At 45.9% G+C, this 133801-nt stretch overlaps 1 protein-coding gene across 4 annotated transcripts; it reads left to right on the top strand.

Annotated features, from left to right (window-relative positions):
• The first annotated feature begins 2109 nt into the window (after positions 1 to 2109).
• RNF19A (ring finger protein 19A, RBR E3 ubiquitin protein ligase) lies at positions 2110 to 112661 on the top strand. 4 transcript variants are annotated; one of them, XM_074986864.1, is made up of 12 exons: positions 2333 to 2868; positions 7724 to 7881; positions 42502 to 42608; positions 61057 to 61815; positions 70717 to 70925; positions 77378 to 77522; positions 78482 to 78644; positions 103652 to 103766; positions 105336 to 105497; positions 106672 to 106885; positions 109796 to 109939; positions 110417 to 112661. In XM_074986864.1, the coding sequence occupies exons 4-12, from the start codon at positions 61220 to 61222 to the stop codon at positions 111105 to 111107; spliced, it is 2439 nt and encodes an 812-aa protein (XP_074842965.1). In that variant the 5' UTR covers positions 2333 to 2868; positions 7724 to 7881; positions 42502 to 42608; positions 61057 to 61219; the 3' UTR covers positions 111108 to 112661. The 4 variants fall into 4 exon arrangements, with proteins under 4 accessions (XP_074842964.1, XP_074842965.1, XP_074842963.1 ...); XM_074986863.1 differs by lacking the exons at positions 2333 to 2868; positions 42502 to 42608 and adding an exon at positions 2110 to 2215; XM_074986862.1 differs by lacking the exon at positions 42502 to 42608 and having other exon boundaries at positions 2333 to 2958.
• Positions 112662 to 133801: the final 21140 nt, after the last annotated feature.

Below are 133801 nucleotides of genomic sequence, written 5' to 3' on the forward strand. Positions count from 1 at the left end.
CGAGTTCAGGGTCTTGCTCCTTACCTTGAAGCTGTTCAACAGCATGGGCCAGTGTATCTAAAAGCCCTCCTAAAGCTCAGCAATGACTCTGCTTGACAGCTATGCTCCTTGGATACAAAATGGCACTTTCAACAATAAGCATACAGCTCATCTGTGCAGGAAACAGAGCTTTCTCTGGGGCCAGTTCCAGACTAATGAATTCCCCCAGGATCTAAGAGCTATCGTAAACGTCATTACTTTCTTTTCCAAAAGCAAGGTGCATTTCTTTGACCTTGCCGTCTCTAATGTGTTTATTTAAAACCAACCAACCAACCCAAGAGCTACTGATTCTCCTATCCCCAAACAAACAAATGCTAAAACCAATACCCTACAAAAACAAGACAGTCCACCGCACGTGCTTCTCTCCTTGGCAAGAGAAGAGAACAAACAACATGTGACAGTTGTATAGTTGCATTGCTTAATGCACTTGGATACTACTGTGATGAGGACAGCACATAAATCTATGCAGAACAGAGTATGTCCAACTGCACTGTTTAAGGGCAGTCATGGAGGAAAGGTCGAATCAAAGAACAATTCTGGAAAAGAGGAATACACAGAGTAAAGATGGGGTAGAGAAAAGCAGGAGGAGTGTCAAAGCAAAGATAATGTGAATTATATAGGAAGAGATTTTTATCCTTCTCTCTATATAAAAATTTCCCCCACCAGGGGTAACAGAATGATGTCATTATGCAAATGTGCCTGTCTGCCGCCTGGGGTGATTCTGTAGGTGGTTCCAGTCGGGTGGTCAGGGAGCTGGGGTGGAACTGGGCTGCCTCTGGCTGTGGGTGAGAGTAGGAGCTGGGAGTAGTCATCTCTACCAAGCTGTGGAGGGGAGGGAAGGTGCCACTCAGAGCCAAGCTCCAGCTGCCCCCAGACCAGGCAACAGGAAGTGGCTCCCTTTCCAATGGTGGCAGCCGGAGCGTGGTTCTGAATGACACTGTCCCTCTCCACAGGGCTGGCCACAAAGGTCCCTGACTCCCCCCACCACCACACAGAAAGACAGGGGCTCCTCATGGGCCCTTGATCCCCCAGGAAGGCCGGTGCTGGCTGTGCAGTTCCCTAATCCCCTTGGGGAAGAGAGCATACTGGAGCTGTGTTGCTCCGCTTCTCCTGCTGGTGCTGGTGAGTGTGTGTGTTGAGGGGAGAGTGTAGCGAGCAGGGGGCACAACCCCTGAGTATTGCTGAATAAGTAGAGGGATATGATAGCACAGGAGTGGAGATCCAGGGTGGCAAACAAAGGAAAATAAGTGAGTTTTGAGGCCAGGTTTTCAAGAAAGCGAGCCTACACGACGGAGGTTGTAATTCCAGACACTGGGAGCATCATGAATGAAGGCATGATGGTCAGTATGAGAAGAGATGAATGGAGCAATAAGACAAGGGCAATGGGCAACCTGCATAATGTAATGGGTGGATAGGAGATGAAACACAGGTAGATGAAGTGCCAGAGCCTTGAAAGTGAAGGCTAAGGGTTTGAACATTGTCTGAAAAAAGTCTGGGTATTAGTTAAGATACTTGAGTGATGTGATGTGGTAGAAGAGGCAGACGACTACTTGGGTGTCCAAAATGTTGGAATCTGAGGGGCCAGAGATTACGATAAACCAAGTGATCTCAATCAGGGTTTTGAAAATGAGTGGGAAGGGGCAGCTTTTAAATGTTGCAAGAATATGAAATAATTGCTGCGAGTGTGCCACTGATTGCAGAACTGTGCAAGAAGGAACAAGACTTTTTTGAATTCTTTTGAAAGGTTATTTTTGAAGCAACAATAGAAGGGACAGAAATGAAGAAAAAGACTACATTTTGTAGCATGTAGTTGCTGCTAATCAGCACCCAACAATGTTGCCCTACAGAAATGCTCCAATAGTTCAGTCTTCTCACTGCATTTTTACATTTTAATGGGTATGAAGTCCACAGAATAGTAAATAATTACTTTGTGGTGGTGCTGCTGCCGGCAAAACTGTGAAATCCCTGCACACTAGTGCAGTAAGTCAGTTTCATGCTTGGATAAATTAACATTAACTTTGCCCTAAATGCCCGCAAATAAATTAAACTGCTCCATTTCCGCCTTTGTTTTCAGTTACAGGCTGGGTGGCCAAAATATGGAGATCTACAAAGCAGCTCTGGGCTGCTTGGCTGGAAATGGGGCATCACCCGCTGGCAGCTGGAATCTCCGAAATGGGTGAGCACTTTCTTGGCGGGAGTTTGTCTAGTGTGACCAACTGCTATTGCCAAGTGCTGCTGGGTCACCAGGTCGCCTCCACGCAGCAGCGATCTCTTCCAAGGGACAAGTCGGGCTTCTTGCTCCCAAAGCCGCGTGGGGCGCCCAGCGCAGCGACCTGGACGAAGGCAAGCGCAGGTCTGAGGCTCCCCTCAAGGCAGGGAGCCGCCACTCTTGGGGCTCTGCCCAGTGCTTGGTGTTTCCTCTCAGGCCCTGCTGTGGTCAACAGCTGCGCGTGGCTCTAGGCCGACTGCTGGGGAGGACGGAAGCTAAAACCGGGTCCCCCAAAGCCAAACCTACGGACCCTCCCAGCCGTCTCTTGCCCGCTGGGCCGACTCGACTCCCGGCCGCCTGCGGAGCGGCAAGAGGCCTGTGCGGCGCCTGAGGGGCGGGAGGCGGCGAGACCAGCCAGGCGGCAGGACGAGCGGCCCCGCGCGCGGGGGTGGCGGCTCAGAAACCAACCGGCCGGGCCCGGCGCAGCTCGGCTCGCCTCGGCCCGCCCAGGGCCCGGCAGCGCCGCCTCCTGCTCCCGCGCCCGCCCCGCCCGCCTCGCACAGACGCTGGCAGCACGGGGCCGGGCCCGGCCGGGCGCAGCGGCTGCGGCGGAGTGCAAGGTACCGGGGTGGGCCTGGCGCGGCGGCGGGGGCCCTGCTGCGCGGACAGGGCCCGGCCCGGCCCGGCGGGGAGGCGCTGGCAGCGGGCAGGTGCGGGCGGAGCCGCGGTGCGGAGCGCCTGGGGCCGGCCGCGGGGAGCGGGAGGCCGGGCAGGTAGCGCACCCCGGGCCCGGCGGGGATCCCCGCTGGTTCGGGCGCCGGCCGCGGAGTTGCCGCTTGGCAGCCGGAGTCGGCGGCGGCGCCTCGCATTGCTGGCGGGTGAAGTCATCGGGTCCATTGTCTTCCGTCAGCTCCCGGCCGGGCCGCCGGCGGGGAGCCCGGCCCCTCCCGCACCGCACGCAGCCGGGAGCCGGGCCAGGGCCGAGCGAGGGGCGCCGCCGCCCTCGACCCGCACCGCTGGGGCTGGGGCTGGGGCGGGGCTGGGGCTGGGGCTGGGGCGGGGCCGGGCTCCCCACCGGGCTCGGGGCCTGGGAGTGGCCGTTACCACCTCAGCCCCACTGAGCCCCGGCGGAGTGAGGCTGTACCCCCCTTCCCCCCGCTGCCAGGGGTGTGGAGCAGAGCCCGAGCCTCGACGTAGCTCCGCGGCGGCGCGCGGGGGAGAGACACTAGTGCCCCCTCTCCTAGCGGCGGGTGGACGGGGGGGAGCCCAGCTCCGGGGGCTGCTGCCAACACGAGTAACGGGGGACCTACTCAGGGGCTTGGTGGCTGCAGGCGGGGGGCTGCACGGGCGGGAGCGGCTGGGGTAAGTGCAGGCTGCGAAGAGGCAGGCAGGGAGGGTGTGGCTGGGCTGGGACGGGAGAGCCACAAACACCATTAACTAATGAGGGAGCCTCCCCCCCATGTCTGTGGGGTGTGGGGGGGGATCCCTGGGTCTCCAAGGGCATAAGGGCAGCTCGGCTTCGGAGCGTCTCCTGTGGCTGTAAGTCGGCCCTCAGAGGAGAAGTAGACGGTTAGTTAGTGTCTGCAGGGGAAGGAGACGCGTTTGTATTTTGGAGGCTTCTTAATGCAGTGGGATTCTTTGCACATGGGGGGCACAACAGCTCTCCTGGCTGTCACTGTTTTAGCTGGCGTTGGTTTTGGCTAGTGCTTCACCTCAGCTTTTCCTCAAAACGGCACCTTCATCGCCAAGGTCAAAATTGTGAAAAGGGCAAAGCGTATTTTAGGAGTGGGGAATTGCAGGTCTGAATGCTCCAGATGGGTCTAATCAGAACCTTAGACCAAAACAAAAAGCAGTCAAGTAGCACTTTAAAGACTCACAAAATAGTTTTAGGTGAGCTGTCATAGGACAGACCCACTTCCCACGAAAGCTCACCTAATAAACTATTTTGCTGGTCTTTAAAGTGCTACTTGACTGCTTTTTGTTTTGATAGTGTATAGACTAGCACAGCTTCCTTTCTGTTCCTACAGAACCTTAGATGTTTTTCCATTTTATTTCCATGGATATTTTTCCTGCCCCATCCACCTCTAAATAAAACTTCCAAAACTTTATTGCCAGTGAAAGGCTGGACTTCAGTATCTGATTAATGTGCTTTCCCCTTCCTCCTCTGCAAAGGAAGGTTTCCAGGTCAGTGTTATGATTGAGAATGACATGTTCTAAATAACGTTTTTCAAGAGATCTCTTTGTTAACTGGACCAAATCTTAAGGCTCCAAACAGGAGCAAAATATGAAATGGACATGGCAAAACATGGCATTTTAGTTGCAGAGAGTCATAGAATCCTAGGGCTGGAAGGGATCTTAGGAGGTCATCTAGGATCAACCCCAAGTAAATCATTCCAGTCAGGACTTGGTCAAGCCCAGACTTAAAAACGTCTAGGGATGGAGATTCCACCAGCTCTCTAGGTAAAGCGTTCCAGTGCTTCACCACCCTTCTGGTGAAATAGTTTCTCCTCATATCCAATCTACATCTCTCCCTCTGTAACTTCCGACCCTTGCTCCTTGTTCTGCCAGCCATACTGAAAACAGGCTCTCTCCATCCTCTTTGGAAACCCCCTTCAGGAAGTTAAAGGCTGCTATGAAATTGCCTCTCACTCTTCTCATACGCAGACTAAATAAGACCAAGTCCCTCAGCCTCTCTTCATAGGTCATGTGTTGCAGCCCCTTAATCATTTTCATTGCCCTCTGCTGAACCCACTCCAATGCATCCACATCCTTTCTATACTGGGGGGGACCAGAACTGGATTCAGTCTTCCAAATGAGGCCTCACCAGTGCTGAGTAGATCTGCTGCAAAGGCTTCTTCTGATTCACCCCAATATGCCATTCACCTTCTTGGCTACGAGGACACACGGTTCACTTGTTTCCAGCTTCTCATCCACTGTAATCCCAAGGTCCTTTTCTGCTGTACTGCTGCTTAGCCAGTTGGCCCCCAGCCTGTAACAGTGCTTGGAATTGTTCCATGCCAAGTGCAGGACTCTGTACTTCTCCTTGTTGAACCTCATCAGATTTCTTTTCTTCCAATCCTCCAATTTTTCTCCTAAGTTGCTCTGGACCTTAACCCTATCTTCCAACATATCTGCCTGTCCCCCTAGCTCAGTGTCATCTGCAGATTTGATGAGTGTGCTATCCATCCCCTCCTCCAGGTCATTAATAAACATGTTGAAAAATACTGGCCCTAGAACTGATCCTTGGGGCACCCCACTTGAAACTGACTGCTAACAAGACATTGAACCTTTGATCACTCCCCATTGGGCCCAACCATCTAGCCAGCTTTCTGTCCCTCTTACAGTCCATGTATCCAGTCCATACTTTCTTAGCTTATGGGCAAGAATGTTGTGGGAGACTGTAAAAAGCTGTGCTAAAGTCAAGTTATGTCGCATCAATTGGCTTTCCCATGTCCACAGAGCCAGTTACCTCATCATAGAAGCTAGTCAGATTGGTCAGCCACAATTTGCCCTTGATGAATCCATGTTGACCACTCCTGAACACTTTTCCCTCTTCCAAGTACTTCAAAATGGATTCCTTGAAGATCCACTCCATGATATTTCTGGGGACTGAGGTAAGGCTGATTGGTCTCTAGTTCCCTGGGTTGTCTTACTTTCTTTTTTTTAAAGATGGGCACTGCATTTGTCTTTTTCCATTTGTAGTACCTGGAGGTACTGAGACCTCATCTGGGGTGAGTGAAGTCTCTGCTCTGCAGCTTCAGCTGAGAGCCAGTTGGCCTTTAGCTCATGTGGTAGAGTTCAGGGCATTAGACCCTCTGCTTGCAGGTTCTATTCTTGGTGCTGGCAACCCAGGTCTGTTGGTGTTACACAATCATCTGGGACCTCTCCCAGTCTCCATGAGCTTTCAGAGATAATAGCCAAAAGCTCTGCAATGGTGTCTGCCAATTTCCTCAATACCCTTGGATGCATTAAATCCAGGCTCATGGATTTGTGTGTGTCCAGTTCTTCTAAATAGCTCCTAATCTGTTCTTTTCCCCACCAAGGGCTGCCACCTGCTTCCCATACTGCATTGCCTAGTGCCATAGTCTGGAGCTGACCTTGTCTGTGAAGACAGGCAAAAAAAAAAAAGCATTGAATACTTAAGTTCAGCCTTTCCCATTTCATACAAGGTTACCTCTCTCATCAAGTAACAGCCCCACACCCTCCCTGATAACCCTCTTACTGTTAACATGCCTGTAGAAACCCTGAAGTGTTTTGCTAAGTTTTACTACTTTTGAACTGTGAAGTTGTGTTTAAAGCTGTTTAGGCAGCTCAATGAAAGTATAAATGTTAAAAATCAGGAAAACATGCAGGCTTTTTGTTTTCCATATGCCCTGAAAATTAGTACTGTTTTGCATTTTATTCAGATTCGAAAATGAAAATAAACCATTTGGTTTCACTTTCTCTTGTCCTGGCAATAATGTTACTTGGTCTTTGTGACAACAATTGTACAAAAAAAGGCTTATGTTTAAAAATACGTTTGTCTTGAAATTAAAAAAAAATGGCAAACATTTCTAATGTTTTGTCAAATTTTTATTTTTGAACAAATATTAAGATAGAAAGTAGTTGGTGCTTTAAATGACCTGATGTCTAGTGCCTGGCACTGTGCATTTCCTGCCATTTTTAGCTTTGCAGAAATGATTAGTTTGATCATTCTAAAAAATGTGAACTGAAATTTTTTAACATAACTGTGTCTTATATACACAAAATGGGAGAACTTATATGGAAGAGTTGTCAGAATTCTTAAATATCTATTTAATGGTGACAGCAGTGGATCAGGAGGTAGGAAGTTATTTGGCAGCTGTAAATATGTACCTTTATGACACGTCTGTCTTATCACCCTTATTTGTCCAGTAAGTGGGTTGCTCTTCCATACATCTTACGGTCCATCAGCTCCCTCCTCTGTCACCCCCCCCACCCTAAAAGTGTTGTGGTGCCCACCACAATGCTTTTGTTTGCTGGACATTTTCATCCTTTCTTAGGATTAATCCTTTCTTAGTATTAAAAGTCCTGTTTTGAAGCTAGTGACAAGGAGCTGTGGGCTTTCAAGTGCAACAACTCATTTTTTGCACCCATATTTTCTTATGCCCGCGCATTGTCTCTTTTACGTAATTAGTTTGTGCTAGCCCTCGGTCAAAGGTGCAGGAATCGTTCTCTAACTTTCATCCTGAATTCTAATGCAGTATGCTATTGATGACCCACCAGATTCTGGAGAAGAAATTTTCATAGTTAAAACAGGAACTTAGCTGCACAGGGACTTGCATTCTAAAGTGTTTGGTCTGGCTCCTGGTCTGTAAGAAGAGTCAAGATTCAAACCGATTCTTCTTTATGGCTAATAAAAGGTCTTCAGAGGAAGAATTCTAATGTTCATGTTTATTTCTGTTTACTCATCAACGTGCTAATTTCTATTGTTCTTTCTCTCCGCATTTATTCCAGCTGTTAAGTTTCCAGTTTCACTTCTGCATTAGCTGATGGGAGATGTGTAAATGTGGATGAGCAAATGCACATACGCAACTTCAAGATAAGAATGGTGTTGTGTGCTGTGTTGCTAAGGACACTTGACTTGCACATAGAGGTGAACTTCCATCAAGAAGGTAACAAGATGCTTTAGGCTTTATTGTTTTTTTGGTAACTTGTGATACATGTTTTTATTTTCTTACTTGGAGGCTACTGTAGAATATACATTTTTCAGTGTCTAATTAGTGTCAGAAGATGACCTTTTCTCCCCTCTTATATCAAAGTGTTTCTTTGACTAATTAGTTTTATATGCAGTTTGTCTTCTTGAATGAGGATGTTCTCAAGAAAAAGCAATTTCTCCTTTATAGTGTGTTTCATTTATAGATTTCCATTAGTCTGTGCCCTACAACAGACTAAAAATACAAACATGGAAAAAATTCACTAGCCATATAACTGTTAATCAGCAAATACAAATAAATGATCCCAGCTAGAATCCTCCAAACTGAAGACCACTGGTAAAAAGAATACAGTTGGGATCCCCCCATAGCCACTAAACTCAGCACTTTCCTTATCTGAAGGGAAGGGTTAGCAACATTATTAGCATGTAAGGAAATTCTGGTGTTCTGAAAAATTGTCAGTGAAAACAGCTAACTTTGGAACATTTTTTGAGCAGGCAGATATTTTCATTAACTTCCGGTAGCAATGTATTACATGTGCAGGTTCTGTGGGAACACATTGGTGTTTATTTTGTCATCAGATCACTTCTAAATTCCAATTTCTGTGACCAGCACCATTATGCATGGCAGCAGCCAATTTAAATGCATAGTTATTGTGGGCTGTGGGGGGGCAGGATGTCAGTCTTTCTTCAGCAGTTTTCGCCTCTCTTGTTGTTTCACTTGTATTTTTGGCAGTTCTTGTGCATTACCTGTGTCAGTTTTTACTTTCAAATTGATGCGTCTTTTAGTGAAGCACCACTCTTTCTGGCTCACAAAATGAAAAGAAAGAAGACTTCCAAAGAGAGCCACGAGTACATTGTGTATAAGTAGTATGTTGCAGGCTGTACAGGCTCTTTAGTGTCATTTACACTCAGGCTGCTGTTCAGAGGAACCCCATTAGTCTCCTCCTGAGCCCACTGCCTGCATAAACCACATGTTCCTCAGCTGAGGTATTGGATGGATAGAAATTCCACCTAGATCCTTTGCAGCATCAGGTGGATAAGAGGTAGAAGAGGCATGGTGTGATTTCATGGCTGAGTGAAGCTTTGTGAGCAACTGAGGTGGAACATTCCCTCTAATCCCTTTACTTGGCTTTCACAGAAGTTGCGGTAAGTTTCTAAGGAAGTCACAAACTCCACCTTTAGCTGAAGGGTTTGTTCTGGGACTTAAAAAGGGTAAAATGCGGTCTAGTCCCTTTCAAAGAAGCAAAAAGTTTACAGTGACCCTCCTTCTAACATACAAGCTATAAGGATTCCTCTGAAAGGATTGCCCGCTGCATGGCTATTATTCTTGTTAGACAAGTAGCTGCACACAGCCCTCTACAAATTTTAAAATAGCTGCAAAAGGGTTTATTCTGAAGAATGAATATCCATACTAATTCTCCTGATGTAAACATTCTAGCCAAAAACCTGCTTAAGACTTGCATGTAGTATGGCTGACAGGAATTCTAGTAATCAAATGTAAGCAGGTACTTCTTAGTGTTTTACAGCACACTGTCTCTGGAGGTCAGTGCATCCTGAAAGTGTTACCCGTGCACTCTAGAACACCTTTACTCTTCTGTGGGCTCAAGGTGTAACTTGGTTAATTTAGGCACATACACCCCCACTCCACCATCCTTTCTCATTTCCTAGGGCTCCGGGTAAAAGGCATCTACCCTTACCCTATTTCTAAGGCTCAGGGCATAATCTTCTGTGGGCTTGCAGGGCCTTTTAGCAGAGATAGAGGCTTTATTTGCTAATATTTTTAACTTCTATTTATTAACAGTTAGCAAAACAGAATGCACACATTAAGCATACAATGCTCATCACTCCCAAGAAGGTGGATGAAGTTTTCCTGGTGATCAGTCACAATCAGTGTATTGAGCTTTGGCAGTTCTGATCTTGGGCGTTGGTTCCAAAAAGCTTCCTTTTGGACCCGTTTATTTACTTGAATTTGAGTCCTGCTAAGCTATACCTTAACTAATCATCTTAAATTGAAGTACAAAAAAACAGTATTTTTTCACTAACCTGAGCCCATTACAAAACAATTCTGCATTCAGTCATACCTACCACCTTCATTGATTTAAATCTTGCAAAATTAGTTATGCAAGAGACGGGGGGGAAAAATCAGACAGAAACCACATACATGAATAATAGAGAAGTAGGGACTGTAAAGGAAAAACAATAAAGTGCAGATTTCACATTCAAAACATTGATATGTGATTCCATGCCAGAAACAATGCAATGAAACATAGTTTTCTTTGAACATCTTAAAACTTTTTTCCTTAATCTGGCGATGACAGGTACTACTGGGACAGGAGGGCCTTTTTAACAGCCCGATATTTCATTGTTTTGATGTAACTTAGATGGATTATGAGTGATTTTTTTTTGGCTCCTTGGCTCATGGCGACTGTTGTCCTAATGTGGGTGGTGGAAAAAGGCTTCAGACTTAAGAAAACATGCACTCAGAAAGAAAATTGAAGGGTGCCCATCAGAATTATGAGCTGGTTGCAGCTGTACTTATCATAGCTAACTGTTCTTTTATTTTTCTGGGTAGTTCTTTCATGGTCATACACTTAATTTTATCCAAACAATCTAGAAAATACTCTCTAAAACTCCTACTGTTTTTTAATATATTAAATATCATAGCCCTGGACTCTCTAAAGTTGCCAACCAGTGTTATGGCCATGTCACATGTATTCCAGATTTTTTTTAGCACATAGCGTGTGGGAAAGATGTTGCTTTTCTTTTAAACTAAAGCTCACTGTTCTTCCCTTTAGTAGTCCTGTGTATTTTGTAGAGGAACTAGACTATGCCCACAAGGCTGTTGTGAGGGGAAAAGCTTTTCGTCCCTACCGCATCATTGCAGAATAAAAACTGTTTCAACCAGAGAACTTTGAAGAATTTGATCCTGAAATGGAATCCAGGCTAACATTCAGTGGAATTCTCTCATTTTTTCCCTTTTCACTAATCATCAATATCACTCATATTTAAAAGAAAAAAAATCCTAAAACGTGAGGTGTCAGTTTTATTAGTGGATTAGTTGATTGGATAAGAGCAGATCGTCTATTTTGATGGAGCATGGGCAAAAAGTATTTCAGATCAGTGATGCCTTCTAGTTTTGAAGAAAGTGTACTTTACAGAATTTGACTCTTTCTTAAACAGGAAAAACTTCCTTAAAAAGTGCCAAGGTTCCAAGACATCTGCACAGGCATGTTCCTCTTTCCATACAAGCAGTTCCTGCCTCTATTAAAATGCTCCATTTGAGGTTCACAGCCATTATAATTCATCTTACAAGTTGTTTCTCTGAAAATTAAAGACTAATGTTTTGGAGTATCATTACAGCACCAGCATTACCATGGTAGCATGGTATAAGTATACCAGCATGGTATACCAATAGTATTTTTGTTTATTCTTACCCCCCTCCTTACAGACTCATCAGTCTTCTGAACCTTAACCACAATCATAATGACAGTAGTAACACTTCAAAAAGGGCAGATGTTGGTGTGGTCCTATCTAGCCGCTTTACTCATCTAGTTCCCTTTCTGTGAAGGAAAAGATGAAGAAGACAGAACTTTCCGTGTACTTCAGTTAATTAACTTAATGGTGAGCAGGAAAAGGAATGAGAGAGAAGGCTCACTAATGCTAATGAAATAAATCCTTTTCTGGAGACTGATAAGCCATCAAAGTAGAAAAATGTTTTCCCTCGATGAAGAAGGTGGACTAAACTGATCCATTCAAATCAGATAATCTTGGTCCTCAACTATACCAGACCCCTAGAGCTTCAAGTTACCTGTTCAGACCTGAGGATTTGGTACTATTTTCTGTCCAGACTTCAAATGTGGAACTCTTCCTGTCAGTAAGATCGCTTCCTAGAGTCCCTCTCATTCAGTGATAAATTTATCAGAGAACAGACAGATGTGTTGAGTCTTCTCAGTTATTTGATCAAAGATACGTTGCAACAGAAACCAGAAGGCTGTTTGGAAATCCATGTAGGCACCGGGATGACCTAGGCTCTTCACTTCATCAGCATCCTCTAGGTACATACAGTAATATGGGTTGTGCCGTCTTCCAAACACATAACACCACAGGGGTATCTGACTTTATGAACAGACAGTAACCCCCCCCGCCCCCCGTTTAACTGTCCTGTGCATCCTAGGTTAGGAGAATAGAGAGAGGAACAGTGCAAAGCTAACAACTGGTGTTTCTTCCTCCATTCTCTATCATTCTGAATTAAATGTCGACATCTGAACTGATACTACATGTGCTCACTGGAGGCCAAGAATCTCTTTTACAGACTTCCTACCTCACTGGGTTTTCATCTTGCCATCTTTGTCTTTTTCTCCATTTCATAACCCAGGCTTACATTTTTTTGTGTGGTGGACTTCTAGTCACAACTCTCATCTGCATTGGTAGTAGGGAGTCACAGAAGAAGGAAGCTTTCTGCCTGTTCTGTGATCTGACACCACTGCAGACAGCCAACCAGAGTAAGAGTACCAGAAAGCCTCCCCTGCTCAAAGGAGGAATACAGAATGTTTCCACTATTAACAATTAAGTGACTGACCATTCCAGGATAAAGTAGACCATGAATTAACTAAATCGTTTTCAGCTATGGAGCACTCAACAGGGACAAAGAAAAGGATGCATGCTGCCTTGCAAGAATGCAAAATATCTTCACTGGGACAGTTTGTGGTTTGCCTGGAAGAAAGAACAAAAACTCTCTTGTTTTCAACACTTGTTTAGGCAGATCATAGAAAAAAGCTGTACCATTGCAGATAAGTTTCTCCTATATTGCCAGTTCAAGGTATTGGGTACTATTTGGTTTTAAAAAAATAGGATAAGAACATTCAAATTATGGTTTCCACAGTACTTGTTTTGTTTTCACTACCTGCAGTATGACTACTGTACTTTTTAAGCTTATGTTTTTTGTTTTCTGAAGACTCGCAAGGAAGGCCATGCAATAATACTGCCATACATTTTTAAAACCCTGATGAAGTTATTTTTAATATGTGTGACTACTGTTGCGGGGGGCTTACTGTGCCTTAAAGTAGTGCCAAGATACAGGGATAATTAAGCAGTAAACTGCAGCAATCTCTATTCTATAGGCCATAGTCTCTTTTGGCAAAACTTCTTTGACTTCGTTGAAGTTATGCTTTATGAGCCGTATTCAGCTATTGATTTATGCCTTTGGTTTGTGCTGCCAACCACCAGAGCTGTGCATCAGTAGTAAAGAAATGCATGCTTTGACATGTCTTAGCATTACTGAAGTATGTCAAAAATATAGTAGAAAGTTTTGTTCATTAAATGGTGGTGTGTTTGGGGATTGGAAGGAAAATAACTTCATTATGCTTTTAAAAAAAAACAAATTCAGAGAGAAAAAGCTGGAACTCTAAAGGGAGCAGGACTGAGGGGCTCCTGTTTTCAATCCAGTAGACAATATGGCAGTGGAAGTTAAAGGAAGTCTAAGTAGACTGAGATATTCAGTCTTAAGAAGACTGAGATATACACTGCACTGCACTCATGCAGATAGTCTGTTTCACGTCAATGAGGTGACCAAGATATGTGATGTTAAACTTGTTCCTAGGTGTACACTTCTCTTGATCAAAATTTGTCTTAGACAAGGAAGCTCGGAGAGACAGTGATTGGAAGATAGTGTTTTGAGTGACTTCTGGTTATGTACATTTAATTTGCCGGTGATGTTAGGTCTCAGTGTTGCATTCATTAGTTGTTGGTACATCCTTTTCAAATCATCAGCTCGGCCAAATTCACTAATCAGTATGGCTTCGAACAATAATTCTTCGTTGAGCAATTGCACATGTCCATGCCACGGTAGGTGTGTGCATGCCTTTGGCACAATTGTCAGATACCCTTTTCCCTCAGAAGTACTTGTCAGGGTGGCTTCATTCTCCCCCAGCACCGTGCATCAGTGCCTGCCGGTATTAGAGGGCAGGGCTGCCATAGTCCACTCAGTTCCTTCTGACTGCCAGTGATGGTTGTTGAAGTGCTTCCAGACTTGCTGTCACAAGTTCATTTCCTTCACTCTTTGTCTATGGTATTTTTCTTACTTAGTAGCTAAACAGGGGTTTTACCTAATTTTATTTTAGGTTTGGGAGCCATGCATCTCTCTCCGACGTCCAAATCCTGCTAGTTATATGCTAGACTGATGCCAGCCTTTTACCCATACCTGAGCTGTCTAAATTTTCTGTCTGGAAGTATCCCACATCAGTGACAAGTATCACATTTGCAAACGGTTTAAGACTCACTCAAAGACAGAGCAACAACACTTTGTGTCTCCTTATTAATGTGGCACTTCCCCTTCCATCAGAGCTGTCAGGTTCAGATGATCCTAAGAGTGTGGCAATGTTGGAATAGGTGCACCTACCAAGCTGTCTGCAGCCTGATATTCTGTGTTTCCAGTACCAAAGCAAGATATCTGGGCAGGACTTCGAGGGGAAGCTTTCCATAGAGATTTGCTCTGTTCCAGAGACAGGTTTGTTCACTCCAGAACCTAGGTCAGGTCTGTTGAGGCCAAACCCAGATGTCTCTATTTGTCAGATCCAAGGCAATTGTACTGATGCCAGCACAAGCATATGCTTCTGTCAAAGAATTACTTAACCTTTTAGTAGCGTTGTCAGCATCTGAACACTAGAGGGGTTTCAGACGGTAGAATATGGACTGCAGTTGCTGATAACTCCACAAGAGCATGTGATGCCAATGCAACTTCCAGTACCTGGGAGGTCAGTTTATTCCAAGGGCACACTGCAGTGAACATTCACATTACTGCCACCTCTGGTGTTGGCTTACTGAGAACTGCGTACAGAGGCCTCAGTTGTAAATATTCAAGCAGAAGAGGTCCACAAGAAATCCCCCCAGCAAGGGGACATTTTAGCTTCTGTGGGACCCTCCTAGAATAGATCTCCTGATTAAGCAATTCTGGAACCTGTTAAAATGCCTTGAGAGTTTCATCCTACTGCCTACAGTGAAAAGTGCAGAGGCAATACTGTGTCCTTGCAGGCGCTTCAAAGGCCTTTGCTTTCCTGTTTCTTGGGTGGTTTCATCAGCTAATTAGCAGATAAGGCTGTGTCTCCAAGCATTGGCTCCAAAAAGTAAATAATCAGAGACTTGACCTGTTTGGTCATAAACTTTTGACAGAAGGGTTGCGGCTGTGAATTGCTAATTTCCTAAATTGTAGTGAGCACAGCCTATGGAAATGCATCATGATGTTTAAAGACAGGCTACTGGAAAACTCAAAGCAAGAGCTCACTCCCTGATAGAGAAGAATAAGCTGGTGGCCAGCTCAGTTTATCAGAACAGTTTGAATGCAGTTCACTCGGCAGCTTGCAGCATGGTACTTGTTATTCTATGAGGTAGTGCTCATGGCTGTAATCTTCTAGTCTCTGTACTGTAGTACAGTAGATAATCCAGGATTTGCCATTTGAGGGGCTGTCCCTCTTTTTGGATAAGATGTATGATAAGCTGTATAACCTAAAAGAGTCAAGGGTAACACTGAAATCCCTTAGAATTTACGCATCAGCAATGAAGAGAAAGCGATTCTGCTCTTAGTAGACTCATAGTTATCTGACCTTTACATCTTGGCATGCTGAGGAAAGAGGTACAAGATATTGGAGGTGACTGCTGCCACATAGTGCAACATTAAGTTGCTCTTGATCAAGAGCACAGTCAAAACATGCATTTTGACAGAACTGTCGAAGACAGTATACCAGTAATTGTAGACCTGTTCTTTGGCCAGTTGGCTATCCCATTTCCTCCATACTTGGATTTACATCCAGGTTGTTGCAACCTAAGCACAGTGCATCTGGGATACTCCATTGAATTTGTTGTTAGTCCCCAGTCCCTCTTGAGGGATACATATCATGAGACCAATCTCTCCTTTTAGCAGGAGAAATAACTAGTTCCTCTGTTTCTTGGGGGAAAGGTTTATATTGCTACTCTCCTATTCCTGAAGTAGTTGAAGAAAATAAAATTCTGCACGGTTAAACTAGCTCCCATCATTCCTTCCCTGCAACAGGGCAACTGTCACGTTCCCCTTGACTTTAAGGACACTTACTTCCACACAGTGATTAATCCAGACCGCTGCGAGTTCCTCTGGTAGATAACCCAAATGGAATTGCTATAGATTGGTAACGGTTTCATTAGCTATCAGCAGCCCCTCTTATTTTCATAATGTGTGTGTTCCCTTACATGGGTGACTGGTTGAAGAGTTTGTTTCACTTTCAAATGGTGTTCAGCATGTCCGCCATTCTGTCCGCATTCAAGGTGTTGGTTCTTACTCAGGTTATATCTACACAGCAAAGTTATTTCTAAATAATTTTGCTAGCGTCTACACAAAGCAACCAGTATTTTGAAAGAATTTCAAAATAGTGTTTGGCTTATTTCAAATTAGGTAAACCTCATTCCATGAGGAATAGTGCTGATTTTGAAATAGCTACTTCAAAATAGGGGCTGCGCAGCCAGGGAATAGAGCCTATTTCGAATTAAGCCATGGTGTGTCCAATGTCTCTATTTTGAAATAGGATCTATTGTGTGTAGATGCTCTATTTCAAGATAGCTGAGTGCTGTTTTGAACTGCATTTTGTGTAGAGCAGCATTATTTCAAAATAAGCTATTCTGGGATCATGCTGCTGTGTAGACATACCCTCAGTTAAGCCCCATCAATTCTAAAGCCTGGACAAAGGATAGAGTTTGTCAGAGCGCTTCTAGATGCCATACAAATCAGTGTTTCTGCCACATTCAAAGTTCCAAGTGCCTGCAAGCATTATTAAACCTAAAAGCACTCCCATTACTCCGGCACACATTTTACTTCAGACTTCTGGGTGCAGCTGGCAGCATGTAGCTATCTGTTGCAACATGTCTCAGGAGGCTTCTGGGTTGGTTAGCTTTAGTGCTGTGGTGTCCAATACATTCGCTATCTGTGGTGAAGCGGATACCAGGGTGTGGCGATTCCGAGGCTTTGGAGCTGCATGCAGCTCGTGGAGGTTGTGGCCTGCCCTCTGGCCACTCTGTGTATGCACCCCACCGCTGTGCGAGACAGCAGTGGAGGCTCTCACACCAGTGGTGATGGCACTGACGGCTGTGGCCCTGGTGCAGCTCTGGCAGCCACAGCCACGGCACGGCTCTAAGGACCATGGTTCCAGCGACCCTGGCGTGGCCCCGGTAGCCACAGCTCCAGCGGCAGCGTGTGTGGTGAGTCACTGGCATTGACTCATAGGGAGGGCTGGGGGTACCTGCTCTGGGGAAGGGGGAGGGCATTCAGTTAGGGCAGGGAGTTGTGGGGGCTGGGCGTGCCTGGCTCTAGGGGAGGGCATTTATTTAGAGTCGGGGGGGGCTGAGGGAGATGGGCATTTATTTAGAGTTGGGGGAGGGCCTGTGGCGAGTATGCAAGGACAAGAACCACAAGTGTGGTGATCCTATTGGACTCCACTCCTTTAGTGTATGCCCCCTCTCTCATTGTCATCATCTAGCAGACCCCCATGTTACACCTTCCTAGCAACCCCCATGTAAGTCAAATTTTGCACAAGTCAAGGGAGACGGAACCAGGTGGTAGCCTGTTTCCTGGATCCCCTGGGTTTGCAGGGGCTGGGAAACTGACCAGCCACCTGGTTCCTGTCTCCCTGCCGCTAACAGGACCCAGGAAACCATGTACTGGTCAGTTTCCCGGAAGCCGGGAGTAACTGGGAACTAAGCAGCAACCTGGCTCGCTGCCACAGAGCCAGGTGTGGCTTCTCCCCGGCTTCCCCAGCTGGAGAAGCTGAGCAGGCAGACATACAGTGACCTGATTTCTCCCAGCAGCTCTCTGCCCGCCAGGTTCCCCAGCTGTGAGGAAGCAGGGCAGAATCCCTGCCACAGCAGCTAACAAAATAATGGGGCCTTCTTTTAAACCTCTTGTTGCTTGCTCCCTGCTTCATTCTCTTTTAAACTGGAGTTTCTAGTAGTGATAATCTCATCACTTAAATATTGAGCCTGTTCTGGTCTGGCTATGGTCTGAAGAAGTGGGTCTGTCCCACGAAAGCCCACCTAATAAATTATTTTGCTAGTCTTTAAAGTGCTACTTGACTGCTTTTTGTTTTGATAGTATATAGACTAGTACGGCTCCCTTTCTGTTACTACTCATCAAGGAGAGTGGGTGAACTGGAAGCTTTGGTTTCAGAATCTCCATATACAGTTTCCCATAAGGATAAAGTTTGTATTTGCCTTCTCTAGCTCTAAAGAGGAGGGTGAGAAATTGTCCTCAGTGGTGTCAGATGTCAGAACAAGGAGTAATGGTCTGAAGTTAAAGAGGGAGAGGAGTAGGCTGGATATTAAGAAAAACTACTTCATCAGGAGGGTGGGGAAGCACTAGAATGTGTTGCTTAGAGAGGTGGTGGATTCTCCATCCCTTTAGGTTTTTAAGTCCTGGCTTGACAAGGTCCTGGCTGGGATGACTTAGTGAGGGTTGATCCTGCTTGAAGCAGGGGACTGGACTAGATGACCTACTGAGGTCCCTTCCAGCCATATGATTCTATGATTCCCCCTGAATTCTTGACAAAGATGACTTCCAATCTCTACGTTAATCAGGCAGTGCATTTGCCCATGTCTTTCCTGATGATCAGATATTTAATTTGTTGGCTGCGAGGAGAGCAACGGGTTTCTACTTGGGCCACGTTAGACCCTTTTATGTGTTCAGTGCAGTTATTTGTCGGGATTGCAGGCAGAATGAGAGGCAAACAAGTTTCAGCTTGGGACTTCCTCCTGGATTTTCTTTTGTATTTGTTGTGCTGCCGGATGTCATGCTGCCCCTTAGAGCATCGGTTCAGTCAACTAGATGGCAAGCGGATTCAGCACTATTGCTAGCACAAATGCCTGTAACCTGAGACATTTGCAAAGCAGCAACCTGGTCATCAACACACACTTTAGCTACTCCATGATGTCTTCTGTCGGTCCAGGAATTATGTCGGTTTTAGATGATTTGTTCCCAGTTAATCCGCTTGTGATTCACCTTCTGTGGAATGGGGTGTCTAAGCAAATAATCATACACTAAGATGGAAAAAAAAATTAATCTTGTGCTGTTCAATTTAGAAGCCAATGTAAGAAGTAATCAAGTGTGTTATGACTCACCCAACTTGTACATCTTAACAACAGTCTGTTTCTTAGTCTAGGGAGTTTTGAGGAGCAAAGGGACTTTGCAGTAGCACAGGCACTTTGCAGTCCCGCAGCTCCACACATGCCAGCATGTCAACATTTCACATTCGAAGTTGATGTGGAGGAGATTTAGCATCACAGCACTTCATTAGTAATCTCCCAACACCCACTTCACCAGGCCCCCTTTGAAATTGGAGGCTAGTCTAGATACAGCCATAGTGGTTTTTTCCCCTCAGGTCCCTTGAATCTAAGTGGACGTTTAAAGACCAATATTTTGTTTTCTTCTCGTTCAATGTATGGCTCTGTGCCTTACTCCCTGCATACTGTTTGAAACTACTCTGCCCAGAATATTTAATTTTCTTGGGCTTTATCTGGCTCTTACCAATCAATATGTATCTAAGGCTATGTTTACACTAGCCCAAAACTTCGAAATGGCCATGCAAATGGCCATTTCAAAGTTTACTAATGAAGTGCTGAAATACATATTCACTGCCTCATTAGAATGCTGGCCGCCGCGGCACTTCGAAATTGACGTGGCTCGCTGCTGTGCGGCTCATCCAGACAGGGCTTCCTTTCGAAAGGACCCCAGCAACTTCAAAATCCCCTTATTCTTATCTGCTGTTAGGAATAAGGGGATTTCAGAGTTGCCAGAAAGGAGCCCCGTCTGGATGAGCCACATCAATTTTGAAGTGCTGCAGCTGCTGGCATTCTAATGACGCGCTGAATATGTATTTCAGCACTTCATTAGTAGACTTTGAAATGGCCATTTTGAAGTTGTGTGCTAGTGTAGACACGGCCTAAGTGTTTTTTGTATGTGTTAATTGATCTTCAGAAAGTTTCCAGGATGGAAGTGTTAACTGCACTGCACAGATGAGGAACTGAGGACAGAGAATAAAGTCAGAATTAACCACTAGCTTTGCATACCGTTTGAGACACCAAGGACCTGCCTTTTGTTTCCCAGAGTACTTAGGTTACATAGCCCTTCCTGTTCAAAGCACAGCTTCCACTGACTTCAGCTGCAGCTGTGAGCACTCAGCATTTCTGCAAATCAGACCCTGCAAGATCAAGTTGGGCACCAAAAGTGAGGAGCATGCAATTAGTGAGCACGTTTGTAACGCACTGTGGGTCAGGTCACATGTTCAAGCACCTCTTTTCCCCTCCCCAATTCTCAAGTTTGATTTATTCTACCTACTTCCCTCTCAGACCTGCCTCTTTCATCATCCCAGCTCCATTTTCTTTCCTAGATCAATCCAGTATGCGCCACATGTTTCTCATTGCAGGCCCACTGTCGTGGCCCAGTAGTCCCATTTCTAGCGCTACGTTCCTAGTATAACCCACCTCTTTCCTTTCTCACTGGCCCACAGTTGTACCCTGCCTCTTCCCCAGTCCCACTGGTTTCCAGGGTCCTTTTTAAAACTGTGTCCCCACCACCTTGTCAGCCCTTTGTTCCAGTCTTTGTGCCAAGATAGTCTCCATCCCCTTGGGTCCTTGAAAATTTGTCTCCCCTTCATCTCAGCCTCCCTTTTCCTTTGGCTACTTGTTCCCTGTCTCTGTTTCTTTGTTCCTTATCTGATCTCAGCCTTCCCACTCCCTTTCACTCAAAATTCCAATCCCTGTCACCCCACCCCCAAGTTTCAGTTTTAGTTTGCCCCAACCCCGGGCTCCTTGTCCCAGTTTACTTCCCTAAGCCCTGGAGCTTCATCTTGGCATGTCCCTTCTGCATTTGAATTTGGGCAGATGAAATGCTTCCTGGGCCCACTAGGTGGTCTTTGAGAGCACAGAAGGAATAATCTCCCTGATATCATTTCTAGGACCCAGACTGGCTCCTAAATAAAATGCAGCAGCTGAAAGAACTGGAGCATGCTCAGTGCAGATGGGATCTTTTGGAGATTTTGGTTAAGTCTCTACTGAGGATTTGTGAACTGTGATTTTTTTTTTCAGATGCTTATAACATGACCAAATTTCCCTGGATTATCACAGGGATGGCCAAAGGCACATCCCTGAAACAAAGGTTCCTTCACCAAATTTTAATTCCCTCCTCTAGAGTATGGGTATAATAGAGCTTTTCAGAGAAGAGATTGCAAACATGTTTTTAATGTAGGCAAAATGTATTTTCCTTACCCTTGTTCTTGGGACTGGCTGACCACCTTAGCAACAATTTTTTTGTTTTTGTTTTAATTATGCCTGAAGCAGATAAGTTTGGTAAAGTTATAAGCAATTTAAAATGGACTCTTAAATGTGAAGTGTAAGGTGATCTTAATAAGAGGCAGCACTTTCATTCCAGCCTAGACTAAGAAATAGACTGTTGTTAAGATGTACAAGTTGGGTGAGTCATAACACATTTGATTACTTCTTACATTGGCTTCCAACTTGAACAGTACAAGATTAATTTTTTTCCATCTTAGTGCGTGATTATTAGCTTAGACTCCCCTCGGCCATAGAGGGAGCTACTGCTTAACTACAGTATACTACATCCACCCTTCCAGTAATCTGTTGTTGCCTTTAGGAGGAAGCCAGCTTTGTAAGTGCCTTTTTACTCCATCATTGTTGCACTTTTCAGTCATTTAAATGTGCAAAATAGTATGCCGTTTTCACTTTGCAGTCCTAGATCATACACCACAAAATGACAGTGAAGCATGCCATCTTGGGAGCCCAGCAGCTCACTCTTACATGAACTATGAACTACAAAGTGAAACTTGCCAAATACTTCACTAAGTTTTACAGTGCAGACACAACACAATAAATTGAAAGAGCAGGACAGGGAGTAATCCTTAAAATGCTTGACAAATACCTTTCCTCATCTCCACCCCCATATTTTCGAAAGGTAATATTCTGTGCATCTCTAAATACCTTTAGAAATCTGTTTAGCCACACTTCAGTTATCCATCTCTCCATATTAACCAAACCACCAGCACAGCAGGTGGTCTCTCCTGTGGCCATTAAATGGCGCTGCAGGCTTGCACTTGTGTATGCTTGGGCTTATCCAAATTTTTGGTTACCCAATCTGCCCCTGCTCCCAGTTAGATTAGATCATGGGTTCTCAAACTTAATTGCACCGTCACCACCTTTGACAACCAAAATTGCTCTGACCCCGGGAGGGAGGCTGGAAGCTGAGCCTATCCAAGCCGTGTCGCTCCAACTGGTAATGGGTGGGGAAGGCCAAAACCAAACAAAGCCCAAGGGCTTCATCCCCAGGCAGGGGGTCTGTAGCCTGAACTCTGCCACCCAGGTTGAAGGCTGTGTGCTTTGGCTCTGGGCAGTGGGGCTTGGGTTTGGTCCTAAACAAGTCTAACACCAACCCTTGGGACCTTGTGAAAATGGGATCACAACTCACTCTGGGCTTGTCTGCACTTGCCCCCAGCTTCAAAGGGGGCATGGTAATCAGGGTGATGGGAGATTACTAATGAAGTGTTGCGGTGAATATGCAGCACTTCATTAAGCTAATTCTCCATGCAGCAACTTCAAAGCGTCAAAATTTTGAGGAGTAAAGGGACTTCAAAGTTTCATGCTGTGAAGTTGCCGCAGGAGAGGATTAGCCTAATGAAGTGCTGCATAGTCACTGCAGCATTTCATTAGCAATCTCCTGTTGCCCTGATTATCATGCCCCCTTTGAAGTTGGGGGCAAGTGCAGACTCAGCCTCTGTGGTCCTGACCCACAGTTTGAGAACCTCTGGATTAGGTAAATGGAGTTTAGCTATACCTATTTTTCTTCCCCTTCATCAGCTATCTTCCTCTCTGCCCAATGTGCTTTTTTGTTACCTTCTGTTTACATTTGTTTTGAGGTTTTCAGTGACTTGCTCAAGAGTAAGGTATTAAAATATTGGTACTAATATTAGTTTTCTGTAGGCACCCTCATTGTCTATGGCAATGAGAATGAAGATACATAATGTTAATATATTTAAAAAACATTAATTGCAAATGTTCTTTTTAGTAAAATGTTAATGCCTTTTAAGTGGAATTATATAAGTGCTTTCTCCAGTGTATTTGTGTAATTATTTTCTTTGGATCTGTAAGAGGAAATAAAAGGCCTCAAGTAAACAGTGAGGTTCCTGGCTTGGAGGAGAGCTTCCTTCAAAAGTAAAGTAACTATTTTGGTTTTTGGCGAGTAAAACTGAACTGTTTTTTTTTTTTTCCCTTGATGTGTCTGTGTCTTAGATTGTAAACAGAGACATTTTCCATCTAGGTCCTTTAGAGAAGGAATTGTTACGGGAAGAGCTCCACTAGATTTATTCCCATCATTTGCATTATGAATTTTAAAAGGCCAAACTTGCCCCTGGAGGTAAGTTCCCATGCAAGTAAAAGACAATGCAGCAAAGGTGGGTTTTTTTTGGTAGCGATGTTGTGTGTTTGCATAAGGGGGGTGTGCTAGCATAGTTATGCCTGCATAGACCCATAGCATAAATATAGCGTACAGTGAAAGAAAGGCTTTTCTGTCAACTTTGGATCACTATTTCCCTTAACATTGTTAGTTATGTCAATGACCTCTCTTCTGTTGACATAGCTTTGTCCTCACTGAGTTTATATGAGTATAGTTATATCAATCAGGGTGTGGAAACAAAAGATGAGTATCTTTAGTTTCTAATGACTTCAGATGGAATTTTAGGCATTGAGTACCTTTTTGAAAATCAAGCCCCATAATGTCTTTGGGATACTCAGAGACTGGCCGTTCTCATGGCCTCACAGGTGGTGTCCACACTTGTCCACTGTGGTCCCGAGGGGACACCTCCCTTCAGTGCAGCAGACTTGGGGAAGTCCCCTTGAGTGTGACAACCTCTTGGATTCTTCAGCACACCTATTTCTGCTGTGAGCCCCCTCAGGAAGTCTTGCTTTGGGCTCCCGTGGCCTTCATTACTAGAGGGAATAATGCAACCCTGTTTTGCAGGCTGGAGCAACTCTCAGCCAGCATAAAACAGGAGGGCTAACTGAGCATTGAAAACAACATAGGAACGCTGAGGGCCTGTAGACCCACCCTCCTTAGCACACCATGACTTGAGTTTCTGCTGCATCCCTGTGGGCTCTGCCAGATCTCTGCCCTGCCCAGTCCAGAAGCCTCTCCTTCCAACTCAGTCTCCAGTGTCTCCCTCCAGCAGCTCCTCCCTCATCTGTTATCCTTCATCCCAGTAAACAGGGATCACTTGGGTCCTTCTTGTCTCTGCCTCTTCTCACAACCCTCCTTTGTGGCCCCCTGCCCTGGGCTCGAACCAGCTGGTCAGGTCACCAGACTCCTCTCTCTGCAGCCCATTGTCCTTCCACTGGCCAGAACCAGCTGTGCCATCTGAGCCGGCTCTCCCAGTCACCAGATCACCAGTCGCTGCGGTCTCCGCTTAGTGCTGGTTCCTGCAACAACAGACTTTCTGTCCTCTCACTTCACTACACTAGTAACACCCATGTACGCCAAGTGCCACCATCTCTCCATGCAAACCCTTTGAACCCCCCACATCACCAGTTCCCCACGTGGTCACATCTTTCCCCCCTTCCAGTCTGAACTGAGTAGGGCCACTTACCCAGTAAGCTGGGGAAGTTCATAGCCCCTGCTCCTTGTTTAAAGCATCAGCTGCAACGTTGGCACTCCACTTAACACGTACCAACTTCATATCATAATCCTTCAGGAGCAGACTCCACCTTAGGAGCTTGGCATTGGGCCCTTTATTGGTGCAGCCAGGTCAGGAGAGAGTGGTCAGAGTACACAATGAAGTGCCAAACAAACAGATAGGGCTGAAGCTTTGTAAGGGCCTACACCTGGGCCAGGCTTTCCTTCTTTCTGGCTGCATAGTGCTGCTCCCTGAGCAGCAGCTTGTTGTGGACTTAAGCAATGGGATGCCTCTCCCCATTAGAGTCCATTTGCATTAACACTGCACCAAGCTCAGTGTCTGAATACCAGGAAGGGTTTGTCAAAATGTGGATTGACTGACACTACGTTTTGGATGAGTGCTCCCTATAGCATGCAGAGAGTCCTCAGGCACTGCTTGGTCCAGACCATCCTGTTTTCTTGCCTTTCCCGCACAGCTCTGTCAGGGAACTAAAGTGAGGCACGAACCCCTGGTAATACCGCACCATTCCAATAAAATCCACATTCTGCAGCTTAGTATGGGGAGTGGACCACTTTTGTCATCACTCAATCTCATCGATTCAAGTTGTGCTAGCAAATCATAGGGCTTTAACACCACATTACAACTTTTGCTGATAGTTTTTAGAAATTCCGTGTTCTTTTCAGACTTTTAATTCAGGTGCCCTTCACAGCAATTTGTGGAAAAATACCTCTTTATGTATTAGACCAGGGATCTACAACCAAAATAGCAAGGAGAGCCATGTTTTCAAATTCAGTTACAAAATCAATCTTTCAAGAGCTGCACTGCATGTGAATACAAGACAGTTCTTAATAAATAATATCAATCTGTGCTTTTTATTACCCGTTTTAAGAACAGCTCACACATATTGATTTGTACCAGTTAGAAAGTTGTTACCTCCATTTCCAGGCAAACCCACCCCTGGTCTCCAGTCTTAACCCTGCCCCCAACCCCAACCTCCCTTCCCCCATCCCCAGGCTTAACCCCCCATGAACCCCAACCTTCTCCCCACGGCCTGCAGGCTTTAACTTGCCTCAGCGCACACAGTTCTGCAGCAGCCACAGCTGCTGCCTTCCCATGCTGCTCCCTGCCATCTCTTCCACGCGGTTGTGCGTCTCCAGCAGGGGCAGGCTCGGTTCTTCTTCGAGTGTCCCCGTGGGTGCTCCACCATAGGTGACGGCTTGGCCGGCGCCGCAGATCGGATCTTCCAAGCAGTTTCTGCCGGACCGCGCATGCGCCGGTACGCGCCGCTCCCTGGCGCGCTCCTGGCCATGTGCGCGATCCGGTCCCCGCCAGTTCCTCTCAACCGCCGTCGGCTGCAGACGGAATCCGACTAGGCTAAAGCCACATAGCGTATTCAACGACTTTATTTGTTTTTCTCTTTAAAGTTTTTCAGTTCTTAGGATACCATAAGTAACCGGTTGTTATTTTGCAAAAAAAAAAAAAAACAAACAACAAACAAGCTACGGAGGGACAGCTCAAGCCAGTCCCAGTAACCAGCGCCGGAGGCCGGGAGCTAGGGCCATCAGCCCTCCTGCGGAGGCAGGCCATCGGACGGGGAAACAGCACAAAGAAGTGCTAAGTACCCACAAGCAAACTCAAAGACTCACCAACAATGTCCGCCTCAGGCTTTAAAAAATGTGAGTCCTGCCGAGAGGCGATGCCAGTGTCCGATGGGCACAGTCTATGCATAAGGTGCCTGGGGGAGTCCCATGTGGCACAAAAATGCGCCTTCTGTGCAAAGTTAACGACCAGAGCACGGAGAGACAGGGAGATGAGAATTAAACTGCTGCTTCTTGACAAGGCCCTCCAGCCAGACGTGCCGGAGCGGCCGCAGCAGGAGGGACCCTCCGGGGCCCTTAGAAGGAAAGCTGCCTCCCTCACTCCATCTGCGCAAAAACGGAGGAAAGTTTCTCCAACCCGATCCCTGCCGGCAGTAACAGTGAGCGGGACGGGAGGAGCGAGCAGCCCCCAGCCGCAGCAACAGCTGATCGGCGGCGGCACGGAGAGCCACGTGGAAGCGGCTCAGCCTCCGATCATCAGCCAGCCGCCCCGCACCGCAGGCAGGGCGGCGGCTAAGCAAGCGCCGGTACCAGCGGCACCGCAGACAGCGGCACCGATCCCCGGGGAACCGGCGGTGCAGGGCGCGCAGGCACGTAGCCTGCAGGCGCACAAGGACTCCGCACGTGTGGCACCGCCCTCGAGCGTGCCTAGCACGGTGCCGACGGGGCCGGGATCCCCCGCCCATCAGGGGGCGGAGTTACCTCCTCAAGGGAGGGGGAAGGCTGCACACAAGAGGAGGCATTGCAGCCCCTCTCCAGACAGGGCTGTGGAGCTCTTCTCTCACAGCCCTCCGCTCATGTTGCAGACTCCAACCAGAAGGCAGGGGCCCCCCCTAGCCTACCCGGAGCCCCCTTCTCTTTTCCTGCAATCAGCCTCCCCATGGCTGGCACCCCCCTCGCCCTTCCTGGGATTTGAATCGCTGGACTATTATGCAAAATCGCTCTCTCCAGTGTCTCGACAATCCCCCTCTCCCAGACACACAGGGTACGTGCAAAGGGAATGGTCAAGGTCACCTTCCCAGGAACAGTGCCTATACTACCATGGTCGTCCCTTCCACGCGGGGCATGGACACCATCGGCAATCTACCAGGGGGAGATCCCCACATATTACCTCGTACCCCCGAGGGCAATCGCGGTCGGGGACGGAGACTCAAGCATCCCAGGGGGGGCTGGCCGTGGACCCACGAGATTTTCCCTCGCAAACCTCCAGCGAGAGGGCGCACCATCACCATCAAGAACCGGAAGGGTCCAAAGAAATGTACCCCAGCGGTTCCTCGTTTTCCTCCCCGGATGAGGCCACGGCTTTAGGGGACGTCCATCCCAAGGACGATCTCAAACAGTTTCAGGAGCTGTTTAAGAGGGTAGCTTTCACGCAAGGCATCCAGACAGCACAAGTGCAAGAGAAACATCATAAGCTCCTTAAAAATTTGAGCTCCCCGGCCTCCTCTAGAGTAGCAATCCCGCTTGATGAAGCGATCTTGGAGTCCGCCACTACCATATGGCAGACCCCGGCAACTATTCCGCCTGTCCAAAAGAGAGCGGATAAGAAATACTTCGTGCCGGCGAAGGGCATGGAGTTCTTGTTTAGCCACCCCCAGCCAAACTCCTTGGTGGTGGAGTCCTCGCAGCAAAGATTAAAAACATCTCAATTTAAAACAGGGGGAATGGACAGAGATGCCAAGAAGCTAGAGCTGTTCGGCAGAAAGGTCTACTCCTCCTCCACTTTAACCTTGCGAATGGCAAATTATGCAGCGCACTTGGCGAACCATAATTTCGACAACTATGCCAGATTAACTTCCCTCATGGACTCGCTTCCAGAGGACAAAAAGCCGGTCCTCAAGGCCATAGTGCAAGAGGGCTACGCGGCTGCGAGGATGGAAGTTCAGATTGCTTTGGACGTTGCGGACACGGCAGCACGTTCCACAGCAACTGCAGTGGTGATGCGACGGGAGTCCTGGCTCCAGACCTCGGGCATACCGAGAGATCTGCAGGCGAAGATAATCGACCTTCCCTTCGACTTGCAGAAGCTGTTTGCTGAATCAACTGACTCGGTCCTTCATTCCAGTAAAGACTCAAGAGCCACACTCAGGACCCTGGGGATTTACACCCCTCCATACTCAAAGAAAAGGTACTACCCACAGCAAAGGCGGTACCAATACCAGCAACAGCGCCCCCAGTATCACAGGGGTTACGAGCAAGGGCGGCATCAGCAGCACCAGCAGTACAGAACCCCCAGGCGACGCTCACAACAGGGCCGTACGTCCTCGGGGCGGGGCCAAAGGCCACAAGTTTGACATACAAATCCAGGGCTGCGCCATCACCACCATTGCACAAGATCATCCGAAACGACTTTTTCACCATCGCCTCCGACCATTCTACGACCAGTGGCAAAGGATCACCACAGACAAATGGGTGCTGGAGATCATAGCCACGGGGTACGCCATCCCCTTCCAGTCGCTCCCGCCGCCGCGACCCCCGCCCAAGCCCCACCCCCAGGAGGCCTCCCATGTAGCCAGGCTCAGGCAGGAGGTGGCCCACCTAGAGTTCATAGGGGCGGTGGAAAAGGTGCCGGAGCAACTGCAAGGGAAAGGGTTCTACTCTCGGTATTTCCTGACGGAGAAAAAAACAGGAGGCTGGAGGCCCATCTTAGACCTTCGTGGCCTCAACAGGTATCTGCGCAAGCAACGTTTTCGGATGATCACTATTGCCTCCATCCTTACAGCACTGGACGATGGAGACTGGTTCGCAGCCCTCGATCTACAAGACGCGTACTTCCACATAACCATTCATCCGGCTCACCGACGTTTCCTCCGGTTCATGGTGGGCAACGAACACTTCCAATACAAGGTCCTGCCGTTTGGCCTTTCCTCGGCCCCCAGAGTCTTCACCAAGACCTTGGCAGTGGTGTCAGCCTACCTGCACAGACAGGGGGTGTTTATTTTCCCGTATCTGGACGACTGCCTGCTCAAAGGGACCTCGAAAAGGGAGGTTCTCCGCATGATACGCGTCACAGCAAACACGTTCTCCGCACTTGGCCTGGTTATCAATATGGCAAAATCAAAGATAGACCCCTCACAGGACATAGAGTTCATAGGGGCTCGCATAAACTCAGTCTCGGCGAGAGTATACCTTCCAGAGGCTCGCTTTCGAGCCATCGGTTCCCTCGTGCAGGTCATCACCTTCAGCCCTACGGTGCCGGTCTTGACGTGCTTGCAGCTGCTGGGCCACATGGCAGCGGCTACGTTTGTGGTACAGAACGCCAGGTTGCACATGCGCGGCATGCAACATTGGCTGGCAAGTGTATACAAGCCGGCAGTACACACCGTTCACAGGGTGGTGTCGCCCCCACCTGGGGTGCGCGAATCCCTGCAATGGTGGGTAAACCCCGGGAACTTGCTAACAGGGGTACCCTTCCATCAGCCGCAAATATCGGTTTTCCTCACTACGGATGCCTCCCTCATAGGGTGGGGAGCGCACATGGGCGAAGAGGTGGCTCAAGGACTGTGGTCACCCACGGAACAGTCTCTGCATATCAATGTTTTAGAGCTCAGAGCAGTGTTCAACGCCTGCAAACACTTTCGAGACCGTATACAAGGCAAAGTCGTCGGGATCAGTACAGACAATACCTCCACCATGTTTTACATAAACAGGCAAGGAGGAGCTCGATCCCGTACCTTATGCGCGGAAGCAATCCGCCTATGGAACTGGTGCATCGCCCACGATATAATCCTGAGAGCCTCCTACTTGCCGGGCACGCACAACGTGAAGGCAGACCAGTTGAGCAGACGTTTTGCGCTCACCCACGAGTGGCAGATCCGTCCCGATCTACTACGGCCTATTTTCCACGCATGGGGGTTTCCCCAAATAGATCTGTTTGCCACTCAGCACAACAAACAGTGCCCACGATTCTCCTCCAGAGCAGGGCTGGGCCGGGGGTCCCTGGGGGACGCGTTCGCGATCCCGTGGGGAGGCCCCCTGCTTTACGCGTTTCCCCCCGCAGTGCTAATCCACAAGGTTCTGCAAAAAGCCAGGAGAGACAAGGCTCGGATGATCCTGATAGTCCCAACATGGGATCGCCAACCATGGTTCCCCCTACTCCTGCGCCTGTCGGACCGCCCACCGATGCCTCTTCCGGTGGCGCCGGACCTGCTCACGCAAGCCCAGGGGTCCATAGTGCATCCGCACCCCCAAAGCCTGCGACTGCAAGCGTGGCTAATCCATGGCTCAGCTCCCTAGAGAGCACATGCACAGTGGAAGTACAGCAAGTCCTAGAAAGTAGCAGGAGGACTTCCACTAGGAAAACCTACAAACAAAAATGGACTCGCTTCATGGCTTGGTGTTCTACCAAGCAGCTGGCCCCCCTTTCGGTGCCTATACCTACAATTCTAGAGTATTTACTGGACCTCAAGAGAGCAGGACTCTCGCTATCCTCGTTAAAGGTCCACCTGGCCGCCATCTCGGCGTTCAGACATGAGGAGGGAGGGCACACGGTGTTCGCCCACCCTATGGTTACCAGGTTCCTCAAAGGGTTGGTAAACCTATACCCCCCTCGGAAACCGATTCCACCTTCGTGGAGCTTGGACCTGGTGCTTACCACACTCATGGGACCACCGTTCGAGCCCTTGGCCACGGTTCCCCTTCGCCTCCTTACAGTAAAGACGACCTTTCTTCTTGCAATTACGTCAGCCCGTCGGGTGAGCGAGCTTGCGGCAGTCATGGCAACGCCACCCTGCACTGTCTTTTCCAAGGAGGCGGTAACCATACGGCTGCATCCAGCCTTTGTTCCCAAAGTTTCTTCCGAGTTTCACATCAATGAACCTATTGTTCTACCCTCGTTCTATCCAAAGCCTCATAACTCCAGCGAAGAGGCGCGCCTACACCTCCTGGATGTGAGGAGGGCGCTAGCCTTCTACGTAGACAGGACCAAGTCCTTCCGAAAATCGGATAGACTCCTGGTCTCCCTCGCTCCCAAATCTAAAGGAGAAGGTCTCTCATCGCAGAGAATCTCAAAGCACATTGTATCCTGCATAAAAATGTGCTACGAGCTCAGAAAGACTCCTTTGTCGGCCACTCCCAGGGCTCATTCCACCAGGGCGGTGGCAGCATCAACAGCCTTTTTCAAGGGCGTTGCATTGAAAGACATTTGCAGAGCGGCGACCTGGTCATCCTACGACACGTTCGCCAAACATTACGCCCTTCACAGGGTATTCCAAGAGGATACCCGTCTCTCTGCAGCGGTCCTCTCGGGGACCAGCTGCACATAATCCGATTACCCACCACCTATCTGGGTTACTGCTGGGTAGTCACCTATGGTGGAGCACCCACGGGGCCACTCGAAGAAGAAAGAGAAGTTACTCACCGTAGTAACGGTGGTTCTTCGAGATGTGTCCCCGTGGGTGCTCCACTTCCCGCCCATCCTCCCCGCTTCGGATCTCTGTTAGTGTTTTGCAGGGGCAACCGAGGCGGTTGGTCGAGGAACTGGCGGGGACCGGATCGCGCACATGGCCAGGAGCGCGCCAGGGAGCGGCGCGTACCGGCGCATGCGCGGTCCGGCAGAAACTGCTTGGAAGATCCGATCTGCGGCGCCGGCCAAGCCGTCACCTATGGTGGAGCACCCACGGGGACACATCTCGAAGAACCACCGTTACTACGGTGAGTAACTTCTCTTTGTCCTCCCCACAGCTCGCCTGCAGGCTTAGACTTCTGCCCACATGGCTTTCTCTTCTGGGGTCTCTGTTGCAGCTGACTGCTCAGAAGCTGCCACTGCTTAAGCAAACAAAATAAATAAATAAATTCAGTTGGTTCAGTGGCAGGCAACTGAATTTAGATTTTTGTTTAAGTGGTGGCAGCCTCTGGAGCTGCAAGAGAAGTCAGTGGTGGCAGCTCTCTGAGCCGCAAGTGGTTCCTTAAAGAGCTGCATGCATGTCTAGAGCTGCAGGTTGCCAACAACTCCTGCATCATCCCACTGTAGCTTTTTATTCTGTTGACCAAGCAGGCTTATCATGAATAAAATATGTCAGTATGAGAATCATTTTTATGTATAAAATGATCTTTTAGGTTCAGTAACTTTGCCAGATGGCATTTGATAACTTTTTGGACAGGATGTCCTGATTAATCGATTTCTATTGTGATTTCAAAATCACTGAGCTGTTCAGTATGTGTACACTAGATCAGAATATCCATTTTTATCTGTTATTTACTACTTTTAAAAAGTATTTCTCTATGGGGTTTTTGCTTTCTGACCCTTCAGCAGGTTTACATCTCCACAACGTATGTTATTTTCCATTTTATAGAATGCATATAAAAACTTAACTACCATGGAAAAATGAATATATTTTTTCTTCCCCCCCAGTAGACTGTAGTTAAGTATTGAAAAAGGCATGAGTTGATTGTTATTCTGATAAAATTGGAAGCTGCTAATTGTAGGGAATGTCACTTTATGTTTTGCAGAATGCTAGCACTGGACCCTGATCCATGATTGGATCCTTGGGTGCTACTACTGCAGTACAAACAAACAGTGATATTAATAGTAATATTGAGAGAAAGTTAAATATGAGCTTTTTTATCATTTGCAGGCATTCATGAACTAAGCAATTTACTCAAACCTTGGAACGTTGGACTAGCTTGTTCACATGTCCAAATGACATTGTTCTGACTGCGTAACAGAGAATACAGACACGCACTTTTATAGACACATTTTAAAACACTGAAGTAGAGCTTAGGTCTCCAGGAAACACTTCTCTGCTCCTTGCCACCCTTTCTTATAGAAGAAGCTATCAAAACAATAGTTAAACTAGGCATGTTAAAGATTAACTGGTTCACCGGTGTGGGCTGGACCACAGCTGGGAAGGGGTGTCTTCTGCCTGGCTGGAGTGCCTCCATGTGCCACAGATGGGGGCTCCTCCAGCATAGGAGTGCCAGGGGCAAGGATGCTCTAGCCTGAGCCACAGCAGCCCAATTCCTGGTGCACTGTGAGCGGGGATGTTCCAGCCCTGCTGGAGCAGTCTCTGTCTATGGCAAGGGTGCTGGGCTGGAGTAGCCTCTCCAACTGTTTCCCCCACCTGTTTAATCAGTTAACCAATTAAACCTAGTGTTTAATCAGTTAATCAAGTAAACAGGGTGTTACACTCCTAATTTAAACTGGGGTGCTGCCTTTTCCTGTCTGCAAACATTTAACAGTAACAATTGACCTTTGAGTTTGGCTTTTGTGAGATTATGAAATGTCTGACTAGTATTGTTCAGCCAAAATCTGAACAGATGAAGACAGGCTCTTAGTTACTCTTTGCTCTGTAAGCAAAGGAAAGAAAGAGCTCATGGGGCAATATGGTACCAAAATAGAATGGTCACATTAAGAAATGCACCTTTTTGTGTAGGCATTCATCCTTTGTAATCTCAACACTGTAGGCCTTTATTTACATAAAAGTAGATGTTTTCCCGAAGGTTTTATTCTGTTAAAATCTGTTTTTTCTATAATATTGGACTTAAATAACCTCATAGCTCTTTTAAATATAGCATTATAATTGTGTAAACAAAATCGTGTTTTCTCATATTTGCAGTGTGAGAGTCTAAACTTTTCTTCCCGTAAAAATTTATTTAATTATGATTGAGGGAGAGATTAAAATGTCAATTGCTTTATTCACTTCCTGAAATAAAACACATCTGTGAGCATTTGGAAGACACAATAGATCTATGCCAATGTTCCTTAGTAACTAAGAACACATTAATTTTCAAGTTCATGAAACATTGTCTAGTTTAAATGTTGGTCCTTAAACTTTTTTACTGAAGTGTGTCTTGTATCACACATCAGTTTTCATAGAACCTTGCTGAACTGCACTCTTGATCTGTAGAGAAACAACCAATATTGTGGTATTCCTTTCATGGGTTTAGTAGTGGATGCTTTAATGAGGTTCTGTATTAATAGGGTGTCTTTATTTTTACAAAACATTGTAAGTGCACTTAGTAATGCACTAAAGTATAATACATGTATAGTTGATGATCAAAATATGCTTTATAATGCATCACATTTAACATGAATTATTAAAAACTCAGGATTTGGGCTAGGGAAGTAAAATCGTGTTGTAATTAATCGGTTAAATGTTATTTTAAACTAGTTAACCGATTAAATGCTCCCCTGATTAAGGATATGCTCTTCCTGGAATTCAGCTGCTAACATCCAAGACTGTATTGAGCATATGCAAACTGGGATTTTTTTCAAAGGCCTATAATTTGGCCAAATTAAACAAGATTTGCACAGGGGAGTAACAGACCCATCACTGAAGGTCACCCTCAACCCCAAATTTTAAGTTCCAACTCCAAAACCCAGGAGCAGTAGCGCTTAGTAAAGAAAGGATGATCAGTAGCTTTTAATGCGTCCACAACAATCATTTTCCCCTAACCTTGTTCTCAGAACTGGCTGAACCATTTTTGTCTGAAAGTTTTCACACAGAATTCAGTGTGAAGCCTAAACAACGTCCTAAGGAACTAAAATGGGATATTACAGTGTAGAGTGTAAGGAAGTCTTACCAGGCAGTATTCCCAAACCTGCCCATGGTTGACGAGTACTGTAGGGAGAGCAAATTGATGGCTTCTGTTCTCCCTCTCTCATAAGAGTCAAATAAGGTGGCACATCTAAAACCAGTGAATGGAAGTATTTATTCACACGCTGCATAATTGGACTGTAGAACTTAATGCCACTGGAAGTCATTGAGACTGAACATTTTAGCAGGATTGAACAAGGGATTTGACACCAATACTGCTAATAGGAACATCCAGGGTTGTTACAGTTCTAGCAAATTTTTGTAGGCATGTAAAAAGCTCATGCTCCAGGGTTAAGGAATTCTCTAGAAATTACATCTGTTTGCCTAATGTGAAGTTCTTTCACCCTTCCTTTGAAGCATCTGGTGTTGGCCACTGCTAGAGACAGGATACTGGACTGTGATTTGAGGCAATATGGTGATTTCTATATTTCAATGAATTTTTGAAATTTATAGATACTCATGAGTTATGGATCATTATTTGAATGACATCCTGGTTTTCTTTTTCGGTAATTACTGATATCACAAGGTGGATTATCACTAGGGTGGTCAGGTGGCTTTTCAACTGGAATGCCCACCAAAAAAGGGATCCTGGCTGCTCTGGTCAGCGCAGCTGACTGGGCTGTTAATAGTCTGGTTGGCAGTGCAGTGGGGTTAAGGCAGGCTCCTTACCTGCCCTGGCTCTGCATGGCTTCTGGAAGCAGCTGGTATTTCCCTCTGCCTCCTGGTGGAGGTGTGGCCACGGTGGCTCTGTGTGCTGCCCCTCTTCCCTGTCCTAGGCACCAGCTTCTCAGCTCCCCCTGGTAGGGGCAGAGCCTCAGAAAGGGTGAGGTGGGGAAGGGGTTTTTGGTGTTCTGAATTTGGAAAATTGACAACTCTAATGATCAGAACTTATTTAAAGTATTTATAGAATGTGCCTGAATAAAATATAATGAGACATTTACAATTCAAGGATTTTCTAAAGGTGAAACGATGTATTACTCTTTTCAAGAAATCCAAATCCCACTTCTTTCAAGAAAATGTGAGGAGGTTGGGGAGAGCAGTGTGCGTCAGGGATTCGTAATCGTTTCACAGCTTCTTCTCTTAGTACATAATATTGCAGACTAAGAAGAAAAGACCAAAAATCACATTGTTTACAGAAAACAATCAGGCAGAGGTAGGTTAGCAGGGTAATTTTGTAATGTAATATTTAATTACACTATTTAGAATGTTAAGTTTTGTTGACTTCGGTAATTCAAACTTAGGGATGGTGGTAGTGCAGCTGACTTGTACCTTTTATTCCCTCTGAAAATAGCAGAATAAAGCTGCAAATCCTTTCTAAATTTCTGATAATTTGCGCAGAAGTGCAACAGCATTTGAAGAACGCTTCTTGTGACAAGTACTTAGCTATAATTAATTTCTGCTTATTCCATCCAAGAAATAAAACGTGCTGAATTCAAAATTAATGAAAAAAAAAGTTCACAGCTCCAAAAAGGATTGCATATTATTTTTATATATTGAGTTTTTCTTTCCTCTGAAATGTTCACCCATCTCCTTTTGAGAGTGCGAAGACTATATTGAAAGACACTAAACTTCTAACTTAGCACTGCAGCCCAAGTACCTTGCTCAGGTAGAAATCTAGCAGGGTTGTTCTCTGTGATATCAGTACAGTAAACTCTTTCATATCTGGCATTCTGTTATCCAGAACTCTCAAATAACTGGCATTTTAACCATATGTAAATTTTAATTACATTTTCCATATGTACAGTATAGTGAAAGTAAATACAAATAAATACAGTATAAGTTTACAGTGTACAATATTACTTTTCTTGGTAAATAAAGTACTTGCCATACTTTTTGTTTGTTAATACTAAAGAAAAACAAGATTAGTTATTATGCATTGCTAGGTATACCTCTCTATTATCCATAGTATTTGAATATCCGGCAACCTCCTGGTCCTGGGGCTGCCAGATATGAAAGGGTGTACTGTGGTGCACTGCCCTTTTTATAAATCAGAAAATCACTGAATATGACCTGGAGGCTTTAAAGACAAAAATATGTTGAGGCGGGATGTGTGAAAGAAAGGGTTAAGTTTCACATTCTGAACATATGGCCTGTGATTCCTGTGGTTTTGTCTTTTTAGGAGTAGCTTTGTTAAAACATTGGGCTAGGATTTGGGAAATTTGATATAATATCAGCTTCTGCTACAAACGTCCAATGTGACTTTGTATGTCTCACAATCTCTGACTCAGTTTGCCATCTCTAAAATATGAATACTTTCTTTTCCCATTTTTAGTCTGTTTAGGGGCAGGACTGTCTCATGCATGTATCTACAGTGCCTAACACTCTGGATTGTGATCTTGGTTGGGGAATGTGTTTCCTCAATCAAATAATAATAAATTAGTACAGGTGTAACCTCTCAAGGCACTCTCTGGTCTGGCAACATTTATAATCTGGCATGATTTTAGATCTGCATTTATGGGTGTGGCCAAATTTCCTGCACTCCCATAAAGTTTGTTTATAGCCACTAGTCCTGGCTCTCTGTTCTGTACCATTATTTAGCTCTAATTTACCATTAAATGTCTTTTAAGAGCTCAGTAAACAGTGCAAGTGTTGGTAATTTTTCTAGACAGCATTAACCTCCTCTGCTTCGGCACCAGTCAGATCCCGAGGGTGCTGGACTAGAGTGGTTCAATCTGTAGGTGTAAGATTTTGTGTGGTTTTATTTATACTTAGTATACAAGCCTCCTCACACATCTATTTTTATAGAAAAGAAAATATATGGGAACTGACAATGACTGCTGTAATTAAAGCTGCCTGTTACCATTTCTCATTATAAAACCTTGTTCTTAGTTGCTCAAAACTTAGCTAAACTTGACCTGGGCTGAAGTTTTCCATGAAAGGTGTCTGCCTCAAGCTTAATGTTTTAGAATAAATGTTTCAGTTGCTTCTGAGAATATGGAAAGAAAGGTGGGGTTTTTTTTTGTTTTTTTTTTTTTGTGGGTTTTTTTGCCAATGTTAGGATGAAAAAAAAATTTTCGTTGAGAAGCCTCTGGGCTTTGGTGCAGGGACTTGAAATTCGATAGGTCTGTTGCCCTAGAGTTACAAATGGTCTTTTGTCGTCACTGTGAAGATACACACAATTTAGCAGAAGGATAAACATTTGAAAATCATTTCTGACACATACTCAGAGGCTTGGTAGCTTGGTGGCCTAAATCCTTACAAGATTTTCTTCCTTAAGCATGCTCCAGCCCAGACTTTTGAAGCTGAGCAGACTTTCTGTGCAGTTGCTCATCCCATATGCCAGAGGGATGCTGAGATTCTGGGCACCAGAACTGAGTGTCAGGAGACTCTCCCAAGCTCTGTGTTCCTCTTGTGGGTAACCAGGCAGTGAGGAGAAGAGGGAGCAGCCTGATTCAGAGGGAGGAAGGTAATAAAAGGGTTGTTGAATTGATAAGAGGAGAAGGTATTGGGGACAAGCCAGGGGACAGGCCCTGAAGAGGACATGCTGGGGGACAGGATGTCAGCAGAAGGGTCTGTGATAAGTAGACTGCACTCCTTCTGGAACCTGGAATAGAATAGAACTCCTGAGCTCCAACATTTGTCGCAGTCGCAAATAGCTGGGAAGCACACTGGTAAGGTGTGTCTCATTGCCTTTTAGAGCATGGTCCACATGGAGGATAATGGCTTGCTACTGCTAACATTTACTTCATTAGTTAAATTGCCGAGGTCTGTATCAAAGCTCTTTGAATTCCCAGCCCTCCTAAGAGTCATTGTGGGAGTTAGAATGGGTGTTTTGAATGGGGAGAAGGGTTTTAAGGTTGAAAAATTACACTGTCCCATCCCCAAGTTAAATAAATGTTAAGGTGGTAAAGTCAAGCACTCAGAAATTAGGGACTGCCACAATTAAGGATCTGTGAAACCAGTGTTCTGTGCTCCTTGTGTTATATGCATTATGCTGAGTTTCTAGGTGGAGGATCACGTTCTGCCACATTCAGTGCTCAGGATGGTTTTGTAGTGAATGAGGACTTGTGCCTCGCATAGCTCAGTGCAGAAGTTAGAGAAGGGATGCTCAATTTCCATTGCACCATGACCCCCTTCTGACACAAAAATTACCATGTGACCTCAGAAGGGAGGGCCAAAGCTTTAGACTGCCCAAGCCCCATTCTTTTGGTGGCCAGCGTGGGGGTGGGAAAAAGACCATGAGCTTCAGCCCCTGGCAGGGGGCCTGTAACCTGAGCCCAGCCTTTGGATTCAGCCCAAGGAAGTGGGGCTTGGACTTCAGTTTTGGGGCCCCAGCAAATCTATGCCAACCCTGGTGACCCCATTAAAACCACTTGGGGGTTCCCAGGGTTTGAGATCCACTGAATTAGTGTGTGTAGTGATAGAGAGAGAAGATTATGGGAAGAGAACAGAGAGTTTTGTGGTTATGGGTATGGCAATGCAGCGCCACACTGGTGAATCAAATCCTTTCCTTTTCTGTAGAATTCATATGTAGTACAGGGAAAGTCTTTAAACCAAGCTTTACCCTGGTGCCCATGTTTTCATTTACTGGCTGCTCAACTTAAGACAACCAGGGGCTTAAATGCACAAAGTGCTGACTGCTCATCTGCAGCTGCAGATAAGTGGTAGGTGATTTGAACGTATGGAATGATATAAAATGCTAAGAAGGCTGAAATAAAACTTGGGCTCAAAGCAGTCTAGTTGGGCATCCAACACTGGCGGATCCCTGACAGTTTTGGCCTCAGTATCACTGTGCTTCTATTCCTTATTCACAAAATGGGGCTAATATATTTCTTTCCTTGATAGACATAATGTCAAGAATAATTCATAAATGTTTGAAAAGCACTTAGATACGCTGATGAATGCTATAGAAAATTAGTAGCAAGAGAAATACAATAATTGTCTTTTGGCTGCAGGATTTGGATGGTATGTGGTAAAGGCATAAAAGCGCACACTGCATGATGAGGAGAAAAGTTACCTATTCAGTGAGCTCCATCCTGTGGACTGAATGAGACAAGGGTCCTCTGCAAAGTATAGCTATGAGTCTGTATTTAAACACAATAATAATTCAGCTCAAGTAATAGTTCATTACAGTTTCACAGGAAACTTTAATGATGGCATTAAACTGTTTCACTGTGCAACATTAATGTTCCTTTAGCAATTTTTGTCTGAATATATCTACATATAAAATGTGTGCATAAATCCAAGATGCAGTGGGGTATTTAATTGAGTCATTCAGTAACATACATCTCATTGTACTGGTGTGTGTGTGTGTGTGTGTATATAGATATAGATATAGATAAAAGTATCTACTCCCAGTGTTTAAAAAGCCTTTAAATTAAATGCACTAGTACCCGTATGTGAACTTCTGGAGAGTGACACCCTGAAGCACCTTATCTGTTTAGCAGATGAAGGTTTTTTTCTTTGAGGAAGAGATTCAGGCTCGTTACCTCAGCGATGTGCAAATGGAGGTGAAAATCCTTTCCTTGGGAGAAAGGATCTAGGGTGAGAACTACTGAGGTAGGAATCCTAGCAGTGGACATGGCTTCAGAGAAGACTTGAGCAGAACTTTGTATTATTAATTTATTTGTTAAAGTCAAACCTAAGAAAGGGAAATCAAGGGTCAGATGTTTTTATATTTTGTTTTAGAGTAGGCTGAGGTGGCTACTTACACACCGAGATTCATGGGTTTTGGACCTGGCGTTGAAAGAGGTGCTCCTCTATCCTCTTGCTGCTGTTTGGCATCAGATCTCCTACCCGTCTTTTCCCTTGCCTGTTCAAATCATTCACATGCTGTGGTGTCGTTGGGGGAGTGAAATGAGTGAACAAATGAGGTTTCATCAAGAGGTCACCTGCCAACAATATCATTTATATATAGACTGGTTGATACTGGTAATTCTGTGACTTTGGAGGTAGCTGGCCTTTTACTGGCAGCCCCCATCTCCCCTTCATCTCTCTTCCTTCTTTCCCCTTTTCTCCGCTAATTGTCCTAGCTCTTATGCAGCATTGTGATGTCAGAGATAAGTGGAGGTGTAGCTGATGGTGGGCAGAATATATAGATCAGGGATGGGGCAATACGCAGCCTGCGGGCCAGACGCAGTCCTCCAGGGTTATCTCCTGGTGGGGCTCCAGATACTTTATTTTCCTGAGTGGCTGCAGGTATGGCTACTCACAGCTCCTTTTGGAACTGTGGCTAATGGGAGGGGTGAACCCCTGTACCTGCAGACACTCAGGAAAATAAAGTGTCTGGCTCCCTATGAGGCACTAATGCTGGTGAACTGTGTCCAGCCTGTGGGCCATTTATTGCCCACCTCAATGTAGATTATGTGGGAATTCTACCCACATAGTCCAGGGGTCAGCAACCAAAACAAGAAGAGGAGCCTCTTTTCAAATTCAAAAAAAAAAAAAAAATTCAGTAATTCAAGAGCTGCAATGCATGTGAATACGAGACGGTCCTTAATAAATAATGTCAAACCATGCTTTCTGTAACCCCTATTTTAGGAGCATGCACACAATGGAGGTTTACTGCAGGACGTCCACAAACTTTTAACATAGTCTATTTCCTCATGCTTTACATGTGTGTGTTTGTACTACTGTCTTCCTGACTTTCACACCCAAACTCACTTTAGTTATGCCAGTTTTACTTCCTGTTTAATTTCAGTTTTCTGCCTTACACTGCACGTTGCCTTCCACGGCAGGAATGCCACTACCTTCCTTTTCCTTTTCAAAATCAAGACTTCATAAGCAACATGATCCAAACACGTACAGCATCGTATCCTACAAAGCACTGCACATACTAAAGGGGGAGTTCTCCATCATTTCGAGATCATATATCGTTTGCTATTTAGATATGAGGAGTTTGTTGTTGGGCTTTTTAGACATTCACTGTTTATTGAAAATAATCAGGAGGGTTTTTTTTTTGTTTTTTGTATGTGTTTTTTACTTTACTATTATAGTGTTGGGAACCACAAAGAAATCTGTAAACAGCCACATGCTGCTCTGGAGCTGCAGGTTGCAGACCCCTGATGTAGTCAAAATTATTACATTTTGGGAACAGTCTCACTGGCCAATTCAAATTTAGCCTCTGTCTTATTTACCACTGCATTTACTTTAGGAGTAGTCGCAACCTATCTGAAATTGCTCAGGATGTTAGTGGGAAAGTGGGCTGGTCTAAAATATTGTACTTGTTTTCATTTTAATGTAATCTAAGTTACAAGCAGATGAACAGTGTTTTGTGATTTTTTTTTTTTTTTATTTAATTGCTGGATTGTCTAGTATGGAACAATGTCAGCCTGACCCACAGTTATTTAAAAAGCTTTGCTAAGCATACATTATAGCTTTGGCTGAAGCTGTTAGTATTAGCAGACAAAGAAGGTCTTAGGCTCCAAAGACTGAACAGTTCATTACTGGGGAGTAGCATTGTGACATCAGAGTTAACTTGGCAGATCATTAACCTGGCAGATCATTATTTGTATTAATACACACAGAGCATTTTAGTTGATACCAGAGCACTAAGCGTGCCTGTTTTTTGTTTTTTTGTTTTGTTTTGTTTTTTCTTATATGTAAGTGACATGCCAAGACTAATGTCACAGTTATGGAACGTAGTTCCCTGATAATCATGAGGTGAACCTCTTCATTGGTCTGGCTGAGTAATAGGGCTATTGCTGCTTCTTTCATGAAATATCTTTTTGTAATGTTGGCAGTATGTTTTGTTACGAACTACTGTTACAGTTTGATCCATTTTGAAAGAATTACTCCTTAAATGGTATTTTATGCACAGGTAATGTTCCATGATTGAATGCCATTTAATCGGTAGAAGAGTTCTGGGATAAAATACATTTTAAGCAAATGAATTGCTAATTATGAATTAACAACCTCAGAAGGGAGGTAAGTTAACTTTTTCCTGTCTCTGTATCAGCACTCAACAGTGAGCATTTTTATGCAATAGTTGAACAAAGGGCAGAAAGAAAACTTGAGAAAACAGAGGCAGAACAGCATTGATCAGGTTTGCCCTGGAACAGGCAACCAGGTGTCTTTGAAAAGGCATAGTGCACCGGTAATTGACAAGTTTATATAAACATTAAGCAGTTCTGATGTATCACATACATAATACTGAATAAGAACATGGGGTAACAAAAAATCATTTTAATTTTAAACCATGTTGCTGGTTAATTATAATGTGGCACATTTTATAATTTTGATGAAATGATATGATAGTTTTTTTACATTCACAGGTTTTATAGAGCTGGGTGAATAAATTGTAAATCAAGCCCCTTAAAAGAAAATCTCCAGTTGACCATTACACAAAGTGTACTAGTTTAATAAGAACAAACAAGAGTTTTGCAGATCATTGTCAAGCTCTAAAGCCTTAGCATTTCAACAAGAACTCCCATTACAACTGACAATTTTTAGAATCTTCTATTTTTAAAATTTTGTAATTTTTCCTTGTCATTATTTTACTCATTTAATTTCACATGACTTATTGGTTAATTTGAAAATAATAAAATAATGTAATTACCATGTTCACCGCACTTTCCATCCGTGTGCAGATGGGACACTAAATTTTATCAGAAAATTTCCATTTGCTAATGTTGGAATTGTAGGCCTGGTAGAATTCTGTTTTATTGTATGCAAGTTCTTGTACAACTCTGATCTCTCTAGTATTTGAATGCCATATAGTAGTGCATGAAGCACGGTGACTGTCAAGTGGTTCATTTCCCCCCCCCCCCCCTCATCCTCCTCAGCAGGGAAATTGTGTACAGTCTAAGTTTTGATATTTTAAAAAATAAACTAAATAGGCACCTACTACATCTGGTTTATATTTGAAAATACAAGGTTATATAAGTATATCTTGAATTTAGGATCCTGCATTTGAGGTTGGTGTGGTTCTTGTTCTCATGGATGTTTTTCCACAGTTTGGGACGAGACAGAAATTTGTCTCATGTACACTTATCATCACCCTTCTAATAAAAATTTCTGTAATGCCTGAAGGACACAGTTGTTGATCACTCTTTCTCTTGCAGCTTTAGGGAATTTTTTAAATACCTTTGGACCGGACCATTGAGAGTCTGGAAGATAGGGACTGAGACCTGAAATTAGACTCCCTGTTCTTTGGGAAGCCAGGGTAGAGAACAGAGGATAACTTTGATGTACTTTCAATAGATCATGTTGCTGAGAGGATATACTGATGTATTCTGAATTAGTTGGACTTACCTAACTGCTGAATCTTTGTGCCCAAGTGTGTTGCATTGCTATAATCCCGTTGGGAGGTGGCAAAGGCATATATAATTAAGGACAGATCACCCACAACAGGGACTGGAATCTCTTAGTCAAGTAGAAAGGATTATTTAAAGACTTTGTGTCAGAGTTTAGTGTCAGCAAGGAACACACCTAACCTAAAAACAGATTTGATTCCATGTGGATGTGGACCTTCAACCAAAGAAGACTGTCTTCAAACTTCTTTGTGCTTTCCTCTGCTCACGGATATCGCTTCTCAAGTGCTTGTGTGGAGTATCAAATGCCTGTTCGTGATCCATGAGCTGAACATGTCCAAGCAGTGGGTCAGCGTGGTGCTACTGGCACATGGTAAAGGCTAAATAGGTCTGTGTGTCCTCTGCACATTGCTGGCATGTTGAGTACTTATCTTAACAGTTTTTCTGATGGCTACATATCAGTGATGAATAGGACTAGACAATTGAGCTATATGAAGATGCCACAAATGAAGGGGTTAGGTGAGAGAGATGTAGTTTCTGTTCATTTTCCTTTAAGTGCTTCCCTCCAGGAAGGACTTGCATCATTTTAAATTGTTTCCCTGGACTGTTGCCAAATCTAGTGGGGATAGTAGTAGAGCCTTAGCTGCTGGTGTCAAATGCTGGAAAATGATGCAGGAGGTTCCCCCAGGCAGCACTGGGTAACTTCAGGCATGAGTGGTACCAATTACTCTTTACTTTTACACAAACCAGAAGAGGTCTTGGAGTCAAAGGTCTTGAGTCTGGTGGCCAGTTTAGAGGGAATGGATTCATGCAGTTTGAGGAGTTTTCAGCAAAGTAGGAAGATAGTCCTTACTGCTGGGTTCTACCAGGGGCAATGGTAGTCAGGCTTAATTAACTGGCTTATTAACCTCTGTAAGGTGGGATATGTCCTAACTGCAGAATGTCGATGGGCACGCTCCTCCCACTGACATTCCTTAATCCTTGTGGCTTGCTCGGAGTTCTGGGTTGACACTGACCCCAAAACGGCACCCTGGAAGATCGAACCTAAGCATTCGATCATATGCAGTCAGTGTAGACCTACCCCCAAAATGGTATAGAACGTTGCCTCTCTATTTCTTCTTCTAGACTGGCTCCTTATTCCCTGGATACCTTGCTTCCCTCTCCTTGCTGCCCTGAATGTTTGCACAGTGTCTCAGCTAGCTCCTCCATTTAATTATCTTTTTGCCTTATCTCTCTTAGACATACCATTTCTGTCTGTAGCAGAGGTCAGAACGCTCTGTCTCCTACGCCACAGGAGCAGTCTTTAGCTGTCAGGTGTCTTTATGTGGAATTTTCCCTCCTCTCTACTTTTGAAATGTCACTTACTGTTAAGGACTCTGATAGCAGATTTTCTTAGGTGATAATATTGCATTCTCCACTTCAAAAGTGCGTGTGTTAGTAAAATTGAAGTACTTTATTAAGGTCAGAATTAAGTTTGCATTTGAGTGTGACTCACCTCTCTGCCCCCCCACACTTCGCAGAAATCATGTGGATTTATATTGGAATTGTAAAAATGAGTGTGGCAATGCATGGCAGTAGTAATTCTTGTGGGTGCAATCGGCAATGTATTTGAATTAACAGATTTTTATGTTGTAATAGATACAAATGAGGCTAACTTCTCAGAGAATATTTACATTTTCCCCATATGCTCACCTCTTTAACAACTTTTTATTCTTGTTTTTAAAGCCAGAAATTGCAAATTGATTCTGAAGCTTTTTCCTTTTACAGAAGTTTAGAATAATGAAACTTAAAAAGGTAATGATGCACTGCTGATTTGCAAGACAAGAATTTTTGAAATCCACAAAACTAGGCTATAGTTAAAGAAAAAAATTAGTTTGTAAACCTTTTTTCAAATAGCAAAAGCTTTCAAAATAGAATTCAGAAGCTAGCAAAAGAGTTAAAGACAGTTATGCGTTTAAGAATTGCCTAGGAAAGTGAGGAGCGTTTTAATTTAAAAGGAAACAAAAATATTGACTTTTTCTGTAGCTGTAAATAAATTACCTTGGATTGGAAATCCATTGCTAATTTTGCACACAATACATATACCTTCTGGAATAGGATCTGAGTGCAGACAATACAGGGCATCTCTATTTAAGGACATGTGTGCCTCACTGTGTGTCACTGTGACAGATTTGGTCTTCGTAGGACTGATGCTGTGGAGAGGTGTATTTAAGAACAGCGGTGCAACAGATTTAACAGTAAACAGGAAGTTTTTGTAGCTGTCTGACATTGCTTACAATTCCTTTTAAAAACAAAAAATAACCTAAATGCCTTCTATCCCATACTTAAGATAAATAGGTGCACCACATGTTGAAATCAACTAGTACTTTTCAGTGGAGGCAGCATCCCCTTCTGAAATAGTTTTTACTTAAACAAATATGCACTGAACGATAATCTAGAAGTCACTCTTGTGACTCCTAAAAATAAACTTTAAGAAATTCGGTACACTTAATTGATCTGGTTCTTGACCACCTGAAAAATAGGCAGACTTGGAAGTCTGCCACTGTAATTGCTATAACAAAATATGATTTATCTCAGAATCTGACAAAAACCCTGGTTCCTGAGAAATACTTTCGAAAGGTGATATGGGTTTAAATAAGGGAGAAAGTGGTAGTAGTAACATTCTCAGCGGTTGCCTTTTGCTTTACCACTTTTTCTCTTGAACGTGCACACAGGTAAAGTAGATTCATATTTCTTTCTACAACCAAGAGGATTAGCTAGTAGTAGAAGTTGCATTAATTGTTACAGAAGGAGCTATTTTAGGAAGAATGAGAACATATTTTTACTTGATTTGACTCAGTACAAGAAATCTATGATTTACTTATGGATTACATGCTGGGGAGGAAGATGTCCTGTTGCGACACTTCATAAAAATGTGAGAATGTGGGATTGTACTGTACAAAATTATTCCCTGACTTTGGGCTCTCTATTGAGATGGTTCTGAAGCTGATTGTTACACTACCAGCAGGTCCTGCTCATCAGTCATGCAGACACATTACAGAACACTCTTTCATATCTGGTAGTCCCGGGACCTGGAGGTTGCCGGATATGAAAATGTAACGGATAACAGAGAGGGATCCCTTGCCACCAGTTCTCTGACAGTGGAGATGCAACTACAGCAGCACTTGCCTCCCTGAAGCTTCAGCAGCCCAGTCCCTGGAGCACCACCTCCGACTGTGCAGCCCGCTCCACACTCCCCACCGAGGTTCTGTAGCTCAGGCCCTGGACCGTGATGCCGTGGGGAATTGGGGGTACTGGCTCTGGCCACCCATCCTGCTGCACTCCCTGCCTGGGTTCAGCGGCCCCCAGTGGCTCAGGCCCCAGCCCATGGTGCTGCAGAGGGGAGCTGGCATGTGGTGGAGGGATGCTCTTCCCTTCACTCCCAATCACACCACCAGAGGCAGTTGCCAAGCAGCTCTGGAGCCTCCGCATCCCAGGCCCAGGGAGGGACAGGGAGCAGTGGATGCAGCAGCTTCGTCTCAGTTCATCACCTGCGTCTCAGCACCAGTCCCTGCTTGAGAAGGGGAAGCGACATCAGTGGGGCAGGAAGGGATTCCTTAACTGCCTGCAAGCAGCACAGCTGCCTGAAAGAGGAAACCTAAGTGCCAGGATAGTGCCTGCTGTCAATGCTGGTTATTTGAGAGTACCACTTGATTGAATACTGGTTAAAAGAGGTTTACTGTAATAACTGCATTTTAGTTTTTTAAGGTGCAATGCTGAGCTAAAACAGAAAAAACTAGTTCTCTCAGATTTCTGGGCAGTGTGCCCTCACTAGTTAGCTTGTTAAGGGCATTAAGTACAGACATTTTGCATGCTTTTTTAAAATATTGTGGTTTTCCCATCTGGATGATTCTCACGATATTTCCTGTCTCATAGACAGTGTCCCAGAAGTTTAATTAAAAGCCACAAAGCCTATGATAGGCTATTGTATGTAGCAAAATCAGATCACAAACAACGTTCCCGTTAATGTTTTCCATCCATATGCTGATTTTTTTTTTCCATTCATGTGCAAAATAAAATTTATGTGCAGTGAGACCTGTGCAAATGTGCACCACTTGGACAGACAAACAAGCAAAAAACCTAGCTGTGGGTGCTCTGCTAATCAGTTGGGCATCGTTTGAATCTCCCCTGAGCAGCTTCACAAGCATACAGCTTACAGGGAAAGTTTCTCGTATGTCACTGCCTCAGGATAAAAGAGTGAGCTAGAGCCGCTGAAAGGTATGTTGTTTGATGCCACATTTTGGGATGTCATAGTAAATCAGGACACAGAGCAAATGGCTGGCTGACAAAGGAAAATTTTCTTTCAAAAGTTGAATTTGATTTTTGTACTGGCTCTCGCAATCTGCGTAATAAAAAATATTCTGCATAGAAACTTCATGCCTAACTGTCACTTCTAAAATACCCCACACCTAGGCTTACCGTTTAGCCCACTACTTATACTGCCACTAAAATATCTCTTTAGATATCGTGAGACGTTCCACTCCCTCAGTTTCCCCATCTGTGCTCAGTGGAATTCTCACTCATTCTTTTCTGACCTATGAAGCAAGGACATTGGGCACAAATATGGAACTTGGGTTTCCCCATAGACTTGTAAGTAGTGAGTTCTGTGGGTTTGTGGCCGGCTCAGCTTAATCATCCTGCATCCTATCCCAGTTATCTTTTTCCAGTTTTACTTATTTTGCTATGGCTTTTTGAAGGCAGTGTTTGCTATCTAGGACTCCTACCCAAAACATCTCCTTGGATGTATTATTTTTATTTCTCTGTTTGGACTTCTTTCTCTGTCTCTTTAGGTTTTGACTTTGTATAGTTTTTCAGTCTCTATTCCTCCTGTTTTGCCATTCAAAGCTTGGACTCCTGAGCCACATGCAACTCCACAACCAATGAGCCTGTGCAAGCTCAAGATGTCATCGTCGGACACGACGGACTACCTACTAATTCCTCTTCTTTTCTGTCCCCTTTTCTGCCATCCTTCTCTTAGGTTTGCCTTGAAATAAAATTGTACTGGTTTAAATAAAGGTGAGATTTTTGTTCTGTTAGGCTGATTATATTAAATGAATTTGAAACTTACACATCTAAAAATTTAATTTTAACATTTCTTAAATTGCTTTTAGGTTTACTTGATAAGGAATGGAGTTAAGATAAACTGAGATTAGTCAAATGCCATTGAATTAAGATGTCCAGACAGGGCTTTGAACTGACTCATTTCTTGGGTTTACAGCGGCATTGTTAGTTAAATGGGAACAGATTTGAACATAATATAAAAGGAAGTCTGTTCCAGTGATGAGGGTACTAGCTTGGCATTTGGGAGACCAGGTGTATTGCCTTGCTCCACCATAGGCTTGCTGTATCATCAGTCATTTAGGATAAACATTTCATCAGTGTCTAAATTCCATTTTTAAAAATGGCTTAAGTACATAAGTCACTTATTTGGCATTTCTGAAGCTCACTTTTAGTCTTTGTATTGTTTATTTCTGTACAGAAGATTTCAGTTTTTTATTCTGGGTTGTTGGGTTTCTTTAATTTTTTAAATTGTCACATTCTACAAGGCTTTCCAGTCCTCCTCCTCAGTAAGGATAAAAACTGAGATGGGAGGATTCTGAGGAGCAGTGGAGATTGTCAATGGCAAAATAAACTTTAAATTCCCTGATGATATCCAAATGAGTTATATATAATATCCTTAACATGAGCCACGTCTAAAAATAGTGTCATTTAGGTAGAAGTCTAAATATAGATAGGAGCCTAACCTTGTACTCTTTGTAAAAGTTTTGATCCCTGTGTTTGTAAATAACTTAGAGACTTTTACAAACTAGAAACATATTGTCTGTCTTATGCAAAGATTAGACTGGAGCACTTGAGGATAAACTGGTGCCAGGAGTATTGCTGGACCAGGGAAGAGTGGAAGCACAGGCAGTCCAGCAGGAGAGGCCTCATTAAGGCTGGGGGAATGGTGGGCCAACAGCCATGAGTGGAGGGGCCAGCACAGACCTCCCCAGGTTCAGCAAATTCTCTCTCTGGTTCTGGACCAGTCAGGTCCGAAGACTGCTGGACTAGGGAGGGTCAAGTTGTACCACAATAAGAATTTCAGATCTTGCTTGTAATGGTGGTCAGTTAGGGCTAATCAATAAATTCTTTAGATTAATGAAAATAATAGAGAGAAATTGTAGACCTCAACACCTGGGACATCATAAATCAAGAGTGAACGAAACTCCTAATATAATTCCTACATTTTCAGGATGAATTGACTGGTTACTTTTTTAAAAAAGCTTTTTCAATCTGTTTTCTGTAATTGTTTTGGTTTCTTAAATAATTTCAAAGTCTGTTTCCTTCTGACGAATCTTAATATATTTGTTTTAATAGTCTCAAATTGCAACATTACTAAATTTTCTATTTTCAAATTCTCAGGCAAGGGGAGTAAAATACTTATTTTTACCACATCTGCAGTAACATGGGGAACATTAAATTTAAAAAATACATTGTGATTATGAGTTACAACTAATTCTAGACCTTATTTAAAAATTGATTTAAATTGACACCAAAAACTATCTTAAATTCAAAGCAGTGTTTAATAAACAGGTATTGTCTTTATTGCTTTTGCTGGAGCATCAACAGTGAAAGTATATACTAGTACCAGAATATTGCTGGTACCATTGGAATACATGCATGCACACTATATTACATTAATTTCAATTGCATTCAGATTTCTGGAATTAATGTCCAGTGGAAAAGGTCAAAAGTGCATAGGATAGAAAAACATGATAACTTGCACCCAAGAATTTAAAAAGAGATGGCTAAGGAGTTCCCTGGATAAACAGTGCCAATTCTCACAATCTCTCTCGCACATCCCCCATCCCAAAATAAATCAGGGAGCACTAAGAAAGATGAAAAAAATAGAAGATAGATAATGTAACAATATTATAAAAGAATAAATGGATGACCTGGGTAAGTCTGACATAAATCCCAGTCAGGACAGAGGAACAGCTAGCTGATAAGGGAATTGATTAATCAAGAATGAAATGAGGATAACATAATGTTAATCAACATGGATATATGGAAAATTTATCTTATCAAATTACCTTGATTTGTTTATTAGATTACAAGTTTGATTGTAAAGGTAATAGTGTTGATCTGATACTTAGATTTCTGTAAGGCATTTGACATGTTACAGCACAATAGTTTTGTTAAAAACTATAACAACACAGAATCAACACGGTACCTTACATTTTTAAAACTAGCCAGCTGATTGATTGTTTTGAGCAGATGTGTTTTCTAGTGAGGTGCCACAGCGATCCATTCTTGGTTTGTGCTTTGTAACACTTCTTTTCGAATGGCCTGGAAGAAAACAACAAAATCATTGCTGATAGAGTTTGGAGTTTGCAGATGATACAAATATTGAGGAGTGGTAAATAATGAAGAGGGCAGATTACTGAGACATACTGATTTTTGGATGACTTGGTAGACTGGCTGCAGGCAAATAGTGCATCTATGAATGTAGCTAAATAGGCCATGCTTATAGAATGCTGGACTCTATCCTCGGAAGCAGTGATTCTAAAAAAGATTTGGGAGCTATGGTTAGGTTAGCAGATGAACATTGGCTCCTAGTTTGATACTGTAAACAGAAGACGTACTATGATCCTTGGCTGCCTATAAAACAGACTCATAAGTAGGAGTAGTGTCTCTGTATGTGGCGCTGTTGTGACTGCTGCCAGAATGCTGTGTTCAGTTCTGGTGTCCACATTTCAAGTGTACTGGGAAAAATTGGAGAGGGTTGAGAGGAGAGTCAAGAGCATGACTAAATTACATGTACCAACACCTGCCCCTTCTGTGATAAGACCTGTGGCTCCAGAAACAAGCGGTCAACCATCAATGGGCTCACAAATATGAGGGTAACATGAAGACATCCTACTCTTTATCGAATGACCATCAAGGCTTTATATAGCAATAAAGGAGCTCAGTCTTTTTTTTTTAACAAAGAGAAAGTGACTCAACATGTGGAAAAGTGTCCTTATGGGAACAAAATTTTGACAATGAGCTCTTCAGTCTAGCAGACAATGGTATAATAAGATCCAGTGCCTGTAAACTGAAGCTAGACAAGTTCATGCTGGGAATAAGACATATGTTCAACAAGGAGGGTGATCAACTGTGTTGGTGTCGAACAACAGTTGCAAAGGCTTACAGGATGCAGGGCAGCCTACTATGTATATTGTTTTGAGCACGAAGTCTTCCATTTGAATAGTACTGAATGCACTTGCTGTTGATATAAAATGGAAAGAGAGGCCTGACTGAAAATCCTAGCTTCATTCACTCATTTTAAAAAAAATCTCAGAAGTAAGGAAGCACTACAGCAAAAGAGCAGTGTGTTTCCTTAATCCTGTATCAGGAGGGTTTAAGGAAATCTCTGTAGCTGTGAGAAGATGGTTGAGGGCTTGTCCACAGGAGGAATTAATCTTATTGTACAGAGGGCAAGTTGTAGTTTTGACACGTGTTGGTTGAGGTAAACTCTAGGAGGAGACTAGGATATCTGTATGTCTTGCCTGTTTCCTTTATACGCCCTGTGATGTTTCTTCAGTTTCCACACATCACAGTCTGCACTCCACGTTTCCTCTCCCATCCTGCTGCACATCTGGGTTTTGACAGCTCACCTTTGGTCAATTATGTCAGAACTTTTGGCTGGCAAAGTGTCACCCAGGCATTTCTGATGAAAGCCACACTTGGTTAACATCTGTGCTCCTTACATCCCCTCAGGAATTACTTCACTTGTCTGTCCACTTCAGACATTGCAGATACCACTGATCTCTAGTGGCAAGGTGGCTGTTGAACGACTGTTCTCATCTAACAGGTGCCCCAGCTTGCAGAACATCTGGTCTGCTGGCTGACAGTCTCTTTTACGATCCATAAACAATGTGCCTCACCCAGATTTGCAGCAGGAATTGTAAAGGCATCAGGCAGGACCTGTTGGGCTTTTGGGGATTAAATTTAAAGTGACTGTCTGCCTCTGTCATCTTTACAATGCTTTCATTTTAAAATAAGTGAAAATCTCAGAGTATTGAGTTTGGCATTGTTTGTCCTCAGCAGCTTTAACTGCTTTAATGAAGTTTTGCACGTTTGTCTTTTCTCTTGTTTCCAATGGCCTCCTGAAGCCCTATCTCATTTTAATTCAAAGTACTTGTAATTTATCTTACTGTGAAGAAGTAATTGTAGTTTTCAAATAATCATAAATCATCCTTTTGACATTCAGAATCTCCTGTTTTATTATTAAAACTTAAGTCCTTATCAAACTTCCTGCTGTCATCCTCATCTGCCTTCCTGTCCCTCAGGCAATGTTCTGTAACTTTATTCTCACTTGTATTTTTTCTCCTATAGAATGCCTGCTTGATCTCGCCCCAAAAAATAAATCAGGAGTTCCCTTGATTAACCTAAGAAACCCAGTAATCTTATTATTGAAATTCTTGTTCGATCTTTCCCTGTCTCTTCAACTCTGTCTGTCCTTCCATGTCTTCAACCATGTCTGGAGTGGTGGGGAGTGGTGTCCCTGTCCATGCCGCTTTCTGCCACTTCCATTGGCCGCAATTGGCAATCTGTGGCCAAAGAGAGCTGGAATCGCCCAATACCTGTGGAGGTGCAGGTAAATATAGTGGTGGCAGCTCACTAGGGACTAATCCTGATGGGCCACCACTCTTTTTATTGCCCACCTCTGCTTTAGGTTAAAAAACAGCCTTTTAAAAACTTAATTCTATAGGTAAAATATACCTCGTGTTAATAAAGGTATAATATGCTGTTCTTCTAACATTTGTCCAAGTTAGAAACATAAATATATTTGCTAACACTGGATTACTTCCCACAGATTTGTGTGTTTGTAGTCAGGATTATATTTCCATCCAGAGCTACTATAATTTTTGTGTTATACTGCTTAAAAATAACGGTGTTCTGTTAATTGCTAATTTATCATCATTTTTAAAGACATTTAATCAAATTATTTTACATTGACTTCTTTGGCACTGGTGATAGAATTCCGTTTCTGAGGAATTTAGGTGTACTGAAGTTAGTACAGGGTTTCCCATTATATGTCTCCCTGCTTAACACTGTTTTGAATTTACGTCGCTGCCAAAAAGCAGAATTGTTCCAGTTTACGTCCTTACGTTCCCCATGCTCAGGCCCACGTAATTCATATTTGTACTGGAGTGGACCTGAAGCAAGTAGAAGCGCCTCTCTGATGCGTCTGCTTTAGCCCCTCAGTTGGAAACAATGAGTTCAAAGCTTATTGCCAGTGTTAGCAGATGAGTGGAGTTAGTGAATGTAGGTGATACTGCAGCAATGTGATTCTGGACATAAAATTGGACCTTTATAAAGCATGGTAAAGAAGGGAACATTCTGTTTATTGCTCACCATTTTGGACTGCCATCAAGGGCAAAGAATGCTGAGGATATTGTGGGTAAAGCAAATCATTCTTCAAAACGTTCCCCGGTAAAGATTACGCAACAAAGAGGTGCTAAAATGGAAAAAAAAAATTGAATGGATGCTGGCCATATGGGTGGAGGAGCTGCATTAAAAACAATACCTTGATCAGCCTAGGCCTCACTCAGGAGAAGGCCATCAGCTTGTATGAGAACATAAAAGTTGATAAAGTAAAGACTGCTGAAGAGACTTTTACTGCAGGTCAAGGATGGTTTCACTGATTCCAGAAAAGGCATGGATTTAAAAATGTGCCGGTACGGGGAGAGGCAGCTAGTCCTGACCTGGAGGCAGCTAAAGCGTTTCCTGACACTGTTAAGAAAGTGATTGATGAAGGCAGCTATGACTCTCGCCAAGAATTTTAAAGCAGATGAGATAGGTCTATATTGGAAATGGATGCCATCTAGAGCTTACATTTTTATTAACGAAAAATGTCCTCCTGGCTTCAAGGAAATCACACACACAGGCTTGGATGACCAGACACATTTTCCGTGATTGGTTTGTGGGCTATGTTGTGCTTGAAATGAAGAAAAAATATTTCCAGGAACAAAATTTGACATTTAGGATTCTTCTGATTCTGGATCATGCCCATGACCTGGATTGTGAAGCCCTCTGTCCAAATACTGAAGTTCTTTTTATGTCTCCTAACAATATCAGTCATGCAGCCAATGTCACCTTCAAGGCATATTCTTTGTAGAGCACCTGTTGAGCATTCATCCAGGAACCAGGAAACTGATGGTGAGGGAAAACCCACAGTCGAGGAATTTTGGAAAGATCAATATTATGGACAGTGTGATAATTATTGTTGCCAGCTGGGAAAAATCTCAGTTTGCATAATGAACAGCACCTAAAAAAAAATATCCTGAGGCTGTGAAAGACTCCGTGGCATCTGAAGAAACACTCAAATAGTGCAGCTAGCAAGGGAAGCTGCTTTTGATGAAGCCAAAGAGAATGATGTGGAAGAGCTGTGGGAATCATATTCTGTGCCTCTCAGTAATGGAGATATTGCAGAATTAGAGAAGCATTCCATGAAGAAAGTAAGGACGAAGTTGAAGATGAACAGAACCATTAAAGAAAAGGGCTAACAGCTGGTACCCTTGGATGTATCTTTGAACTGTCAGAGGTGCTTTTTGATATATTTAAGGTAAACAATCATCTTGGTGATCATTCTGCAAAGATAGCATGGGCCATAAATGATGACTTGGCATGCTACAGACAAATTTATGATGCCAAACTTCAGCACAGTGAGCAAACAAAGTTGAACTCCTTCTTTAAAAATAAAGTGGTGGAAAACAAACTTAGTGATGCTGAGATGGTATTCTCAGTCTTCGCCTAAGTAGGATTTTTTAATTGCTGTTTTAAAAATGCAAGTAAATACTGTTTTCAATTTAAAGTGCTCTTTAAAAATGTTAATAACATTATGGGAATGTTAAATGCTGTTTAATATGTTAATAAAATGGTATTCCTTTTTAATTATGGGAATGTTCAAATACCTTTAAAAAAGCTGTTTAAAAGAACTAATAAAATGGTGTTCAGTTTAAAATAAGTGCAAAAGAAATGTTTTAAAAACACATGGGGTGTGCCTTGTGTTTTGGTTGTTTGGTATGATGAGTTTTGAGGTCCAGAAACCTAACCATCCCATATTCCATTGTTTCCTGTGGAATAATGTTGCCAGCTCTGAATCTCATAGTTAACTTAGAGGATTTTACGGAAAGCACCCTCACCCCATGTAAATGGATTCCTATAGGGGAAAATTCTCTGCTTTACATTGTTCCATTATAAGTCCGTTTCCTGGAATGTATCTGCAATGGTGGGGTGGGGGGCATGTACTCTGATTTTCAATTTATTTTTTGGAATGCAGGATTTGGGACAAATGAATAACAAAGATTTGGTTTGGGTGTAATACAACAAGCATATTCCACGAACCATAAAGGAGGAATGATACAGCATGTTGACATGAAGGCTCATTTTTCTTCAAGTGGAAAAATATTAGTTATCAAAGCTCTGTAAACTGGTTTGATAAGAAGTAGATGAATTCTATAAGGATTTTGTTATCACTTAGCTTTGGGGTTTAGCACAGTTAACAGCAGCGTCTCTGACAAGGAACATTCATTTAATTCAGGAGATGTGGTATTTTGGATTCAAACAGATTTTTTTCCCTGCAGTTTCTTGGGGGCGGTAGCTGGGCAAAATGATAAGTCAAATGTCAATGTACGTTAGAGGGACTAGGCTGGAGAGAGAATGTGCTTTATTGGATCAGTTTCTTACATATCTTATTATCGATGTAATAATAATTTTAACCAGTATGAAGTGAGGCACAAGGGAAAAGAACAGTCATAATTCAACCAGCAACAATACATTTTTTTAATTTCAGACATGAGTTTAGTGCTAAGATGAATGACGCTCTGAAGTAGCTCATTTTTAATATATACAGTATTTGAAATATTTTACTCAGATAGTCAGTAGGGTTGCATAATTGTGGGTAACCAGACCCCTAGGACCCATCCCTGGCCCTTGCTTCCTTCCCCTGCCTCCTGTGGATCATCTCCCCTTTCCTCACCTCTGCCTAGTCCTTCCTACCACGCGCCCACCCCAGCTGGGTTCCCTCTGCACAGGATCTAGGACAGGTGTTGCTGCAGCTTGTCAAGGAGTCTTCTAGCAGCCTTGGCTGAGCAGGAGCTGTTGCAGGTTAATGATTTGCTGCTTCCCCCTGTCCTGTCAGTAGATTTGACTGGATACTGTCAGATCCCTTTTTTAATTGGACTTCCTGGTTGAAAACTGAGCACCTGGTTAACCCTAAGTATCCTGTCAGTGAAAAGGGGAAAACGTGCGTTTTTAACAGTGCTGAATGGATTCTCCTTGCAAAATTCCTCTTTCCCAAGGCCTTGTGGCCTTCTCCAGTTGGCAAGAGAGGAAGAGGTCTTCTAGTTCATGTTATTTTCATCAGTTTGCATATAAATGGATTGTTAACTGGAAATGCAAACAACAGTATGAAGCTGCATGGTTTTTAAAACAGGCCTTCTTTTACACACACTTGCAGCAAAGTTGCTATGGAAATGAGTCTCCTAGATTTTTCTAGACCTGCATCCTGTATGTAAATGCTAATGCTATTGCGGCAGAGGGATAATGAAGTTAAACTAGTTTATGAGTGCATAATACAATAACTTAAATTAGTTTGTTTGATTCAGTGTATAGTATTGTTTATGTATACTGAGTCACTGCAGAATTTGATGAATTATGCATGATTCATATGAACATATTTTAATAGTCCCATAAAGGCAGGACTCGAAATATACCATCTTTGAAAGAAATACACTTAAAAGCACCTAGCCGTGGTTCTTTTGCTGGTGAACTCAGCTGTAATTTCATGACTCTTAAGTATTTTCATAATATAGCAGTTACATGTTAAAATCATCATCTGTTGGCTTAGAAAACTGAATGTCGACACAATCGAAATAGAAAATATATATAAAATGTGGGGGGAAGTGACACATTAGATTTTCCTGAGATTAATCACTATGCTGTGTTAGCGGTGTTTTTTTAAATTATCTGCTTGGCTGCAGCTTTACAACTGATTAAGGAGGGTTGTTTTAGAATGTGTGTCTTTATTTACTTTTACAAATAGAGAATGACTTCCCCAAGTATGCTCACTAGCCTAACCATGGTATGGTCATATTTCTATCTTGACTTAAACTGTTTCTTGTTGCACATAAATGGGATCAAATGTTTCTGTCAGAGACTAGCAGTGAGTTGATGTTTCCACTGCTAGTCAATCTTCTTTTTAAACCTCCCCTGCTTGACCTTTTCTTCTGGGTGTTTCTGATCAGACTTGTGGGGAGCGGTCTTTAGACATGCACTTAGTCAATGTTCAACAAGTGGCTGGTTCTGTTTCTAGGACACAAATTGTGTTTATGTGCTGTTGGCTCAAGGTCTCCTGCTCAAGATGCCAATACTTAACCTACTTCCTAAGGCTCCCATCTATCAAATTGTGATATGTTACAAATTCTGTATGTCTATACATTACGAAGACCCTATACATTCTTCCTTCTCCTTCCGATTTGTTTCTAGCAGTTAGCCTGTATTATCAGGTGCCATGTTTTCTGAGAATCAGCTAGTCCTCTGTACGGAAAAACTTGCAGGAAGGAAGGGTAAGGGAGGGGAGGTATCCTTGTTGCTTTTTTCTGTAATTGTCTACTTTGCTAGAAGACAGCTGGAAGGGGAGGTTTGGATCTCAGATGCCATGCTCCCTCCCAGCTTCATGGATCCATGATGAAGAGAGACCCATCCTATTTTGCAGGGGTGGTGTTTTGCTGCTGGTTTCATTTTTGCCTGGAAGCATGATCCAGTGAAAGAGCCGTGCTGCCATTAGCTGGGTCTTGTAGCCTTTTATTTAAAGTAAATTGTGTAATATGGTGTGACACTTCTGTGGGTTTGGCTCTACTATCTACAGTTTCTAACGTAAGAGAATGGAAGTCACCTCTGTTACTTCACATTCAGGCTGGGTCTACGCTAGAGAGTTTTGACGACAGAAGGGGACTTCTGTCGACAGAACTCAGGGAGCGCCTACACTGTTAAAGCATTCTGTCGACAAAGTCTCGACAGAACTCTGCATTTTCCTCAACAGTATTATCCCTCAAAACTTTGAGGCATAACAATCTCTGGACACGGACCTGTTGACAAAAGTTGCAGTGTATATACTTCTGTCGACAGAGAGGGCTTCCGGTTGCCTGGCAGCCCTCTTGGCAGAGCTGCCATCCTGCTTTCTGGCACCAGAGGATGTGTCTGCGCTAGAAGTATCTGTCGACAGAAGTTACTGTCAATGGGGTGATCTCGACGGAAGCTCTGTCAACAGATTGCATCTGCACACAATTTGCTCTACACACAACTCCAACAGAGAACTGCCAGACTGGACTGCCGTCTGGTGCCAGAAAGCGGATTGGCAGTTCTGCAAAGAGGGCTGCCTGGCAACCGCAAGTCTTCTCTGTGGACAGCAGTGTTTACACCATACTTTTGTCAACAAGTCCGTGTCCAGAGATTGTTAAGCCTCAAATTTTTGAAGGATAATACTGTTGAGGAAAATGCAGAGTTCTGTCGAGACTGTGTCCACAGAACGCTTTAAGGGTGTAGGTGCTCCCTGAGTTACGTCAACAGAAGGCCTATCTGTCGACAAAACTCTCTAGTGTAGACCCAGCCCAAAAGACTAAAGGTAGTGATCACACATAGCACCCCCCAGTAGGTGATCTAGTCTATTTTATAAGTTTTATTAAAATTACAATTAAAGTTATGATTATCCAAGCATTTAGAAATTCTATACAGACCTATGTTCAAGTTACAAATGCAGTTAAACTCATTCTTGACAATAGTGCTAGGGCCTATGAGTCTCTCGTGGTTTGATCATGGGTAAATGGACGGTTCCTTTGACACTCTCAGAAGGAGCTCAGCTTTCCCATTCTGGGCAGTCCCTTTTGGTAATGTGTTTCTGTCTGCCCTACATTCTGCGCATGTCCATAGTAATGTCCACCTTCTTTTCTCTTATTTTTATGTGTCCCAGGGAAACTTAAGGGACACCAATTTTCTATAGACTGGGTAAGTTCCCTTTATTCCCCTTAGCATTGATGCACATAATTAAGACACTTAGTATTTTTGTGATCTAGTATTATTCATCTGGGTAATTTTGTACAATATCATCATTTGGTACCTCTTGTCACATAATCTTAGGTCATCCGATTGTTTTCCGATCACTTGTGTCATCCTTTCTTGTCTCGAAGGGCAGAAACAGCTGAGTTAAAGTCTGTGAGGTGTCATCCTACAAGTTCTTGCATTTCAGCTTGTCTTGCTTGGCTCCGGTACATAGTTCAGTATTTAGAGGAGTGACCTTATGCTTTTAGAATCTTACAAATTAACTCTTAATTAACGTACAGTGAATTCATGTAATATAACATAATCACAACATCACGCAATAGGTGAATAATACCTAAATCATTAGCTAGAGTTTCCTGGCAGCTGCTTAGTAGCAGCCACAGAAGGAAACCTGAAGGAAGTACAGCTCCCATCTCATTTACCTGCTGGCTGAATTTTAGCCTGAAAATGCTAGGTTGTTTCCCTCCCTCCCATTTTCCAGAAGCCCACAGGACCTGAGTGGAGGACTATTCATATAAAATGAGTTATTTTTAATTTTAATTTTATTTTGTTTAGCTAGCTATAGTAGTTCTTTGATGATTTGTTTCCCCCAAACTACACAGAATTGTAACCTTAATAGGTTAAACCTTGTAAATTCACTAATTACAGTATACTTCGGTGTGCAAGAGCTGTCTATGTTTTATTTTCTATCATTTTATCACTACTTACATTATAGTAGTACCTACAAGAGCTGTTGCCCTCTTGTTTTATTTGCAGCACACTATAATAAAAAAGGCAAGTACTTACAATCTTAGTAAAAGACAAAGATACAACAAGTAGAATGAAACAGATGAGGCTGTTTGGAGAGGAGGAGTAGTTGCAAGTAATATGTATAATACGAGTAATAAGGTGCTCAGCTAATATGCATTTTTAGAACTAGCATGGGGAGTAAATGAATATGATTCTAACTTGTCTTTTCTCTCTCTCCCTTGTTGCTTTCCCCCTTCGCAAATCAGAGAATTACTGTGAAGAATTGGCTGGAAATAAATGTGTGTGAAGAAGTTTCTGCATGAAGACTGTCCAGTAGGATTACCTGACAACATGACTTAATAGAGACCTTCTTGTTGAATTGAGCCTTAAAAATGATTAGGGTTACGTGTTAACTTTAATACACTTCTGATGAATGTTCTGAACATGAGTTTGCATCGGCAAATGGGTTCTGATCGGGACCTGCAGTCTTCTGCCTCCTCCGTGAGTTTGCCTTCAGTTAAAAAGGCACCAAAGAAGAGAAGAATTTCATTGGCCTCTATCTTTCGGAGAAAAAAAGATACAAAACGCAAATCCAGGGATTTAAATGGAGGGGTGGATGGAATTGCAAGTATTGAAAGTATACACTCAGAAATGTGTACAGACAAGAACTCCATTTTCTCCACATATACCTCGTCAGACAGTGGAGCCACTTCTAGCAGCAAACCAAGTGGAGACTTTATGGAGTGTCCCTTGTGCCTTTTACGGCACTCTAAGGACAGGTTCCCAGAAATAATGACTTGTCACCATAGATCTTGTGTGGATTGCTTACGTCAGTATCTCCGGATAGAAATCTCTGAGAGCAGAGTTAATATCAGCTGCCCAGAATGCTCTGAACGATTTAATCCCCATGATATTCGTTTGATATTAAATGATGATATCTTGATGGAAAAATATGAAGAATTTATGCTTAGACGATGGCTAGTTGCAGACCCAGATTGTAGGTGGTGCCCAGCTCCAGACTGTGGGTAAGAATTTTTTTTTTCTAATTTCTTTCTCACCTGATCCAGTGGGGCATATTGAACTTCTCTATATAGTAAAATCACTGTCACCAAATCTCCCTCATTATTTCTCTGCATTATTGATTGAATTTGTAACAAGTAAATTAGAGTAATTCCAAGACAGTAATAATTTCCACCTTATTGTTAACAAACTGTCTTATTTTTTAACCAGGTTAGAAATCGTTCTAATTTGTCAATAGGGTATACAAAGCAGATCATGTGACAGACTAGGTAAGGTGGATGTATGGAGGTCTAAGTATTAAATATCTGGTTATTTAAAAGGAAGGCCGAACTGCTATGCCCTAAAGCACTGACGTGTCAGGTGACTACAGGTTGAACCTCTCTAATCCAGAGCGCACTCGCCCCTCAAACTCCATCATCTGGCCTGATTTCAGTTAGCCGCACAACCACTTATCATTGGCGTGTCCAAGTTTTCTGGGGCCATAAAGTTTGTTTACAGCCACCAGTCCTGGCTCTCAATGTTCTGTGCTGTTACTTAGTTGTAATTTACCTCCAAATGTCTTCTAAGAGCCCATTTAGCAGTGGAAGTGTTGGTAATGTGCTAGAAGATATTGAACTCCCACCATCCAGCAAATTCTGTCATCCAGCATTGGTCAGGCCCTGAGGGTGCCGGACAAGGGAGGTTCAACCTGTAGTAGACTGAGGGAAGCAGAATGGTGTGTGCAATGTTGTAGCACTCTTGGTCCCAAGATATAAGGAAGACAATGCAGATGAGGTAATATCTTCTTACTGACCAATTTCTGGTGATAAGAAACACAAACTTTTGAGCTTACAGTGTTCTCTGCCTCCTTGTGTCTCTCTGAAAAATTGGTGTGTTTAATTCTACTGTCCTAACTGAATTAACTGTGGGGAATCAATATCGACAGACCCAAGCACAGAAAAATCAGGTGTCTTTCAATGCACTTCCACTTGTTTTATATTTGGCTTCTGTTTTTGGTGTTCAGTTGGTTCACATTTTTAAGCTTTGCTTGTGGTCTTTAGAGTTTGAAACTTTATTATTAAATGAAAGCAGCGTTTCCCATGTAATTATGATTCCAAAAGCTAGGACTTCAGGAAAAATCCACATATAAAATTACAAGAGTCTGCAGTAGTAGGGAGTTAGCTTTTGCTTTCCAAAATTTATTCTTTTCTAGACTCAGACTTCAAGGTCAGAAAGGGCCATTGTGATCAGGTAATCTGACTTCCCATACATCCCAGACCACAGAACCTCATCCCCTCTGATTCCTGCAATAGAAAAAATTGAAAGATTTCAGCTTGCAAAGAATCCACCATTTATTCTAGTTCAAACCTGCAGATGTTCAGTGTCCTGTGCTGCAGAGGTAAATGAAAAGGCCCCAGGGTTTCTGCCAGTGTGACCTGAGGGAAAATACTTTCCCGACTAAACATGGATCAGTTTAGACTCTGAACATGTGAGCAGGAACCGCAAACCAGATACCTGGGAAAGAATGTTTTGAGTAGCACCAGGCTTGTCTACCCAGTAAGACTTTTGCTGCAGTCTGCTCCATAGCAGCCAGCTCAGGCTGAGGCTGTGGAGCTGTTGCATTGCTCTGTAGAACTCTGGGCTTGGGCTGAAGCCTGAGCTTTAGTACCTTGCAGGGTGGGAGGGTCATGTACGTCTGGAGAGCTACACAGCCATGAAACAGGCCTGTAGCCAGAGTCCTGGCAGCATGGGTCATCCAGGGCGGAGGTGGGAATTCTTTGTGTGTAGACATACCGTCAGAGCCCTCCCCATCTTAGCCGTGTCTACACGTGCATGCTACTTCGAAGTAGCGGCACTAACTTCGAAATAGCGCCCGTCACGGCTACACGTGTTGGGCGCTATTTCGATGTTAACATCGACGTTAGGCGGCGAGATGTCGAAGCTGCTAACCCCATGAGGGGATGGGAATAGCGCCCTACTTCGACGTTCAACATCGAAGTAGGGACCATGTAGTCGTTGCACGTCCCGCAACATCGAAATTGCGGGGTCCTCCATGGCGGCCATCAGCTGGGGGGTTGAGAGACACTCTCTCCAGCCCCTCAGCTCAATGGTCGCTGCGTGGAGCGGCCCCTTAAAGGTCTCCTCCCCCTCCCTTTCTGTGCAGGAAGCTGAGAGAGCGTGCAGGCGGCAGCCCAGACATGCGGCCAGCCTGCACGCTCTTGAGCAGCCCCAACAACCCCCAACCAACCTCATGGCCGCATGGCAGCCCCCCCAGCGCCCCCGGGGACCCCCCCCCAAGGGGAGCCAGGGCAGCAAGCGGCAGTGGGGCCCCTCCTGGACGGAGGCCGAGCTTCGGGACCTGCTGGGGCTCTGGAGTGAGGAGGAGGTGCTCCAGGTAATGGGGAGCAAGAGGCGGAACACGGATGCGTTGGCTCGGCTGGCCGAGGGCCTGGCCGCCCGGGGTCACCCTGCCCGCACTCTGGACCATGTCCGGAGTAAAATGAAAGAGCTGTGGCAGGATTACGCCCGGGCCTGGGATGCGGCCAGCCAATCTGGGGCCGCCCCCATCACTTGCCCCTTTTACAGGGAGCTCAGGGACATCCTGGGCCCCCGGCACACCTCCTCCCCTCCGGCCACTCTTGACACCTCGGCTGAGGAGCCCCAGCAGGCCCCGTAGCCGGAGTCCGCCCTGGAGGTAAGCCCCGCACCCCGGGTGCCCCCCCCGGAGCCCACCCCCGGGGCATCGCAGCCGCAGGAGAAGGAGGAGGAGGAGGAGGAGGGGGACTCCTCCTCCGCTGAGACGGGGCTGCACATCATCCTCCCCTCCCGGAGCAGCAGCCTGGCGTCTGCCCCCCAGGTGTCCCCGGACCATGGGAGTGGACCTACAGGTATGTACCCCCCCGGTGTACACCCCTGGGCTTGAGGGGCGGGGGTAATAGATATTTGGCCAGGGCCCTCCACATGCCCAGATGGCCGTGGCCCCAAGGACAGCAGTGCAATGTCCCTCACAGGAGGGCATCAGCCCCTTCCCCCCCGCCTCCCAGCACGACAGTCCATGCCCCATCCCCGGGGCAGGGGGGAGCGGAACCTCTAGGGTCCCCCGGGAGGAGGGGGTGGGACACCCTGCAGCAGCAGCAGCCGCAGCATCATGTGATGGAGTGGGGGCAGTGCAAATGCGAGACTCAGGCTAGATATGAGCAGCAAGCTGAATAGTTCCCAGGGGCAAAGGATGATCCTGGGGCTACAACTGGCAGGTGACACCCCTGCCCTGAACAAAGAGGGGGGAGGAGCCGAGCTGGCTTTGAATGGGGGGGGGCCGCAGGTAGAGGCTAGGGGAAGGGAGAGCTGGAAGGCAGCCAGCCTGAGGAGGGGGAAAGCCACACCCCAGCGGGGCACCCCTTGGGGTCTTCTCCCCAGGACGGGTTGGAAGGACTGTCTCTGACTGCTGTACTGTCACTCCTGGGAGAAACTGGGCATCTGTGGCCTAAGAAACCTCTCCTGTCAGACCCTGCTGAGTGAAGTGAGAGTCACTCCCGCCAGGGGACGGGGTACAGTGCAGGGGGACCCGTGAACCCCATCACAGCAGCATCTCCCGGGGACGGGGATGGGGAACCTGCAGCACAGGGGTTGGGGGACAAGGGCCACGGCTCGGGGCCCACACTAACGCCTGTCTCCACTTTTCTTCCCCCCCTCCTGTGTTCCGCAGCTGCACCATCGGAAGGACCGGAGAGCGCCGGCGAGGCCTCAGTGGTCCCGGAATCCCCTCCGGGGCCATCGCTGCAGGCCAGCCCCTCGGCAGGGGACCGACCGGCCCCACGGCGGGCAAGACGGTGGATGCCGCAACACCACACAGCGGCGACGGACCCCCAGCTGCTGGCCATCCATCGCCGGCAGCTGGAGGTCACGGAGCAGCGTCTGCGGGTGGAGCAACGCCGCCTCCACCTGCAGGAGCGGGCGCTGGCCTGGCGCCAAGAGGCATGGGGGGCCTACATGGAGACATTCAACCATCTCGTGGACTACCTGGCCCCCCATGCCGCGCCGGCCGCCGCAGCGCCCGCTCCACCCGCCGCACCACCCGCTGCTCCGCTCGTCGCTGCGCTGTCCGCCGTCGCCCCGCCACCGAGGGCCGGACCGCCGAGGGACACCTGGGGCCAGCTGAGACTCGCCGGACGTATCTTCCGGTCCGCCCAGCCCCCAGCCAGCCCCGGACAGGGCTGCGTCCGAGGCGGGGCTCCCGGCCGCCCACCCCCAGTGCCGGACTATAGGGGCGTGGGGCCCAGGACATGGCCCCACCCCTTGTATATAGTTGGACTTATGTTTTTGTGACCCCCGTTTGCCCAGTCCCCCCCCCATGTAAATAGTTCTCCCCGTCCTTGCAATCCGTGGTTTTCTGTTTTTTGTTACATGTAAATGTATGGAAACTTTTTTATTATTCACTTATGTTATGCTTTAGTTAGTAGGTCTTGTACATAGTTTTGTCGTTATTAGTTCAAAAACCAGTTGAAAAAACAAAACCAGTTTCATTTTACCAACGAGTGCGTGCTTTTATTTGTCCAGGAGAAGTGGGGGGGAGGTGTGGTTGGGTGCTCCGTGGTGTTGGTGTAGGGGCAGGGAGTGTTGTGGAGGATGGGGGGGGCCGTGGGGGGCCTGGCAGAGTTCACCCCGCGGCCTCCTCGAAGTGGGCCTGCAGGGCCTCCCGGACCCAGGTCCCTTCGGGGTCCACCTGGCGACTGGGAGCAGTGGGTGGCTGCACGTCGCCCCTGCCGGCTTCCACAGCCCAGCCCTGAAAAAAGGCCTCCCCCTTGCTCTCCACCAAATTGTGCAGGGCACAGCAGGCACCCACAATCTGGGGGATGTTGTTGGGGCCCGCATCCAGGCAGGTCAGGAGACATCTCCAGCGCCCTTTGAGGCGGCCAAATGAGCGCTCCACCACCTGGCGCGCGTGGTTCAGGTGCTGGTTGAAGCGCTCCTGGCTGGCAGGGAGATGCCCCGTGTACGGGTGCATGAGCCACGGCCGGAGGGGGTATGCCGCATCTGCGATGACACAGAGGGGCATGGTGGTGTCCCCCACAGGGATCTCCCGCTGGGGGATGTAGGTCCCTGCCTCCAGCCGGTGGCACAGGCCCGAGTTCTGGAAAACCCGGGCGTCGTGGGTGCTGCCAGGCCAGCCCACATAAACGTCCTGGAAACGGCCCCGGCTGTCCACCAAGGCCTGGAGGACCACTAAGTGGTAGCCCTTGCGGTTGATGTACCGTCCTCCACTGTGTTGCGGGGTACGGATGGGGATGTGAGTCCCATCCAGAGCCCCGAAGCAATTGGGGAAGCCCAGCATGGCAAAGCCCGCGATGGTGGCATCTGGGTCCCCCAGCCTCACGAGCCTGTGGAGGAGCATGGCGTTGATGGCACGCACGACCTGCAGGTAAAGCACATGGGAGAGCACCAATGAGGGGTGTGCAGGGTGTGTGTGGCCCTGCCCTCCCCTCCCCTGCCCTGCAAGGGCCCCCCTGCCCCCCCCCCCCCCCCCCCCCGTGAGTCCTCTTACCTTCATAAGGACAGCCCCGACGGTGGCCTTGCCGATGCCAAACTGCTGTCCCACGGATCGGTAGCTGTCTGGAGTGGCCAGCTTCCAGACAGCGATGCCGACCCGTTTCTCCACAGGGAGGGCACGCCGCATGGCAGTGTCCTGGTGCCTGAGTGCGGGGGTGAGCCACTGGCACAGCTCCATAAATGTCTGCCGGCTCATCCTGAAGTTCCTGAGCCAGCGGTCATCGTCCCACTCCTCAAGCACCAGCCACTCCCACCAGTCGGTGCTGGTGGGGTAGCTCCACAGGCGGCGGCCTGTGAGGTGGGGGGGGGTCGGGGTGCTGCTGGGTTGGGGGTTGAGCCCTGCTCCCCTGGGGGCCGCTCCTCCTCCAGTGTGGCAAGGAGGTGCTCAGCTGCCTCCCGCATGGCATGGATCAGGGCGAGCACTGCTCCTGCAGGGAGGGCTGGGTGGACCTCTGGCTGCTGCTGCTGCTGCTGGGGGTCCATGACTGCGTCTCCCGAGGTCTGTGTGCCTATGGCTCCTCAGACCGCGTGCTGTGCAGGCTGCGTGTGTCTGGGAGGGGCCCTTTAAGGGTGCGGCTAGCTGTTGCCCTGGAAGTGCTAGTCCGCCCTGTGACCCTGTCTGCAGCTGTGCCTGGCATCCCTATTTCGATGTGTGCTACTTTGGCATGTAGACGTTCCCTCGCAGCGTCTATTTCAATGTGGTGCTGCGCAACGTCGATGTTGAACATCGACGTTGCCAGCCCTGGAGGACGTGTAGACGTTATTCATCGAAATAGGCTACTTCGAAGTAGGCTTCACGTGTAGACGTAGCTCTTATGTCCCATCTTGGGTTACTGGGAATATTTTCTTCTAGCAGATACAAGTGGCCATGTGCCATTGTAGGCAATTTCCTGTCCTCGTCTCTGTGAATATAACGAGTTTCGTTAGGCACAGTATTACAGGTAACCCTCAATTTAACGGGCTAATAGGAGGAGGGGGTGTTTGTTAAACCTGAAAGTCTGTTAAATCTGAGGGTTTACTTCCCACCCACCCCACTCGGCTTTCCCAGCTCCAGTCCTCCCCTCCCCTCCCCTCCCCTCAAAACATACCAGCCACTCACCTCTGCTGGAGTGGCAGCCGCCGCCATGTCTGTGGCCCCTGCTGCAGTTGGGGCTTATGGACCTGCACCTAAAGAGTCTACTGTGGCTGGAGCCGCCAGCATGGCTGGAGCCAGTGAACCTACAGTGAGTGGAGCCTCTGCTGTGGCTGGAGTCTCTGGCACGGACACCAGAGCCAGCTGGAGACTGTCACAGCCTGGAGGAGCCACTGCTGGAGCCGCCACATGCTCCTCCTACTGTGGATGGGGTGCATAGGCGAGTGCGCCCCACCCCTGGTGGAAGGAGTGCATGGTGGCTCCGGATGTCCATTGTTCCTGAAGCCTGCTAAATCAGTGTGTGTAAAATCAAGGGTTTACTGTGTTCACTTTGGGTAAAATTTTCAAAAGCCCCTTTATTCATAGAGGTGCCTAACTGACTCAGGCACTTTTGAAAAATGGATATAGCTTCCTAAGTCACATACATACTATTCACGCTTTTTCTTTCCTGTCTTATATCACTGTTTTGTAATGTTAATTGCCTGCCGTGCATTCAGCCATGTATGTTGCTATTTTTAAGTACTATGTGAACTAATTTCTGTATGAAACATCTGTCTCTGACTCTCACTGTTTTCTGTGGTGCCTATTGCCGCAGTATCTCAAGTGTTGATGCTGCTAAATAAATGCAAAATCATTGACTAAGATCTTCAATAAATTTTATGACTAAGGACTTTGGGTGTCCAGTTTAAGATACTGGATATATAGAAAGGGCTGTTACCAGTCCTGTGAAAATCCTGTCTCCTCAGGATAGTCCTTAAAATGAAGAGAACCAAAATCACTAGTTACATTTGAAAACCCTGAATGCTAGCATTCTTTGAGTGCATGCTCATGTCCAGTCAGTGTAAATGAGAGTCCTCAACACATGCGCTGGTACTGGAAGACTTTCCATTAGCAGTACCCAAAGAGGGGCCAGTTCAGTCAGTTAACTTTCCCAGAACATAATCTTTGCTTGACATCACTGAAGTTTATAGGAATTCTTTGAGGCAAAGCCTGGTTCCCATATCTCCTGGATGCAGAAGATCGTGAATACAGCAGAAATTATGATTTGATGGACACGGAGATAGGAATGAGGTCATATGAGATTTGTTATTTTAAAACTCTATTGTAAAACTTGGGTAAGCTGTTAGGCCTGGATTTTTAGAGGTATTTAGACTGTTGCAGGAGCCTAAGTCTCATTTTCAAAAGGGGGTTGGGCCAGGGTTCCCTATAATTTTTCCATGTGTGGGCAGAATAAATTTTGTTACATGCACCGTGGTATATGGGGATGTGCACCACCAGTAGACAAACATGCTGCCGGCTGTGGGTGCTCTGCTAATCAGCTGGGCACCACGTGAATGTCTCCTGGCTGGCCACTTTAGTGCTCAGTTTACAGGGAACACTGGTTTAGGCTCTTAGTCAAAGTCCCATTTTGGCTGTTAAAACAGTTGGGCTTATAATGCTTGAGTTCAGCAATCCATAAATACCTTTAAAAAACTGAGCTTTAGTCTCTAATTCCTAACCGCCGATGCACATCTGCCCCAAATAGAGAACTCTTTCTTTCCAGAAATTTAATTTGTGTTCTGGAGAAACTTAATAGGCACTGTATTGTTTTGTGTTTGTACTTTGTATATCAGTGTGTCAGACATGCTGGAGTAAGGCCTGTACTTTTTCCCCAAGTGATTGCTGCAAGAGACTATGCCAGACAGAATTACTGTATTATAAATCATGTTTGCTTGTAGTGCATAGGCAGTTTAGGCACCTTTTGAGATTGGGGACCAGTTTATGCTAGGCACTGTACAACAAGAGTAGTAAAGAGACCCTGCCCCAGAAAGCTTACACTGTCCTAAATGAGAAAAGGGTAAGGACAGGAGATCTAACATGCAAGCAAAATGCTTATGTGGTAGTGGCAAACATGCTTTTTTCTAGGGAAAGCTGGGAGACTACAGGCAGAGCAGTAGAAAAAATATTTTGTGTGTATCTGTCCCTGCTTAAACTGCTCCTGCAGGAGTTCTGCCAGCTTTAGTTTGTCTGGCTCCTCCTTGCAATTTTTTCCCAAACCTGTATGGCTGAGGGAGAGGCGATTCTGTCTTAATGCCCTGGATGGTGTCTGTGCAGTTCCTGGCCTCAGGAGGTGGGTGGCCTTGGTTGGAGACCCCATTCTTTCCCAGCACAGCAATACATGCTTAAAGCTGCTTTTGCTGGTGCCCTTCCAGCTTGTTATTTTTGTATTAATAAAACCTCTTTCTCTGACCCTTGTTGATTGTTTAAGATATGCCGTGATTGCTTTTGGCTGTGCCAGCTGTCCCAAACTTACCTGTGGGCGTGAAGGCTGTGGAACTGAGTTCTGCTACCACTGTAAGCAGATTTGGCACCCAAACCAGACCTGTGATGCTGCTCGGCAGGAAAGAGCCCACAGTCTACGCCTGAGAACAATTCGTTCTTCATCTATTAGTTATAGCCAGGAGTCTGGAGCAGCAGGTATTTATGATCGCATGTGTCTGTGGAATGTCTTATTAGTGCAATTGCATGACTGTTTACATGATGAATATTACAAAAGGAAGAAATATGGCATGATTTCATTAGCTTCATCCCTCATTCTTCCTTTTTTGTACCTGTTCTATAAAATGTTAGTGCAATTCTAGATTAACTTTAAAAAATGCTGAGTTATTCTAACGTGGGAATGTTTTGATTTTCAGTAGTGGTAAAGTCACGAGGGTATAGAGCTGACTGATTCAACTGTTACAAGCCTTTTTAGGGCTTTGAACTCGAGTTGTTTTATAGTTTAAAAGTGTAATCTCCAGAATTATATAGCCAGGCACTCTTGGATTACTTCTGACTGGCTGGAAGCACTCTCTTCACACTTGTCTAGCTATTACAAGTATTTTCCCCTGTGAGTGGGGTTTTGAAAAGGCTTAAAGTAGACCTCAAAAAGGAGGATGCTTATTGATAATTTTTTTAAGTGTCTTATCAGACAGCTCTGCTATCAGTTCCCACATCTGTTAGCTTATACCTAGAGTGCAGTAACTGTTACTGCGCGTGAGGGATGCATCAAAGTCATTTCTGCTCATCCAGAGTGCTTCTCCATTGGGCACCCAGAAATCGGATAATTCACACATGTGAAAACTAAATCTATTGCAGCTGTTACTGAGTGAAGAGGAAGGTTTGACTAATTAATGGAGCAATGATTTACTAGCACCAAAAGTTGTCTGTTTTTTCCTGACACAAACATTGTCAAATTAAACTTGCTGCTTTATCTCTCCTTCCACTGACTTTTTTCTCTGACTGGACTAATTAGATAGCTGGGCTGAAAGATTCTCTGCTGTGGTCTGTGTCTAGTTATGCCTCCCTGATCTCTGACCTAACCCTAGCTTAGGGCATCTCTAACTTGTGCCGTCAGAATCAGGTGCCCCAGAGACTATGTGCCAATCGGTGCATGCTGTCAATTCTCTGTGGGGAGAATGGTGTTAGGAGCAGATTGTGCTGACGATATACCTGCGGTAGACTGTCCCATGCCAGGCATATCTCCAGCAGAGTAAATCTGCAGTGGTTTCCCACTGCCCCGTTTTCTCCATCAGAAGCCTAGTGGACTGCACCTTTCTTCTGCACCATGAAGTTATTTCTCACCAGCTCAGCTGTGAGGCATGCTCTATGTAACGTTGCTACATGGGGGTGATTTATGTTGCTATAATGAGTGAATTACTTGTCCTGTAATTCTGAATCAGATTAGCAGTCTGGGAAATAGTCCAGATTGTAACAGAGTCTTGTCAGTATGCCAGGCCTTGTCTTTCCTGTCATTCAGGTTACCCTTTGGGAAGCTTTCATTTTTACACTCACTTATCTGTGACAAATAAACTCTCTGCAATATTTTCAGTATCAAGCATATTTAAGGGCACTAGACAGATTCTCTGATTTGTTTGTTTCTATAACAAGTATAAATTTAAATTTGTCTGGTTTGGGGAGCAAGAGCATTAAGGGAGGCCATGGAGTGGAATCCAGAGCAGAGGAGTGAAAAAGAGAACAAAAGTTATGAAATATTGGGTGTGAAATGCATAGTAAGTGTGAAGAAGAAAGAGGGGGTTGGAGACTTGAGTGAAGAGTACAGAAGTGTGAATTGTGAAGAGGTTTATATACATGATTCATGTTTGTTAATTTCCCTGCTCAATAGCTAATTGCTTTGAAGATCTTTAATAGCGGGAGGTATGTGTCTAAAGCTATTGAACTATTACATGTATTTTCTTAGTAACAGAAAGAAAACCGTGCTAGTCTATATACTATCAAAAAAAGAAAGCAGTAAAGTAGCACTTTAAAGACTAACAAAATAATTTATTAGGTGAGCCCACTTCTTCAGACCACAGCCATACCAGAACAGACTCAACATTTAAGGCAGAGAGAACCAAAAATAGTAATTCAAAGTTGACAAATCAGAAAAAAAAATTATCAAGGTGAACAAATCAGAGAGCAGAGGGGTGGGGGCAGGGGGTCAAGAATTAGATTAAGCCAAGTATGCAAAAGAGCCCCTATAGTGTCCCAGAAAATTTGCATCCCAGTTCAAACCATGTGTTAATGTGTCGAATTTGAATATAAAAGAGAGTTCAGCAGCCTCTTCTTCCAAAGCAGTGTGAAAATTCTTCTTCAATAAGATGCAGACTCTTAATGGCCCACTCCATTAAAATGTAGACTAACTGGTTTGTGGATCAGGAGTGTTTTGGATGTCTGTTTTGTGCTCATTAACTCTTTTGTCTGAGAGCGTTTGAAGTCTGTCCAATATACAAAACATCTGGGCATTGTTGGCACATGATGGCATATATGATGTTAGTTGAGGAACATGAGAATGTGCTCGTGATTCTGTGACTAACCTGGATAAGTCCAGTAATGGTATCTCCAGAATAGATATGTGGACAAAGCTGGCAGTGGGCTTTGTTGCAAGAAAAAGTCCCAGGACTGGGGTTCCTGCAGTATAGACTGTGGCTGTTGGTGAGAATCCTCATAAGGTTGGGAGATTGTCTGTAGGAGAGAACAGGCCTGTCACCTAGGGCCTTCTGGAGTGTGGCATCCTGATTAAGGATAGGTTGTAGGTCTTTAATAATGAGTTGCAGTGATTTGAGTTGGGGGCTGTAGGTAATCATGGAATCATAGGGCTGGAAGGGACCTCAGGAAGTCATCTAGTCCAGGCCCCTGCTTCAAGCAGATCAACCCCCCACTACGTCATCCCAGCCAGCACCTTGTCCAGACGGGACTTAAAAATCTTGAAGGATGGAGAATCCACCATCTCTCTAGGCAACGCATTCCAATGCTTCACCACCCTCCTGGTGATGTAGTTTTTCCTAATATCTAACCTACACCTCTCCCTCTTCAACTTCAGACCATTACTCCTTGTTCTGCCATCTGACACCACTGAGAACAGTTTCTCACCCTCCTCTTTAGAACTCCCCTTCAGGCAGTTGAAGGCTGCTATTAAATCACCCCTGAGTCTTCTCTTCTGTAAACTAAACAAGCCCAGATCCCTCAGTCTATCTTCATAGGTCTTGTGCTCCAGCCCTGTAATCATTTTTGTTGCCCTGTGCTGAACCTGCTCCAGCACATCCACATCCTTTTTATACTGAGGGGTCCAAAACTGGACACAATATTCCAGATGTGGCCTCACCAGTGCCGAATAGAGGGGAATAACTACTTCTCTAGATCTGCTCAAAATGCTCCTCCTAATATGCCGTTAGCCTTCTTGGCTACAAGGGCACACTATTTACCAATAGCCGGCCTTTCATCCACCATAACTCCTTGGTCCCTTTCCATTGTACTGCTGCTGAGCCAGTCGGTTCCCAGACTGTAACAGTGCTTGGGATTCTTCCGCCCCAGGTGCAGGACTCTACACTTCTCCTTGTTGAACCGTATCAGATTTCTTTTGGCCCACTCCTCCAGTTTTTCCAGGTCACTCTGGATTCTCTCTCTACCCTCCAATGTATCTACTTCTCCCCATAGTTTTGTGTCATCCGCAAATTTGCTGAGGGTGCAATCCAGTCCCTCATCCAGGTCATTAATAAAGATGTTGAATAACACCAGCCCCAGAACCAAGCCTTGTGGCACTCTGCTTGAAACTGACCGCCATCCAGATATTGAACCATTGACCACTACCCGTTGGGCCCGACCATCAAGCCAGCTTTCTAGCCATCTTATAGTCCAAGGATCCAATCCATATTTCCTCAGTTTATGGACAAGAATGTTGTGGGAGACCATATCAGAAGCCTTGCTGAAGTCAAGGTATATCACATACACTGACTTCCCCATGTCCACAGAGCTTGTTACCTCATTATAGAAGCTACTTTTGATCACTTTCCCCTCTTCCAAGTGCTCCAAAATGGATTCCTTGAGGATTCCCTCCATTATTTTCCCAGGAATTGAGGTAAGGCTGACTGGTCTATAGTTCTCTGGATTGTCCTTTCCTTTTTTAAAGATGGGCACTATGTTTACCTTCTTCCAGTCATCCAGTATCTCCCCCAGTCTCCAAGAGTCTTCAAGGACAATGGCCAAATGTTCAGCAATGACCTCTGCCAAATCCCTCAGTAGCTTGGGTGCATTAAATCCAGACCCATGGACTTGTGCACATCTAGTTTTTCTAGATAGCTCAGAACTTGTTCCTTCCCCACAGATGGCTGCTCTCCACCTTCCCATACTGCATTGTCTAGGACTGTCATGTGGAAGTTGACTTTATCCATGAAGACTGAGGCAAAAAAAACATTGAGTATTTCTTTCTATGCAGTGGGATGGTTTGTTCCTGTGCCTTCAGTAAGACTTCTTTAAAATACTACCAGTTCTCTTGAACTCTTTTCCCCTTCATCTTTGTTTCTCAAGGAATCCTGCTCATCCATTCTCTCAGGGATGAGAAGTCTGCTCTCCTGAAATCAAGGGTCTGTATGTTGCTGTTCACCTTTCTTCCTTTTGTATAGATCCTGAAATCTACGATGACCAGTAATGACCAGTGGTGTTCTATTCTGTCAAACCCTATGCCACCAATACTCCCAGCTATCTCCAAGATACCACTGACTTCCTGAGGAAATTACAAAACATCAGAAAAGTTCCTGACAACACCATGCTTGACGCTATGGATGTAGAGGCTCTGTACGCTAATATTCCACACGCAGATGGATTACAACGATCAGGAATACCATCCCTGATGTCACCACAGCCAATCTGGTGTCTGACCTCTGTAACTTTGTTCTCACCCACAATTATTTCTGATTTGGGGACAATTTATACCTCCAGATTAGTGGAACTGCTGTAGGCACCCACATGGCCCCACAATATGCTAATATATTTATGGCAGACCTGAAACAACATTTCCTCAGCTCTCGTCCCCTATTGCCTCTCCTCGACTTAAGTTACATTGATGACATCTTTATGATTTGGACCCATGGTATAGAGTGTCTAGAAGAATTCCACAGGGAGTTCAACAATCTGCACCCCACCATCAACTTATGCCTCAATTACACCATGCAAGAGATACATTTCCTGGACACTGCAATACAAATAAGGATGGCCTGATCGGTACCACACTCTACTGGAAACCTGCTGATCGATATACTTACCTACACGCGTCTAGCTTCCATGCTGCACACATAACTAGATCCATTGTTTACAGTCAAGTCCTTAGGTACAATCGCATTTGCTTTGATCCTATTGACAGAGACCAAAACTACAAGATCTTTACCACATATTCATAAACCTGAATTACCCACCAGGAGAAATAAAAAAACAAATCGACAGGGCCAGACAAATACACAGAGACCAGCTACTCCAAGATAGGCCCAAAAAAGCCAAGAACAGAACACCACTGGTCATCACCTACAGACTGCAATGCATAATTAAAGAGCTACAACCTATCCGTAATCAGGATGCCACACTCCAGAAGGCTCTAGATGACAGGCCTGTTCTCTCCTACAGACAACGTCCCAATCTTATGAGGATTCTCACCAACAGCCACAGTCTATACTGCAGGAAAACCAATCCTGGGACTTTTCCTTGCAACAAAGCCCACTGCCAGCTTTGTCCACATATCTATTCTGGAGATACCATTACTGGACTTATCCAGGTTAGTCACAGAATCACGAGCACATTCTCATGTTCCTCAGCTAACATCATATATGCCATCATGTGCCAACAATGCCCAGATGTTTTGTATATTGGACAGACTTCAAACTCTCTCAGACAAAAGAGTTAATGAGCACAAAACAGACATCAAATTGCTCCTGATCCACAAACCAGTTAGTCTACATTTTAATGGAGTGGGCCATTCTGTCAATGACTTAAGAGTTTGCATCTTATTGAAGAAGAATTTTCACACTGCTTTGGAAGAAGAGGCTGCTGAACTCTCTTTCATATTCAAATTTGACACATTAACACATGGTTTGAACTGGGATGCAAATTTTCTGGGACACTATAGGGGCTCTTTTGCATACTTGGCTTAATCTAATTCTTGACCCCCTGCCCCCACCCCTCTGCTCTCTGATTTGTTCACCTTGATAAATTTTTTTTCTGATTTGTCAACTTTGAATTACTATTTTTGGTTCTCTCTGCCTTAAATATTGAGTCTGTTCTGGTATGGCTGTGGTCTGAACAATGGGTTTGTCCCACGAAAGCTCACCTAATACATTATTTTGTTAGTCTTTAAAGTGCTACTTTATTGTTTTTTTGTTTTGATGTGTTTTTCTATTATTTGATTTAATATTGTTATTAGTCCTAGTTTATTGATACACTGAAATTGTCATTACCAAAAACTGCTTGCGATTTAGTTAAGCATGTTTATAACAAAGATTTAGATATGTCTGCTTCAGAACTACTATTGTTCAGTGAAATGTAATAAGTATCTTTTGTCTATAGTTAAATAAATTTCACTTTTGTGTAGAAATAATACTATGCTCATGTTTTGTCTTGAACAGCTGATGATATAAAGCCATGCCCGCGTTGTGCTGCTTACATAATAAAAATGAATGATGGAAGCTGCAACCACATGACTTGTGCTGTGTGTGGTTGTGAGTTCTGTTGGCTATGCATGAAAGAGATCTCAGATTTGCATTATTTAAGGTATGTTTAGGAATAAGAGTTACAGCTGTAGGTTATATTAGACAAATATTTTCTCAGTTTATATGTTCAGCATTTTATGTCCACCCTGTTTCCTGATTTTACATTATTTACTTTTCTCTGTTTTGACTTCTCGTAATGTCAGGAAAGACTGGAGTATTATACTAGTAGTACAAATTGATTAAAAGTTGTGATTGGATGAATAATTGTTCTGTTCTAAAATAGCTAATGCCAGGTTGTCTGGTTAATCAGAGGCCATCTTGTGTCTCAGCAGAATAGAGAATTTAGCCTCTAGTGTTTAAGTATGAAAAATTGTTTGTTTTCATTTAGGTACTCTCTGTGTTCATCTTATTTCAGAAAATAAAAATCAAACATTCTCTGACTTCTTTCAGGCTCAGGAAGATGGATGCAGCACATACTAAGTGTGGCAAAAATGAACTGCTCTAGATGTTTATAAAAGCTAATTTTATTGCAGTTCTAGTACTGAGCAGTAACAGAGAGGTAGCCATGTTAGCCTGTTCTCCGACAAAACAAAGCAGCAGAAATGTAGCACTTCAAAGACTAGCAAAATGATTTATTCGGTGATGAGTTTTGTAGGACAGAGCTGATCTGATGAAGTGGGTCTGTCCCATGAAAACTCATCACCGAATAAATCATTTTGTTTGTCTTTAAAGTGCTACATTTCAGCTGCTTTGTTTTGTTCTACTACTGACCATTTGTCGGATCCAGTTAGCAATCAAAATAACTGGTGTTAGCACCAAGCAGCACATAATGTTATGTGCTATGATTCGTAAAGCCTTGCAAAGGACATTGTAACATCTGAAAGGTCGAAAGAAATAGTTTATAAACAGTCACCATCTGTGTAACATGTATTTTATTAGCTATTGTAATGATGGATAGTGACTTGTCATTGCTCATTTGTAAGCAGCTGTATGTGTTTATTTACAATTTGTTTCTATTAGCCCATCAGGCTGTACATTTTGGGGAAAGAAACCATGGAGCCGTAAGAAGAAAATACTCTGGCAACTGGGAACACTCGTTGGCGCTCCAGTAGGAATAGCTTTAATAGCTGGCATTGCTATTCCTGCTATGATTATCGGAATCCCTGTGTACGTGGGGCGTAAGGTAAAGTGCACTGTGCTTCTTGTAGGGCATCTGGCTTTACAATGCAATACTTTTGAACATGTTCATTCATGTACTTTCAGTTGGTTCTGTTCACCATTTTTGCCAGATGTGTTCAGGCATAACTTTAAAAATGGTTATCAGCCTCATTTTATTTGTCAGGGCCATGTTTTTCAAAATGAGGCTCTTCTGCCCACACAAAGCCCAAGATATTTAAAAACAAATTAATGTAATTAGGCTCATAAATTCTTGCTTAAGCTTGCACATAAGTGACCTGATATTTAAAAGTCCTGAGTTTTCAATCTCCTTAACCCTACTCTGTGTTGAACAATAGAGAGGAAAGGTTGGTAAATAAAATCCCTAGCTTTCCCCTCTGGCTCCTGAACAAGTAAGAAACTATTGACGTTTTAGTTGAAAATCCTGCTATGTAGGTATGTGTTTTCCCACATGTTTCTGTGTTTGTACTTAATGACTTCTAAATTCATGCAAGTTATTAGGCTGTATACATTTATTGATCTCCAAGTGCTTATAAAAGCAAGAGCGAGTTTGAAGGCGATGGATAAGATCTGGAAAAGCAAAGCGATTAGCTTAGGAACAAAGCTGAGTGTCTTGATGATGTGTGTATTCAGCAGCGTGTTGTATGGATGTGAGACATGGGTGATAACAAAAGATTCAAAGAGAAGAATATTGGCATTCGAGAGGAGTTGGTCTAGCAAGATCCTGAGAATAAGATGGATGCAGGTCACCAACAAGGAATTATGTAGGAAGATAGAGCCAAAAGAGAAGCTACTGCAGAAGGTTATACAACACAAATTATAGCTGTTCGGGCATATCTGCGGAATTAACAACGAACAAAAAATCAAGACCCTGGTATCTGGCATAATGAATGGTCTGAATAGAAGAAGCGGATCCCACAGAGAATGGTTAGACAATGAAGTAGATTGGTGCGGAGCTAGTCTACAGAAACTAAGCCACTCTGCACTGAACAAGGAAAGATGAAAGGAAATAGCGAGAGAGGCATCAGACACCAACGGGTGCTGAGCTCATGGTTGATGATGATCATGATGAAGTGCTGCTAAGAGCAGCTAAACTCAATGTTTTTGTTGATGCAAGAATAGATAAGGAATTGACACACTACCTAGTAAGTAGTTGGTATCCTTCCTCCAGCAATGAGGACTGCTAATAGGACCACTAGTGCGAAGCAAATAACAAATAGCAGGTAGAATAAATATACAAGAATAATTTTATCTTTTCCTAGGTTTGTAATTCAGGTCAAAAGTAATGTATCCAAAGACCTTTGAAATGCTGATTTGGGGAGTGTTAAGATGCTAGATCTGTCTCTTTAATTACTCTTTCCTGGACTTCTTAAATCTTAAGGTTATTTTTTGATGCTTTATCAACGTTAACTCATTGTGCCATTGACTGACCAGTCCAGGTTTGCATCTGCTAATCTGTCTTTTGGTGCTCCAAGAAATTGTCATTCCTTTCCTTTGCCTCTGGCCATGTTTTATGATGGTCTGGAACTGGGAAGATTCACCTCTGTTAGGCCCTTCCTTGTTTAGTCCTTTCTAAAGCAAACTATCTCACTGTTGGCTATGGTTGTTTTCAAAAATAATTCACACTATTCTCACTTGCTTCAACATACTTACTGGGTACTTGCATGAGAGAAGAACAAAGGCCGTTGTTGAATTTCAGTACAAATTACTAAGAGCTCTTCCTTCTATTTCTCTGTGCTCTTATAAGAGTCTTATCACCCAAGTGCCACACATGTACATAGATTGACCTTCACAACCCTCTGTGAGGTAGAGAAGTACTGTCCCTTTACATCACAGTCTAACTTGAAGAGTGGGAAGTATGAGTATTATTATATTAGGCACTCGATGAGCCCTCATCTGGAATACTGTGTGCAGTTCTGGTCTCTCGTGTTTAAGAAAGATGAAGTCAAACTGTAACAGGTATAGAGGAGAGGAGGGCTTATAGGGAGATCTGAGGAACGGAAACCCTACCTTATCAGAGGAAATTCCAAGATCTTGGCTCGTTTAGCCTAGATAAAAGAAGGCTGAGGGTGAGATATGATTGCTCTCTATAAATATATCAGAGACACAAATACCAGGAAGGGAAGTGGAGTTCTGTAAGATAAGCATCAGCATGGGCACAAGAACAAATGGATATGAACTGACCCTCATAAACTTTAGGCTTGAAATTAGATGAATGTTTCTAACCATCAGAGAAATGAAATTCTGTAACAGTCTTCCAAGAGGAGCAGTGGAAGCAAAATACCCAACTGGCTTCAGGACTGAGCATGATTTTTGTGGGGATGGTATGATAGGACTACCTACAGTGCCAGGTAGCCAATCTGCAACTGCTAGCAGCCAACATTTCCAACCCGCAGTGATGAGGACGCTAAGGCTATGTCTACATGACAGCCCTATTTCGAAATAACCGCACACAAAATGTATTTTGAAATAGCATTTCTGGCTCCATAGTGCTATTTTGAAATAATGCCACTGGAGCCTGTTATGGCTTGTTGCAAAATAGGCATTATTCCTCAGGAAGTGAGGTTTAATGGAATCAAAATAACACATATGCAAGTTTGAATGTATTTCAAAACAGTGGGGTCTTCATTTAGACTGTCAAAATTATTTCAAAATAACTGCTATTATATCGCGATAATTTTGGCCATGTAGATATAGCCTACATGATTTACTGCACAGATTTTTTTTTCTAATTGTCTGGCTGCTGGCTGGGTCTTACCCACATGCATAGGTCTAACTGATCACCATATTTGGGCGCAGACAGGATTTTTTTCCTGGAACAGTTTTGGCAGAGATTTGGGGAGGTTTTCACCTTCCTGTGCATCATGGGTCAGAGTCCCTTGCAGGTTTAAATTAGTGTTAATTGTGCTTTCTCTTTCTCTTGAAATCTTCAAATGATAATTTGACAATTTCAGTAACTTGTTCAAAGGTTCTGGATCTATCACGGGAGTTGGTGGGTGAGGATCTGTGGCCTGCAATATGCCAGAAGTCAGACTAGATGATCATGGTGGTCCCTTCTGGCCTTAAAGCGTATGACTCTGTCTACTGTACAGGTTACTTCTGTATGATTTACGCTGCTCAGGGATGTGAATAATCCACACTCCTGAGCAATGTTGTGCAGTAAACCCTTGAAATGCGCAATTTCAAGTTGCACTTAACTCACATTAATGTGAGTTAAGCACAACTCAGAATTCTGCTCCAGCGCAGCCCCCCAACCCTGCTCACCGCCTGCACATGGCTCCGGCTCACACCCCACCCCAGTGTGGCTCTGGCTCAAACCTGCTTCCTGCCCACCCACCAGTCCTGGTTCAAATCCCTCACCAGCTTACCACCCTCGCATGTTGCTCTGATTCAACCCCACCCTGGCTCAAAACCCCTGCAACCTGGCTCATCACCCCCCATGCATAGATCTAGCTCAACCCGCCCTGTCCCCCACCCGCGGCTCCTGCTCAGCCCCACCCCCTGAAGCCTTAACCCACCCCAAGCTTACCCCTCCGCCCCTCCCCATGGCTCTGACCCACCACCAGACTTAACCTTAATCCTCCCCAACTACTCCCCCCGCGCCCCGATTTGCTGCAGACAAGCAGTGTAGCCTGGCAAATTTCTAAAGAGCAGGCCATAAATATGGGGGCTGGCCCTGCAAAACCTCATAGGTAGGAGAGCTGTAAGACCCATGAGAGCTGAAATACCCTCATCCTCATCTCAAGTGGGGAGAAAGGCACTGGAAACAATACCTGTACTTCTGCTTCTCAGTTGAACTTTGGCAAAAACTACACTGCTGAACCCCATTTCATGTCCTGCTTTATTAAAACTATATGGAAAAGTAAATCATTAACATAACAAAATGTTGGTGTTGTGTAATGTTTAATAAAGATGATAGAAGGAACAATGCTTGAGGTCTATTTTAAGTTGATCACTGCTATACAGATAATGTATATAAAAGGCAAAGCATACGTGGTGTGGAAATCTGTTCACTCCCTTACAAGATTCTGATAATTTTATACAAAGTCTGCCTTGTGTGGTATTGTTTGAAAATTCATATTATGCTGACCATCATTGTCCTGGTAAAGTATGTGGCAATATTATACGTAAAGTTATCAGTTCCCAGTGTATGATATTACAGAGGCTTATTCCACATTTACAGAAGGCACAAACTGTTTCCTCAAACACAAAAGACAAACATATCTCTGCCAGGTGTCAACAAAATCAAATAGAATATAACCTGATCAAGCAACCATTCTTTGACAGGAAAAGGTTGTAAGCATGGATTTCACATCTTGGTCAAAAAATTAAAAAACGAAAACAAAAAACAAAAACAACAAAAGCTGAAAGTTTCCATTCCACGGATTTACTGTCTCCTGAGCTTAAGCGGAAGTCGATTTCCCAAGAAAAGTATAAAGATGGGGGCACAGAAGTCCCAAATCATCTCTCTCTCCATCTGTACTCATAGCATCAACACTTGAAGACCAAAGAAAGCATCATTGGATTGGAAAGGCATTCTGGCTGAAAGATTCAGCCACTAAGACTGCTATAATCTGTGGTAAGAGATCCTTTGCTTTGAATTCACTTAACATATTAAGCTAGAGATTAGTTATGCTTTACTTTTTATTTAACTGTAACCAGTTCTGATTTTTGTGCTTCATTACTTGAAATCACAATCTGTCTTTCTGTAGTTAATGCATTTGCTTTATTGTTTTATTGTGCATTTGGATTTTTTGAAGTGTTTGGGAAACTGAATGTGGGATAACGAGATGTGTGCATGTAGTTTTCTGTTAATGAAATGATGAACTTTATATGAGCTTGTATTATGTAGGATGGTGTTGGGCAGTACAAGATGCCCATTTCTGGGGGACAGGAGTGTGCTGGTGTTGTCCTACATGGTAGATCATGGGTGGCTAGCTATAGCACTTATAAAGTATAGCTGGGCATGATTTATATGCTAGTGGCTCGGTGAGGACTGCTCGGGAGTGGTTTGCCTCTCAGCAGAGCAATGTAAAAGGCATGCCATCTTGAGGGGACACGGCTGTCTATTAGTTTGGATTGTACTGTGGGGATGCCTCAGTTGTGCAGCAAGGAAGAGGCTACATACACAGCTTATTGTTTTGAGTGTGGTTTACACTTAAAGCACTGGTAGAGCCATTTTAAATTAGTCTCAAGTGTTGTGGTAGGAACCTGTCCGTGGAAGTTAGTTTGTTGATGTCTGTGTGCTTATTTCAGGTAAGGGCAGTGGAGACAGTGAAGCACAAAAAAGAGCAGAAGTGAAACAAGTGCAAAGTTGGAGCTGGCCAGAGTGGAGGCAACAGCAGAAGAGGAGAACAGCAGCACCAAATTTGGAAAGCAGAGATAAGCCTGAAAGAAGCAGCTGCTGCAGACAAAGCTGAAGAAGCCACCTGAAGGAGCAGGAAGCTGAAGCCCGTAAGCGAGCCATTGAGCTGAGACCACAAGAAGCTGAAACTCCAGAGAGAGGGAGCTAGAACAACAAGAAGCTAAGGAGAAGCAGAGTAAATGTAAGCTAGAGCTGATAGAAAAGCATGGGAGGATCCCAGTGGCACCATCACCTCCCGTCACTTGAGGAATCCACAGGTGGGCCGAACTGTGTCCTACATACAGAGGAGGAGACTGCACTTAGAACACGTCACTGATTTTCATAAGATTCCTGAGGACAAGAAAGCACCATCGCTGGTTGCAAAACTGTCTGGTAAAGCTTTGAATGAATAGTCAATATAAGAAGCTGTGATACATTCTTAATTTAAGGAGAGGGTCTCACATTCACAATCTGCAGGCCATTCCTGCCCAGAGAAGTTGTGCAAATTGGTCCAGGAGCATGGCAAGAGAGGCATGTCCATTCCTGTGCCCCAAACCCTGCCTACTCCTGCGACTGCCATACCCCTCCCTGCATTGCATCTCATCCCACAGGGACACAACCCTGGGGACTATGCGGGGGGCAGCATTTGGCCCCCAGTGCTCCCCATGGCTGCAGGGGTCAGGGGAAGTGGCACAAGGAGTGAGTGCCAGTACTCCCAGGCCAGATTGTTGAACTGCTCTGGTGAGGAGTGGCCCATGGGTCATGAGTTCAAGACCCCTGATTTAAGGAATCTGTTTTACAGAGGTTTGAAATCACTCCTGAAGTGTATAGTGTGAAATTTAGAAATCTTAAAATGGGTAAAAAGAAAAGGTTCTCGAAATTAGGACCAGTTGCTTAATCTTATTGTTGAAGAACATTTCTTTTGTATATTCCCTGATGTAAAAAATGGCTGATGGGATAAATCTGTAAGATCAGTCACAGAGATAGATACACTGATTGATGCCTTTGGGCAAACCTAGATGTCTCATGAGCCCAAGCCACAGAAGGAGAGGCACAAACCTACTGTGAAGGGGAATACCATGTTTTCACTAAGGCCACGTCTACACTACAAACTGGAAATTACCATGTGATTGTCTTCACTGCAAATACCATTAGCTTGATTTTGGGAGCACTAATATCAAGATTACAATATTTCTGTTACCTGATGGGTATAGTATCAAGCTCGAATTCAAAAGTTCGATTAAAGGCCAGTTTGGAAGTGCCACATCTTAAAGTCGAATTTATTAGCCGCCAGAGGTATCCTGTATGTAACCCACAATGCCCCTTACTGCTCTGGCCACTGCCCTCCAGGTGTGCTGGAATTAGGTAACAGGAAGACTGTGAATTTCAAAGCGGGAGCAAGCAAGCCTGTGGCTGTGGGCTCATGTTTGTATGAGAGCCTGAGAAATATCTGTCTTAGTTTGCAATTAGCGCTCTGAGTGCATCTACCCATTACAGACAGCCTGCAGGGAGTCTGTGGTTCTGTCTCAACACTTGTAATTTTTTTCATCATTGCCTAGCACCAGCCGCTGCACCGTCGCACCATGTGGCAGCAAGGCTGTGGTGGGAGTCGTGCTTGTACAAAACGCCAAGAAATGTCTTCTCAGTGGTTTACATTTGTGCGTGAAGCTTCTTCCCTCCCCCACAGACTCCATGCAGTCATCATCTTCCCCACCTTCAGCTACATCGTGTGGGTAGCCCACAACCCAGTAAAAAGACATGGCTGCTGTACTGTACTGACCATGCTGCCAGGCAGCACCATGTCCTAGCTTGCACGTGTTTAGGGCTCCAAAGGCAAGAAAGATTTTCGGGGACTTGTAGCCATCGGGGGGAGGTCTCTCCTGGTGACCAAGGTATTCGGGGTTTGCTGCCGCCAGGGGGAAGTCTCCCCTGGTGCTAAAATAGTCAGGGGTCCACTTCAACTGGTCACCCACTGAATCCTTCCAAGCCCCTAGCAAGGGACCAGTGGTGCTTGCAGCCACTGCGGGGAGAGTGTGCTCCGGCAGTTAAGATACTCAAGGACCTGCTGCCACCGGGGGGAAGTTGCAGAAACCTGCTGGTTTGATATTTCTGTTCTAAAATCTTTTTCCTAACATTTCCTATCTGTGTTCATGCTTTCACCTCCCCCACCCTCAAGACAGTGGGGAGGGCTAGTTGAGATTCCTGTTTCTGTTACAATTCATTGTATGATATTTTACTGCCATCACCTGTGTTGGCAATGGCTGTGTAGTGAAGAGGGAAGACAAAAAAAAAATTTTTTCTAGACTTTTTCTATCCTCTTTTCTTTTAACTTTGAGAATATGGTCCAGGTCCCTGTATTATTTTCAGGGGTTGGATGCAATGATGGGAGTGGGGGACACTCAGTGGATGGCCAGTTGAGAATTCAGCTACAGAAGAAAGACATTTCTGTAAACTTTTTTGCTCTCTCTGTGGACACCCTACTTTTCCTTCCTTCCAACGGGAAAAATGGACATTTCTTTACCATGGGAGTGGAATGAGGAAAATGCAGTGTGAGAAGATGATGTCAAAGACCAGTGAAGACACCCAGAATGCCACAGGGATGAGGGAACTGAGGGATAGGTTCCCACAATGCACTAGTGCAGCAGTCGATGTTTGCTAACTGTGTGTGGCATCAAAAAGTTGACTTTGTGAGCAGCACGTGGGCAGGTGAGGATGGTCAAATTTGAACTTATAAATTCCAGAATTGCAAAATCGATATTAATAAATTCAAATTTCTCTCTTAGTGTAGACACAGCCAAAGAGAAAGGAGGATGGTTGGGAGGCTAAGCACTCCCTGCCGCTTCTCCCTACCAGTGTTCCCTGTAAGCTGAGCACTTGGACAGTCACACATAAGAGATTCAGGTGCCACCCACTTGATTAGCAGAGAGCCCACAGCCAGCAGCCTGTGTCTTATTGGTGGTGCACACTTGCATGTGTGTTGGGGCCCATGACAAATTTTTTTCTAAACATGGAAAAATAAATTAGAGGGAACATGGCTCCCCACACCAAATCCTTCCTTTGCTGGTAACCCCCATCACAGACCTTTGTGAAGTGGGAGAATCAGAGGTGCCACCAGTGTAACTCTACTGAGCATGGTGGCATCAGTGCTGAAGAAGGCACCACCCAATCCACGTGAAAACAGCTGTCATTAACACTGAAACACTAGAGGTGCCTAAAGTTTACATGATGGGTTTGGTGGGAATTGACCCCACAGAGCCACATACGGAACATATGGTTGTCAAGGTAAATGTCGGGGAGTGGATAGGATGAAAAGACTTGAGTGCACAGATTGCTCTGGTGAAGCAGTGTGAGATCTGAGACGCTGTTATGTTACTGTCTGAATAGGATTCCTGTGTCTAGCCAAAGCGCACATAGAATGGGAAGATTTAGAAAGCGATGTGATTATTGGGGTAGTGGACAACATCCCCACTGAATGCTTGTAGGGAATTATTTTTTGTCACATGGCTAAGGCTGCTAATATGTTAACCTGCAGTGAAAGGCAGTTTTGCCCTGGGATCACAGAGGGAGTAATAAAATCCCAGAAACTGCGGAAGGAGATAGAAATGGTTTCTCTGGCTCCTATGCAGCAGAAGGATCCAAGGTATTCTTCTTCGAGTGTCCCCGTGGGTGCTCCACATTAGGTGTCGGGCTCGCCCGGCGCCGCAGATCAGATCTTCCAAGCAGTTTCTGCCGGACCGCGCATGCGCCGGTGCGCGCCGCTCCCTTGCGCGCTCCTGGCCACGTGCGCGATCTGGTCCCCGCCAGTTCCTCTTAACCGCCGTCGGCTGCAGACGGAATCCGACTAGGCTACGGCCAAGTTAGCGTATTCAATGGTTTTAACTGTTTTTCTTTAAAGTTTTCAAGTTCTTAGGCTACTGTTAAGTTAGCCAGTTGTTCCTTTTTTTTTTTTTTTTTGAAAATAACAAGCGGGATGGCATTCAGTCCAGTCCTAGTAACAAGCGGAGCACCGGAGGCCAGGAGCCTAGGGCCATTAGCCCTCCTGCCGCGGCAGGCTATCGGAGAGGGGGAAAACAGCACAGAGAAGGTGCTAAGTACCCCATTAACAACTGAAAGACTCACCAACAATGTCCTCTTCAGGATTCAAGAAACGTGAGTCCTGCCGAGAGGCAATGCCAGTGTCTGATGGGCACAGTCTCTGCATAAGGTGCCTGGGGGAGTCCCATGTCACGCAGAAATGCTCCTTCTGTGCAAAATTAACAGCCAGAGCAAGGAAGGACAGGGAGATGTGGCTTGAAATGCTGCTCTTCGACAAGGCCCTCCAGCCAGACATGCCGGAGCGGCCGCAGCAGGAGGGACCCTCCGGGGCCCATGAAAGGAAAGCCACCTCCCTCACCCCATCAGCGCAAAAACGGAGGAAAGTCTCCCCAGCCCGATCCCTGCCGGCAGCAACAGCGAGCGGGACGGGAGGAGCGCACAGCCCCCAGCCGCAGCAACAGCTGATTGGCGGCGGCACGGAGAGCCACGTGGAGGAGGCTCAGCCTCCGATAATCAAACAGCCACCCCGCACCGCAGGCAGGGCGGCGGCTAAACAAGCGCCAGTACCGGCGGCACCGCAAGCAGCAGCACCGACCCCCGGGGAACTGGTGGTGCAGAGCGTGCAGGCACGCAGCCTGCAGGCACCGGAGGACACCGCCCATGCAGCACCGCCCATGAGCGTGCCGAGCACGGCGCGGCCGGGGCTGAAATCCCCTACACGTCAGGGGGCGGAGCTACCCCCTCAAGGGAGGGGGAAGGCTGCACACAAAACAAGGCACCGCAGCCCCTCTCCAGACAGGGCTGCAGAGTTGCTTTTTCTCAGCCCTCCGCTTATGCTGCAGACTCCAACCAGAAGGCAGGGGTCCCCCCTAGCCTACTCGGAGCCCCCATCTCCATTTTTACAACCAGCCTCGCCCTGGATGGGACCACCTTCACCCTTCCTGGGGTTTGAGCCGCTGGAGTACTATCACAAATCGCTCTCTCCAGTGTCCCAGGTCTCTCGACGATCTCGCTCCCCCAGACGCAGAGGGTATGCACCAAGGGAGTGGTCTAGGTCACCTTCCCAAGAGCAGTGCCCATGCTGCCATGGTCGCCCCTATCACGCGGGGCATAGACACCACCGGCAATCTACCAGGGAAAGATCCCCATCGACGGTCCCGTATCCCCGAGGGCAATCGCGAATGGGGACAGAGACTCAAGTATCTCAGGGGGAACTGGTTATGGAACCCCAAGATTTTCCCTTGCAAGCTTCCAGCGAGCAGATGTACCATCACCAACAGGAACCGGAAGGCTCCAGAGAGGTGTACCCTAGTGGTTCCTCGCTCTCCTCCCCGGACGAGGCTATGGCCCTGGAGGACGTCCATCCTCCGGACGATCTCAAACAGTTCCAAGAGCTGTTTTAAGAGGGTGGCCTTCACGCAAGGCATCCAGACAGCAAAGGTGCAAGAGAAACACCATAAGCTCCTCAAAAATCTGAGACCTCCGGCCTCCTCCAAAATAGCAATACCGCTTGATGACGCAATCTTGGAGTCCGCCACTATGATATGGCAGACCCCTGCGACTATTCCGCCTCTCCACAAGAGAGCGGATAAAAAAAAAAAATACTTTGTGCCGGCGAAGGGCATGGAGTTCCTGTTCAGCCACCCACAACCAAATTCCTTGGTGGTGGAGTCGTCGCAACAAAGATCAAAGACATCTCAATTCAAGACAGGGGGAACAGACAAAGATGCCAAGAAGCTAGAGCTGTTCGGCAGAAAGGTCTACTCCTCCTCCACTCTACTGTTGCGAATGGCAAATTACGCAGCGCATTTAGCGAACCGTAATTTCGACAACTACACGAGGTTAACCTCCCTCATGGACTCGCTTCCAGAGGACAAGAAACCGGTGCTCAAGGCCATCATGCAAGAAGGCTACGCGGCCTCGAGGACGGGAGTTCAGATCGCCCTGGATGTTGCGGACACAGCAGCACGCTCCACAGCTACGGCAGTGGTGATGCGAAGGGAGTCCTGGCTCCAGACTTCGGGTATACCGAGGGACCTGCAGACAAAGATAGTCGATCTTCCCTTCAACTCGCAGAAGCTGTTTGCTGAATCAACTGACTAGGTCCTTCATTCCAGTAAAGATTCAAGAGCCACACTTAGGACCCTGGGGATTTACACCCCTCCATACAGAAAGAAAAAGTACTACCCTCAACAAAGATGGTACCAGTACCAGCAACAGCGTCCCCAGTACCACAGGGGTTACAAGCAAGGGTGACATCAACAGCACCAGCAGTACAGAACTCCCAGGCGACGTTCCCAACAGAGCTGTGCGTCCTTGGGGCAGGGCCAAAGGCGACAAGTTTGACACACAGATCCAGGGCTGCGCCATCACTACCATCGCACAAGGTCATCTGAAGTGGTTATTCTCCCATCGCCTCCGACCATTCTATGACCAGTAGCAAAGGATCACCACAGACAAATGGGTGCTGGAGATCATAGCCACGGGGTACGCCATCGCCTTCCAGTCGCTCCCACCGCCACGACCTCCACCCAGGCCCCACCTCCAGGAGGCCTCCCACGTAGCGAGGCTCAAGCAGGAGGTAGACCATCTCATGCTCATAGGGGCAGTGGAAAGAGTGCCGGAGCAACTGCAAGGGAGAGGGTTCTACTCAAGATACTTCCTCACAGAGAAAAAGACAGGAGGCTGGAGGCCCATCCTAGATCTTCGAGGCCTCAACCGGTACCTGCGCAAGCAACGCTTTCGGATGATCACAATTGCCTCCATCCTTATGGCACTAGACAATGGAGATTGGTTCACAGCCCTCGACTTACAAGACGCATATTTTCCCATAACTATCCATCCAGCTCACCGACGATTCCTCCGGATTCATGGAAGGCAAAGAACATTTTCAATACAAGGTCCTACCGTTTGGCCTCTCCTCGGCCCCCAGAGTCTTCACCAAGACCTTGGCAGTGGTGTCAGCCTACCTGCACAGACAGTGGGTATTTATATTCCAGTATCTGGACGACTGCCTACTCAAAGGGGCCTCGAAGGAGGCGGTACTACGCATGATACGCGTCACAGCAGGCACGTTTTCTTCGCTCGGCCTGGTTATCAATCTGACAAAATCAAAGATAGACCCCACACAGGACATAGAGTTCATAGGGGCATGTATAAATTCTATTACAGCGAGAGTGTATCTTCCAGAGACTTGCTTTTGGGCCATCGGCTCCCTCGTGCAAGTCATCACCTTCAGCCCTACGGTGCCGGTTCTGACGTGCTTACAGCTGCTGGACCACATGGCAGCAGCGACGTTCGTAGTACAGAACACCAGGTTACACATGCACAGCATGCAGCACTGGCTGGCGAGCGTATACAAACCGGCAGCACACACCGTTCACAGGGTGGCGTCGCCCACAACAGAGGTGCGCAAATCCCTGCAATGGTGGGTAAACCCCAAGAACCTGCTAACAGGGGTACCCTTCCACCAACCACACATATCGGTTTTTCTTACTACAGATGCCTCCCTCATAGGGTGGGGAGCACACATGGGCGAAGAGGTGACGCAAGGGCTGTGGTCCTCCACGGAGCAGTCACTGCACATAAATATACTGGAGCTCAGAGCAGTGTTCAACGCCTGCAGGCACTTTCGAGACCATATACAAGGCAAAGTAGTCGGGATCAGTACAGACAATACCTCCACTATGTTTTATATAAATCGGCAAGGAGGAGCTCGGTCCCGTGCCTTCTGTGCGGAAGCAGTCCGATTGTGGAACTGGTGCATCGCCAACAATATAACCTTGAAAGCCTCGTACTTACCAGGCGCTCACAATGTGAAGGCAGACCAGCTGAGCAGGCATTTCGCACTTACGCACGAGTGGCAGATCCGTCCCGATCTGTTGCGACCGATTTTTCACGCATGGGGTTTTCCCCAGATAGACCTGTTTGCTACTCAACACAACAAGAAGTGCCCACGATTCTGCTCCAGGGCAGGACTGGGACGGGGGTAACTGCGGGACGCATTCGCGATCTCCTGGAGGGGCCCCCTGCTTTACGCTTTCCCTCCCACAGTGCTCACCCACAAAGTGTTGCAGAAAGCCAGGAGGGAAGGAGCCCGAATGATCCTGATAGTCCCAACGTGGGATCGACAGCAATGGTTCCTCCTAGTCCTGCGCATGTCGGACCGTCCACCGATGCCCCTTCTGGTGGCACCGGATCTGCTCACACAAGCCCAGGGGTCCATAGTGCATCCGCACCCCCAAGGCCTGCGACTACAAGTGTGGTTAATCCATGGCTCAGCTCCCTAGAGAGCACATGTACGGAGGAAGTGCAGCAAGTCCTAGAAAGTAGCAGGAGGAGTTCCACCAGGAAGACCTAGAAGCAGAAATGGACTCGCTTCACGGCATGGTGTTCTACCAAACAGCTAGCCCCCCTTTCAGTGGCTATACCTGTGATATTAGAGTATTTACTGGACCTCAAGAGAGGAGGACTCTCACTATCCTCGTTCAAGGTCCACCTTGCCGCCATTTCAGCGTTGAGACACGAAGAGGAAGGGCACATGGTGTTCGCCCATCCCATGGTTACCAGGTTCCTCAAAGGGTTGGTAAACCTATACCCCCCTCGGAAACCGCTTCCACCTTCGTGGAACTTGGACCTGGTGCTTAATGCGAAAACGGGACCACCGTTCGAGCCTTTGGCCACGGTTTCCCTCCGCCTCCTTATGGTAAAGACGACCTTTCTTCTCGCAATCACGTCAGCTCGCAGGGTCAGCGAGCTTGCGGCAGTTATGGCAACGCCACCCTGCGCTGTTTTTTCCAAGGAGGTGGTAACCATACGGCTGCATCCAGCCTTTGTTCCTAAAGTTTCTTCTGAGTTTCATATTAACGAACCTATCGTTTGACCCTTGTTTTATCCAAAGCCTCATAACTCTAACAAAGAGGCACGCCTACACCTCCTGGACGTGAGGAGGGCGCTAGCCTTCTATATAGACAGGACCAAGTCCTTCCGGAAAACGGATAGACTCCTAGTCTCTCTCGCTCCCAAATCGAAAGGAGAAGGTCTCTCTTCGCAGAGAATCTCAAAGCACATCGTATCCTGCATAAAAATGTGCTACGAACTCAAGAAGACTCCTTTACTGGCCCCGCCCAGGGCTCACTCCACTAGGGCGGTGGCGGCATCAACAGCCTTTTTCAAGCGCGTTGCGCTAAAAGACATTTGCAGAGCGGCGACCTGGTCATCATATGACACCTTCGCCAAACATTACGCCCTTCACAGGATATTCCAAGAGGATACCCATCTGTCGACAGCGGTCCTCTCGGGGACAAGCTGCACATAATCCGATTACCCACCTCCTATCTTTGGTCACTGCTGGGTAGTCACCTAATGTGGAGCACCCACGGGGACACTCGAAGAAGAAGGAAAGGTTACTCACCGTAGTAACGGTGGTTCTTCGAGATGTGTCCCTGTGGGTGCTCCACTACCCGCCCATCTTCCCCGCTTTGGATCTCTGTTTAGTGTTTTGCAGGAGCATCCGAGGTGGTTGGTCAAGGAACTGGCGGGGACCGGATCGCGCACGTGGCCAGGAGCGCGCAAGGGAGTGGCGCGCACCGGCACATGCACGGTCCGGCAGAAACTGCTTCGAAGATCCGATCTGCGGCGCCGGGCGAGCCCGACACCTAATGTGGAGCACCCACGGGGACACATCTCGAAGAACCACCGTTACTACGGTGAGTAACCTTTCTTTGTCAGGAGTACAGAATGATATGAGGAGCTGTTTCAGGTCGTACGAATTGTGTCAAAACTGGAAAAGGCGACAGGACCCCAGAGGTTTCCTGTAACATAGGAGGCATTTCTAAGGGTAGCATGGGACATTGTGGCCAGTCCTACCCCCAAAAGGAATATATAGTTGAGTGATGGTGGATTGTGTTGTTTGAGATTCTGAAGCAGTAGCTCTGTCTAACACTGAAGCAGAAACTGTAGCTAGAGCCTTTCTCACTTCTGTAGCAGAGCTGGTTTTCCTAAGGAGACTTTGTGTGATCATGGGTCAAATTTAATTTCATACATATTTTGTGAGTTATAGCAGTTGTGGGGTGAAACAACAAAAAAATGCGTCATATGATCCAGAAATCAGTGGTTTGGTGGAAAGATTCAGTGGCACCCTAAAATCCGTGCTTGGGGAATACATGCCAACGAAAGGGGCTCAAAATGGAGATGAATTGTTATCTTTTTTTGCTCTTTGCTCACAGAAGGGTACCTTGAATATCAATGGGGGTAGAGTTGATCTGCTATGTCTTAGGAAAGTGAGGGAGCCTGTGGATCTCATTGGAGAGTCCTGGGAAGGGAATACTGTGGTAAAAGAAGAATCCCTGACAGAATATGTACAGAGGTTCAGATGGATGGGTATCATTCAGGCTAAACTCAAAGAGGGCCAGTCCAAACAAAAAGCCATGGTGTGATTCAAACCAAACATACTTGTCAATGCTCTTTTGTAATAAGAAGGTTGGTGTAAGTGATAAGGATTCTTGGGAAGGACTCGTTGAAGTGATAGAAGATGCAGATCATGTTAAAAGGCCTCCTGGTAATATTGTCCCACATCTAGTGCATATAAATAGACTTAAAGCTTATTACAGCAGGTTGTAAACATGATCTGCTATGTAGAGGGAGAAACTGAGGCATATCCTCAACAATTTGATGGTTGAATGCCAAAATGACTAAATTCTGAAGTGCATGGATGTCTGCAGAGAGTTAATATCAGTTGAAAGGCCAGAGGTGTGTCTTGTCAGTGCAAAAAATACTAAGGTGTTTTCTAACAAGCAACAATCTCTGTGAGAGGACGGCCACTTCCCAGCAGACCTTATGGGGTCACTGGCAAGGTGCAGGAACAAATTTGTGCAGAAGTAAAACATGTTATATTTAGGATTAATTAGAGAGTCTGACAGCTCTTGGGCATCATCTGTGGTCTTGGTCTCTTCAGAAATATACCTGTATAAAGTTTTGTGTTGATTTACAGGAAAACCCCCCTTACGCACAGGTTTCATTCCTGGGCATCCACACGAGAGTCAAGTTTCATGCAACTTGAGGACCGTGTAGGGATGGCAATGGGTGAAGAGCTAGCCCAGGGAGCAGGGCATCCTGCCACATTTGGGTCCCCTGGGCCGGGGCTGTGAGTTGTGGAGGGGCTCGGCAGCTGCGGTGAAGGTGGTGGTGGCTCTATGCTCCCGCTGGCTGGTGTGGCAGTGCTGCTTGCGGCATTCACCCTTCTGCCTGATGCCAGGCTCCCCGCTCCTTTTGGGAGCCGGGAGTCAGCTGTAGGAGCACCAGTCAGTTTCCCAGCTCCTCTCCACTTCTGGGAGCCGGGAAAGCAGCCAGCGCTGCTGTGCCTGGCTCTGGGCTCCCTGCTGCTCATGGAAGCAGGGGCCAGGCACAGCTGCTGGGAACCAGGAGCGCAAGGGCCCAGCTGCCTCCTGGTTCCTGGCTCCCTACCATTTGTGTGAGCCCAAAGCGAGATCCAGCAGCATTGGTCAGTCTGGCTCCTGCAAGCAGCAAGGTGCCACGAAACTGACTGCTGCTGCTGCTGCTCCTGCTCCTCTGGGTGGAGGAGAGCCTGGAGCCAGTTGCAGTAGCACTGGTCAGTTTTGCTGCTCCCCCAGGCTGGGGGACCCAGGAACCAGGCAGCAGGGTGAACACTGCAAGCAGTGCCACAACACTAGCTGGCAGGCGCATGCAGCCGCCACCATCTTTGCTGCGGCTGCTGAGCCCCTGAAGTTTTCTGATGGTCAGCAACAAGGAAAGGGGGCGTGGGGGATGCAGTGGGAGGACTGCCAGGGGTGCAACAGGGACCGGCGGGAGGGCGCAACAGCCAGGCAGTGATTTGTTTACTTCAACTTGTGTTATTCCAAGAAACATGCCAGTTGAAATTGAATAATCATCATAGAATCCTAGGGCTGGAAGGGGCCTCAGGAGGTCATCCAGTCCAGCCCCCTGCTTTAAGCAGGATCAAACCCCCCGCCCCACTAAGTCATCCTAGCCAGGATCTTATCAAGCCAGGACTTAAAAATCTCGAGAGATGGAGAATCCACCACCTCTCTAGGCAACACATTCCAAAGCTCCACCACCCTCCTGGTGAAGTAGGACCTGGTGAACCTACACCTCTCCCTCTCCAACTTCAGACCATTGCTCCTTGTTCTGCCATCTGACATCACTGAGAATAGTTTCTCACCCTCCTCTTTAGAGCTCCCCTTCAGGAAGTTGAAGGCTGCTATTAAATCACCCCTAAGTCTTCTCTTCTGCAAACTAAACAAGCCCAAATCCCTCAGTCTGTCTTCATAGGTCTTGTGCTCCAGCCCTTTGATCATTTTTGTTGCCCTCCACTGATCCTGCTCCAGCACATCCACATTCTTTTTATACTGAGGGGGGCCTAAAACTGGACCCAGTATTCCAGATGTGGCCTCACCCGTGCCGAATGGAGGGGAACCACTACTTCTAGATCTGCTCAAAATGCTCCTCCTAATGCACCCGAGTATGTCATTAGCCTTCTTGGCTACAAGGACACACTGTTTACTCATATCCTTCCTTTCATCCACAATAACGCTTAGGTCCCTTTCCGTCATACTGCTGCTGAGCCAGTAGGTCCCCAGCCTGTAACAATGCTTGGGATTCTTCTGCCCCAGGTGCAGGACTCTACACTTCTCCTTGTTGAACCACATCAGATTTCTTTTGGCCCAGTCCTCTAATTTTCCCAGTCACTCTGGATTCTCTCTCTACCCTCCAATGTATCTACCTCTCCCCATAGTTTTGTGTCATTTGCAAACTTGTGGAGGATGCAGTCCAGTTCCTTATCCACGTCATTAATAAAGATGTTGAACAACACGAGCCCCAGAACCGAGCCTTGCGGCACTCCGCTTGAAACCGACCAGCATCCACATACTGAGCCATTGACCACTACCTGTTGGGCCCAACCTTCAAGCCAGCTTTCTGTCCGTCTTGCAGGCCAAGGATCCAGTCCATATTTCCTTAACTTATGGGCAAGAATGTTGTGGCAGACCGTATCGAAAGCTTTTCTGAAGTCAAGGTATATCACATCCACTGACTTCCCCATGTCCACAGAAATGATATCTACCAATTCCCTCAGGACCCTTGGGTGCGTTAAACCCAGCCCCATGGATTTGTGTACATCAAGTTTTTCTAGATAGCTCAGAACTTGTTCGTTCCCCACAGATGGCTGCCCTCCACCTTCCCATACTGCATTGTTTAGGATTGTCGTGTGGGAGTTGATATTGTCCGTGAAGACTGAGACAAAAAAAGCATTGAGTACTTCAGCTTTTCCTACATAATCTGTCACTAGGTTACCTGTCTCATTCAGTAACGGCCCCACACCTTCTCTGATAACCCGTTTATTGTTAACATGCCTGTAGAAACCCTTCTTGTTACTCTTCACATCCCTTGCCAGTTGCTTCCAATTGTGCTTTCACTTTTCTGATGACTCCCCGTCCCACCCCTGGCATTCTCCAGACATATGTTTATACTCCTCCTTAGTCAGCTGTCCACATTTCCATTTCTTGTATGCATCCTTTTTTGAGTTTAAGCTGATTAAGGATTTCCCTGTTAAGTCAAGCTGGTTGCCTGCCATGTTTGCATTTCTTACTATGCAGCGGGATGGTTTGTTTCTGTGCCTTCAGTAAGACTTCTTTAAAATACTGCCACTTCTCTTGAATTCTTTTCCCTTTCATCTTCATTACCCAAAGGATCCTGCTCATCAGTTCTTTCAGGGAGTCGAAGTCTGCTCTTTTGAAATCAAGAGTCTGTATGTTACTGCTCACTCTCTTTCCTTTTGTCCGTATCCTGAAATCTACAATCTCATGGTCACTGCAGGCGGGGTTCCCACCCACTTCTATTTCTCCTACTAGTTCTCCCCTGCTAGTTCTACCCTGTTTGTGAGCCGCAGGTCAAGTTATGCACGGCCCCTGGTCAGTTCCTTGAGCACTTGTACCAAGAAGTTATCCCCAGCATTCTCCAAAAATCTTCCTGGATTGTCTGTGTGCTTCTGTATTGGTCTCCCAACAAATGTCCAGATGATTAAAGTCTCCCATGAGAACCAAGGCCCGTGATTTGGAAGCTTCACTTAGCTGCCTGAAGAAGTGCTCATCTACCTCATCTTCCTGCTCTGGTGGTCTATAGCAGACACCAACTACAAAATCACCGCTGTTACTTCCGCCTCTAAGCTTAACCCAAAGATATGCAACTGGATTTTTGCCCTCCTTATACTGGAGCTCTGAGCAATCATACTTCTCCCTCACATAGAACGCAACTCCTCCTCCTCCTTTTCTCCTGTCTGTCCTTCCTAAACAGTTTATAACCTTCCATGACCATGCTCGAATTATACGAATCGTCCCACCAAATTTCCGTTATTCCAACCACCTCATACTACTTTGACTGTACCAGGGCCTCTAATTCTTCCTGTTTTTTCCCTAGGCTTCTGGGAACAATTGTGTAAGTCAGGGGGTCTACTGTATGGCAAAATGACTGCTATTATTGTACCTGATGTGTCTATCGTGCCTAGAAGTGACGAAATGCTGGACTCTTTAAGGAAAGCTAAATATCTCAGTTCTTTTGATTTAACCCAAGATTACTGGATTGGTGGATGAGGATGCACAAAAAATTACTTTCACCATTGATACAGGACTCTGTGAATTCACAGTGTTACTGGGTTTTGTTTTTTTTTTTAAATCGTTGCTGGGACCATTTTCTGGAGGCTGGTGAACCAAGTTTTAAATGATTTACTGAACTGTGAAAGAGCATATGTGACTTACATTGCCGTGTTTCGGGATGATTGGGGTGATGAGAAAGAACACTTGGGAATTGTCTGTCAACTTGAGGAAGCAGGCTTAGCCATTAAAATGTCTAATGTAAAATCTGAGCAGCCGGAGTCCATTCTTTAAGACATTGGGCTTTGGGGAGAAGTGTCAAATATGCCCTGATCCTTTGAATGTTGAAGTCATTGTATTTGTCACCCATATATTCATTTGGTGCATGTAATATTCTTCTCTGTGAAGTTAGAAATATGAAGTATAAATCTGTTCATAGCATTAAACGTGCTGATGAGAGCCATTACTCATGCCCTAGATTCAGATCCACTGGTTTCCCTCAAACAAGGCACAGAATTGGAGTTACTACCTCCGTGTAGAGTAATGCAGACGTTGATGCATTTCAGTTCTGGGAGGATGCAGTTTTAGGGCATGGCACCCAGGAAACCAACCCCCCAAAGGGATAAAAAACTCCAGATAAATCAATCTGTGTGTAAAAGCTTTGCACAGAAGGCTAATAAGTTAATCCCCCTTTATCAATGAAAGGGAGATAATCACAGTAGTGGCACACCCCACTACCCCAGTAAGTTATTTACACTGGGCTTGGTCATAAACAAAAAAAAGTTTTTATTAAGCATAAAAAGTTGGATTTAAATGATTCTAAGTAAAAACAGACAGATCAAAGGAAGTTAATACATTAAAATGAAGAGAAAATGCATAACTAGTTCTGTCTTCAGTAGGAAACTTAACACATGTAGAGTCTCACCCTAAGTAGCTGTTCTTATGTCAGGTAAAATCTTCAAATCACAGCTGTTCTTTGTTTCCTCTTAGGGTGTGTCAGACAGATGCCAAGGCAGGCTGAAGACAAAGAACTGATAGCTGCCCATTGTTTAAATAGACATTCCCATAGGGCAGCAAACCTTTGTTTTACAAGCCGCAGGGGGCGGGGGAAGCACTGGATCAAATACTTTCAGTACCAGCTAGTACAGTCACATATCTGTCCACCACCTCCACATTCTAGACCAGGCGTGTCCAACCCGCAGGCCGCATGCGGCCCTGGACAGCTAGTAATGCGGCCCCGCAAGATCATAAACTTTTAACATTATTATGTGATTTATATACATTAACTATATTATATATTTTATATGCGGCCCAAGACAATTCCTCTTCACTCAGTGCGGCCCAGGCAAGCCAAAAGGTTGGACACCCATGTTCTAGACTTACAGGACAAACAAGGCTGTGTACAAGTCATAAAGCTGATCACTCAAGTGTTAGGGTTCTAGTAATGGCTCTCATCAACACATTTAGAACAATAAACAGATTTACGCTTCATGTTTCTAACTTCACATAGAAAAACGCTCCATATACCAGAATAGAATACACAGATCCAGCAGATTGTAGCATTAAAATCAATAGATTACGTGAGGTATTTTATCCTAGGCATGTCCGACTGGTGCATATTTCTATTCATAAGCCACTTTTCATAAAGCATGGGAGCTGTCATAGGTTCATTGACATTGTGTCTCCAGTCAGAGGTTTATGTAAAAAGAGTCAGCCCAGAAAGTCATTTGTGATAAAAGCATGCCAGAAAAGATTAAAGATAAAGAAAATCTTATCTGAAAAGCCTGTTCCAGCTAGCCCTGATTTCCCCAAAATGTATGAACTGTGTACAGATGCATCAGACCTGGGACTGGATGCAATGGTAGTGCAAACAGAAGAAATAACTAGAGGCCCTCAGTTGCCGCCTTATGTAAAATGTTGATCTTGACTGTCCTGTCACAGAAAAAAGAATGTTATGCTGTGGTGTGGGCCAGGGGTCAGCAACTCTTGCCACTCATGCAAGAGTGGCATGCGAGCTGATTTTCATCAGCACGTGATTTTCATCACCACCCTCACCTACCCTCTCCCAAGCAGCTGGGAACTTGCTCAAAGCCATGCTGCCTGTGGATGACAAAACACCAGATAATGCTACCAACCACCACCTAAGCAGTAAAGCTCTGCCTCTTTATTTATTAATAAAGCTGTTGTAAGGAGGACTATTTGGCTTAGTCTACACTATACAGTTATTTGAAAATAACAGCTGTTATTTCAAAATAACTATGCTAGCATCTATGCTACACACACAATTTTGAAATAGCAGGTGTGTTATTTTGAAATCGGTAACCCTTGATGGGGGAGGAATAACGCCTATTTTAAAATAAGCCATAACGGCGCCAATTGCACTATTTCGAAATAGCACTGTGTATCTGGAAATACGGTTTCGAATAGCTGGGTGCTACTTCAAAATACCTTTTGTGTGTAGCTGTGTTATTTTGAAATAAGATATTTCCAAATAGCTATTTCGTAATAACTGTGTAGTGTAGCTTCTAGCCCAAGTGACTTCAAAAAGTGTCACTGGCACTTGGACCGTACAGAGAGGTCAAAAGGTCAAATTTTGGCACTCTGCCTTGGAAAGGTTGCTGACCCCTGGTGTGGGCAGTAAAGCAACGGAATCGCTTATCTTTTGAATAGAAAGTTCAAGTCTTGCCAGTTCACTCATCATTGGTCTAGCTAAATAGAACTAAAACCTCAAATTTCAAGCTTCTTTGGTGGAGTCTGATACTTCAAGAGCTTGGTATGGAAATTGTGCTGATAAAAGGCAAAGAAAATATGGTGGCCCTGACATCCTGCCTATGGGTCATCCAATGGCTAGTCTTCCTGCATTGTTGTAAAGAGAGAGGTGGGACAGTCTTATATCTTTATGTTCACCCCTTTTATAAGACTGTAATAAATTTTGTACAATGTATGCCTTGTGAGGTAACATTTGAAAGCTCATGCTTCGCTGACCATTAATCTCCTGGTACAGGTTGAATCTCTCTTGTCTGGCACCCTCAGGACCTGACTGGTGCTGGATGAGAGAACTTGCCGGACAACAAGAGGTCTATATTTTCTAGCACGTTACCAACATTTCCACTGGTTACTGGTCTCTTAGAAGAGATTTAGGGGTAAAATTACAGCTACATAATATCAGAGACCACTGGGAGCCAGGACTGGTGGCGGTAAATGAACTTTCTGGGACCATGGGAAACTTGGCCACACCCATGATAAGTGGTCACCCAGTTAACTAAAATCATTCTGCATTACGGAGTTTGCTGGACGAGAGAGTTCCAAAAATAGAGCGGTTCAACCTGCATATGTGGCAATGTTGTATGTAAAATTGCAAGATTATACTGCTGGAGATTACTGAGGTATATTCCACATTTAGAGAAGCAGGCCCAAACTGGTTCCTCCAAAGGCAAACGGAGGCCTCAGCACGTGTCATCAAAATCAAAGGGACTGTCATCTGGATACATAGACAGTCTTTGGAAATTAAAACAGCATGAGTGAGAGATTTACATTATGGCAAAAAAAAAAAAAAAGGCTGAGCATGCCCTCTCCACGGACTTCTCATCTGCTGAATCTAAGATTTTTTTTTTAAAAGAAAAGTATCAAGAATGAAGAACAGAAGCCCCAAATCATCTTTCCCTTTATCTCTACTCATGGCATCAAGAACACTTGAAGGACAAAAGAAGTATCATTAGACTGGGAGTCAGGGATCCTGACTGAAAGATTCAGCCAGTAAAATGGCTATAATGTGGTGAGAGAGATTTTTTGCTTTGAATTCACTAAGCTTCTCAGTAAGTTATGTGCATTTCATCTCTATTTCATTGTAACCAATTCTAACTTTTATGCCTCATTAATTGTAATCACTTAATCTTTCTGTAGTCAATAAACTGGGTTCATTGTTTTATCTAAACGAACGTTGGTTTTAACTTTAGTGTTTGGGAAACATCATTTGGGATAACAAGCTATGGGCATATAGTTTTCTGTTAACGAAATGACTGGTTTTATACCAAGTTGTATTGTCCAAGAGTGTGCTAGGCAGTGCAAAACAAACAGTTGTGGGAGAAAGTATAGGACAGGGAGTTTGTTTGTGTTGACCTACACTGTAATTCGTTGGGGGTTTACTATAGCACACATAGGGCTTGTCTACATTACCTCCCTCCTTTGAAGGGAGGATGGTAAGTAGGGTGTTGGGAGTTCATTAATGAAGTGCTGGGGTGCGTGTGCAGCATTTCATTCAGCAAATTCTCCCTCTCCCCCGCTGCAACTTTGAAGTGCCAGCTCACATGTAGCCACGGCTCACCCGCCGGTACTTCGAAGTGCCCAGGCTGCTTGGAGGTCCCTTTACTCCTCAAAATTTTGAGTAAAGGGACTTGGAAGTTGCCCCAGCACTTTGAAGTACCGGCGGATGAGCCGCGGCTAGACATGAGCCAGCACTGCCAAGTTTAAAACTTCGAAGTTGCTGTGGGGGGAATTTGCTTAATGAACTCCCAAAACCCTACTTACCATCCTCCTTTCGAAGGAGGGAGGTAGTGTAAACACAGCCAGAGAGTGTAACTGGGTGTGATTTATATGTTAGCATCTGTGTGCAGTCACGACAGGAGTGGTTTCTCTCACAGCACAGCAGTGTAAAAGGCACCCAGGTTGGAGAATTCAGGCTATAACAGCTGTACATGGTTGTATCTTGTAGAATGGCACACCTGGGAATTATGGGGATTTCTGATACTTCTGCTTTCTTTTCAAAAATGAGTAATGTAAAATCACTAAGGACGATGTATTATGTAATGTCCTTCCTCAAGAGGCTAACTTTTAAGAAGGTGGTGTATACAAGGATTTAATAGTGTATTAGTTGAGAGCATCCAACAGACTGCTATATAGCAGAACAGAGCTAAAACTACTTGTATCTTTACCCCTTTCAACTTTGCAGCTGTTTGTCAGTGATAGGCAATGTATCCTCAAACCCTCTTCTTCCTTTTTTCTTCCCTCAAGATTCACAATCGATATGAAGGCAAAGACATTTCGAAACACAAACGAAACCTGGCTATTGCAGGTGGTGTAACCTTGTCTGTAATTGTTTCTCCAGTTGTAGCTGCAGTAACTGTAGGTAAGCAAATACAACCACTGCATGAGAATAGTAACTTGCAACCGACCTTTTGAGAAGACTTCACGCACTCATTAGTAAATTACCTCAGTGAATTAAAGGTTTTAGCTCCATTTTACAGATGGGGAAACAGAGGGATAAAAAGTTATGACTTACCTCAGATTGCATGGTAAGTTGCACTGAAGCAGAGACCATTGTCAAGACTTTAGAGACACTGAATCTAAGTGAAATACTATAAAATGCTTCTTTACTTTTATATGTTTTTAGATTTTTACAACCTACTTATTTTTTTTTCTTTGGAAGGAATATCTCATTTAAAACTGCTTTAAAAAGTTACTCTAAAAATGGCATCACAGGGTCCTTATGTATGTCAATGATCCCACAGCAAATTTGCTCAGTTTGGAATTTTTTAAGTATTCAAAATATTTAATCCTTTGTATCTGCCACCACCAGGGTTACAGCTCTTCATTACTCCTTCACAGAGGTAATGGCAGCGTTTCCACCCTCCTCACGCTTATTTTACTTTTGGTTGCCTCTTTGGGCCTTCTGCACCCCCAAACTTGCTACCTATTTACTTTGCTTCTGAGAGAGTGGCTTTAGGCATGCTGCTCTTCACAGTAAGAATCCTGATTGAATTGCCAGTGAACTGGATTTTCAGTCATTGAAACTATTGACCTTCCTTTTAGGGCAGACTGATGAGCCTCCTTACTGAATCTGTATTGCAGCTGGTTTGCTCTGGTTGGGGCGGTTTGGCCTGCTACAGCCAATCTCTTTTGCTACATCTTTCACAGGCTTCCATCAGCAAAGCAGCAGCATAGTCCAGTGCATAGTGCTGGAGAGCCTGCCCCCAATGATGTGCTCCCCTGTTGTGGGAAAAGGTTCTCTGTGTGAGGTGCAGCCCAGCCTAGATCACCTTTTAGCAACGCTTTTCATTGACTTTGCTCATCAGTTTTCCCTTTTCATTTGGAAACTCCGATAATTTGGCCTGGAAACACTGGGACACATAAATCCCCAAAATGACACTTTCGCAGGGGGAGGTTTTCTCTGGCTTCAGTAGGACCAGGATTCATCTCTTAATTACGCTAGCAGTCATGGGCCTTTCTGGGTTGATTCAAAACAGCTCCATGCTCTCACATCAGAAAAGTTTTTAATAATCTCCTTTTGGCCTCCCATTGGTGGTAGGAGAACCTTCTTCGAGTGATCTCAAATGGGTGGTGCCCATATGCACCAGGCCCTGGAGCTGGAAAGTTTTTAGCGCACTACCTGTTGCTCTGTATGTGTACCGTGCATCCCCCTAGTGCTTACAGTTACTGTTATAATAGGGTGTATGGGTTGACCCTACTCCAGTTTCCTCCTCCTTTTGCTATCTGAAACGGGTTTTCTTTTTCACTCTACCATAATGACTTGCCACCTGTTCTCAAATCTCAACTGAAACCCAAATCCTTTCTTCCTCTGCTGTAGATTTATTTTAGCTGTGCATTATTAAATAATATACTTACAAAGCCTGGGATAGTTTTTCTAAAAGATGCCTAAGAAATAATTGAACAAAAGCTTTTATGTTTTTCTTTGTAGGTATTGGTGTCCCTATTATGTTGGCTTATGTGTATGGAGTTGTTCCCATCTCCCTCTGTCGCAGTGGAGGTTGTGGGGTCTCTACTGGCAATGGAAAGGGTGTTAGGATAGAATTTGATGATGAAAATGACATAAATGTTGGTGGAACAAATGCAGCAGTAGGTAAGAGAATTCAGTATTTTATTTTTTATTTTTTCCAGTAAATTTAGTGCTTTGTAATAGTGGCCACAGTGGAAAGCTTAGGACACTGGAGGTCTTTCTCTGCATGAGAGCTACAGTGCATGTAACAGCAGTGCAAGCAGCCTCATGCTGCTTTACCTACATGCCTAAGTTGTCTGTTAAAGGACCATCTCTAGCCAGGAGGGTAGTTTTCTGTGCAGTGATGATTTGTGTAATACAGGTTCCTGCCTTAAGGGCATGTCTATACTACCACATTTCATGAAGGAAACTAATGTTGATACACAGAAACCAGCAACAGCGAAGTTGCCAATGTGCGTTCACGCTTCTCCCACTGTCATCAGATCATTGGGAGCACCCCTTCAACAGCGGGAGCAATGCCCTGTGGGTATGTGTCCCACAGAGCTTGGTGACGCCATCTTTTGCAAGGTGTTGTGGGACTGCAGAGGTTAGTTCCCATAGTGCAAATTCAAACAAATGATGCATAAAAGCTCTTCTAACTTGTTCTAGTCAAGTACTGACTTCTGGGTATGTCCTCCCCCCGGCTGAAAGGCGCAAGCTCCAAGGATACTGTCGTTTTTCATCTCTTCAGCTCTAAGGCCTTTTGTCAGGAAATGTTTGTTGGTCAGGAGTGCGAAAAACACCCTGATCAAGCGCTGAGAAAAGTGCTGGTGTGTGCAGCAGAAGAGCCTAACAGAAGGGCTACTACGTGGAAGACTTTAAGAGCAACACATCTGTGTAGCTGTGCTGGTGGAAGGTCCATGGTGTAGACATACCCTGTTAGTGAAAACCAAGGGCTGTCAGATGTTCTGCCACTTCCTGGAATTTTATAAGCCTCTCTTTTTAATCAGAGAGCAAGACGGCCTGGTGGAGGGGTGCCACATGGCTCCAGGTTACCATTCCTGTGTAGACTCAGGCATCTTAAAACCTTTCAGCAACTTACCAAAGAAACGTGTGGCTTTAGCCACAGCCACTCTGGCTGTCCCAACCCAGAACCTGGTTTACTTCAGCTCATAGACTGTGTTTTCACAAACTGTCTGGATTCTCTCTTTGGCGCCTTCATTGTTATTCCCAAAGCAGTGTTCTTATCCCCATTTAAGACAGAGTTAAGACTTTTTCTATTTCCTTTGAATTTCAAGCCTGTACCATTTTTATCTAGATACCACTTCTGTAGCAGAGGCACGTCATAACCCTAGTATAGGAGAAGGAAGTGTTGGAGGATTGACTGGAAGCCTGAGCGCAAGTGGCAGCCACATGGATAGAATAGGAGCTATTCGGGACAACCTGAGTGAAACTGCAAGCACCATGGCGTTAGCTGGAGCTAGTATAACAGGGAGTCTGTCTGGCAGTGCAATGGTCAACTGCTTTAACAGGTAAGACACATGCTTTCTGCTCTTCTGGTATTTAGCTTTAAATTTGAGGAACGTGTGTATCACACTACAGCCCCACAGCCACATCCTGGAGTCTTCTGTCCAGCCCCCAAAATCCTTCCTGGAAAGCATAACTCCTGGCCTGTCTCCTTCTGCCCTGCTCTCTCAACACCTGGGCAGCACAGCCTCAATGCTGCGCAGCTGTGAGCTCTGGCCAGGTGAGACAATTGTAGTGCCACAACCCCTGGTTCTCCAGGAGGTGTGGTCAGTGGGTGGAGAGCAAGTGGGTGTCAGATGGGGGTGAGGGGTCCCAGGAAGGTGGTCAAGAGTGGGACTGACAAGAGGGGAGCAGAGGGACGGGGGCAGCCATGCCTGATCGTTTGGCAAGGCACAGCTTTACTTCTCCCACCATATAATTCCTGAACTCCTATGTGGCCCTCAGGTCAAAAAGTTTGCCCACCTCTAGTGCCTATGGAGGAGTCACTGTTATTCTTGATATTCAGATCACTTCATGTGTAAAATAAGCTGGAATAAAATCAGTTAATTGTAGTTCCCTGTAATTTACCTGTATCCATGATGTTTCAATAATTTTGAATATCCTTATTTAGTCTATTGTTAGACGGGGGAGTCGGATTGCTATAATTGCGGACACTAACCCACACTTAAAATGCCCAATGAACATCTTACCAGCATCTTTCTCTTTTTATAATGAGCATCTTAATTAGTCAGAGCTTTTATATTGTAATTTAAAAGAATAACGTGCATGTGCCTACACTGAGGAACACACAGTTGTATTTGTTCCCCTTCATTATGTCTCACCTGAAATGTAGAAACAAAAAGCAGTCAAGTAGCACTTTAAAGACTAGCAAAATGGTTTATTAGGTGAACTTTCGTGAAATGTAGAATGTCAGTGCTCTGGGGTCCAGGGACGGCTTCTGTTTTCTGTGAAGTCTCCAGCGCACCTCGGGAGGCCCAGTGCAGTAATAAATAACAAGCAGTTTGCCAGTATTTTACAAAGCAAGAATACTTTGCATAAGACTTTGTTCATTTAATCAGTTAAATGTTAATATGCAAAGTTGCACTGAAATCAGAGGGATTGGCATAATATCCAGGCTGCCCACAGTTTGTATTCAGTGCTATCATTGCTTACCAGCCCATTAATGAACACAGATACTGAACAAATTAACTTTTTTAAAGAGGCAGAAAAACTGCACAATGTAAGGAGTAAATTCTTTCAATACCTCATTTTAAATCAAGCTAGTCTTAGTATGTGAATACAAATGTGAGGTTGAAGGGGTTTTCTGACAGGACTGAAAGCAATATGGCAACGGTAGCTGTACAGCTGTGTTATATAGATACTGTCTTGGCTTCTGCAATCACAAATGAATTGAGACATCTTTGCCTCCCAGAGGAGGATGAATTCCAGATGCTGAAGCAATGTAAGCTGCAGTCTTGTCTTTGGCTATTTTGTTATTTGCAATCCAAGTTATAAAACACATTCTTAACACGTTGTAATTATGGTTATCATTAGGCCAAATGTCAACAGAAAGTTTCCCAAACTCCACATATGTAGGATCTTGGCTTGGCCATTTGCAGGTGCTACAGTTGTCCAAAATATGTTGTATTAATATTATAGCACTTATTCCACCATCACATAATCTTCATATGTCTGTATAACAAAGTTTCCTTCTGCTGTTAACAGTATGCTATCATGTAATCATTGGCTGCTTTACCTTCATACCAACTCCCAGATGCTATTACTCTTATGGCCTCACATCACAGTTATCTAGCATTTGCCAAGAAAGACTCTGGAGACTTCATCTGAGACCCATAATACCGCTACTTAGGTCCAGAGGAATCATTTCTGAGTAGTCTGAACCTTAGTAGTCTTAGCTGCTTTGTTGGCCTTGTTCCATTCTCCACCCCAGAGAAGGCAGAACATCTCTTGGGAGAAATGTCAGAATCTAGTGGTGAGCTTGGCATTCACCTTGTTTCTTTAACCCCATTTTTTAATTTTTTTATTATATTTTTATTTAAACAGCTCAGATACCCAAGATATATTAAATTGTTGGGTTAGGAGAAAAATGTATATAGTGTTGATACTGTATAGAAAGAAAAGGTTCCAAGCACAGGTACTTGGCCTTTTACAATTTTCTTCTCCTTTACAGGGAAGAGAAGTGCTTTTTCAACAGAAAAAAAAGCACAGACTTTTGCTCCCAGTTGAGTGTCAGGATATAAGGGTAGACAGTAGTTAAAATTAAAAAAAAAAACCCTCAGCTGTATTTTAAACTGATTTTTTTCTAAACATATTTGCTCACGGCTGAGTTTGGTTTAATTTCGATAATTCTCTGATTCATACATAGCACAATTACCACAGAAAGACAAATAAGGAATTCAAGTCCATATCCCGTATTCCTTGATTGGCACCATCTTCTTCTGTTGCAAGAGGAACATGGGAAAAGTAGTAGCCTGAACTAAGAAGGCAGCAAATTTCTTCGCACTTTCTAAGTTGTGGCAGTTATCACTCAGTTACTAGGCAGTCGAAGTGTCTGTAAAAGAATCAGACCTTAGTCTGGAAGTCTCATAACATTCAATTTTCCTGCTTGGCCTGCAAAATTTTCTTTTGGTAGGAGATACGTTTTTAGTTTGCATGAGTTTCATTTTCCTGAACTGACAAGACAGGATTTGTGCATGATGGTGCAAACAAGAAGTGACCATTTCGGTAAAGGAAATAGGTGTCTTTTAGCGCTGGGGTGATACTTGTCAGCGGTTCCTGATAGGCACTTGGTGGGTAACTCTGCAAGATGAAACACTGAATCTTAAGCCAGGTTCTTCGCTTCTGGCTATAATATTATAAAGGGAGCTTTTGAAATGGTCTTAACTGTTTAACTTAAATGTTTAATTCTCTCCAAGGCTGGAAGTTCAAGCAGATGTACAGAAAGAACGATACAGTCTGAGTGGGGAATCTGGGACAGTGAGCTTGGGAACAGTGAGTGATAATGCTAGTACCAAAGCAATGGCAGGATCTATTCTGAATTCCTACGTCCCATTAGACAGGTAAGAACAGTATGATGAAAACAGAAAAGACTAATGAATCTAGTTGATACAGGACTAACACCAGTTTATTAGACCAAATGATTTATCTTGATAGCAGGGTTAATCTCTAAGACTTCCCTTGAGGATTACGTGTATATTTGTATCCTACACGTCACAATTTTTATAATATGCAGGTGTTGCCAGGCTAGTGATAAACAGTTGGGTGACTATGGGTTCCCAGTGGGAGTACTGTCGTGGTAGCACCGTAAATATTTTGAGCTCAGATTTTGTTTCTTTTAAATTATTTTGATTTTTGAAAAAACTGTAGAAGTATAAAATGGCTCCTTTAGAAAACACCTTGAATATCATCAGTTTAACATTCGCATCATGTCATGCCCCTAGAAAAGAGAGCAGGGCATGTTTGACTTTGATGATGAATTTTTTTGTAAGCTGTCTCAAAGATGGATGCTTAGATTGACCATTTTTTCACATTTCTAGGGAAGGCAACAGTATGGAGGTGCAAGTTGATATTGAGTCGAAGCCAGCCAAATTCAGACACAATAGTGGAAGTAGTAGTGTTGATGATGGCAGTGCTCCAGGTCGCAGTAATGCTGGTTGTTCATCAGCTTGCTTGCCAGAAAGTAAATCTAGTGCTACCAAGTGGTCCAAAGAAACGACAGCAGGAAAAAAATGTAAAGGTAAACTGAGAAAAAAGAGTAGCATGAAGATAAATGAGACCAGGGAGGACATGGATGCTCAGTTGTTGGAGCAACAAAGCACAAACTCCAGTGAATTTGACTCTCCCTCTCTCAGTGACAGTATCCCATCTGTAGCAGATTCCCATTCAAGTCATTTTTCTGAGTTTAGTTGCTCTGATATGGAAAGTATGAAAACCTCCTGCAGCCACGGTTCCAACGATTATCACACCCGCTTTACAACGGTTAGTGTTCTCCCGGAGGTAGAGAATGACCGTTTGGAAAACTCTCCACACCAGAGTGGAGTTCCTGTGGTTGCTCCACCTGCCCCAAGCGTGGAAGTTCCACAGCTGAGTTACATTGCTGAAGAATGTGTTAATAACGGAACTTCGACCGAAGGAGGTGTAGGTCTTGTTGAAACACTGAAAGAAACAAACAACAACCATTCACAGCATGCTGTGGAGTTAAACACTGCAATTCAGACTGAAATTTAGACCTGCAAGTGCTGCAAAAATGTATTTACCACTAAAGAACCCTGTCTGAAAGCTGGTTGAACTACATGTGACTACTTGTAAGTTTCACGTGGCCAGCAGAAGCAAGGTTTCGCTGCAATTACATTTTATATATGCCTATCTAGTAAGGCAGAATGCTTCATGTGGATCTTGTTACAGACCTGTGTGAAGCATATGAAGGCTTTAACAAGTGCATTACAACAGGACAATATGTTCATGTTTTGTATTGTTGCCACAACTTTGCTTGAAAGTATATACTTGTGTAGTCAGATAAAAAATGGCTCATTTATGTTAAATGCTCAATTGATCAATATGTCCTATACTGTTCACTTGAAAAATCTGGGGCTTGGTAATAAGTGGATTTTAGGTCAGCAGTAGTAACTTAATGAGAACATTAAAGGGTGAAAAGTAGGTAGGGGAAACAAGAGCGTTGCAGAGACCTTAGCGGTAATAAATATTCGTCAGTACTATTTCTACTGGCCATTTTGCCTCATAACTGGACACAAATTCCAAGTGTTTGCATTTAGAATTAATCACATATTCCGGAGCTGGACACAGCCTGTTTTGGAAGTGCTTGTATACTTGTACACCTTGGGCAAGGTTATGGCATTTTGCATAATTCTGTAGTAAAGAAAATTGGTACTTAATGTTAAAGGTGACATTTCTTTGTGAAGAACAGTTGAGGTAACTCTATATATGCATCAGATGGCAACAGATACAGCTACTATATACTGTATAAAAACTGTAAAATAAGAATTCATTGATTTATAAACATTGCAGAGACGCAGAAACAGTCACCTTTCATTAGTGAAGGAACAATGCCCCTTTGATTCTTGGTGCCTTTGGAATAGACTAGGTTTTAAGTGCCTGGTCGTTTGAGGATTTTACTGTAGTGTTTTCCAGAATGTCCTCTTTGACCACCTTGGACTATAAAGGAAAACTTTATAGAAAATAAAATGACTGTGGTAGATAATGTGTATAATATTAATGAAGTATTAGCCTACCAAAGACTCACTCAGGCTTTAGTGGATAACTTATACATTACATCTGTTTGCAAAACACATGAACATCTTCAGTCACAGAATTAAAGCACGGTGCAGAGCTTGCACAAGTACAAAAGAGGGGTTCCAAATCTGGCGGGCTTTTCTTTTTCCTTTTGGTTATGGAAGATACAATTAAACACAAGCTGAAGTTGGCAAAAGCACCTGCACTATTAAAATGTTTGCTGCATAATTCATTAAACTAAAAAACCAATTGTGGTTACCAAAATAACAGTTAACTATGTTCTGTCCTGTGTTCCTTGTAAGTATTGCATTATGGTGCTACCAAAATATTTGGTATGATAAAAAGAAAAATGCCATCGGCTGCAGTCCTCTTCCATGACTTATCCCCACCACTTTCATCAATAAGCTTATAACACTAGTGCCAGTTATGTTATTTGATAATGCTTGTTATGGTATGTGTATATTTGCAATTCAGTTTTGCTCAATAATATGCGTGTAAACTGCAAACCTGAAATAAATGTCTATGTGATAACTTCTTAGTTGTCTTTTCTTATAAGGCTACGTGTGAACTGTACAAGGTGACTGTTTTGTACAAGGAGTGATGCACTCTTCTTTCTCATTGCCTTTGCTTATGATCATTTTGCTTGGTAAGCTAAAAAGTAAGTTGAAGGTTTCTGGCACTTCTTATGATGGCACCCAAAATAATTTTTCATAGTCTTGCAAGGTGACTTTGCTTTTTACTTCTTCCCTCCTACCAAAGCGTTGACCTGCATTGCCACTTCAGTTGGCGGAAAAGTACGTTGTTGATTCGGAGAACAGAAATGTCGTAATTATTTTGATAGGAAAATATACTATTTTTAAATACCAGCAGATAGCAAATGGGCTGAGAGCTAGCCAATCAAATGGCTGATCACATACAATTTTTCCCGTAGAAAATTAAACAAAAACACATGCCCCTTTTCCTCCACCTGAATCAAAACCCTATGAGCCCGTCAGAAAGTAATTTATCGTAAGTATAGTGACCTTGAACAATGTTGAGAAAAATGTAGACTGAATTCAAGCAGCAAAGTGTGGAATTATGCTCCCGAGAAAAATGAAGGGCTCTCTAGCACAGAGGTGCGCAAAGTGAAGGCCAGGCCCCCAGGGGAGGTGAAATTTCATAAAGGGAGGTCAGCACAATTGGCTGCTGGGTCTAGGCTCATCCATCTCATTACAAATATTGAAATATGTTACTGCTTTTATGTGTGTGTATTCATATTTATATAGCATTGTTTTCCATTCTACAGGCTTGTTTTCTTATATGTGCTGAAAAGTCGGGGGGGGGGGGGTTCCGTATGAACATAACGGAAATTTTCATAAGTTGGGATTACGTAAGACAGGATTGTAAAGCGAAAAAGATGGAGCACAACGTAAAAAGTTTGCTCACCCATGCCCTTAAGTTATTTAAAAGCATGAACCAGAGAAAGCATTATTGAATTTCACATAGGGAACAAACAAGTCTGCCCTGCCAAGAGGCTGGAGTAAATGATTTAATTAAGTTCTTCCATCTGTTTCTTACAGGGGTATGTAAAAGAAACATTCCAATCACTATTTTGCCAACAGGCAGTAATTTGTTGGCAGTTCCATCTATTTCCTGTGTGGAACTCAAGAGATGTCAAGGTTTCGACTCTAATATGGTATACATAATTTCACTCCAGCAGTTGTCTAGATGTCATGACTTAAATGTAGATATAATGGCAACAAAAAGAACACAGATCTGGCCGTATTAGTGGGATTGCTTAGGATTAGGTTTGAACTGTATTTTATCTAAACAGTTGTTTCTGTTCTGGCAGCCTTTAACTTTCTGAATCCAGAGTCTTTGTTTTTAGCTAAGATCACTAACTTTCACAGTGGTCAATAAAATTTCTAAGTCTAGAGCATATTTTACACTAAAGTTAAATATACATTAGCCCTGCTGTCTTTCTTTTTTATCTTGTTATAATTCTGACAAGATTTTGTACGTTCTTGCCTCACTATACGAGCACAATTGGTTCCCAAATTTCTACTTGTAGGCGAAAACTCATGAGTGACACTAAATTCCCATTAAAAGTCTCCAATTTGTTCCAACTGCTTGTAGCTTGACATAAACCAGTGGAGTTTAGGTACTTTTCTGATGTATTTGAATAATTTGGTACCAGAAATAGGATGTAGTGTATGTAGGTAGAGCAGGGATTCCCAACCTATGGGTCGGGACCCAAACATAGGTCACCATTAGATTTGTTAAGGGTTGCCAGCTGGGCAGTTCCCAGCTGCACGTGACTGTTAAAGAACCCATTTGCAGTTTCTTAACTTATCTGCTGATAGGAATAAGGGGATTTTGAAGTTCTCGAGGTCCTTTCAAAAAGGAGCCCCCTGTGGACGAGCCGTGTGGCAGCGAGAGACAGCAATTTCAAAGAGCTGCAGCTGCTGGCATTCTAATGAGGCGCTGAATATGTATTTCAGCACCTCATTAGTAATCTTCAAAATGGCCATTTGCATTTGGGCTAGTGTAGATGTAGCCCTTGTGTATAATGTGTTGAATGCAAGGCTTTTATTATTAGTGGCCCAATATTTCATATCACATTTAATTTGCTTTATTAAATAAAACTTTCGGTTGACCTTATTTTATCAGGTATATTTATTATTATATGTACAAGAATGTAGCAAACTGATAAATACTTGGATTAGATTGAAATATTAAGACAAGTCAGTAATGCTTGGAATTGGTTGTAAACGTACCATTTAAAAGGGGTAGAAAGGATTATATTTTGTGGTTAAATTTTTATCTTCAGGTTTTCACAAAAGTATCAAACATTACAAAGTGTGAGACATTCTTCTGTGTGTGTGAAGTGCCATCCATGCATTTTTCACTTCTGCCCTGAGTAGCTGTAACTAAAATAAATGTAACTGAACACTAGCAAATATTACATTCTGCCCTGTGAGAACTAATAGAAAAGCTGAAGTGACCTTCATACCATAGCAGTGGTTTCAATTGCTGCTGTTGTGTGACCACAAGTTAAAGCGGAAACTAGCTTTGGCTTCTCTGTGCCCTTCCTTCCTCCCTCCCGTGCATCCATAAAGAAGTGGAGGGTGATGGCACCTTTCTTGTATTTGCCTGCAATCAAAGCTACTTGGAACCATTCGTATGTGATTTTGGATGACCACCAAGCCTCATTTTGTGGCCGTGTGGTCATTTAATGCATCATTGCCAGGAAACAGCATTTCAGCTATGCCCATGCACTGTGGTTTCACTTCTATAAGGCTGTTACCAGACAGTGGGTCTAGCTCCATTTTAACTATTGGGACTCGCTCAGATCAGTAGAATTCACCAGTGTAGAACACAGTGACTCTGCTCACCGGGTGTTTCAGGAGGAAATGGGTGCGTGTATTGAGGACAGGAGAGGAGGTTAGTCTACAGCTTTCTCAACAGAGCAACATCCCATCAAGCTCAGCCGTCAGGCTTTTGGGCATTAATTAACCAGTCCTATTGTAGTTCCTCTGCCAGACTAGAATCAACCAGTCATGCCAAAACTGCAGCAGTGCGCCCAGCTGACCCTACAGGAGTGTTACTGAGCATATCTGACTAGCCTGTATCAATGCTCATAATTAATCATTTGTATTTCTCTGTGATTGCAGGAAATGAAATCAAGCTTGGAAAAGGGGAAAAAAGGCAGCTGAAGCAGAAGCCTAAGTGTAGAGTAAGCAGTGATGGAACCTGCCTTTGGAACTGAACCCTGGGAGACATCAGTGAATTTGGAATCACCCTGGGAGCTGCAAAAGTACTGAATGGCACACTGCTGGTTTGCCTTATCTTCCAGTACTTTGGTGTGATAGGCCAGCCAGGCCCCTAGCTTTATTTAATCCCTCCACCAGCCTCTGGCTTGCGACAGAAAAATGACATTAATACTGAAGTTTCCATTCTTTGAGTTGCTGTAAGAGGTAGCAGAGGGCCCATTTAGCTGTGAAACAGCAGCCTCTGTACTGACACAGCACAAGGGGAGGTGCGCCACACACATCCAAGCCCTTATTTTGTCACCCCTGCTTCATGGCTGCTGCATTGGAGGACATTTCCCACAAGTGAGTTTTTATTGCAGGGACCAGTTAACTTGTGTCCTAAATTAAAGTGTCTGGGTTTAAGGCTGCTGGTGGCCAAAGCCTGAGTGTTCCACATCACAGCAACAGAACTGTCCTGGTGTGTTAAGTTCCCTTTGCTTCAGCACAATAGTGAGTCTCAGGAGCTGCAGGAGAGCATCACAGCATGTACACAAAGATGGGTGTGTCTACAATGAAGGGGGCTGCAAACTTTTATTATGAAACATGAGTTATAGTCTACCTGAGACATTACAATCCTCTAGTATGACATTCTTTATACCGCAAGACACAGAACCCTGCCCCTTCCTTCTGCAATAGTCCCATTGCTTCTGGAGGAACTCCTCAAATCCTCATGATTTTGAAGTCTTTGGGCTGGTTCGACCATGAGCTTTTGGGCAAGACTCAGCAGCCAACCATCTGCATTGTAACTCAGAGCCCTCCCCAGCTAGTGTCCCATCACCAGCTGTTGGAGATAGTGGCAACTATCAGCTGCTCACCTCATCATACCATTCCTTTTCCAGGCTCCAGCCCCCACATAAATCAAGATCACTCTTGAAGCCAGCTAGGCTTTTTGCCTCATTGCAGACTAGGAAAGGCTGTTCCAGAACTTTGTTTCTCTGATTGTTAGAAAACTTCATCTAATTTCAACCCTAAGCCGTTAATCACCAGTTTAAATATGTTTGTTCTTGTGCTCACGTTGATGCTTCAGCAATTTCTCTTCCCTCCCTGGCATTTATCCCTCTGATGTATTTATGGAGAGAAATCATATCACCCCTCAGCCTTCTTTGGTTAGGCTAACCAAACCTACCTCTTTGAGCCTGCTCTTATGAAGTAGGTTTTCCATTCATTGGCTCATCTTAGCCTCTCTCTCTATCTGTTCCAGTCTGAATTCATTTTTCTCTAACATGGGATACCACACCTGCACACAGTAGCGAGCACTCATCTAACCACGTGTCTTCCACAACAGTGGTAACATTTCCGTCTCCTGGAGATGCAGTCTGACAATGCAAGGTAAGTATGAGGCAAGGTACTGGCCTTTTTCATTGCCACATCACATAGACAGCTCAGTCATCCTGGCCGCTTCTGCTAATGAGGTGTGGATGTAAATTTCCTGCACCTCATTAGCATATGAGCACGTGATTTGGAGTCCAGAAGAAACTTTTCTGGACTCCAAAATACATGTGCAGACATGTGGCCCACAGGGATCTCCTGGAAAGAAACCCTAGTTTCTTCCTCGAGTGTCCCTGTGGGTGCTCCACGATAGGTGTCGGGCTCGCCCCGGCGCCGCAGGTCGGATCTTTCCAGCAGTTTCTGCCGGACCGCACATGCGTCGGCGCGCGCCGCTCCCTTGCGCGCTCCCGACCACGTGCGCGATCCGGTCCCCGCCAGTTCCTCTTTAACTGCCATCGGCTGCAGACGGAATCCGCTCAGGCTACGGCCAGAGTTAGCGTATTTAATGTTTTTAAAGTATTTAGAGTTTCTTTTTCAGTCTTTTAGCTTAAGTTAGCTTGTTATTGTTTTCAAAAAAAAAAAAGAGTAAAAAGTAAAGTTTTACAGCCTTAGGAGCAGCGGAGGCCCGGGGACGTAAGGCCATTAGGCCTCCTGCCGCGACAGGCTGAGTCCGAGAGGGGAACAGGCACAGAGAAGGTGCTAAGTACCCTATTAACAACTCAAAGACTCACCGCAATGTCCTCTTCAGGATTCAAAAAGTGTGAGTCGTGTCGTGAAGTGATGCCGGCCTCCGATGGGCGGAGTCAGTGCATTAGGTGCCTCGGGGAATCTCATGTCACTCAGAAATGCTCCTTCTGCGCAAAGCTCACAGCCAGAGCAAGGAAGGACAGAGAGATGTGGCTGAAAATGCTGCTCTTTGACAAGGCCCTCCAGCCAGACGCGCCGGAGCGGCCTCAGCAGGAGGGACCCACAGGGGCCCATAAAAGGAAAGCTGCTTCCCTAACCCCATCAGTGCAAAAACGGAGGAAGCTTTCACCAACCCGATCCCTGCCGGCAGCCACAGCAAGCGGGACAGGTGGAGCGCATAGCACCCAGCCACAGTCACAGCTGAGCGGCAGCGGCGCGGAGACGCACGTGGCAGAGGCTGAGCCTCCGATAATCAAACAGCTGCCCCGCACCGTGGGCAGGGCGGCAGCCAGGCAAGCGCCGGAACCGGCGGCACCGACCCCCGGGGAACCAGCGGTGCAGAGCTCACAGGCACGCGGCCTGCAGGCACTGAGGGAGACCACCTGCGCAGCACCGCAGCGGAGCGTGCCGAGCGCGGCGCAGACAGCGGGGCCGAGATCCCTGATGCGGAAAGGGGCGGAGCCAGCCCCATGGGGAGGGGAAAGGCAGCACAGAAAACCCGGCACCGCAGCCCTTCTCCAGACAGGGCTGCAGGGCTACTCGCTCTAAGCCCTCCGCTTATGCTGCGGACTCCAACGAGACGGCAGGGGTCACCTCCAGTATACCCTGAGCCCCCATCCCCGTTCCTACAGCCAGCATCACCATGGCTCGGACCACCATCGCCCTTCCTGGGCTTTGAACCCCTGGAGTACTGCCACAAATCAGTCTCTCCATTATCTCAATCACCCAGACGATCTCACTCCCCCAGACACAGGAGGTATGCGCCTCCAGAGTGGTCCAGGTCTCCATCTCCGGAACACTGCCCGTGTTGCCATGGTTGCCCCTATCATGTGGGGCATAGACACCATAGGCATACTCCCAGGGACAGATCCCCCCCAGACGGTTCAATATCCCCGAGGGCAATCGCGAACGGGAATGGAAATGCAGATATCTCAGGGGGAGTTGATTCTGGAACCCCGAGATTTTCCCTCGCAAGTATCTAGCGAGAGGATGTATCACCGTCAACAGGACCCAGAGGGGTCCAGAGAGGCTTACCCTAGCGGTTCCTCGCTATCTTCCCCTGATGAGGCCACGGCCCCAGGGGACGTCCATCCTCCGGACGATCTCAAACAGTTCCAAGAGCTGTTTAAAAGGGTGGCCTTCACGCAAGGCATCCAAACAGCAGACGTGCAGGAGAAACACCATAAGCTCCTTAAAAACCTGAGACCTCCGGCCTTTTCCAAAATAGCTATTCTGCTTGATGAAGCAATCATGGAGTCCGCCACCACAATATGGCAGACCCCTGCATCCACTCTGCCTATAAACAAGAGAGTGGATAAGAAGTACTTCGTCCCGGCGAAGGGCATGGAGTTCCTGTTCAGCCACCCGCAACCAAATTCTCTGGTGGTGGAATCGTCTCAACAGAGGTCGAAAACTTCTTAGTACAAGACTGGGGGAACGGACAAAGATGCCAAGAAACTAGAGTTGTTCGGCAGAAAGGTCTACTCCTCCTCTACCCTACTGTTGAGAATGGCAAATTACGCAGCGCATCTAGCGAACCATAATTTCGACAGCTACTCCAGGCTGACTTCCCTCATGGACTCGCTTCCAGAGGACAAAGAAGCCAGTGCTCAAGGCCATCGTGCAGAAAGGCTACGCAGCCTCGAGGACAGGAGTTCAGATCGTCCTAGACGTAGCGGATACAGCAGCACGCTCAACAGCTACGGCAGTGGTCATGCGCAGGGAGTCCTGGCTCCAGACATCGGGTATCCCGAGGGATCTGCAGGCGAAGATCGTTGATGTCCCCTTTGACACGCAGAAGCTGTTTGCTGAATCAACCAACTCGGTCCTTCATTCCAGTAAAGACTCAAGAGCTACTCTCAGGACCTTGGGGATTTACACCCCTCCATACAGAAAGAAAAAGTATTACCCCCAACAAAGACGATACCAGTATCAACCACAGCGTCCCCAGTACCACAGGGGCTACGAGCAAGGGCGACATCAACAGCACCGACAGTACAGAACTCCCAGGCGACGTTCTCAACAGAGCCGTGCGTCCTTGGGGCAGGGCCAAAGGCCACAAGTTTGACACACAGATCGAGGGCTGCACTATCACTACCATCGCGCAAAGTCATCCGAAGCTACTATTCCACCATCGCCTCCGACCATTCTACGACCAGTGGCAAAAGATCACCACAGACAAATGGGTACTGGAGATCATAGCCACGGGTTACGCGATTCCCTTCCAGTCGCTCCCACCGCCACGACCTCCACCCAGACCCCACCTAAAGGACGCCTCCCACGAAGCGAGACTCAAGCAGGAGATAGACCATCTTATGCTTACAGGGGCAGTGGAAACAGTGCCGGAGCAACTCCGAGGGAAAGGGTTCTACTCAAGATACTTCCTCACAGAGAAAAAGACAGGACGCTGGAGGCCCATCCTAGATCTTCGAGGCCTCAACCAGTACTTACACAAACAATGCTTTCGGATGATCACAGTCGCCTCTATACTTACGGCACTGGACGATGGAGATGGGTTCGCAGCCCTTGACTTACAAGACGCGTATTTCCACATAACAATTCACCTGGCTCACAGGCGTTTTCTCCGGTTTATGGTAGGCAAAGAACATTTTCAGTACAAGGTTCTGCCGTTCGGCCTCTCCTCAGCCCCCAGAGTCTTCACCAAGACCTTGGCAGTGGTGTCAGCCTACCTGCACAGACAGGGGGTGTTTATATTCCCATATCTGGATGACTGCCTACTGAAAGGGGCCTCGAAGGAGGAGGTACTTCGCATGATACGCGTCACAGCAGACACGTTCTCTTCGCTGGGCCTGGTTATCAATCTGGCAAAATCAAAGATAGACCCCGCACAGGACATAGAGTTCATAGGGGCACGTATAAATTCCATCACAGCAAGGTTCATCTACCAGATGCCCACTTTTGCCCCATTGGTTCCCTTGTGCAAGTCATCACCTTCAGCCCTACGGTGCTGGTTCTGACGTGCTTACAGCTGCTGGGCCACATGGCAGCAGCAACGTTTGTGGTACAGAACGCCCGATTGCATATGCGCAGCATGCAGCACTGGCTGGCGAGCGTCTACAAACCGGCAGCACACACCGTCCACAGGGTGGTGTCGCCCACGACAGAGGTGCGCAGATCCCTGCACTGGTGGGTGAACCCCAAGAACATGCTAACAGGGGTGCCCTTTCACCAACCACAAATATCTGTTTTTCTCACTACCGACGCCTCCCACATAGGGTGGGGAGCATACATGGGCGAAAAGGTGACGCAAGGACTGTGGTCCTCCACGGAACAGTCACTGCACATAAATATACTGGAGCTCAGAGCAGTGTTCAACGCCTGCAAACACTTTCGAGACCATATACAAGGCAAAGTAGTCGGGATCAGTACAGACAATACCTCCACCATGTTTTATATAAATCAGCGAGGAGGAGCTCGGTCCCATGCCTTATGTGCGGAAGCAGTCCGGTTGTGGAACTGGTGCATTGCCAACAATATAACCTTGAAAGCCTCGTATTTACCAGGCGCTCACAATGTGAAGGCAGACCAGCTGAGCAGGCGCTTCGCACTCACACACGAGTGGCAGATCCGTTCCGATCTGCTACGACCGATTTTTCGCGCACGGGGATTTCTCCCGATAGACCTGTTTGCCACTCAACACAACAAGAAGTGCCCACAATACTGCTCCGGGGCAGGACTGGGACGGGAGTCCTTGGGGGACGCATTCGCGATCTCGTGGAAGGGCCCCCTGCTCTACGCATTTCCTCCCACGGTGCTTATCCACAAAGTCTTGCAGAAAGCCAGGAGAGAGAGAGCCCGAATGATCCTAGTAGTCCCAATGTGGGATCGACAGCAATGGTTCCTCTTACTCCTGTGCAAGTTGGACTGTCCACCGATGCCCCTCCCGGTGGTGCCGGATCTGCTCACGCAAGCCCAGGGGTCCATAGTGCATCCACACCCCCGAGGCCTGCGACTGCAAGCATGGTTAATCCATGCCTCAGCTCCCTAGAGAGCACGTGTACAGAGGGAGTGCAACAAGTCCTAGAAAGTAGCAGGACTTCTTCCACCAGGAAGACCTATAAGCAAAAATGGACTCGATTCACTGCATGGTGTTCTGCCAAGCAATTAGCACCCCCCTTGCTGCGCCTATACCTGTAATACTAGAGTATTTACTGGACCTCAAGAGAGGCGGACCCTCCCTATCCTCGTTGAAGGTCCACCTTGCCGCTATATCGGCTTTCAGACATGAAGAGGAAGGGCACACAGTGTTTGCCCATCCTATGGTTACCAGGTTCCTCAAAGGGCTGGTAAACCTATACCCCCCTCGGAAACCGCTTCCACCTTTGTGGAGCTTGGACCTGGTGCTTAATGCGCTAACGGGACCACCGTTTGAACCCTTAGCCACGGTTTCCCTCTGTCTCTTTACGATAAAGACGACCTTCCTTCTTGCAATCACATCAGCTCACAGGGTGAGCAAGCTTGCGGCAGTTATGGCAACGCCACCCTGCACAGTATTTTCCAAGGAGACGGTAACCTTACGGCTGCATCCAGCCTTTGTTCCCAAAGTTTCTTCAGAGTTTCATATTAACGAACCTATAGTTTTACCCTCGTTTTATCCAAAGCCTCATAACTCCAACAAAGAGGCGCGCCTACACCTCCTGGACGTGAGGAGGGCGCTGGCTTTCTATATAGACAGGACTAAGTCCTTCCAGAAAACGGATAGACTCCTAGTCTCTCTCGCTCCCAAATCAAAAGGAGAAGGTCTCTCTTCGCAGAGAATCTCGAAGCACATCATATCCTGCATAAAAATGTGCTACGAACTTAGTCTCCTTTACTGGCCCCGCCTAGGGCTCACTCCACCAGGGCGGTGGCGGCATAAACAGCCTTTTTCAAGGGCATCGCGCTAAAAGACATCTGTGGAGCAACAACCTGGTCATCCTATGACACCTTCGCCAAGCATTATGCCCTACACTGGGTATTCCAAGAGGATACCCGCCTCTCCACAGTGGTCCTTTCGGGGGCAAGCTGCACATAGAGAAGTTACTCACCGTAGTAACGGTGGTTCTTCGAGATGTGTCCCCGTGGGTGCTCCACCATAGGTGACGGCTTGGCCGGCGCCGCAGATCGGATCTTCCAAGCAGTTTCTGCCGGACCGCGCATGCGCCGGCGCGCGCCGCTCCCTGGCGCGCTCCTGGCCATGTGCGCGATCCGGTCCCCGCCAGTTCCTCGACCAACCGCCTCGGTTGCCCCTGCAAAACACTAACAGAGATCCGAAGCGGGGAGGATGGGCGGGAAGTGGAGCACCCACGGGGACACATCTCGAAGAACCACCGTTACTACGGTGAGTAACTTCTCTTTCTTCTTCGAGTGTCCCCGTGGGTGCTCCACCATAGGTGACTACCCAGCAGTAACCCAGATAGGTGGTGGGTAATCGGATTATGTGCAGCTGGTCCCCGAGAGGACCGCTGCAGAGAGACGGGTATCCTCTTGGAATACCCTGTGAAGGGCGTAATGTTTGGCGAACGTGTCGTAGGATGACCAGGTCGCCGCTCTGCAAATGTCTTTCAATGCAACGCCCTTGAAAAAGGCTGTTGATGCTGCCACCGCCCTGGTGGAATGAGCCCTGGGAGTGGCCGACAAAGGAGTCTTTCTGAGCTCGTAGCACATTTTTATGCAGGATACAATGTGCTTTGAGATTCTCTGCGATGAGAGACCTTCTCCTTTAGATTTGGGAGCGAGGGAGACCAGAAGTCTATCCGTTTTTCGGAGGGACTTGGTCCTGTCTACGTAGAAGGCTAGCGCCCTCCTCACATCCAGGAGGTGTAGGCGCGCCTCTTCGCTGGAGTTATGAGGCTTTGGATAGAACGAGGGTAGAACAATAGGTTCATTGATGTGAAACTTGGAAGAAACTTTGGGAACAAAGGCTGGATGCAGCCGTATGGTTACCGCCTCCTTGGAAAAGACAGTGCAGGGTGGCGTTGCCATGACTGCCGCAAGCTCGCTCACCCGACGGGCTGACATAATTGCAAGAAGAAAGGTCGTCTTTACTGTAAGGAGGCGAAGGGGAACCGTGGCCAAGGGCTCGAACGGTGGTCCCATGAGTGTGGTAAGCACCAGGTCCAAGCTCCACGAAGGTGGAATCGGTTTCCGAGGGGGGTATAGGTTTACCAACCCTTTGAGGAACCTGGTAACCATAGGGTGGGCGAACACCGTGTGCCCTCCCTCCTCATGTCTGAACGCCGAGATGGCGGCAAGGTGGACCTTTAACGAGGATAGCGAGAGTCCTGCTCTCTTGAGGTCCAGTAAATACTCTAGAATTGTAGGTATAGGCACCGAAAGGGGGGCCAGCTGCTTGGTAGAACACCAAGCCATGAAGCGAGTCCATTTTTGTTTGTAGGTTTTCCTAGTGGAAGTCCTCCTGCTACTTTCTAGAACTTGCTGTACTTCCACTGTGCATGTGCTCTCTAGGGAGCTGAGCCATGGATTAGCCACGCTTGCAGTCGCAGGCTTTGGGGGTGCGGATGTACTATGGACCCCTGGGCTTGCGTGAGCAGATCCGGCGCCACCGGAAGAGGCATCGGTGGGCGGTCCGACAGGCGCAGGAGTAGGGGGAACCATGGTTGGCAATCCCATGTTGGGACTATCAGGATCATCCGAGCCTTGTCTCTCCTGGCTTTTTGCAGAACCTTGTGGATCAGCACTGCGGGGGGAAACGCGTAAAGCAGGGGGCCTCCCCACGGGATCGCGAACGCGTCCCCCAGGGACCCCCGGCCCAGCCCTGCTCTGGAGGAGAATCGTGGGCACTGTTTGTTGTGCTGAGTGGCAAACAGATCTATTTGGGGAAACCCCCATGCGTGGAAAATCGGCCGTAGTAGATCGGGACGGATCTGCCACTCGTGGGTGAGCGCAAAACGTCTGCTCAACTGGTCTGCCTTCACGTTGTGCGTGCCCGGCAAGTAGGAGGCTCTCAGGATTATATCGTGGGCGATGCACCAGTTCCATAGGCGGATTGCTTCCGCGCATAAGGTACGGGATCGAGCTCCTCCTTGCCTGTTTATGTAAAACATGGTGGAGGTATTGTCTGTACTGATCCCGACGACTTTGCCTTGTATACGGTCTCGAAAGTGTTTGCAGGCGTTGAACACTGCTCTGAGCTCTAAAACATTGATATGCAGAGACTGTTCCGTGGGTGACCACAGTCCTTGAGCCACCTCTTCGCCCATGTGCGCTCCCCACCCTATGAGGGAGGCATCCGTAGTGAGGAAAACCGATATTTGCGGCTGATGGAAGGGTACCCCTGTTAGCAAGTTCCCGGGGTTTACCCACCATTGCAGGGATTCGCGCACCCCAGGTGGGGGCGACACCACCCTGTGAACGGTGTGTACTGTCGGCTTGTATACGCTTGCCAGCCAATGTTGCATGCTGCGCATGTGCAACCTGGCGTTCTGTACCACAAACGTAGCCGCTGCCATGTGGCCCAGCAGCTGCAAGCACGTCAAGACCGGCACCGTAGGGCTGAAGGTGATGACCTGCACGAGGGAACCGATGGCTCGAAAGCGAGCCTCTGGTAGGTATACTCTCGCCGAGACCGAGTTTATGCGAGCCCCTATGAACTCTATGTCCTGTGAGGGGTCTATCTTTGATTTTGCCAGATTGATAACCAGGCCAAGTGCGGAGAACGTGTTTGCTGTGACGCGTATCATGCGGAGAACCTCCCTTTTCGAGGTCCCTTTGAGCAGGCAGTCGTCCAGATACAGGAAAATAAACACCCCCTGTCTGTGCAGGTAGGCTGACACCACTGCCAAGGTCTTGGTGAAGACTCTGGGGGCCGAGGAAAGGCCAAACGGTAGGACCTTGTATTGGAAGTGTTCGTTGCCCACCATGAACCGGAGAAAACGTCGTTGAGCCGGATGAATGGTTATGTGGAAGTACGCGTCTTGTAGATCGAGGGCTGCGAACCAGTCTCCATCGTCCAGTGCTGTAAGGATGGAGGCAATAGTGATCATCCGAAAACGTTGCTTGCGCAGATACCTGTTGAGGCCACGAAGGTCTAAGATGGGCCTCCAGCCTCCTGTCTTTTTCTCCGTCAGGAAATACCGAGAGTAGAACCCTTTCCCTTGCAGTTGCTCCGGCACCTTTTCCACCGCCCCTATGAACTCTAGGTGGGCCACCTCCTGCCTGAGCCTGGCTACATGGGAGGCCTCCTGGGGGTGGGGCTTGGGCGGGGGTCGCGGCGGCGGGAGCAACTGGAAGGGGATGGCGTACCCCGTGGCTATGATCTCCAGCACCCATTTGTCTGTGGTGATCCTTTGCCACTGGTCGTAGAATGGTCGGAGGCGATGGTGAAAAAGTCGTTTCGGATGATCTTGTGCAATGGTGGTGATGGCGCAGCCCTGGATTTGTATGTCAAACTTGTGGCCTTTGGCCCCGCCCCGAGGATGGACGGCCCTGTTGTGAGCGTCGCCTGGGGGTTCTGTACTGCTGGTGCTGCTGATGCCGCCCTTGCTCGTAGCCCCTGTGATACTGGGGGCGCTGTTGCTGGTATTGGTACCGCCTTTGCTGTGGGTAGTACCTTTTCTTTGAGTATGGAGGGGTGTAAATCCCCAGGGTCCTGAGTGTGGCTCTTGAATCTTTACTGGAATGAAGGACCGAGTCAGTTGATTCAGCAAACAGCTTCTGCAAGTCGAAGGGAAGGTCGATTATCTTTGCCTGCAGATCTCTCGGTATGCCCGAGGTCTGGAGCCAGGACTCCCGTCGCATCACCACTGCAGTTGCTGTGGAACGTGCTGCCGTGTCCGCAACGTCCAAAGCAATCTGAACTTCCATCCTCGCAGCCGCGTAGCCCTCTTGCACTATGGCCTTGAGGACCGGCTTTTTGTCCTCTGGAAGCGAGTCCATGAGGGAAGTTAATCTGGCATAGTTGTCGAAATTATGGTTCGCCAAGTGCGCTGCATAATTTGCCATTCGCAAGGTTAAAGTGGAGGAGGAGTAGACCTTTCTGCCGAACAGCTCTAGCTTCTTGGCATCTTTGTCCGTTCCCCCTGTTTTAAATTGAGATGTTTTTAATCTTTGCTGCGAGGACTCCACCACCAAGGAGTTTGGCTGGGGGTGGCTAAACAAGAACTCCATGCCCTTCGCCGGCACGAAGTATTTCTTATCCGCTCTCTTTTGGACAGGCGGAATAGTTGCCGGGGTCTGCCATATGGTAGTGGCGGACTCCAAGATCGCTTCATCAAGCGGGATTGCTACTCTGGAGGAGGCCGGGGAGCTCAAATTTTTAAGGAGCTTATGATGTTTCTCTTGCACTTGTGCTGTCTGGATGCCTTGCGTGAAAGCTACCCTCTTAAACAGCTCCTGAAACTGTTTGAGATCGTCCTTGGGATGGACGTCCCCTAAGGCCGTGGCCTCATCCGGGGAGGAAAACGAGGAACCGCTGGGGTACATTTCTTTGGACCCTTCTGGTTCTTGATGGTGATGGTGCGCCCTCTCGCTGGAGGTTTGCGAGGGAAAATCTCGTGGGTCCACGGCCAGTCCTCCCTGGGATGCTTGAGTCTCCGTCCCCGATCGCGATTGCCCTCGGGGGTACGAGTTAATATGTGGGGATCTCTCCCTGGTAGATTGCCGATGGTGTCCATGCCCCGCGTGGTAGGGACGACCATGGCAGTATAGGCACTGTTCCTGGGAAGGTGACCTTGACCATTCCCTTTGCACGTACCCTGTGTGTCTGGGAGAGGGGGATCGTCAAGACACTGGAGAGAGCGATTTTGCATAATAGTCCAGCGATTCCAATCCCAGGAAGGGCGAGGGTGGTGCCAGCCATGGGGAGGCTGATTGCAGGAAAGGAGAAGGGGGCTCCGGGTAGGCTAGGGGGGGGCCCCTGCCTTCTGGTTGGAGTCTGCAACATGAGCGGAGGGCTGTGAGAAAAGAGCTCCACAGCCCTGTCTGGAGAGGGGCTGCAGTGCCTCCTCTTGTGTGCAGCCTTCCCCCTCCCTTGAGGAGGTAACTCCGCCCCCTGATGGGCGGGGGATCCCGGCCCCATCGGCACCGTGCTAGGCACGCTCGAGGGCGGTGCCGCACGTGCGGAGTCCTTCTGCGCCTGCAGGCTACGTGCCTGCGCGCTCTGCACCGCCGGTTCCCCGGGGGTCGGTGCCGCTGGTACCGGCGCTTGCTTAGCCGCCGCCCTGCCTGCGGTGCGGGGCGGCTGGCTGATCATCGGAGGCTGAGCCGCTTCCACGTGGCTCTCCGTGCCGCCGCCGATCAGCTGTTGCTGCGGCTGGGGGCTGCTCGCTCCTCCCGTCCCGCTCACTGTTGCTGCCGGCAGGGATCGGGTTGGAGAAACTTTCCTCCGTTTTGCGCTGATGGAGTGAGGGAGGCAGCTTTCCTTCTAAGGGCCCCGGAGGGTCCCTCCTGCTGCGGCCGCTCCGGCACGTCTGGCTGGAGGGCCTTGTCAAGAAGCAGCAGTTTAATTCTCATCTCCCTGTCTCTCCGTGCTCTGGTCGTTAACTTTGCACAGAAGGCGCATTTTTGTGCCACATGGGACTCCCCCAGGCACCTTATGCATAGACTGTGCCCATCGGACACTGGCATCGCCTCTCGGCAGGACTCACATTTTTTAAAGCCTGAGGAGGACATTGTTGGTGAGTCTTTGAGTTTGTTTGTGGGTACTTAGCACTTCTTTGTGCTGTTTCCCCGTCCGATGGCCTGCCTCCGCAGGAGGGCTGATGGCCCTAGCTCCCGGCCTCCGGCGCTTGTTACTGGGACTGGCTTGAGCTGTCCCTCCGTAGCTTGTATGTTGTTTGTTTTTTGTTTTTTTTTTTACAAAATAACAACCGGTTACTTATGGTATCCTAAAGAACTGAAAAACTTTAAAGAGAAAACAAATAAAGTCGTTGAATACGCTATGTGGCTTTAGCCTAGTCGGATTCCGTCTGCAGCCGACGGCGGTTGAGAGGAACTGGCGGGGACTGGATCGCGCACATGGCCAGGAGCGCGCCAGGGAGCGGCGCGTGCCGGCGCATGCGCGGTCCGGCAGAAACTGCTTGGAAGATCCGATCTGCGGCGCCGGCCAAGCCGTCACCTATGGTGGAGCACCCACGGGGACACTCGAAGAAGAAAACCCGATTACCCACCTCCTTTCTTGGGTTACTGCTGGGTAGTCACCTATCGTGGAGCACCCACGGGGACACTCGAGGAAGAAAGAGAAGTTACTCACCGTAGTAACAATGGTTCTTCAAGATGTGTCCCCGTGGGTGCTCCACCACCCGCCCATCCTCCCCGCTTCGGATCTCTGTTTGGTGTTTTTCGGGAGCATCCGAGGTGGTTGGTCAAGGAACTGGTGGGCACTGGATCGCACACGTGGCCAGGAGCACGCAAGGGTGTGGCGCGTGCCGTCGCATGCGCGGTCTGGCAGAAACTGCTGGAAAGATCCGATCTGCGGCACCAGGGTGAGCCCGACACCTATCGTGGAGCACCCACGGGGACACATCTCGAAGAACCATCTTCCCAAAATTTTGAGGAAGGAATTTCCGAAAGGAGGGTTTCCTTATAGCAGATCTCCACGGGCCACATGTCTGCATGTGTATTTTGGAGTCCAGAAGAGCTTCTTCCGGACTCCAGATCACATGCCCATATACTAATGAGATGTGGGAATTTACATCTGCACCTCATTAGCATCTTCCTGACAGTTCATTACCTTGCCGCTTCCGGAATAAGTGGCACATGTAGACACAGCCCCTGTGATCAACAAATACACCCATGTCTTCCTCATTCTCTTTCACTTCCAAGTGACAAGTCCCCAACTTACAGCAAAACAATTTTTGTTAGTCCCTAAGCGCATGACCTTGCACTTCACAATATTAAATTCCATCCCAAATTTTATTAGCACTCTATTTTTGTGCCAAGTAATTAATAAAATAAGATTGGTCCCAAGACCAAGCCCTGAGGAATTTCATTAGCAAGTTCACTCCACCCTGACAGTTCATCTCTCAGTATGACCCACTGTTGTCTCTCCTCCAAACAGATCCTTACCCACTTTTCAATTTTCATATTAATCCCCATCTTCAACTTGTAAATCCCATATGGAATTATATCAAATGACAATGAAATACAGGTAGATTAGATTTAATGCATCTCACTTGCCCAAAAACCATCAGTTCTCTTCTCAAAGGAAATCAGGTTGGCCTGGCATGATACATCTTCTGTAAAACCAGGTGGTATTGTTTTAATCACAATTACCAACTACCTTTATGTCCCTTACAATTTTCTTTAAAAAAAATCTGTTCCAAGGTGAGATGAAACTAATAGGCCGGTAGCTTTCCAGATCCCTTCCTCACTCTTTCTAAAAATAGAATTTTATTAGCAGTTCTTCAGTTAGAGAGTATATCCCCAAGTTAACAGATTTATTAAAAGTCCTTGCTATGAGGCTTGCAATTTCATGTGCTAGTTCCTGTAGTATTCTTGGAGATTGTTCAGACTACCCCAATTTAATCACATTAAACTGTCTGATTTTTGACTACTACCTTGGATGTGGTAATTTCTACTTCCATAGCCTCACTCGCATTAATCACCCTACTATTACCCCTAAGCTATTAACCTTATTAAAATCCCAGGCAAACTATTTGTGTAGGTATAGAGCCATACACAGATTATCTTTATTCTCCACCCCACCCTCATGTTTTAGTGGCCCCATTTCTTTCTTTATAGGGCTAAAAGAACAATTTTACTGTTGATTTTCATTTCCTCTACAAGGTCCAATTCTGTTTGGTTTCTGGCAGTTCTCACTATATCCCTACATTTTTCTGACCCCAAGAGGTTGCTCTTCCTATTGATTCATCCCTTCTACTTTTCTTATAGGCTCTCTCTTAATCACCATGTTGAGATATTTGTTCATTCCACTTGTTCCGCAACCCTTCCCTATGAATTTTTTCTCCTTGCTTAGGATGCCAACTTCATATATTTTCTAAAACTTTGACTTAAAAAGTAATTCCAAACCTCCTCCACATTCAGACTCATGAGTTCTTCAATCCAGGTCACCAAGATGGGATCCGTCTAGCCACCAGGCCCACCAAGACGGTGGGGGGTTCACATCCCTGAAGCTCTCTGCGGGCACTTTGCTCATGACCCGCCGCCCCGGCCAACACCTGCACATTCAACCCTCACCATCACCCTCCTTCAGCACCCCTGCTAAGCACACAGAACCCAGGGATGGTGAACAGAAACTCTATTAGAGTGCGAAAGAATATGTAGCTATTTACAAATGGTGGGTGGGAGGCAGCTGTGGGGGAAATCTGGGCCAGGAATGCTCAGAGAGTGGCTGTCATGTGCTGGAGGGTCCCCACTAGTTCCCCCAAGGCCATCCACCACCAGGCCACGTCCTCCGCCTCCAGCTGGAAGCCAGCAGCAGTGTGGAGGACATCATCTGCCATGTGCCTCCAGGCCCTTTTGGTGTGGATCTGTCCTGATGCAGGTGGGTGGGTGTGTGTGCGCACGCGCGCCTGGGCCTCATTCTCCACCGCTGGTGAGTTGTCTGGCATGACCCAGGGGGCGGGACTCTCCCAACCCTGTGACGGCAAAACTGTATGGATCGAAAGGAAGAGACAGAAGGCACGTCAGTCCTGCACCACTGCCCTGGGGGTCACGCCTCCCACCCCACGGGGGCAGCAGCCCCACAGCAGGGTGGCCATGGGGCTGATGGGGTCATCGCCGCTTTGGACCAGTCCTGTGCACCCTCTCCACATGCAGGTGGCTCACAGTGCTGTCCATGGGAGCAGGTGGAGCATCACCAGCAGCAGTTAAAGCATGCTGGGGGCCGTGACCAGCTGGGCTCTGTCTGGACCAGGTCCACTGGGCATGTGGCTGGCCCAGTGGTGGCTGTGGTGCCCCGCACAGCAAGCCAGGGTGTGCGCCCCACTGGCTACTTACCAGGAAGTCCCTCACTGAGGTCTGGTGATGCTCAGCTGGCTGTCGCCCAGTGGGATGACCATGAGGGGAGGTCGATGACCAGGTCCCACTCCTCACTGGACTACCCTGTGGGCAGCTCCATCTCCAGCAGGATGGTGCTGCCTGGGGACGCAGCCTCTCCTCACCCCCCCGGGTGCATCTTGTCCACCCTGGTGTGCAGGACAGCAGGCAGGGAGAGCTGTCCCTGGGCCCCAGGAGGCTGCAGAGCTTCCGACAGAAGGGGTAGGATGTAGGTCCTGCTCTTGAATGGCTGGCAGAGTCCAAACCTGGACATAGCCCGGCTACAGCTCCTTCACATTGCTCTGCACTTGGTCAGAGGCGTAGGGAGGGTGACCTCGGGTGGCCAGCCCAGTTGCGAGCCGGGAGAAGGTGGCCACATTGTGGCGCTTGCCGCCCATCTCCCTCAGCAACTCCTCCTCCCAGAGGCCCAGGAGGTCCCTGAGCTCTGGCTCAGTTCAGGAAGGGGCCCATTTTTTGTTGCCTGGCTGGGCCCCTGCAAGCCCTGTGAGGGGTATGAGGGGGTGCCCCTGGCGTTCCTGAGACAGCAGGCTGCTGGCCATGATGTTGGGTCTTTAAGCGGGCGTGGCTGTGAAGGAGTGCTGAAAGCAGTTTGTGGCTGTGTGCTCTCAGCTTCCTGCCATGGGGTTTCTGGGCCCATGCTGCTTTAAACGCAGCCGGACACAAGGAGCATAGAGCCCCACTGCCGCCAGCCAGGGTGGCTCCACACCCCAGCTGGCCAGTGCCATGGAGGACTCTTGTTTCAAAACAGCGGCCCATGGAGCATCTACATGCATTTTTTCCAAAGGGGCCACTCTTCCTGACCCAGGATCAGAGGAGCACTTTTGAAAGCAATGCTGTGTTCTTTTGATTTCCTTTTGAAAGGGCGTGTTTTCTGTGTAGACACTGTGCGCTCTTTCAAAAGTGCCCCTGGTCTTCCATTTCTCTTTGGGAAAGCAATGCTAGTGTAGACACAGCTTGTTATAAGTTTACAGTGTACAATACTACTATTGTTGGTAAAGTACACTACACACATTTTTGTTTGGTTGAGTATCTAATCTTGTTTTTCATTAGTTAAGCATTGCTCGGTATACCTCTCTAATACCCAGAACATTTGAATAGTTGGCAACCTTCCGGGCCCAGGTCTGCTGGATATGAAAGTTTACTGTATATCATTTGCTCCCACATGAAGGATAAATCAATGGAATCTTTCTTGCTGCCGTTAGGATCCTCTTCATCCTCAGGTCCACATTCTGTACCTTAGCTCCTGCCAGAAAGTATCTATCTGCCAGATCAGATCCAGAATAGGCCTGTCTGTTAACTTCTTAGTAGAGAGTCGCTAGTTATGTATTTCCGCCTTTTCCTGGTGACAGCGTGATTCTCTCGCCTTCCTCCTGTTCTTTCTGGCTACAAGTCCTCTTGTCTTTTATTCTCCTTCGCAATCTTCTCCAAGTCGCTCTGTATCCTTACCAGAGCTCTGAACTCTGGGTATCTCCACTGGCTGTTTTTCTATTATAACAGGACTAGTCACTTGTCTTCCATGCCCTCCTATTATGCCCCTTCTTCATTCTCCAACTCAACCAATCTGCGTTCTGAGCTCTACATTTCCTTCACTAGCCAGTCTTTACCTACGCCTGCTTCTCAAAGTCATATGCTTCTACTGGCCATTTTCCTTATCCAGCAATCTCCTCTTAGAGGTCTGCAGTGCAGATTGCATCAGCCTCCTCTCTCCTTCCCTCCACCATCAAA

Source organism: Carettochelys insculpta, chromosome 2 (assembly GCF_033958435.1).
Source record: "Carettochelys insculpta isolate YL-2023 chromosome 2, ASM3395843v1, whole genome shotgun sequence".
Classification (NCBI taxonomy): Eukaryota; Metazoa; Chordata; order Testudines; family Carettochelyidae; genus Carettochelys; species Carettochelys insculpta.

Excerpts from the sequence above, each read along its gene's own strand:
- RNF19A (XM_074986863.1), top strand. The coding sequence starts at position 61,220 with ATGAATGTTCTGAACATGAGTTTGCATCGGCAAATGGGTTCTGATCGG. Across the intron at positions 61,816-70,716 it reads TGCCCAGCTCCAGACTGTGG|ATATGCCGTGATTGCTTTTG; the intron begins GTAAGAATTTTT and ends TGATTGTTTAAG. Across the intron at positions 103,767-105,335 it reads TGTAGCTGCAGTAACTGTAG|GTATTGGTGTCCCTATTATG; the intron begins GTAAGCAAATAC and ends TTTTCTTTGTAG.